Here is a 121,652-nt window from a genome sequence, read left to right on the forward strand (position 1 = left end):
AGTAGACATCAGTGGATAAACTGTCTCCAGAGACAGAGACAGAAAGATCTAGAAAGGGGAGGGATGTGTCAGAAATGGACCAGGCAAACCCGAGGGCAGGGTGAAAGTTGGAGGCAAAGTTAACAAAGTCAACAAGCTCAGCATGCATGCAGGAAGCAGCACCAATGCAGTCGTCGATGTAGCGAAGGAAAAGTGGGGGGCAGATACCAGAATAAGCACGGAACATAGACCGCTCCACAAAACCAACAAAAAGGCAGGCATAGCTGGGACCCATACAGGTGCCCATAGCCACACCTCTCGTTTGGAGGAAGTGGGAGGAGCCATAGGAGAAATTATTAAGAGTAAGGACAAATCCACTAGACGGAGCAGAGTGGTGGTAGAGGGGAAAATGATTATGTTTGGAATCCAAAAAGAAGCGGAGAGCTCTGAGACCCTCCTGATGGGGGATGGAAGCACACATGGACTGGACATCCATGGTGAAAATAAAGCGGTGGGGGCCAGGGAACTTAAAATCATCGAAAAGTTTATCTTGACCAGTGTCTTTGTCATCTCTGGTATGGACACTGGAACTTTCAGCCCAATATGACTGCACGAATTTTGGAGGGTTGAGAAGACAGCTGTGGCCGAGTAGGTCTGCCACATGAAATTTCTTCCTCTGCCCCAGTAGCCCCGTAAGTCTCATTTTCCCTGTCTGGCTGTGCTGACATTATGCTTATCGGTTGCATCCTAGGTGAATGCACGGTGTGGCCACATCGGTTTATATTTTCCCCTCCAGGATAGATAGTGTTCTTTGCTGCATCATGTTTCTTGTTGCTTCCATTTTCAGGAAGGGCCCCTGATTGATGGGTGGGGTGTCTTAAAAAGGTGCCTCTTTGTGGTGGCACATGCTCTGTGCTGGCTCAGCAGAGAGTTAATTTTGAGAGATGGGGAGAAGTGCTGACTCATGGAACATGGATAGTTGTTGATTGACTTTGTTGTACAATGTCATTCTGATCTCATTGTGATAGATGCATTTGTGGACATTTGATATTTTGAAGAAGGAGGTGAAATCCTGTGTTTTGATTTTGTGTAATTGTTCAGGCTCATGGTAACAACGCAGCCCCACAGCCGCATTCCAGTGTAAGGCGATCCTTACTGAAGGCTCATATTGGTGTAAGGTGCAGGGATGGGGCGATTTTAAATGTGTGCGTGGGGATGTTAAGTTGCATCCTACAACAGAACATATCCTTGTCATTGACAATCAGGTCTCTCCTTTGTGGGTCGGGGTGGTTAGGAACTTGCCTAGAGATATGGTCATTGGGCAGGAAAGGCCGCTGTTGTCTAATTTCTTGCAAAAAGCTGAACGTGGTAGTACTCTTAAGTTTTCGTAACCTGTGTACACGTGAGAGCAGACCAAGGCTGGGCTTGTCAGCTTGTTTGAGGGAGATAGGAAGGGCCTTCAGAAAATATGTAGTCAGCGCTGTGTGGAGAAGACCTTAGGTGTAACCATCCCTACACCAAACAGCGCACTTCTCAGATGGGTCCATAGCAGGTTCCCAGTGACATCAGTGAACTCCAAAAGGATTATCTGCTCCTAAAATTACGATCAAGGAACGAGTCTGTAGCCCGGATATTGAACTTTTTGCTGTTGGACTCTGGCCATATCATTTGCCAAGGGAAATCTCGCATGCAATTGTGGTTGTTGTGGACATCCCTCCCTCTGCCAACCCGACGTTGGCGTGTAACATCATTTACACCATCATAGCCAGATTACAAACCCAGCACCCGACTGCCCTCATTACCATCTTGGGTGACTTCAACCAGGTTACCATGGCTAGAACACTGCCCAACTTCACGCAGTATGTGAGCTGTACAACCAGAGGGGAGACGACTTTGGATTTGATGTACGCTAACGTTAAGGATGCATACAGCACCTCTCCCCTCCCCCCATTGAGAGGGCAGATCACAACCTGATTCATCTAAAACCCTGCTATGTGCCTGTGGTGAAGAGTAAACCTGCAACATCGAGGACAGTGAGGAAATGGTTGGAGGAGGCTTATGAGGTGCTCCAGGGTTGTTTTGAGGTGACAGACTGGCAGGCACTCTGTGAGGCACATGGAGAGAAAATTGCTGGGCTCACAGAGTGCATCACTGATTATATCAACTTCTGTGTGGACTGCAATGTTCCGACAAGAACTGTCCTTTGTTATTCAAATAACAAGCCATGGGTGACAAAAGACATTAAAGACATCCTGAACGCTAAAATGAGGGTGTTTAGAGATGGATACAGGGAGGAGCTGAGAGCAATACAAAGGGACCTGAAAGCCAGGATCAGGGAGGCTAAAGACAGGTACAGGATGAAGCTTGAGTGGTAACTCCAGCAGAACAACAGGAGAGAGGTCTGGAGTGGGATGAGGACCATCAGTGGGTTCCTGCAAACTAGCAACAGAGGAGTGGAAGGCAGTGTGGACAGGGTCCAACGTACCTAACCTGTTCTTTAACAGATTTGACATTGAGACCCCTGCCCATCCCCACATGAGCCATCTGTTGTCGGCCACCAATCAACACATGGTCCACTCTCCCCTCCTACCCCTCCTCACAGTCCCCCACGCTGCTCTTATGACTATACACCTCCCCCACACAAAACCACCACGCTAGGCTTCACGGATGAACAGGTGAGAAGACAGCTGAAGCGTCTCAACCCAAGCAAGGCTGCTGGAACAGATGGTGTCAGTACCAGGGTGCCCAAAGCCTGTGCCCCTCAGCTATGTGGGGTACTTTGCCATGTATTCAACCTGAGCCTGAGGCTCCGGAGGGTTCCTGTGCTGTGGAAAATGTCCTGCCTCGTCCCTGTGCCGAAGACTCCACACCCTAGCGGCCTTAATGACTACAGACCGGTGGCATGAACCTCCCACATCATGAAGACCTTGGAGAGACTCGTTCTGGAGCTGCTCCTGCCTATGGTCAGGGGACTTAGATCCCCTCCAGTTCGCCTACCAGCCCCGACTAGGAGTTGAAGATGCCATCGTCTTCCTGCTGAACTGTGTCTACGCCCACCTGGACAAGCCAGCGAGTACTGTGAGGGTCATGTTTTTTGACTTCTCCAGTGCATTCGACACCATGCGCCCTGCTCTGCTGGGGGAGAAACTGACAGCGATGCAGGTGGATGCTCCCCTGGTGTCATGGATTCTTGATTACCTCACTGGCAGACCACAGTACGTGTGCTTGCAACACTGTGTGTCCGACAGAGTGATCAGCAGCACTGGGGCCCCACAGGGGACTGTCTTGTCTCCCTTTCTCTTCACCATTTATACCTCGTACTTCAACTACTGCACAGAGTCTTGTCATCTTCAGAAGTTTTCGGATGACTCTGCCATAGTTGGATGCATCAGCACGGGAGATGAGGTTGAGTACAGGGCTACTGTAGGAAACTTTGTCACATGGTGTGAGCAGAATTATCTGCAGCTTAATGTGAAAAAGACTAAGGAGCTGGTGGTAGACCTGAGGAGAGCTAAGGTACCAGTGACCCCTGTTTCCATCCGGGGGTCAGTGTGGACATGGTGGAGGATTACAAATACCTGGGGATACGAATTGTCAATAAACTGGACTGGTCAAAGAACACTGAGGCTGTCTACAAGAAGGGTCAGAGCTGCCTCTACTTCATGAGGAGACTGAGGTACTTTAACATCTGCCAGACAATGCTGAGGATGTTCTACGAGTCTGTGGTGGCCAGTGCTATCATGTTTGCTGTTGTGTGCTGGGGCAGCAGGCTGAGGGTAGCAGACACCAACAGAATCAACAAACTTATGTGTAAGGCCAGTGATGTTGTGGGGATGGAACTGGACTCTCTGACGGTGGTGTCTGAAAAGAGGATGCTGTCTAAGTTGCATGCCATCTTGGTCAATGTCTCCCATCCACTACATAATGTACTGGGTGGGCACAGGAGTACATTCAGCCAGAGACTCATCCCACCGAGATGCAGCACAGAGCATCATAGGATGTCATTCCTGCCTGGAGCCATCAAACTTTACAACTCCTCACTTGGAGGGTCAGACACCCTGTGCTGATAGGCTGGTCCTGGACTTAATTCATAATTTAATGGCATAATTTACATATTACTATTTAACTATTTACGGTTCTATGACTATTTATTATTTATGGTGCAACTGTAAGGAAAACCAATTTCCCCCGGGATCAATAAAGTATGACTATGACTATGACTATGAGTAAACCCCTATTTGAGAGTGTAAGGGAGGAAGACGGTAAGGGATCAGGCCTGGGAACAGATGGTTATGTTATGCCGGAGGCCCAATCAGCGGTAGGAGCAGGCCACAGCATCGAGGCTCCTCACAGGTCGACAATGCTGCTTAAAATGGAGAGCTTTGAAGTGTTTCAGATATTTCAGATGCTCAATCAGCGACGGGCACAGAGCACAGCAATTTAAATAAAAGTACAGAAAGCACAAGCTATTGCAGCTGTTGTTGGGAGGAGGCGAGTGATGAACGTAGGAGTGTCAGACTTTGTCTCAAAAGATGCTTCAGCTCACAAAAGACATTGGCTTCAGGTAAACTTCTGTTAAGGTACCATTTTTCTCTCTCTCTTACTGTACCTAGTGGAGTAAATGACCACTGTGTGTTCTTCAGGCCGGATGTTGGAGTCCTGGGAAACCCAGAGTCTCCCAGGGAACTACATCTGCATGAAGTGCATCCAGCTGCAGCTCCTTGAAGACTGTGTTAGGGATCTGGAGCAGCAGATGGAAGACATTAGGCTTATACGGGAGAATGAGGAGATAATTGATCAGAGTTATGGTGAAATAGTCAGCCTGAAGTTGCAGGAGGCAAGTAGCTGCATGAGAATCAAGAGAAATTGAAATGTGAATTAGCGGTTAGGGCAGATCACCCCTGTGGCCATTCTTCTCAAAAACTAATAAACAGTTTTGGATAGTACTGTGGGTGTTGATCCTCAAGGGAATGCCACAGAGACTGGGTTTCTGGCACTGAACGTGGGTCCATGGTGCAGAAAGGCAAGAGGGAGAAGAGAGGAGCAGCAGTGATAGTAAACTCAATATTCAGAGCAACAGACAGGAGATTCTGTGGACATGAACGGGACACCCGGATGGCATGCTGCTATCCACGTGCCAGGGTCAAAGATAACTTGGATCGCATCCACAGCATTTTAGAGAGGAAGGAAGAGCAGCCAGATGTCCTGATACTTCTTGGTACGAATGACATCAGATGGAAAAGAAATGAGGTCCTGAAGAGAGAACTTAGAGAGCTAGGCAGAAAGGTAAGTGGAATGACCTCCAGGATGGTAATTTCTGGATTTACTACCTGTACCACTCACTAGCGAGGGTAGAAACAGGATGATTTGGCAGATAAATGTGTGCCTAAGAAGCTGGTACAAGGGCAGTGCTTCAGGTTTTGTGGATCCTTAGAATGTCTTCTGGCGGACGTATGATCTGTACAAAAGGGACAGATTGCACCTGAACCAGCGTGGGACCAATATTCTCACAGGCAGGTTTGTTAGAGCTGTTGGGGAGTTTGAATTAACTTTGGTAGCAGGGTGAGAAAAGGAATGAAAGGACTCAGGATAGGACAGATGGTAAAAAGGCAAAGATAATGTGGAGTCAGACTATCAGGAAGGGTAGGCGGATGATAAGACAAAATTGCAGCCAGTGAGGTAAGTATCCGTGCATTAGGGATGCAAAATCAAAAAGAGTAGAGATACAACACTCGCAGTATTGTATCTCAATGCATGGAGTATAAGAAATAAAGTTGATGATTTTGTTGCACTATTACAGGTTGTCAGGTATGATGTGGCCATCACTGAATCATGGCTGAAAGATGGATGTAGTTGGGAGCTGAATGTCCAAGGTTACTTGTTGTATTGGAGGGACAAGAGGTTGGCAGAGGGGATAGCAAGTTGGCATCTGATCAATGGAACTGTGTGACATAGGATCAGAAGATGTTCAATCCTTGTGGATTGAGTCAAGAAACTGCCAGGGTAAAATGACCCTAATGGCAGTTAAATACAAACCTCCGAGCAGTAGCTGGGATGTGGACCACAAATTACAATAGGAAATAGAAAATCCGTGTCAAAAGGGCAATGTTGTGATAGTCATGGGCGATTTTAACTTGCAGGTCGATTGAGAAAATCTGGTTGGTAATGAATCTCAAGACTGTAAGTTTGGTGAATGCCTATGGGATGGCTTTTTAGAGCAGCTTGTTGTTCAGCCAAATAGGGGATCAGCTATACTGAATGGGGTGCTATGTAATGAACTGGAGGCATTTAGGGAGCTTAAGGTAAAAGAGCCCTAAGGTGTCAATGATCACAATATGATTGAGTTCAGTTTGAAATTTGACAGGGAGAAAAAAAAGTTTGATGTAGCAGTGTTTCAGTGGATTAAAGAAAATTACAGTGGTATGAGAGAGGAGTTGACAAAACTGAATTGGAAGGAGCTGCTAGCAGGATAACAACAGAGCTGCAATGGTGTGAGTTTCTGGGAAAATGAGGAAGGTGCAAGAGAGATGAATTCCATAAACAAATAAATACTCAATGGCAAAATGTACATCCGTGGCTGACAAGAGAAATCAAAGCTAATCTAAGAACAAAAGAGAGGGCATACAATAAAGCAAAAAAATAACAGAAAGATGGAGGAATCGGAAATTTTTAAAAAAACTACAGAGAGCAACTAAAAGATTCATTTAGAAAGGAAAAGATGAAATATGACAGCAAGCTAGCAAACAATATCAAAGTGGATAGTGAAAGGTTTTTTCAAGTATGTAAAAATAAAAGACAAATGAAAGTGTCACAATGGGAATGGACTCAAATGCAAGACACAGACACTGAAGTACTAGGGACAGGAATAGGACGCAGGACCTGGGCTAGGACATGGACAAGAAACAGGAAATCAGACAAGGAACCATGAAGTGATGGTTCTCCAACACAGCCTAAAGATGGCAAGTGGCCACTCTAACCTTCTACCAGCAGGTTGCTCCCAGGGAATCTTGACAAGACAAAACAGTAACCAACACTCAACCTCAAGGCCACTTATATTACAAGCCCCATGATGGGAATCAGGTGCCTATGATTAACTCAACCAAAACAAGGGACAGCTGGAACACCCGGAGTCCTGAGTCCATGGACCGGACCATGAGCCGGAAAGCAGACTTCATGGACCGGACCATGACAGAAAGTGGATACAGGACTGCTACAAAATGAGGCCAGAGAAATAATAATAAGGGACAAGGAGTTGGCAGATGAACTAAATTAGTATCTTGCATCAGTCTTTGACTACAGAAGACACTAGCGGTGTGACAGAAATTGCAGTATGTGAAGGACGAGAAGTGATTACAGTTACTATTCCAAGGGAGAAGCTGCTCAAAATGCTGAAAGAGGTAGGATTAGAGATTGTGGATCTCTACAGAGATTAGCAAGGATCTTTCAAAATTCATTGGACTCTGGCATGGGGCCACAGGGCTGGAAAACTGCAGATGTAGCTCCATGCTTTAAGAAAGGAGGAAGGCAGCAGAAAGGAAATTATAGACAATTTAGCCTAACCTCAGTAGTTGTGAAGATGTTGGAGTCATTTATTAATGATGAGGTTATGGAGTACCTGGTGACACAGGGCAAGGTAGGTCAAAGTCCACATGGTTTCCTTAAGGTTTCTTGCCTGATGAACCAGTTGGAATTCCTTGAGGAGATTACAAGTAGGATTGATAAATGGGATGTAGTGGATGTTGTATTTTCGGTCCTTCAGAAAGCCTTTGACAAGGTGCCACACATGAAGCTGCTTACTAAGTTAAGACCCCATGGTATTACAGGAAAGTTATTGACATGGTTAGCGCATTGACCGATTGGTAGGAGGCAGCGAGTTGGATTAAATGCATGACTAGTGATATTCCGCAGCAGTTTGTGTTGGGGCTGTTTCTTTTCATGCTGTATATCAATGATTTACACGATGGAATATATGGCTCCGTTGCCAAGTTTGCAGATGGTATAAGTTTGGTAGAGTGTCAGGTGGTGTTGAGAAAACAGGTAGGCTACAGAAGGACATAAGCAGATTTGGAGGATGGGCAAGAAAGTGCCAAATGAAATAGAATGTTGGAAAATGTGTGGTCATGCACTTGGGTAGTAGAAATAAATGTGCAGACTACTTTCTAAACAGGGAGAATGTCCAAAAATCTGAGATGCAAAAAGACTAGGGAATCATTGCACAGAGCACCCTAAAAATTAACTTGTCGGTTGAGTTGGTGGTCAGGAAAGCAAATACAATGTTAGCATTAATTTCATGAAGTCTTGAATACATGAGCAGGGCTGTGATGCTCAAGCATTATAAGGCACTAATGAGGCCTCACCTTGACAACTGTAAACAGTTTTGGGCTCCTTATCTATAAAAAGATATGCTCGCATTTGGGTGGTTCCAGAGGTGGTTCACAAGGTTGAAGGGTTATCATAAGAGGAACATTGATGGCTCTGGGTCTGTACTCACTGGAACTTAAAATGATGAGCGGGGATCTCATTGAAACCTTTTGAATGTTGAAAGGTCTATATAGAGATGATGTGGAAAGGAAGTTTCCCATGGCGGGGTAGTCTAGGACAAGAGGGCACAGCCTCAGTTTAGAGGGCATCAATTTAAAACAGAAATTCAGAAAACTTCCTTTGGCCAGAGGGTAGTGAATTTGTGGAATTTGTTACAACAGGCATCTATGGAGGCCAGGTCGTTGGGTGTATTTAAGGCAGAGATTGATAGGTTTTTGATTGGACAGAGCATCAATGGCTACAGGGAGAAGGATGGGCAATAGAGTTGAGGAAGGGGAGAAAGGATCAGCCATGATTGAATGGCAGAGAAGATTTGATGGGCAAAATGGCCTCATTCTGCTCTTAGCTCTTATGGTCTTACATACTCCATCCATCTAGTTCCCCTGAAAACCGTCTAGTTGTTCCAACCATGTACAGACCCCTCATGTGCATCTAGCACTCACTTTCCCCTGGGAAGTTCAACAGAAGACCTACTTGAGAACTGGGTGATGGTTCTACTGTCCCACCATGTATGCAGATGTGCAGAAGTATCTTTGAACCTGTGCAGAGTGTCAAAAAGACAAGTCCATTCTTGAAGTCTGTCCAAGCACCTCAAATATAGATGCTCATTATCACAACACCCTTTAAACTTATTGCTATGGACATATTGGGTTCCCTTGAGAAGTGGAATCATCTTGACTAGTATTGTGAGGAAGCCTACCAGAACATGGTAAAGGCACAGAAATAAAACAGAAGCTCTGGGATGATACCAAAGGCCAATGTAGGGAGTTCCAGCCAGGTCAAAAGGTCCTGCATCTTTTAGCTACCCCCAGCAACAGGTTGTTGGCAAGGTTTTTATGAGGTTTTGAGGAAGATAGGTCCTTTGATCTATGTACTGTGCCAAGGCAAAAGGTCTACCATGTTAACTGCCTGAAGGAATGGAAGGAGAGGAAGGAGGCTAAGATGTTGCTGATGATCCAAATGATGGAAGTAGAGGAGGACAATAATCAAGATCTCTAGCCTTGAGAAACCTCAGCTCAAGTTCTTCTTGATCACCTTAAGCCTCACCAAAAGACAGCCCTAAAAGTTCTCCTTCCAGCATCCCACTTTGTTTAAACTACAACCTGTATGTACCAACTTGAACAAGCTCGCTATTCATGTAAAAGATAACCAATCCATTCAGAGACCATAGAGATTGTCTGAGTGTCTCGTCAGTGCCTAAAAGGCGGTGATACAGACCATGTTGGAAATAGGTATCATTGAGCCATCAGTGAATGATGCAGTACAGCAGTTAATATGCCTAAACCGGATCACTCCACGAGGGTCTGCATGGACTTTAGAAAGAACAATGCCATATCCACGTTTGACCTTTATCCTATACCACATCTAGATGAGCTACTGGAGAGGTTGGGATATGCTCACTATATCTCCACACTGGATTTATGTAAAGGTGACTGGCAAGTTCCACTGAATTAAACATCCAAAGAATACATTGCTTCCCGGACCCCACTTGGCCTTTTCCATTGCACGGTGATGCCGTTTGGCCTACATGGAGCTCCAATGACATTTCAGTACCTCATGCACTGTGTACTGAGGGGCTGTGAAGAGTTCAGTACAGTCTACTTAGATGATGTGTAATTTTCAGCATAAGTTTGGAGGACTATCTCCAGCATGTCAACTAGTTCCTGGGTCAGCTTGACTCAGCAGGTCTTGCACTAAAACTACAGAAATTACGAGTGGGCAAAGACAGATACCCGATACTTGGCGGATCAGCTTGGGAATGGCTGGTACACTCTCAATTGAACAAGGTACAAGCAATTTGGGACAGTCCCCACCCTCACACAAACAAACAAGTCGGGTCTTTTCTTGGGCTGCTCGGATGGTATCGATGTATCATACCACGGTTTGCTGAAGTGGCAACTCCTCTGACCACTTTGAACTTGAAGTCGGCAAAGAATCTTGCAAACTTGACAGAGGCATTTGTAAGTTTAAAGGTGACACTCTGTGAAGAACCAATACTTACTGAAATCAGGGCTAATAAGTCTTCCTGGTGCAAGTGGGCATTTTCAGAGTGCTGCCTTAGCCCAAGGAGAAGAGGGCAAACTCAGGCCTGACTTATACCTCAGTAAGAAGTTGCTACCCTAGGAAACTCAGTATTTGACTTTTGAGAAAGATGTTCATGTTATCAAGAGGCCCTCGACAGCCTACGCTCTTACCTCTTGACCGAGAGTTCATTTGGGATACAGACCACCAGGCCCTAAACTGGATCCACATCATGAAGGATCAAAATGCTTGTATTACCAGATGGTAATGAATGCACACACTCAACAATTCAGGAACAGCTTCTTCCCCTCTGCCATCTGATTCCTGAATGGACGTTGAAGCTTTGGACATCTGCAGATCCTCCTCAGAGTGAGCTACCATGGTGTTGTTCTCTTCATATTGGAGATCTATGATAGAAGTAATTGACACCTTGCTCCTTGCCTTGAACCTGTTAAGGCTACAAAACCCTCCATCTGCCCTGTAGAGAATCTAGAATCCTTGTAGGAGGTCTTGGCCAGTGAGTTGAAGAATGATTACAATGAAAATGGCAAACAGATTTGGGGCAATGACTCAGCTCTGTTTGACATCAGTCTCATCTTGAAAGAGGATGTTTCAGAGCCGCTGTTGCTGATGACTGTTGCTCTCATGTCATTGTGAAAAAGCTGTAGGGTGTTGAGGTATTTCTCCTGGCACCCGATGTTGGACAGTACTTGCCAAGGGACAATACTGTTTACAGAGTCAAATACTTCTGTAAGTTCTATGAAGGCCATATAAAGTGGGAAAGTTTGTTCCTGGGCCTTCTCCTGCAGTTGATGTGCAGTAAAAATCATGTCAGAGGCTCTTCTGGCTGGGCGGTAGCTACGCTGAGACTCAGGCAGGTGATTCTCTGCCAGAGGTGAAAGCCGGTTAGACAAAATTTGGGTGAGTATTTTTTCTGTTGTAGAGAGGGAGGAGATGCCTCTGTAATTTCCACAATCACCTTTCTCACCCTTTTCAAAGAGTGTGACAACCAGGGTGTCACTGAGTTCAGCGGGAATCTTCTCCTGATCCCAGATCTTGATGAACAGGTCATGAATATGATTTAAAAGTTCTGTGCCACCTTCCTGGAGGATTTCTGCTGGAATTCCTTCAGGCCCAGTAACTTTGTTGTTCCTCAGTTTCTTGCAGCCACCTGCTCCTCTTTGATACAGGGAGGCTTAATCATGTCCTCCTTCATGGGACTTCTGATTGATAAAGTCAGTGTCATCTGTGGTGTTGCTGTTAAGTTGCTCTTGAAAGTGTTTCTTCCATCGAGAATTGAGGACGTCATTGTCCATCACAGTAAGGGGAATTAGGCCACGGTGGTTTGGGACAAACACTGTCTTGCTGGGGGAGATACAAAGGCCCAAGTTTTGGAGGTTATTAAGTAGAATCTGTATGCCTGCAGACTGTGGGAGGAAATTGGAACACCCTGCATGTGAGGAAATGTTCAGCAGGGTCTATCAGCTCCTCATTCACTGCAAAAGGTGTATGGATGTGACAGTCTCTTGCTCACTGCTTGATGAGGGAAGGCCCCTGCATTCAAATGGTCTCTCTCCTCGACGCTATTGGAGAATGGTACTAAAGTTCTGGGTTGGTGATATATGGATTGGACAGCAATTCAATTCAACTCTTTCAATTTCATGTTTTTTTATGCTGTGTTTTTGTCCATTTTTCCTTATTGCATTTGCCCACTATAGAACATGCAACACAGAAAATCTATAGCACATTACAAGACCGTCGTCCCACAATGTTGTGCCGACCATGAAACCTACTCTACAAGCTGCCTAGAATTTTCCTATAGCGTAGCCCTTTATTTTTCAAAGTTCCATGTACCTATCTAACAAACTCTTAAAACAACCTATTGTATCTGCCTCTACCACCCTCACTGGCAGCGCATTCCTCACACCCACCTCTCTGTGTGTGAAAAACTTACCTCTGACATTGCCCTAGTACCTACTTCCAAGTACTGAAAAATTATGCCCCCTCATGTTAGCTATTTCAGCCTTGGGAAAAAGCCTCTGGTTATCCATGTGATCAATGCCTCTCGTCATCTTGTACACCTCTGTCAGGTCACCTCTCATCCTCCATCGCTCCAAGGAGAAAAGGCCAAGTTCACTCAACCTATTCTCATAAGGCATGCTGTCCAATCATAATGCTCTCCAATCCAGGCAACATCCTTGTAAATCTCATCTGTACTCTCTCTAAAGCATTCACATTATTTCTGTAATGAGGTGACCAGAACTGAACACATTACTCCAAGTGTGTTCTAGTTAAGATCTTACATAGCTGTAGTATTACCTCATGCCTCTTGAGCTCAATCCCATGGTTGATGAAGGTCAACACACCATACACTTTATTAATAATACTGTCAACCAACACGGCAGCTTTGAGTGACCCATGGACATGGACCCTCTTCAAATTTGGCCTACCAAAATGACCTACTTCACACTTATCTGGGTTCAATTACGTCTGCCTCTTCTCAGCCCAGTTCCGCATGCTATCCATATCCTGCTGACATATTTATTTATTTTGCACATTAAGTTGGGGGGAGGGGTGGTGGAATTGATGTTTTTGGTGCCATTTTCATGAATAGATTTTTCTGCATGGGGTTTCGATATTCTTGTTACAATTTGAAGTACACGCTTTTTTTGCACATGGGTTGGCGAATTTGTTGCCACCTGTGCAACGTTTTCGTGCGTTGGGGTGATGATTTTATTCTTTGAATGGCTCCATGGTTTTCTTTGTTTCGTGGCTGCCTCTAGAAGAGAAAACTCAGAGTTGTCTACATCATAAATACTTTGATAATAACTGTACATGAACTCCAAGGGGAGGACATAGAGACTCCTTACAGATGACATTGGAATTGAACTCTGAATTCTGATATCTCAAGCTGTAATAGCATCATGATAGCCTCTACACTAGTGTTCCTCTCCCTTTATCCACACACTCTTCCCCCTCTCTCTCTTGATTCCATCTGTCCATTATCTGACCCACTATCCATCTCCAACAAACAGCACCAGCCTCTGCCCCACCTTCCCTCATGCTACTGCACACTGGTAATATTTCTTGTTCCTTCTCAGTCATGATATTTGTTCTCAGTACAAAATATCAGTATACACCTTTTTTCTCCACAGGTGCTGTCTGACTCACTGTGTTCTTCCAGTATTGCTTTTTTGTACCCTTGAATAGTGATGATTTTTCTATTCACAGGAACAACTGGCAAATGTAGTATTGTTTTTAAAAAATCTCTTGTTTGCATATGCCCTATTAAATTTCTCTTTCTTGCCTTTTAGGGTCTTATGGCATTGTAGAGACGTATTGGTGGTTAACTTCATGCTGCTCAATTGCTCGATGCACGCAATGTGGTAACTTGAGGTTTCCAGGCAATTTTTAGATACGAGAAGATCTGCTTATATACTCTTTTATATACTGCTTATATACTATATTTCACATTGAATCAGGGTCAGCAGCTTTGTTTGATGGAATGGTGGAGTAAGGATATGCTGGAACGTGGTCGCAACTGTAATGGAAATATATAATATTTTGCTTCTGCTGATGACTAATGCTTCATGTGCCATTTTTGAGATGCCAAAACTATTTTGAAACTATCTGATTTAGTTTATTGGTGCTGCCACAGAATGCAATGGAGGGAATTCTCAATGCTAATTCAAGATTTTGTCAACATGATTGCAGGGTGGATACTCTTCCCATTTACTCTCTGGAAGAAATGCATTTGTTGTTTGGCTAAACTTAGGAGAGCTAAGACTTTATTCCATGTGTGTTTCTCATGTTTTGTCTGGTAAACATGTTGTTAAGGGCTCAGTCAACTGTGATGTGTGGCTGTTGGGTCACTCCTTCTGATGGACTTTTAGGACCCCACCTGGAGAACATTCTTTGTTCTTTCTCCACTCTGTATGGCCTTCACCTTGAATTCACTATGATGGAGAACTTATTTATATTTGAAACTGTGTTTTACCTTGCATTCACTCTGATGGAGATTTTTTTATTTATCTTTGAAACTGTATCCAAGATTGACAATTAGAGGTTTCCTTATCAACAACCAGCATCTGATGAAATTTCCTGAAACTCAGGCCTGAAATGTTTCACCCTTCCTACTAACACACTACCCACTACTCTTCTCTAATCTGACTAAAATTGAACCAGTATCAGTAATTGAGTCTGTATGGCTGATAGCAAAGACAATTATTACAACTGGTAATGGAGGAATCTTGGATGTGATTAATTACGGCAAAGTTGGTTGGTTATCTGTTTAACCTAGATGTCTCAGAAGTATTAGAACATTGCACTGAAACCGGTCCTTCGTCTCAAAAAATCTGCACTGAATGTGATGCCAAATAATTCTAAATCTCTTCTGCAGAAACATGATCCATATCACTCCACTCTTTGCAAATTCATGTCTGCATAAAAGTATTTTAAAAATGACTATCATATCTGCTTCCAGCTCATTCCAGTGAAATACTGTTTTCTCTATATATCTCCTTTACACTTTATTCATCTCAACTTCAATCCATATCCTCTAATAGTTGACATTTCTACCACGGAAAAGAGACTGACGTTTTAGCCTATCAGTTGTATATTAGTATATCAGTAATATACTAAGTATGTTGTTGAATAAGCATTCTTTATTTGTTTAAAGAATTCATGTTAGGTTATATGTAAAAGCAAATAAATTGCATATGTTATGATGCTACCATGTCATATGTGTCTTCTTGCTTAAGTAAAAACATAGTAAACAATTTATTCCTGCCTCCCTTGTTGTCCTGTCAAGTAGTTCAATGTTTTGGAAATTACAAAACATAACGGTGGGAGCAAGGAAGTTTTAAACAAACCCTAAATGATGATTTACCTGTTGAAGTGCAGCAAGAAGTTTAAGTTTTTGAAAAAGTGCAGCAAAATGGTTGAGTATTTAAAAAGCAACATAGCACATTTTATTTCTTTGGAGCAGCATTTTTTCTTCGCAAAAGGAAAAAATCACAGAGTTCAGAAGAAAAGGAAGAAAACAAGAACTCATGGCTTCTTAAACTGTGAGTACTGGGTGATAATAATCATAAAAAAAGAGCAGAAATAGCTTTCTACATGGAAAAGATGAGAAACCGAGTTGCAGTCAGGAATGAAAATGCATGTGAGTGCAGTTGTAGCATCAAAACAGAAACCCGTCTGACCAAACAAATTGTGTTACCATTATGGCAGGGGCTCATATGCACCAGACCAAGTGTGTCAGTGTATCCCAAAAGCTCATCCTTAAGAATGAACTCTAACATCTTGCCTACCAGCTGTGGTAATTTCCTGCCTTTTGCATCCCTCACTTCTTAAGGAGTTAAGTGACATTTGCAATTTGCAGTCCTCCAAAACCATTGCTGAATCTAATGATTCTTGAAAGATGACTACTAATGCCTCCAAACTCTTGTCAGCTACCTCTTTCAGAAAGGTGCGCTGTACCTCATCTGGTCCAGCCAGCTTACCTTTCAAGTCTAGGTACCTGATCTGAATTCAACATTCTGTGTTTCTGCTGAAAGGGCACATCTTGTATCCTGCAAATACTCTTTGTATTCTTTTTGCCATCTGCAAGCTGACTAATCAGCCACTCTGTATTTTCATCTGAGTCATTTTCTGTACGTTGTAAAAACAGAAGTCCCATCACTGATACCTGTGGAACACCACTGGCCATAGTCCTCCAATATGGATATTACCCTTCCACCACTACCCTCTGTCTTCTACAGCCAATCAATTTTAAGTTCAGCATACAGAGTTATCTTAGAACCAAAGTGAATTATTCTTCTGGATCAGGCTACCCTGAAGAAGCTTGTCAGATGCCTTTGCAAAATTTTAATTGAACTTCTCTACCCTCGTCAGTCATATTTGCACCTCTCCAAAGACCTTAGTCAATTTTGTAAGGCATGATCTGCCCTGCACAAAGTAATTCTGACTGTGAGTAATAAACCCATGTTTTTTCCAAATGTGATAAGATCCAATACCTAAGATTCCGCTCCAATAGTTTTAATAGCTGGAAGGAGGAACCTTGCTTCCTCTCTCCTTTCTCTCCTTTTACTGAATTCAGTACTCTGCAGTGCAGGTCATCTTATGAGAAAAGTTGAGGCCTGTATACTCTGCAATTTTGAAGACTGAGAGGAAATTGATGGAATCCTCAGTTCCGTAGACATCTTGGCTGGCTGCCGTGGACAAGGTGTTGGTGTTCAAGAGTCAGGGACTGCATATTTAGAACAGATGTGAAACTATATTTGTTTTTCTCTCAGAGAGTCATGAACCTTCAGAATTCTTTTTGTCCAAGGGCCTGTGGAAGTAGAATCAATTTAAATTTTTCTGTCAGGAAGAGGGTGTAAGGTTACCTGGAGCATGAAGTAATGGGACATCAAGTTTAGCCATTAAGTTAATAGAACGGTAGAGCAGGTTTGAAGGACTGAGTGATCTACTTCTTCTCCTAAACTGATGCTCATGCAGATATCTACCTAATTGACTTCATAACATATCACTGACCAGAAGATCTCACGTGATTGAGCATACTGGAACTCACTTGAAAGTAGACAATACTGGCGCAATCTGTTCAGTTGGCGGTCAAGTTACATTTCAGATCTGATTGGCAGGAGTTTGTGGACTCTTCCTTTCCATTGCAAGGAGGTGACACAAACTACTTCACCTTTAGTGGAGTTGTGAGCAGCTAGCCAGGTGTTTAAATACAATACTGACACCAAGTTAAACAGCATCCCAGCCTGCAGGAATGTTTTTTTGTTATTTCAAAGTGCTCCCTCATTCACTGTATTGAGTGGTAGCTGTAAGTTCGATTTCGCAGAGCACAAGTACTGCAGCCTGAGTTTCCTGGGAGAGAAAACACATTTGTTAAATAACCATGATGCAATGTCTGAGGCAAACCAATACAATCAGGGAAATGTCACACCAACTTCTTTTCAGTCAGTGATATCTCACTGCCCTCTACAGGACAAAATAATTATCATTTGTAGTAATTTTACACGGAAAAATACCAGTAGTTAATTATTACAAAAGAAAATCTGCAATTAATATTTAGCAAAAGAAATAATGAGGCTATTCAGCCCATCTGGTCCATGTAAGCTCCCGATAGAGAAAACCCATTTATGCCACTTTTATTCTCCTCACATCTGCCATCAAATATCCTTTCATTTGTCTGTTGCTTCATTACACTAAGGGAAACTATACTGGAAAATATCTGCACAGTGCAAGGAAAATAGAGCAACAGTGAGAAACTCAGGTAGTCACAGAGAGAACATACAAACTTCACATGAACAAGCTCAGGATCAAATCCAGGTTACCGAAGCTGTGAGATGTCAGCACTGTATGAAAACTCTCACATCCTTATGCCGATCCTCCCAATACATGGCCCACTGCTTCTGGAGGAAGAAGATGAGAATAAGGGGGATCCTGGGCAGCCCTGGAACTTGTGAGCTCTGGTTTACTGTGTACAATATTGCCAAATGCAGCTGCAGTCCAAACCAGTGAGCTGATCAATTGTGGGATAACAATTGGAGAGTCAGTAAGGGGAGAGGAATGACAGCAGAATTATTATACTCCACTCTATAGCAAACTGCTGAACGACAGATTTCAGAGTTGATTATAACGTCAAGAACTGTGCTGGTTGCTATGTATATATCGTCGGCTGCAAGGACATTCAGGATATTAGTTTCTGTGGGAAGGTAATGAAATAATCAACTCCAGTGGAGCAATTCTCCTAAATGAAGCTAAGGCACACTGCATCATTAACATTCATTAATGATAATCCACTGGATAATGCAAACCCAGGTCACAAATCTGTGAATCCATGGTCTCTCAAGGAGAACAGAAATGGAGGAATTTGGATTCATAATGATGGGAAAGGAACAGAGAATTGTACGGAACAGGACAGGCCTTTTGAGCCACGAGGTTAATTAATGCCTCACGAAACAATTCCTTCCTGCCTATACAATGTTCATATGTCTTCCTTCTCTGCAGATTCATGTGCCGACCTAAGAACCTTTTAAATGCCTCAATCATATTTGACTCAACTACCATCTCTGGCAGTGCATCCAAGGCACTCACCACACTTTGTGTAAAAATATTCCTGCAAATCTCCTTTGAACTTACCTCTTATCATAGGTGCATGCCATTTCATATAAGACACTTTTATCATGGGAAAAATATGCCAGATTTGCCCCAACACCTCCCTATAGCAGTTGCCCTCAACTTTAGGCAGCATCCTGGTAAAACTTTTCTGCACCCTTTCCAAATCTGCCACTTCCTTCCTATTATGGGTTGACTGGAACTGAATGCAATAAATGGGCAATTGATTCAAGAGTGATGTATTTCATTGACCATATCCATCAATTTGTCGATAGATATCATATCATGGAAATGCCTTTATAATAATGATAAACAGAGATCTATATACCAACAAGTTCCACTGCTTGGTTTCTTTTTCAGAATACATTAATCAATCTTCCGTAGAGGATGCAGTAACTACAACAAGCGCCCCTGCTCATTAGGATGTACATACTCCTGCTCAATATCTGTGACCCGGATTGCTCGCTGTATGAGGAGTGCCGAACTGGGCTAGATGGTTTCACTTGCCCTTGTCTGCCACACTCACTGCCTGGCTTCCGCTGGGAAGAGTGGTCACTGTGTCAGTGAACTGCTGCTCCCGGTGCCCTCAGAGAAAGTTGGAAAATCGGAACACAGGAAGAACATAACTGAGTTTTTTAACTTTGGGCAGATGTGTAAAATGGTGGTATTCACTTTCCTTTCATTGATAACTGATATGATAGTGGTATTGGAAGCTACTTCCTGTATGCCTTTTTGCAACTGAAGAATTCAACTTGGGTATATTGGAGAAACAACAGACATGAGGCCAGGTTTGTTTCCTGAATCTCTGGGACTGGAAACAACAGTGTGGCCATGTCCATGGGTCAAATGAGGGAACTAAAGAATGCCACCATGTGAAGTGCAACCACATTTCCTGTTCCCAACCCAAAGGATAGTATTCTTTCATTGAGAGATTTTGATCCAAAGTTTCATCAGCCTCCAAGAAGTACTGTAGAATTGGTGAACTAATGAATTTAGACCCATGCTGGGCATTGAGCTAGGGAAAATTTGCTTGATTGTAACAACCACATCTAAGAAGGGGATAATTGTATAATGACCCATTTTTACCATGATCATAAATTCCTTCATTAAATATGTGTTTTTCAAAGATACTTCAAAATTAATCAGTTTCTCAATTTCAAAGTCAAACTTTACAAAGTAATCTTTTCTGGTCATGACTCTCTATAATCTTAAGCAAAGCTGAGTTAGGAGGTAATCTGTTCAAGATAAGAAATTCATTAACTCCTAGATGTCCACAGACAATGCTGTGAATTGTCAGTCCAGACGAGGAGCATTGTGAGTTTGGTGGAAGGATGATGATACTCAAATATGAATTCCCTGCTGGAATGGCCAGTACTGACATCACCTCCCTCATTGCTAAAACTAAAGAGTACGATTCGGTGGGTTTCTTTCCTGGAGCTCTGTGTCCTGAAAAATGAACTGTCACATTTATGATACACAGATGAACCCACAGCACCATTCTCATTATTTTCTTGCTTGTTCATTTATCTCTCTGCCTATTGATTTATCCATCAATCTATCTGTTTATTTATTAGTTATTTATCAGTTTGTCTATTTAGTTATTGATATTTTTTATCTATCTATCTATTTAGTTATAGACTATTTATTGGAATACAGTGTGGAGTTAGTCCTCTGAGCATTTCAAGCCATTCCATACAACACCCCATCAATTTAACCTTAGCATAATCGCAAGTGAATTTACAATGACCTTATGAGCGGTACGTCTTTTGACAGTGGGAGGAAACTGGATCAGCTGGAAGAAACCCATGCAGTCATGGAGAGAACGTGCAAACTCCTTACAGCCAGCATCAGGAACTCAAGCTCGGCAAACGGTAAAATTTGTGCGTATCCCTACACAACTGTGCCACCCCATTCTCTTCATGGTAACGAGCCTTTCCACTGCTAAAGGTGTAGGCATTTACACGATAAGATTATGCTCATGATAATGTTCTCATGCCAAAACATATCTGACCCAGTGTGATGGGGTTGTCAGGTCCTGTGTTCAGTGTTCAGCTGTTGCTTCAACATTATTGTGATGCTGGAGAGGGATTATGGAAATTTTCCAAAAGTGTTTTTTTTTTCATTTCTGGTTTATTTAAACTGTTGAGAAAAAAGTGCTCATAATTCAGCTACCAATATGAAATGATGGAATCACAAAGGAAACAGGCAACTGAGACTTTTCATAAGAACTGACAATATAGGAGCAGGAAAGGGATAGATGCTGAGAGGACATCTCACTTCCGGGGCCTAGATTCTCCCAAGGAATGCAATTTCAGAACAATGGGTGTCCCAATAACGTAGGAGCTGGGGAAAAATTTCTCTTCTTCAGGGGTCTAGAACCTGTGTCATTCTCCACCTCAGACAGTTATGGAGGAGTAGACATCAAATATACTTCAGTCTGGAATAGACAGATGCTGCACTGTAATGGAGTTGAGGCTGTGCTGGGAACATTGGGATTGGCAGAGTTGAGGTCAAGAACAAATCAGCCCTGAATGTGTTGGGGGGTTGAGCAAGATACAAGAGAAATGTGGTGTTAGGGTCTGACTGGCATTGAGAAAATACATATGTGTTCATCAGTGAAATTTGAAAATGTGTCCATTGACATTTGCAAACAAATGTGGTCACTAAACCTGTTCTCACACAGATTGTGTCCTCATGACCTGAGTCTGATCATCATTCCCTCTGAGCAAAAGAACACTGGTGAAGGGGACAGGACCAGTCCATATGGCCATCCCTTGCTGCCTCATCATTTAGTCAGGTCATAGTAACATAATATTGGCCTGAACGACACTTTCTTGCTGTAATCCCATTACTGGAGAACATTCTGAGGGATAAGATATGCACATATCTTGAAGGACAAGAAAAGGAGAAAACCTGCAGATGCTGGAAATCGAAACAACACACACATAGTATTAGAGGAACTCAGCGGGCCAGGCAGCATCAAAGGAAAAGAGCACAGTCGACGTTCAGGCTGTGACACTCCAGACGTGGGTTGATTAGAGGCATTGGCATTGCCTTGTGTATGGTAGATGATGTCTTATGAACTTGATTAAGATTTTTGATGATGCAATATATGAAAGCCATTGAGGGCAGGGCCATAGATGTGATTTATGTGAACTTCTGAAAGTCTTGAATATTCACTTATTTGGCTGCTCTGGAAGGATGGATCACATGGAATCCAATAAGAGCTGGGTAACTGGTGACACCATTGGCTTGATATTAAAAAGTAGAGGGACAAAAAACGAAGTAGAGAATTGTTTCTCAGTCTGGGTACCCATTACTGGTGGTGTACCTTGGGCAATGTTGCTGGGCCCATTGATATTTGGCATCTCTATCAACAATCTGAAAAAGAGCATATGAGACATGATTAATAAGTTTGCAGAAGTTTGTCATACATGTTCTGCACAGCATTGTGGGCCGAAGTGTGTGTATTGTGCTGTAGGTTTCCTATGTTTCTATGTTTCTATGACAGTAAAGTAAAATATATGGTATTGTAGACAGATAATGAAGAAGGTCATTATAAATTACAGGGAGATGGAGAATGTCAAATGGAGTTTAATTTGGATAAGTGCAAGGCATTGCATTTTGCAAGATCAAATCTAGGTAGGACTTTAACATGAATGACAGGGCTCTGGGGAGTGTTGTTGAGCAGAGGTACCTTAGAGCACAAGAACAAGATTAACTGAAAGTGCAGTCACAGGGTGGGAATTAAAGCTTTTGACATAATGGACTACATACTCAGGGCATTATCTTACCTCCTAACTCACCAGGTCCTGTCCACTACCTACAAGGCTCAAGACAGTAGTGTTATGGAATGCTCTCCAGTTGTCTGGATGAGAACAGCTTTAACAACATTCAAGAAGCTCAAAACCATTTGTACTCACATGGGCCTCGCTATGCCTCTGTTTTGTTGGGAATGTGGGACAGTTTTTATTCGAAAACTCACTCAGGCATCCATCCCCAACTTTTTCCATTACATTGTCAAATGCATCAGTGCAGTATCCTGATTTCATGGAAAAACTTGTCAATTTCATCATTGTTATCATATACTTCTACGCTGCCTTGAACAATGATCATATCTGTTATCATGTGATAGTATTTCTGTTGAACCACAGTGAATGCTCATAGAATCTAACTTGGAAGGACAGATACAGATATCAGAAACAAAGTAGTTGATGAGGACAGACACAGCCCTACAATTTGCTTGGACATATATTTTCCCCACAGAGGTCGCTGCAAAATCATTCTGTGACAAGGAACTAATTCCGGATGCTGTAGTCTCCTATTTGCATTTTTCATGGGAATTAATTATTTCAAATGTCACCAATAGTGAATGTTCTTTATATTTTGTTACGTTTGTTTATTTGGAGTCTTGGCAGTCATGTGTTGTTGCTCAGCTGGTGATGCTGAGGAATTAGGAATATTCATTGAAATATGAGGGTCACTTGAACGATCAGATATTTGTAGAATTTGTTCGGTGGTGGAAATGCTAAGCCTGGATCTGTAAAGGCTTCTTCTTGAAAGGCAGCACCACAACAGCAATAACAAAGGATCCAAACCGAATATTCTTTCTGTCAATGTTTTTTTTCTGGACCTCGATCTTCCATACTGCTTGAATATATCTGCCAATGAGAACCCCTTTATGATTCGTTTCTTTATGTAGCTTTCCAATAGGTATCTTATCTACTCTGAACAGTCATGGTGCTGCTGTTAATTAAACCATGGAGGAGATGAAGCTTTCAACAAGCTGCTGGGAGAGATGGTAGGTCTCTGGGTATGTTCCGAGAAAGCAATTAACCATTGAAGCGTCATCATTAATAATTGTAAATCACTCTCATTGAGTAGCATAACAGAATGCCTGGTCAGAAGCCATGATAAGGACTTGAATGACACTGTTCATGTTGCAGGCATTCCCAATTTCCACCAATCCTCTTTTTCCTGTATCCAGTCGTGCACCAAGTATTGAGTACAAAGGTTCAAATGCATTTTTGTGACATTCACACATTCTGATTGAACAGCTGCTTTTGTTTTTCCTCCGTTAGAATTGGAAAATCCTTTATTGCTTCTACAACTGGTTTATATAGGTCAGGGAAGCCTGGAAAAACAGATCACACAGTAATAACAATGAGATGTTTATCATTGACAGCTTATAGAAAAATCTGATTCTTCTTCAGAGTGAATCATTATTAATTTTCGAATGCCAGGTAGAAACACAAGGAATGCTTCCAATGAATGTTGGAAACTCATACATGGCTATGCACTGTTTACTGTTGACAGGGTCATTTGCAGCTTCTAAAATACTTCTAACAATTAATCTCAGAGATCCCTGCCATAACCATAACTTGGTCACTCCACAACTCCCAGAATATTGCTCCATTGTTTGCCTATCAGTAACAGACGAGGCACAAAGCCTTCCCATGGTGGACACATTCCTGTTGTAAATTGATGGCACAATGACAGTCCCTATGCGGGGAAGGCGCAGAGGCTCTCTTCTTGATGGACACACCCAACAAATCCAAATACTCTGAAGGCACTCGAGACAACTCCATTCAGTATACCACATCCAGCCTTGAGGAGTCAGGATGCAACTGAATTGATGACTTGACATGGTTCACAGAAGAACACTCTGAAACATAGGCAGGCCTCTCGGAAACATTAGCATAGGGGCACCCAAACTGGAATGGTACCGGAGAAGCAATTAACCTAAAATTATGAAGTTGTAACTACCAATATATTGCCAGTAAAAAGCATTTGTTCCTCTTGGAACTTATCATGTATTATTGTTTTACAACATTGAATCACAGTAGATTTAATTCAGTGGCTTTTTTGACAGTGATTAACAGAAAGGGACTCTTTCATGTCAAAGTGAAAATATATCTCTACAAAGTGATCTAAATTAATTAAAAAATAAAAAACACAAAATACCTGATTGCATACGTATCACCCCTTTAAAATGACACACCAAAACATCACTGGGGCAGCCAATTGGTTTTAGAAGTCACATAATTATTTAAATGGATATCTCCCGTGGATAATCAAGGTGTTTCAATTGATTGCAGTAAAAGTCCACTTGCATCTGGAAGGTCCAAATGCTGGTGAGACAGTATCCTGGCAAAAAGTACATCATGAAGACAAAAGAACACTCCAAGCAACTCTGTAAAAAGGTTATTGAAAAGTAGAGTCAGGAAAAGGATACAAGAAAATGTCCAAGTCACTGACTATCTCTCGGAGTACAGTTAAGTCAATCATCAAGATATGGCACAGGATTAAGTCTGCCTGGAGCAGACCATCCTCAAAAACTGAGTGACCGTGCAAGAAGGGGAGTAGTGAGGAATACCAGCAAGGGACCTATGACAAATCTGGAGGAGTTACAAGCTTCAATAGCTGAGAATAGAGAGACTGAACATGCAACAACTGTTGCCTGGGTACTTCAAAGTTGCAGCTTTTTGGAGAGAGGCAAAGAGAAAGCCACTGTTGAAAAAAAAGGCTTACATGAAATCTCCACTAGAGATTGCGAGAAGGCATGTAGAAGACTCTGAAGTCAGCTCAAAAAAGGTTTTATGGTCTGCTGAAACCAATATTTAGTATTTTGACCATTGCACTAAACATTATGTTTAACGTAAGCCAAGCACCACACATCAGCAAAACCACTCCATAACTACCTTGAAGCATGGTGGTGGCTACATCATGCTCTGGGGAATTTCACTGCAGCAGGCCCTGAAAGACTTGTGAAGGCAGAGGTTAAAATGATTGCAGCAAAATACAGGGAAATCCTGGAGGAAAACCTAATGCAGTCTGCAAGAAAACAGTGAGTTAGAAGAACATTTGTTTTCCAGCAAGACAATGACCCCAAGGTGTTTCAATTGATTGTAGTAAAAATACACCTATATCTGGAAGGTCCAAATGCTGGTGAGTCAGTATCCTGGCAAAAACTACACCATGAAGACAAAAGAACAGTTCAAGCAACTCTGCAAAAAGGTTATTGAAAATTATTGTCAGGAAATGGATACAAGAAAATGTCCAAGTCTCTGAATATCTCAGTTAAGTACAGTTAAGTCAATCATCAAGAAATGGAAAGAATATGGCACAGCTGTAAATCTGCCTGGAGCAGGCCATCCTCAAAAACTGAGTGACCATGCAAGAAGGGAACTAGTGAGGGAGACCACCAAAGGACTTACGACAAATCTGGAGAACCTAAAAGCTTCTGTGGCTGAGATGGGAGAGACTGCACCGACAGTAAATGTTGCCCGGTTGCTTTGGCCGTTGCAGCTTTATGGAAGAGTAGCAAACAGAAGCCACTAGAGTTTGCCAGAAGGTATGCAGAAGACTTTGAAGTCATCTTCAAGAAGGTTTAATGGTCTAATGAAACCAATATTGAACATTTTGGCCATCGGGCTAAACATTATTTTTGGAGTAGGTCAAACATCGCACATCAGCAAAAATACACCGTCCCTCCCTTGAAGCATGGTGAGGCTGCATCATGCTCTGGGGATGCTTCACTACAGCAGGCCCTGGAAGGCTTGTGAAAGTAGAGGGTAAAATGAATGCAGCAAAATACAGAAAAATCCTAGAGGAAAACTAATCCAGTCTAAAAGAGTACTGTGACTTGGGAGAAGATTAGTTTTCCAGTAAGAAAATGACCACAAACATAAAGCCAAAGCAACACAAGAAAGGCTTAAAAACAACAAAGTTAATGCACTGGAGTGGCCAAGTCTGTGTACAGACCTCAATCAAATTGAGAATTTGTGCTAGTCTTGAAAAGGGCTGTTCACTCACGATCCCCATGCAATCTGACAGAGCTTGAACAGTTCAGTAAAGAAGAAGGTGGAAAACTAGCAGGGTTCAGATATACAAAGCTGATTGTGAAATATTCACACAGACTCAAGGCTGTAATTGTTTCCAAAGATGGTTCTACTAGATACTGACTTTTAGAGGGTGACTACTTATGCAATCAGTAATTTAAGAAACACACACAAGGCAATTTAAAAACAGAGTCCCAAGCAGTCTTTCCAGGTGTGGCGAGACATCCCCCCTGAGTATGTTCGGGTCATATACTGCATCCAGTGTTCCTGGTGTGGCATCTTGTATATTGGTAAGACCTGACGTAGATCGGGAGACTGTATCGCCAAGCATCTAAGTTCCATTCGCCAGAAGAAGCAGGATCTCCCTGTGGCCAACAATTTTAACTCTAGTCCCAATTCCTATTTAGATACTTCAATCTATGGCCCCATCTACTGTTGCAATAAGACCACAATCAGGTTGGAAGAACAACACCTCGTATTCCCTCTGGGTAGCTTCCAACCTGATGGCATGTATATCGATCTCTCAAACTGCTGGTAATAACTGCCCCCCTTCACTACTACCCGACCTGTTTTCCCTCTCTTACCTTATTTCCTGCCTGCTCTTCACTTCCCTCTGGTGCTCTTCCACCCCGCCCCCCCCCCCCACTTTCCTCCTTCCAGTGCCATCTGTCCTCTCCTATCAGATTCCACCTTCTCCAGACCTGTATCTCTTTCACCAGTGATTTCATGCCTCCCCCTCACAGTTTCACCTATCACCTTATTTTTTCTCTATTCACATACGCCCCCGCCCCAATCCACCTCTTGAATCTGCTCCTCATCTTTTTAAAACGTGAAAACTTCCAGTGGGGTTGAATACATTTCATAGGCGCTGTAACCAAAGATTTGGGGAATGCACTAACAATGAAATAAATGGAAATGAATCGAATCCTGGTGACTTCCAATAGTCAACCTGATAGAGACTGCGAGATAATAGATTTGTCTAGTTTCCAACGATCTCTTACCCAGGGCCATAGCAGAGGTGGGTTGGTGGAGGTATACCTTAGGAATCTGGATTTTCTTTGCTAGTCTGGTGTCAAATAAAATTTCCGTGAAATGAGAGGCTGCCAAGGCTCTCACAGAATATTGATGTCTCTCCCAGGATAACAGTGATGGGAAGGCCGCTCTGAGACATGACAAAATGGGAGAAAAGCTTGAGGTGTTCCAGTTCTGCCCTCACTGGACGGCAGGTTTTTCACTCAAAGGCCGGCATTACCGCAGTATCAGCAACACCGCTGCCTCCTACGTCCATCTCGCTCCGCTGGGAGACCCAGGTTCTTCCAAGTTGCATGTGCTCTTCCTGAGATGTCTGCAGGGATCTGCATTGGTTATCAGATTGAGGAATCAGAGCAGTCATTGGGCAGTTCTAAGAATCGGCCTTCCGGGTGAAATCGGCTTCGCTCTCCAGCCTTGTTTCAGAAATATAGTTGAAGATTCTTACGCTGACGTCCTTTAATTCCTGCAGATCCTCAACTAAACCCTGGTTGCAAGAATGTCTTTTAGCTGGTAATGTTATCCTTGGCTGAAAAGAGCAACCAAAACCTACAGTGGCGTGCAGAAGTTTGGGCATCGCTGGTCAAAATTTCTTTTACAGTGAATAGTTAAGTGAGTAGAAGGTGAACTGTTCTCCAAAAGTCATAAAGTTAAAGACAAAGCATTCTTTTCAACATTTTAAGCAAGATTAGTGTATTATTTTTCTTTTATATAATTTTAGAGTGAAAAAAGGAAAGGAGCACCATGCAAAAGGTTGGGCACCCCAGGAGATTTGAGCTCGCGGATAACTTTTACCAAGGTCTCAGACTTTTATTAGTTTGTTAGAGCTATGTCTTGTTTGCAGTCATCATTAGGAAAGGCCAGGTGATGAAAATTTCAAAGTTTTAAAATACCCTGGCTCCTCAAAACTTGTCCCAACAATCAGCAGCCATGGGCTCCTCTAAGCAGCTGCCTAGCACTCTGAAAATTAAAGTAAATGAAGTCCACAGATCAGGAGAATGCTATAAGAAGATAGCAAAGCATTTTCATGTACCCGTTTCCTCAGTTCATAATGTAATTAAGAATTGAAAGTTAACAGGAATGGTGAAAGTCACGTTGAGGTCTGGAAGACCAAGAAAACTTTCCAAGAGAACTGTTGTTAGTCCTGATGAAGGGTCTCGGCTTGAAACGTTGACTGTACCTCTTCCTAGCAATGCTGCCTGGCCTGCTGTGTTCACCAGCAACTTTAATGTGTGTTGCAAGAGAACTGCTCGTAGTATTGCTAGAAAGGCAAATCAAAACCCCTGTTTGACTGCAAAAGATCTTCAGGAAGATTTAGCAGACTCTGGAGTGGTGGTGCATTGTTCTACTGTGCAGTGACACCTGCACAATATGACCTTCATGGAAGAGTCATCAGAAGAAAACCTTTCCTGTGTCCTCAATACATAAAATTCAGCAACAGAAGTTTGCAAGGGAACATCAAAACAAGCCTGATGCAATTTGGAAACAAGTCCTGTGGACTGATGAAGTTAAAATAGAAATTTTTGGCCACAATGCGCAAAGGTATGTTTGGAGAACAAATGGTGCAGAATTTCATGAAAAAAACACCTCTCCAACTGTTAACCATCGGTGTGGATCGATCATGCTTTGGGCTTGAGTTGCAGCCAGTGGCATGGGGAATAATTCACTGGTAGAGGGAACAATGAATTCAATTAACTACCGGCAAATTCTGGAAGCAAATATCACACCATCTGTAAAAAAGCTGAAGATGAAAAGATGGTTTCTATCACAGGATAATGATCCTAAACACACATCAAAATCCACAATGAAAGACCTCAAGAGGCACAAGCTGAGGGTTGTGCCATGGCTTTCACAGTCCCCGAACCTAAACATCATCGAGAATCTGTGGATAGACCTCAAAAGAGCAGTGCATGGAAGATGGCCCAAGAATCTCATAGAACTAGAAGCCTTTTGCAAGGAAGAATGTGATAAGAATCCCTAAACAAAAATTGAAAGACCCTTAGCTGGCTACAGAAAGTGTTTACAAGCTTTGATACTTGCCAAAGGGGATGTTACTAAGTACCGACAATGCAGGGTACGCAAAGCTTTGCTTCGGGCCCTTTTCCTTTTTTGTTATTTTGAAACTGTAAAAGATGGAAATAATAAAGTAATCTTGCTTAAAATATTAAAGAAATGTGTCATCTTTAACTTCATTCTTTCTGGAAATCAAGTCATCTTTTACTCGATTCGCTACTCACTGTAACCGAAATTTTGACTGGGGTGCCCAAACATTTGCATGCCACTGTACTCTCTGCCATTAGGATATACAATCAATGGAATAGTCAGCCATTCCCAGATGCAACTGGATGACTCTGAGCCCCTGGCAGGATGAAACAATACACTCCCCATCATTCTTAAAAAAACAGACATTATTTCAGAATACACTGGAGCGTCCTCCTCCCATAAAGCCAATGCCCGTGAAAGGACCTTGCCTGAGAGGAGGGAAATTATATAGGCCACCTTACTCCTGCTCGAGGAGAACATCCTGGGTTTTAATTTAAAAACTTGTGATCATTGACTGCAAAATCCACAGCAAGACTCTAAGACCCCATTGCAGTGCTCCAGGGCTGGCAGATTAATTGACTCTACACGGTAGTTCTGGGAACATGTAGCAAGACACATTGGCGATTGCTTGACATCAGAGTCCATCTGCGATTATGCAAGTATGACATGGTGAAGTTGCTCATGTCGTCCAACTACCTGTCCCTGGCCACTGCTGGTCCACAGACACACACACACACAGAAACACACACACACAGAAACACACACACACACACACACACATACACACAAGTCTATCTAGTTTCTGTCTGTCCACTTTATTTATTTTTATTTGTTTATTGACAGTGCAGAATTGGTCCTCCGAGCCCTTAGCGTTATGCTGTCCAGCAAACTAATTTAAACTTAACCTGGTTTAACCATTTGAAAAAAAACATCTGCAGCCCCAGCAGGAAGTGAGCTGTTATTTTAAGGCAAGGGGCTGGCCAGAACAGAGACAAGACGTTACCATCTGATTTTAAACATTACCCAAATATCATAGTTTCTGTTCTACCTGTTCTATTTTCAGAATCTGTTGGGCACTGACAGTTTAAAGAGACATCATCTTTGTTGCTGTCCTTGAATTGTGACAGTCAGAAAGAGAATTGTTTCAGACATTCTGCCATGTTCCTTGTCTGAGTAACTTTCTGGTGGATGCTGTGGAGTATGTCTGAATGTATGAGTTTTACATCATCAACATTTTCCATCATTCCTTTAGAACCTGAAACTTAAACGTCTCTTAAAAAAGTGGATAATCCAATTTAAGCTGCTCCCCTGTTTCACCATTCAGAATATGAATGATATGAGATCAAAGTTTTCCAGAACGAGAGACGAGAGAGAGAGAGAGAGAGAGAAAGAGAGAGAGAGAGAGAGAGAGAGAGAGAGAGAGAGAGAGAGAGAGAGAGAGAGAGAGAGAGAGAGAACAATCCTGCTGAGTGTCTTGTGTTCTCTTCTCCAAGAAATTTCAGATAATCCTAATTTTGCCACAAGAAATTTGAAAGGACTAGGAGAAAGTTTCTGTGTAAGTAAATGAGAAATTATTTCAGAGAACTTTTTTATGTGTCAGGAGGCCATGTAACTATGTGAATAAGCTCTGTGAAGGAGAGAGCTCTGTCAGATCTGACTACTTATTGTTTCTGCCTGTTTTGTTTGGCCTGAGTGTTTAAGATGAATTACACTGCAGAGCCTGAAGGTATTTAAGATTGTTTTTCATCAAGAATCTTCATAAAATTATCTTTTTGTTGTTTTTTGTTCTGCCTTAAGCTCACATTTTATCCTTTCTTATCTGTTTCCTTCCCTTCTTTACTGAAGCAAATAATGACATGGTTATTACAAACTTTTTGCAGTTCTGCTCAATGCGGTGTACAATGTAAGGGTCTCTAAATCCAGGTGTAAGTTTCACACTTATTAAATGTCATTGATTCCAAACTGGTACTTTAGGAAACAATTTGGAGTGATTTGAAATATTCTCGTCCTATTTTGGAATAATCACTTCCCAGCAGGCTAGGCCTTACAATGATCATGTATTTTTTATTTTTAATATATTATCCAATTGTTAATACTTAAATTACTCAAGAAAAGGGATGGATTGATGGGCTAAAAATGGCTGAAATGAGGTACAACATTCGACATTGACAAAAAGATTTTCTTGAATGCCTGTGTAAACCATTTAGAGTTTAGAGCGCAAATCTCAGGAGAATAGCTTGTGAATATTTCAACCTTTTCGTTAGCGCGCACTCGCTTGGCTGAACCATCATTGAGGCTGGGGATTTTCTCAGAGCCTCCTGCTTCATAATGCATTGTGGTAAGACTCAGAGGATTGATCTGATCCATTGGAAATGAAGTCTCTCAGATCTGCACAGTAGATGCTGTGTTTGTTATTTAATGTCATGTAGTCCTGTGTTGCGTCCTCAACACTGTGAGGCATCATCAGTGATGGGACAGACTGGTGCTGCTCCCAAAATTCCAACAGCGCTCATCATTCCACTGGAGTAGAAGCTCTGGCTGGACAGTGAAGGAGGGTTAGGAAGTGTATGGTCACTCACTTTCTTTGAAGAAATAAAAGGGTAGATTACTTTGCAAATGGAGCAACAATTAAAATCTGATATACAAAGGGACTTGGGAGTCCTTGTGCAGGATTGCATAAAGGTTAATTTGCAGGTTCAGTTGGAACTAAGGAAGGCTAATGTGATGTTAGCATTCATTTCAAGAGGACTAGAATATAAACGCATGGATATAATGCTTAGGCTTTATAAAGCACATGTAAGGCCTCTCTTGGAATTTTGTGAGCAATTTTGGGCCCAATATATAAGACAGTATGTACTGATACTGGAGAGGGTTCAAATGAATTACACAAAAATGATTCCAGGACTGAAAGATTTGTCATATGAAGAGCATTTGATGGCTATGGGCCTGTAGTCACAGGAATTCTAAAGAATAAGGTGTGACCTCATTGAAACCTATTGAATGTTGAAATGCTTTAACAAAGTGGATGTAGAGAGCTTGTTTCCTATGATGGGAGGAACTAAGACCAGAGGACACATCCTCAGAATAGAGGAGCATCCTTTCAGAATGCAGATGAGGAGGAACTAATAGCCAGAGAGTGGTGAATCTGTGGAATGTGTTGCTGCAAGTACCTCTGGTGGCCAAGTCATTGGGTATATTTAAGACAGAGATTGCTAGATTCTTGTTTTGTCAGAGCATGAAGGGATATGGGAAAAGGTAGCAGATAGGGGCTGAGAAGGAAAATGGATCAGATATGATGGATTGATGGAGCAGATATGATGGCCCACATGACCTAAATCAGTTCATAAATCTCTGGGCTTATGATATAAAATCATGAAATGCTCTCCACTGGCTGGTTTGAGTGCAAATACCACTTGTCACTTATCAGGTCATGGCTGAATTTAATCAACATCTGGGTGGCAAACAGGTTGGGACTGCAACATCAGCTGAAAGGTTGCAAGTGGAACTGAACATTCTGCATATGACAGGGAACATCCCACTTCTGCCTTTATGATGGGAGGAAAGTCAGTGATGAAGCAGTTGGGGTGAGGACTCTGCCTTGAGGATAGCCTGCAATGATGATAAACAGAAGAGAGTCTGCAAATCCATCATCCTGCAGTGATATCTTTGTTCTGGGTACTTCACTTTCCATTGTGCAAAGCATAGCTCCAGTAATAGTCTAGAGTAGTATAAGCAATAAGCCAAATCCACCCTCACCCCTCACCATTCTGGTTATGTCCTGTCCGGAAAGACTCTCTGGAGCTCTGGGCCAAGTGGTGTGCTGGCAGGGGAAAGGATCCCTTGGTGTCTTGAGTATTGAATCAAGGCACAGTGAAGTCTCATAATATCAGGTGAAACATGGACAGATAGACCTCCTCCTGCTTACAATCTCCTGGCCTCCCTCCTTTGATGAATCAATGTTCCCCATGTTAAGCAAGTACTGAGAGAAGCAAGGACACAAAATGTTCTCTGGGACTTTAATAACCATCGCAAAGGGTGGTTTGCTTGCATCACCACAGTTTCAGTTGTCCAAGTCCTGAAAGACAGAGCTTCCAGACTGAGCCTGCCACAGACAATGAATGAACAAGAGCAGTGAGAAACATATTTAAACTCAACCTCACTAGTGCACTGTTGGCAGATGCTTTTGTCAATGATTGTACTGGCAGAAGTGATCACCCAGAGGATGTAAATTAGATGGCACTGAACAGAATAAATCTCTTCATTTCTCAATTCCTTTGATTTCAATGGAAAAGAAACCAACCTTTGGCATGTAATGAGGCTGAACTCTCTGTCACATGGTTAAACCATCAGGCCTCATTAATGTTGCCTTCTGCACGATTTCAGTGAATAAATCTGTGGGGTGAATTTGCTTTGACAACTAACATGGCACAATTTCAGAAGCAATTCTTCTTCTCCCTGCCATAACTCAAGGGTAGCGACAGAGATAATGTCCCTTTAAATGTCAAGAGCTTGACAGATTCTTAAAATAATATGAGGCCAAACAGAAACTGTGATATTTGGATAATATGATACAAAATGCAAATGTAAATGTTCTGGGCTGTCCCTCTCCTTAAAATAACAGCTTCTATCCTGCTGGGGCCACAGATGTTTGCTATTTTCATATCCAGACAGCAGATGATATGATCAGCACCAAAGCTCCTTTTTTTAAATGGCGAGGCATTTTTATTGATAAAATTGATCATTAAAATGGTTTCTTTCTCCAAATTTGACACAGTTCAATAACATTCAATTTCCCATGGAATTCTTTCTCAGTGTTCCGATAGATTTTCTTCCATTCATAATTTTGTCGAATTTGATTTAGCTGATTTGTGATAGTGATAGCTTTCATAGTCCTCTTTTCATTCCAAGGATCCTAAAGTTTATGTTAAATTTTTATCAATGACTGGAATATAAGGTCTTAATATTCTACAGTTCATTAATTACAAATTGGAATATTAGAGTCAAATAATATTAATGTATTAGTACTATCAAAAATACCACACTCTATAGTGTGAAGAATGATAACTTATGATTGAAACACTGGTAGCAAAAAATTATTGCCTCAGATGCGAAAATATTGTCTAAACAATACCTAAGGAGATCAACTATATTCTCTCTATGAGGGAAAAGTTTTATAATAAGACCAGTATTTAGTTTCACTGGTATGTTGAAATTAGTTTTTTTACCTGAACGCTACATTACAATATCTAATAATAATGAACTATAAATTTCAATTAGGGATATTTATTTTTCTAACCCCTTATGGGTGGTGTACATGTGTGTACAAGATTACAGATATTATTGCTGTAATTTTTTGCAGCCACTGTCCCAGTCCAGGTGTCACACCCCCAAGTGCTCCTGTCACCACTGGGAATGCTTTGGCTTTAACCTTCCACATTCTTTCTATCTACACATTTAAGCCCTGCATTTTTCTGCAGTTTCTCATATTCTTTCTTCCCAATGATTCTTCCATTTGGGATTGCCACAGCTATTACTATTGCTTTCTTCTGTACCTTCTCCAATATTACTATGTCTGACTGGCTGGCCAGTACCTGCTTATCTGTCTGTACTTGGGAGTCCCACAGATTCTTACTTCTCTCATTCTCCACTACCTTCTCAGGTTTTTCCCATTTGGACTGGGGAGCATCCAATCGATACTCAGCAAAGCTGTTCCCATAGATAATTAGTGCAAATTGGTTGTGCCATTCAGTGTACATTGTCCCTGCCTGCATCTTGCATCCTACTACTATATGCTGGATGGTTTCAGCAAATTTCTGGCACCGTCTGCATCCTGGGTCTTTTCTTGTGTCATAGAACCCTGTTTCTAATGCTCTTGTGTAGCCGTGAGCAGCAGCTCGATGCTGTCCCTCAGCCCTGCCATTGGTAGGACTTTCTTATATCAGCCACCTCTGAAACTAACCCTAAGGCAATATATATAAAAGATTAAAGTAAATAACTAGTGCAAAATGAGAGGAGAAAATATCGACATGGTGTTCATGGGTTCATTGTTCATTCAGGAATCTGATGGCGGAGGGGAAGAAGCTGTCGCTGAAACATTGAGTGTGTGTCTTCAGACTCCTGTACTTCCTCCTTGATTGTAACAACGGAGAGAGGACATTTCCTGAGTGATGGGTCCTTAATGATGGATGTTGTCTGTTTGAGTCATCTCTATTTGAAGGAAATGTCTCAGCCCTTCCAATGCTGATCCCACAATGAGGACTGGTCTGTGTTCTGTCAAATTCCATAATCAATTGCTTGGTCTTACTGACATTGAGTGCAAGGTTGTTGTTATAACGCACATCAATCAGGTGATGTGTCTCATTCCTGTATGCTTCCGCATTGCCATCTTTTGTTCTGTCACCTTCATTGTTTTGGACTGTTTTTCTTAAAGAACTACTAATAACGGCCCGTCTTACAAGATTAAGAAGTTTTTTTTTACAAAAAAGAGAGTCACAATGGAAGGTTATTGGATCTGCCAGTGATAATAAATATGAATATCATTCTGATTCCGGCTTTGGTCTTTTGATTAGAGTCCAGCTTGTTGATTCCATTTTTCTAGTTTTACATTTCCTTACACTGGCTTTTATGTTTGTATAATTAAAAGGACTCTGCAGAGAGTCAAGCTACATAAGCCAGTTGGGCCAGACAACATCCCAGGCTGAGTACTCAGGAAATGTACACATCAGTTCACTGACCTCTTCACAGACACCTACAACACTTCATTATCCCCACATGCTTCAGATTAGCTAACTGGTAATGGCACATGGCAGAAACACCACTCCTGCGAGATGGACACTGACAAGTATGCTTACCGACAGACCCACTCTATGTCAGATGGCAGCATCTGTCAAGCATGTGGTTCTGGTACACTGAGAAAACAGGACCCATGTATCAGAAAGCTTTTTCTGGATTTCAGCTTGACATTCAACACCATTGTCACAAAGATCTTTGTTAACAAACTCTTAGTCTTCACTCTAAATGCACCATGTGCAACTTGTTATAGGGTTTCTCAATAAAGAGACCTCAGATTGTCAGGATGCACAACTGCTCGTCAGTCTCCATCATCTCCAACATGTGCATCCACCACATCGCAGGGTTGTGGGCTGAGCCCATTGCTCTGCACTCTGCTCACACATTGAGGTCTCGTATCAGGCAAATTACTTCTTTCTCAATGTCAGCAAAACAAAGATTATTGACATCAGGAGAACTCACATCACATTGCCAGCATAGCACTGGAAACTGCAAGTAGTTTCAAACTCCTAGGAAAGCACATCTTGTACAGCCTCTCATGGTCCCAGAACACAATCCACACTATCAGGAAAGATCACCAACATCTCAAATTTCTGGGCAGTCTAAAAAGAGCTGGATCCTGCACAACCTCACTCATGTCTTTCTATGAATGCACAGTCGAGACCTTTTTAACAAACTTTATCATGTGTCGGATGGAAACTGCACTGTCGTGAACAAGAAATTCTCTGCAATGGGTATGCCCAGTGCATCACCAACACCAGCCTACCTGCCATAGAGGACGTATATGCAGGAAGATGCTGGTAAAGAGCCAGTAATATCATGAAGGATCCCACCAACACTGACATTGACTGTTTCCGCTACTCCCATCTGGGAGGTGGCTACATAGCATCCATGCCAGGATGGCCAGACTGAAGAACAGTTAATTTTCACAAGCAATAAGGATGATCAACACTTCCACCCGTGAACCCTCACCTCCACACCCCCAACTACTTTATCATTTCATATCAGAGTCACCTTCTGTACAAACACCCCTGTACTTAGCGTCAGTTTATGGACGTTCAATCAATCTAGATATATAACCTATCTCGTGTACTCATATTTATTGTTTCTTTTAGTATTGTGTTCTAAATCTTGTTTGCTTTTTGTGTTGCATCAGATTTGAAGTCACAATTATTTCATTTTCCTCTACACATTCATAGTGGCTGGGAATGACAATGTTGAATCTTGAATACTGAATATCTTTATCCGCGGATGTTTAGCAACTGGTAGTGTATCTGTTTCAACTAAATATTGGCCAAAGTGAAGTGTGAATTGGTAACTTCTCTGAGGTTTGTTATCAGGGACCAGTCTGAGTGCTTTTCCAATATGAATGTGAAGCATTTACTCACAACCTTTTGTTATTTTTCTGCTTTGTTTGCTGGATCACACTGGACTTATCTGACCTCTACTATGATGAACATCTAATAAAACCAGCTGTAACCATAAATTTGGCAACACATTTTGACTCCCGAAGAATCACCTGGGCAATATCATCTCCAGATCTAACCAAAGCTATAAAGGGAGTTGTACTGTATTGGAGATAGATGCTGTCATGTTATCTCAGTGACCAGACATTACAGAAACAAGTGAAGAAACTGGGAAATATCAGTCAATTATCTACGTTATTAAATGCACAAAAACCTGGAGGTTTTAGTAGGGAGATACCAGTGCTAAATTCACTGTCTCAGACTCAGAGGTCATCAGAAGAAGCTAAGTAATAGTGAAACAGAATGTTTACTGGACATAGTGAGGGCAGAGGTATTCAGAAGAAGCTAAGTAATAGTGAAACAGAATGTTTACTGGACATAGTGAGGGTTTATGGCACCTCAGACCAGCATATTATAAATGACATTACATCCCCCTGCCAACTACCCACAATCCTGCAGTTTCAGATATTTATCTGGCTCCCTTCTAATTATTTCAATTTATTCTCCCTGCACTAATATATTGGCTGTGATATTTAGACAGTGACAGAGACAGATCTAACTCAAGTGAACTCACGTGTGGCCACAGATCACACAACCTTTTTCAGACTCAAACCATTCATGTTTTAGTTACTTTCTCTCAAAAGCTAAACAGTCAGAATACTACCTAACACAGCCCATTAGTCAAATTTTCTAGGGTCAAAGATCACATATATCATCTATTAACTAGATATTTCCAATTCAGGATAGTTTGTGACTTGGATGTAAACTTGCAGGTGGCATTTCCTGCTAGTTCTGCCCTTGTGCACTTGGTAGTAGAGTTGAATAGTTTCAGATGTGTTGTCTGAGTAGCCTCTGGAAGTAATAGCAGGACATTTTGTCAATGGACAACACGACATCCATTGTATACATGTGGTGGATAGAATGAATATTGATGTTTTTTTTGTTTAAGCCTATCACCCTCTTAGATCATAGGCTACAGGCACAGTCCACTGTCCTGACCAGTCATCAAAGTTGTACCCAGGTGTAACACATCTTCGAAAACCCCTCCTCCCAGGGATGAGGAATTTGAAAATTCTGTCAGTGCTTCTGTAGCTCTCAGATTTTACGAGCTAACCTCACGACAAACAACTTCATTGTGGGGCTTCTGACCATCCATGGTGGAGTTTCCATGGTTGGTGGTGGAAATTGGCCTGCCTTGTCCTAGATGGTGTTGAGATTCTGAAATGATTTTGGACCTGTACACATCTTCTAAAGTGGAGAGTATTCCATTTTGTTCTTGTCTTCGATGTTGTAGAGTAAATGGTGGAAAGGTATTGTGAAGGTCATGGCACTGAATTTCATGGGTAGGTAGCTTTACATATTCTTCTTGGGCATGACCCTAGTCTGGCACATCTGTCATGTGAAGAATACTTGCCCCTTATTAGCCAAATTCTTGTATGTTGTCCAGGACATGCTACATGTATTTATGAACTGGTGGTTGATCTGAAGAGTTGCAATCATCAATCCACATTATTTCTTCTGTTCTTACAATGGAAGGAAGGTCATAGATGAAGCTTTTAAACATTGTTGTGTTGAATATACTGCATGAGTTCTCCTGCATATATTCCATGAGAATCTCCTGCAAAGACATCCTGGGAATGGAAACACTGACATACAACAACGACAACGGTATTCTTAGTGAGTGTAATGATTCCAATCATTGGTGTACTTTCATCATGATACCCGTTAACTTCGGTGTTAACAGATCTCATTGATGTTGCGATTGGTCAAATTCTGCCTTGATAATGAGAGCAGTCAATCTAATTTTTACCTCCAGAATTCTGCTCTTTGGTCAATGTTTGACCTAAGGCTATGGTGAGTCATAGACTTACACAGAACAGAAATCGGACCCTCAGACTATCATGTCCATGTCAAATAATTTAGTTTTCTCTACCAGCCCAATTTACCTGCTTTTGGGCTGTAATCTTCTCTGCATTTCAAGTGTTTGTCAAGACTTTCTGCCTCTACCACTTCCACACAAGTCATGTTCCAGTCTCTAAGTGGAAAGTTCCCCTCAGGTTTCCTATAAATGTCCTACCTCATTGGTTTAAGGCTCTCGATCCACTGTAGAAATTTCCTTATGTCTACACTGTCTCCCCCTTGTAATTTTCTGTCCCTCTATCAACTCTGAGGCTTGACCTCACCAAGTTCAAAGGAATCAAACTCAGTTGATCAAATCTCTTGTTATACCTGAACATTCAATCAATTATTCAGACATGCTTTCCTACAAATATCACCATGCTGACTATGTACCAGTCAGAACAATCTTAACAAGATTAAACAGAAAGCACCAACAATTAAAGTTTCAAGTTGAGACAACAATTAACAAACACATGTGCTCTAGAAAGCTCCGAGCCCAATGCTCCCTGGATCACTGCACAGGCCCCAAAGAGCTCAAAACAAATATGCTCCTTAATATCACTGTCCCTTGCCCTAAACTCTCCATTTACTATGGATTTATCCCTTTCTGAATAGAGTTGAGATGTATCCATTGAAGATCTCTCTCACATCCCCTGACTCCAAGCAGAGTTTCCACTTTGCCCCAACAGGAAACTATGCTTTCCCTATTTACTGCTTTTCACCTAACATACTTGTAAAATGCCTTGGGATTCTTGTTTACCTGTGTGTTAAGTGTGTTTAATGGCTTAATGGCTCCTCTTTGCTCTTCTAAGATCTCATCTATGTCCTCATATGCAAGAATCTGTTCTATTTCCAATCATATAAACCAGCTATGTGCTTCTTTCATTGCTTCATTAAGCCCTTCATATACCTTGATATTGATGATTTCTTAATCTAGCCATCTATTCCATTCACCTTTATAGGAGCATGTTAGCCCTGAGCACTCACTCTCCCACTTTTCAGACACCCTGACTAGTTAGATGTTGTTTGTACCCAAAGCAGCTTCTTCCACTCAGCTTTACCTTTTACTGAAATGGCTTTCCCTGAGAAGTGTGAACACTTCACAAATCGGCATTGAAACGTACAGAACTCTTTCCACTATCACCAAAATGCTGCTTATTGACATTTCTACCACTTCTTGAGACTCACTCCTAAGATAAGGTGGTGTACGGACCATTCCCAGTAGGACTACCAAGTTATGGCAGAAAAGAATCATCAATGCGCTTTACAACATTCACCCATCTAATCCCCTCACATTGAGGCATCCCAGTGCACTCTGCGGCAGTTAAAAACACCACTACATAAATCCCTTGCTAATATGCACATTCTATAATATGAATTCCCTTTATTTATTGGTTCTTCTATCTCCTACTGACTTGTCTGAATATCTAAAGCCAAATAATTCTGTGAAAATCCACGTGTGGTTCATTTATCAAATTATTGCCGTGTAAGTGATGTTTAATACCATTGTCCATGAAATGTTCCACGTTTGCTGATGAGTGAGAACCAACTAAAAATACAGAAATTAGCTGGATTTGATCTGTGCGACATTTGATGAACAGAACAAATTTGACTATTATTCCCCATTGACAAGTAGAGAAAAATCTTGTATCTGTTCAGAAAGCTGGGATGCCAAGTCCCAAGTAATTTCACTCACTACCCAGACCCAATACGGCAGATACATAATTTAGTACAAAGTCAGTTTGTAGTGGTGGGACTCCAAGCCAGATCCAGTGATGGACAATGAGGTTCCGAAACAGAGTATATTTTGTGTCCTTGTTACATTCAGTATTTCTCTATGAAAGAAGAACTTGTTGGGAAGGCCAATATTCACTAAAGTAAAGAGGAACGAGAGGATTTTACAGTAATTTTTAAAATTTCAGTAAGACTGGACAGAACCATTCTGAGGGAGATATCATCAATCACTGAAGAGGCAAAAACGAGAGGTGGAGTCCAAGTTATTAACATATTCAAGAAGAAGGTGGGTACATTTCTCAGTGCTGAATAAATGAAGAAATTTGGGGATTAAGGAACGGGTTCGGAAGAAGATAATCAGCCATGGTCATGTCAGATGAGACAGTAGGTCCAGGGGACTGAATGGCCTACTACTGTTCCTAGTTGCACTGTGTCCATGTCCCTCTCTGCAGCCTGTTCCACCACATCACCAGCCTGCCACTGCCACCTTAATTTATATTGCTATCATCTTCAGACTGCACTGGCCCGAAAAGTTTTGTTTCACCTGCAAATCAGGAGGTTGTGTCCACTGAACCCAAGTGCAGCACAATAAAAGAAATAGACAAACGGATGGTGGTCATCATAATTATCACTGGGGTACTCACTCACACCTACCTCCAGTCTGATAAATAACTTGTTACTGCTACTCTCTATTATTATTGCTGTATCCTTTTTAGGTTCAGATACACATTGTCAGACCTGTTGTTATTATACCTGCCTATGACATCTCTTTCGATATACACACTGCACTCTGCATGAAATTACTCCTCAGGTCCCTTTTAATTCTTTCCGCTTTCACTTTCAACTTAGGCCCCCTAGTGTTTATTTCCCCATCACTTGGAAAAGGGCCTTCTGGATTTGCACTATCTATACTCCCACTTCATTTTTTATAACTTTGTAAGTCCACACTTCATTCTCCCCACTTTAAGGAAAAGGTCCTCACCTACCCAACCTCCTCCTAAAACCCTCAGATATTACCAACATTCTCAGAGACTGTCTTTGCTCTCTTTGCAGCTTAATGATGTTGTTCCTATAACAGTGCAATGAACACTGTACACAATACTCCAGGTACCACCTCACCCATGACTTTTAACTGTAATATAGTGTCCTGAAACCTATATTTGATGGTGTGACTGATTTGGCTAGTGTGGCAACTGACTTCTTTTCAATCCTTTATAGCTGTGCCAATATTCTGGACACTATATAATATTGCGTATTGGTCTTTCTATTCCACAACTTTCAACAGAGGCCGACCATTTTCTGTGATTGTCCTATCCTAGTATTATTTCTCAAAACATGGTACCCTGGTGGCAAGGTGGAAATACCTCTCTAACAAAGCAGATGTATGCCACTTGTACCCTCTGTTAGCCTACAAGTCATCCTTGGGCAAGGTGTAACCGTTACCTAACACCCCCCGCCCTGATCATGGTCAAGAGAAGCCATGAGAGCAGCTGATTGATGCTAGTATGAGTAGCAGGTAAATATCACAACTCCAGGATACGGTACCACTGACCCCAGGCAGACAATCTCTGAAAAGTTTTGATCATGGCTGGGGTCACACAGCTTGGAAAAACACTGTCTAGAAGAAGGCAATGGCAAACCACTTCTGGAGAAATATTTGCCAGGAACAATCTTGGTCACGGAAAGGCCATGATTGATCACATCATTCATGGCGCAAAACAAAGAACGTAAAAATCAAAAACCTTATAGCTATCTGGATTGAACACCATTTGCCATTCTTTTCACCACTTATCCAACGGACCAATGACCCCTGTGTGTTTTGACAAGCTTTTGTTTCAGTCATCGATGGCCCAGCAAATCTTCACCACCATTACAATTATATTGATCTCATTAGTCAATATTTCAGGATGTTCACAGGCATAGATTGTTATAGAAACAAATCCAACTGTGGTAAATACAGAGCAGTCACCTGACTCACCACCACATGGGGGATAAATGACAGAATTCTCCTCAATCACCTTCATCAGTGACCGTAGAGCTGCTCCCTGAATCACAGTGTGAAATTCATTCACCCACAGAACAGGGGACATGATCTTCACTGTATGACTATTCCACTGACTCCATCAATCAAGAGGGTCTATAGAACATACTTCTCAAATTTGGTTCACAATCAAATTCAGTTCTATCTTAGATTTACTCTACAAATGTTTAACAACAGATTCATTATTTGTGAAGACCAGTATCAATCTTGCAGACTTTCCTGAACATTTTTCTCAAACTGTCTTGCTCCTATGTTGCACCTCAACTCCAACAACATTTCTGCAGGAGTGCAGATAATCCCCAGAACTAACAGGAAACACTTAACCAACATGACTGCACTTTTGGACCAAAGTTTCCCAAACTCACTAGCCAGCCTGCTTTGTACAGGTGATTCCAGCATTTATACATACACAAAGAAATGCTCACCCTTTTATTGAGGAATACTACATAATTAACCTTCTGCTCAACTGTCACATAACTCACAATTCACTAGGGGACACAGGTCACTATCTTTTCAGATACACCTGAGCTGTAGCTCAATTACAGAAGATATCTTAAGGGACTGTAAACAACCACCAACAGTACCTCCACAAAATTATCTGCAGGGACAGTTGAACTAATGCCAATCTTCTCAGTCAAACACTTGCAGTTCTAAGTCCATAGTTACATGAAGTTCTGTATGCTGGACAGGGAAGGTTGTTCATATACCTGAGTCCATTGTGTTGAATTAATATCACGTATTCCAAGCTCTGCCATGGGAAAAGTTTGCCTGGTAGACAGAAAATAAGATTCAAATGTGTGTTCAAAACCTCTTTGAAGAATGGCAACATCCTCAATGACTTCTGGAGAGTCTCCTGCCTATGACCAATGTAGGTGAAAATGAGCATTTGGATTTGAGAAGGAAGAAACTCAAGCCCATGAATCAGGAGTACATTGTGGTCCTGTATCAGTGGTGAAGAGAGCAGAAATTCTCACAGATTGCACACTCCCCACCTGTCAACCTCCTCCTGCCTCATCCCCAAAAGTGTATGTGGTTCTCACATTAACCTCCTTAGCTGCTTCAGATCCCACAAAAGCTGAATAGATGTAACTTATCACAATACCATCAGCACACAGTTCATCAGTTTGTTCATTAACATCTTGGATTTGCCCATTCCATAAATCTTGTGTGAAGCTTCTTGTATTTTATCATTATTTCTCCTTTCTATAACAATGTTTATTTCTGCTCTGGAGATATTTATCTCACATTATTCCTTTTTCGACCTTTCATCTTTCATCTGCATTAAACAACACCGGTCACAATTCTGGCCGCTCGGTCCGGCCGGAACTGTTTACACCAACACACCTCTCCCTCCCATACACACACACACACAAACCCATGAACAGATCCTAATCACCCATGGTCTTCAGACATCCTTCTGCACTATTAATTCAGACAAACATTGATCTGTACATTACTACACCCACAAAGTGAAGCAGGGGAATTAATCACCATTCTTGTTCTGCTCCCTAATATTCCTACTACCTCCTTAAATTCTGGCTGTTTACAGTATTCTGCTTCACATTCACAATGTACTATGTGACATTCATACGGAATGTAACCAGGCCCTTCAGCCCAAACTGTCAATAGTAACCATCAAGCCTGTATTTAGTCGAACTATGCACTAATCCCATTCCATTTCCTTAACTTAACATTCTATTCAAGTTCCCTTAGATTGTACCAGTGCCGACAAATAAATGGGGCAATTTACAGCAGCAGTTAATCTACCAAACTACACTTCTTTAACATGTGGAAGGAAACTGCAGCATACAAAGGAATACAGTAGGGATATAGTCCTGGTGGAAGTAAATTGGTTTAGTTTAAGTTGACACTATTTTTGGCACATGGGGAAGAGGCCTATTACTTTCAGGAACAGTTTGATATTCTGCTCTACAAATGACGACTTATTCTTTTTCCTGATCCTCTGCCTGCACAATGAATTCATTTGCCTGGCCAAGCCTCTGTACCTCGAGGAATGTATCCCCAAACAGTACTCGGAATATAATACAGTTAGAGGGCAAGTTGTCTTCAGGGGTCTCCTGACTCATTTACCTGCTTCTCTGTCTGTCTGGTGATATCCCAGTCTCCCCACTGCATGCAATAACTTTAGCTACAGGATGACCATCGTCATCTGGGTGTCCATTCCTATAGAACTGAGATTCTCCTTCAGACTATTTGAGGACATATTGCCCTTCTTACTCAACAGACTTATTTATTTACTTGGGTATTCAAAGAAGATCAATGCATGTATAAACTGACTGGGACATTACCTCCTGTTCTGCATTTCCTACTGCAGCATTGCTCCAGATCCTGGTACTATGGTCAACCTCAGATATTCCACATTCTTGCTTATGTTTATATTTATTACCCATCCAATGGTACCCAGAGGAGCTTTTGGTGAAGGCCTGCTATAAGTGGCTGTATCAATGAGTTGGGTTGGCAGGCCACTGCAGAGGGCATAGTGTGGCACTGGAGATGGATGCAGTCACTTCAAATGATACTGTAAAGGTTATTTTCACCAAAATAAACTTTATTCATAATAAAAAAAAGTTTAGAAGAGTAAACCGTGTAATACCTTTTCATTCTGAGGAAATCCATTAAGTATTTTTCAACTTATGTGGTCCCATTGGATCCTATACTTGCCGCAAAAATTGAGGATTTTCCTCGTCAAACCAGCCCCCTCCGGAACCCTACACTGTGCCCCTTCCCCACCGATCCCCTGCGGTGGCTGCACCAAGCTTCAGTGCATCCTCAGCATGTAATCCTGCAGCCTGAAATGTTCCTATTGGCACCATTCCTCCAGCAACATCTTGATGACCGGCCCAACTACTTCTGTGCAGACCAAAGGGCGTATTTCACCGAGGTGATAATCTTTCAGCGGCACTTGATAATCAGTCTCACGATGTGACGCCGGGAACGGTCCGCAGGTCAGACACTTTTCCGGCACGCTGCTGCTCGGAATGAACCGTGAAGCAGGCCCTCGCACTTTTCTTAATACCTTCTTCGCAACCCCGCAGTCCGCAAAGAGGCGAGTGACTGTCTCATCCCAACAAGAGTCCTCTCACGGGGAACGCACAGCGGCAGTGATGTTCCGGGCATACAATAGGGATCCGACTGTGAGAGCCCCTCACTCCGCTTGCCAAGCAAAGCCTTGCTGCCCAGTGGTGAGTTCTGGCGATGAGAGTCCTGCTGATGAGAGTTCTGCTGGATGATCTGACAAGCCTGCTCAGGGAACAACCCCACTGTAAAACATCGAGTCCTTCTGCTGTAGTGTCTGTAGGACGTTCTGCTTTGACCACTGACTTGTGGGCCTATGGTCAAAAGTGTTGATCCGGTAGAATTTTTTTTTCCACAAAGGACACGTCGTATGGCACCGTTTAGCTGATTGAGAAATTACGAGGTGACGGAGCCAGACTCATTTTTCACAAAACCGGGAACAGAAAGAACCTCGACAAGGATACTTGGTAGCCACGTACTCAGGTGCCACGCACATTCTGAGGCAACCACGCATAAGGATGCTGTCCAACGTGAGGACGGCATTTCGTACTTTTAAACTAATTCAAAGTAAGACACTGCAGTCCGAAACATCAGTCTAATGTCGTGTTTAACTTTAAGCCAGCAGCGCATCTATTACGCGCAGCTTGTTGACCAATGCAGTTCACGTATCTATACATATATCTCGTAATTATGTATTTAAACGAATAAGAATGCTCAGTTAAACTATGTATGTACTGAAATAAGTAAAATATTACGCAAATAATACTGAATATTAACAGTACAACAGGTATGATTTTGCCTTGATTCTCCAAGGACTGTGCATTGTGAACCGTCTTCCTGGCTCCATCTTGGATTCCCAGAAGCTCCCGGAAGATGGCCCGGGTGTTTTCCAAACTAGAGAAACAAGAGATGGGCCACACCCTGCGCCAACAGCAGCAACCCTGAGAGGGTGCCAGGGAGGGTGTGAACGCAATATTGAATGACCGAAGTGGGAGCGGGTATTCTGCACCTTCTACCCTGTTGTAACTGGAAGTGTGAGAGGCATCTCTGTTCCGAGAGATGGAATCAAGGAAATGAAGGGAGAGTATGGGAAATGTCAGACAATGAACGACCTGCTCATCTGCACGTTGTCTTGAACAGATATGTCAGTTACTGATGGTATCATCGCCTCGATCCGGTGGCGTGTGACGGTGAATGGGAGGGCTTCCAATCCTTCCTCTGGTTGGTCAGTGGGAGTCGCCCTGATTTGCATGGATTTCCTCCTAGAACGAATGGCTCTATAACTGGGATCCATTGGCAGCGGCGGCCACAGTCCATCACAGATCCACCGGCAGAACGGAAGTAAGAAGCTGAGGGGCAACAACAATGCGGACGCTGTGTTTTTTCTGGTCTCTGTCAGTGTGGCTGGGCTGTAAGTACAGGCAGCAAGTCTGCACCGCCTGTGTTTGCTGGGGTGGGTTTTGGAGTCGCGTTGAAGAGTCAATCCTTAAAGTTGAATTCCTGTTCTTTCACAGGTGGGGAGTCTCAGACTCTGACTCAGCCTCCAACCGTGTCGGTGAATCCAGGAGCCACGGCCACGCTGAATTGTAACATCGGAACAAAGGATAGCTATGGAGTTGACTGGTACAAGCAGACACCGGGAACAGTTCCACAGTGGATCCTGCACCACTATCATTCCTGGAGTAATCCAAGCTACGGGCCTGGGTTTAGCAGCGACCGTTTCACGTCGACAACCAACAGCGCCGGCACCGAGTACCAGTTGAGCATAAAGAACACGGAGAAGAGTGACGCCGCCGTCTATTACTGCGGAAAGTGGTTTTCATCGACCAATACTGTCGGGTTCGGCCGAGGGACCAAGCTCTTTATTGCAGGCAAGTGACGGGAATAAAATACTGAATAACCAAGCCTTAAGTACGGTCACTGGCATTTAATAATTGTAACGTTATTATTATTACCTGCGAATTTTACAGTGAAAATGTTGATTTACAATCCGTGTCCAGTGTCAGTTTTACTCGAAAGTTAGTCCTGACGAAGGGTCTCGGCCTGAAACGTCGACTGCGCCTCTTCCTATAGATGCTGCTTGGCCTGCTGCGTTCACCAGCAACTTTGATGTATGTTACTCGATAGAGTTGTGTTCGGTGAATCGTTTCCGTCTTTTAATGAAGCATTTCTCTTTTCGGTTGTCTTTTCGGACAAACTCTCCTTCAGCACCCATCCATTGAATGCCGCTCTCCCACTGCCCAGTCCTTGCCTCTTCTCCTGCCACGAGTTCCCCTCTGCGAGCTGTTTTTTCAGGGGCCGCTGTTCCGTGATCCAGGCCACTACACCGACTATGACCAGAGCTCCCATTCTGCGGAGAATCCAACCTCCGCATCACCACAGAGAGTGGGAGCAAAATCCCTCGACATCATCCCAGATCACAGAGCGGCCTACCCTACCTCATGCTATGGAGCTCGGTACCGCGCTATTTGGGGTTCTCGCCCATTTGGGGGAAGACAGATTGTGGCTTGTGTTTAATCTCCCGACAGCAGCGGGGCCATTTCTGATGGTGGGTAGGGCCGAGGGTGGAGGAGGAACTTGGAATACAGCGTTCAGCAATTATCAGTGGCCTCTCCTATCTTGTGTCAAGAACTGACAATGGACTCAACTAAATAAACACGGCCCTACTGCCCACTGCCATACTGGGCTGAGACACCTCTATCGAGAATGATAAAGGGGCTGATGGCACAGAGAGTGGGCACTGCCCTGGGGCATTTTGATGCCAGTGTGTCTCTCAAGTCCGTGAATGACCAGGAACCTAGCAGCATCACCGGGTGGAATAGATTTCTAGTTGGCAAACATGAAGTGTCCTTCTCCGCACTTCTAACTCCCTCTGATGCCCGTCCCTCCGTGAGATACTTGGCCAAAGTCTACGAAGCTGGGATGTTTAACTTGAGCTTCCGTTGAAGTGTGAAATCTTCTGTTATTTTGAAACACGTCTTCTCTTGTTCATTTTGCAGATCCGCAGCTCCCGGACCCTTCAGTGAAACTGCTTGGGCCGTCGGCCGAAGAGATCTCCGCTAAAGGATCGGGCACCTTAGTTTGCCTGGTCAGTAAATTGTCGATCGGCTTCCCTGTCGTCAGCTGGACAGTGAACGACAGGCCGACGAGCAGTGAGGTGCAAACCAGCGGGGTGACTCAGAACGCGGACAAAACCTTCAGTCTCAGCAGCTACCTGACGGTGCCCGGCGCAGACTGGAGCAGTGGGAAGAGGTACTCCTGCTCAATTCAACAAGGAGCAGCCTCGACAATATCCGCAACAGTCACACAATCCAGCTGCTAAACAGAGCGCGGCTTTGGCCTTGTTTGTCCCCGGTTAACGGGAGATCATGTCCTTGTATCTTTCACCTCTACCACTCTTACTCGCTCTTCACTGTACTTCCCTTCTGTTCCGCTCCCTGTAGTTTCCACTGTGATGTTGGAATATTTGTGCTCTGATTTGAGGCTGATTTTGTCATTTTTCCTACGGAGAAGCCACGCGGTGTTAAAGTTGATAGTTCCATGGCTTTTGGAAATTTCAGGCGGTGAATGGTTTTCTCTGGCACCGGGGTTTGGATTAATCAGAATAATTAATAAATGTTTTTGACATTCGCTCTCAGTTTCAAACTAACAGAAGGTAACTGTGACTAACTACCAATAAATATGATCAATGCAGGAATGATTTCCATGTGTGTGTTTTGTCATCTTTCGTGTTTATTATATTTTGACACCGAGTGGGAGGATCTCAGTGAAAGGAGATTTGTTTCTCTGCTTAGGTTAGTGTCCTGGTTTCCTGAAGTTTCTCTTCAGCAGCTTTGAACACCGAACTTCAGCAAAGAAGGACGGCAAGTACCATTGAGGACAGTGTGGTGTGTTGTCTGTAAGACTGCGATGTCAGCAGTTGGTTTTGGGAAGTTTACTGAAGGAAATGAAGTGAACATGGCTGCAAATATTCAGGTTTTGGTGTAGCTTTGGTAGAGAGAGGGATAAATTGTAGCTATGTTCTGTGCTAGTGAAGTTTCGGCAGTAATCACCGACACTGACAAATGGGAAAATCTGATTGTCTGAAATAATTGGATTGCAAGGGATGAAAATTGCCCATTCAGAAGTTTAAAAGCTGTAACTCAGCTATCATTTAGACGATGTCGTTGGGGTGACAGAGTCCAGAAGCAGAATAGTTAAGCATTTGTTTCACATCAGTTCCCGATCCCCCTTCCCCTACTGTCTCAGCCGCACTCTCACTCTCTCTGCCCTTTCTTTGCAACCGAACACTCTTCCGATCAATGCATCCTAGGCTGACCCCTCAGACTTTCTCCATTGGCAGCGCCATTACATTTATTTCCCGAACACTGTTCCTACTTTGATACTTCACCCCCCTCCCCACCAGCTCGCTTCCATTCTGCGAGCCCACCTCCACTCACCTACTTCCGGTTACCTCGATGAAGGGCCAGTCAACTCTTGGTGATTAAGGGCGGGGATTTCAAGTAATGACGACAGTCCTGCTGTTCATCATTTGAGAAGCAGAACATTTGGTGGCAGGGAGAGGAACATTATGTGGGTAAGAGAAAGAGAGATATAGAAAGAAGGAGTGAGAGATGGATAGAGAGAGGGAAACAGCTGATAGAGAAGGTGAGGTGAGGGGAAATGCCCAGGAGACAGAAAGGCAATAAGGAAAGCAGGTGAGAGGTGGGGGCAGAATTTCTTATAGAGGAGAGGTAGAGTGAGAACCTGGCCATGCTGGTACAACTGGAATTGTTCCTTAATGTCCTGCCCCTCATTTCACACAACCTTCCCCTCCTTCCCCTTGCTGTTCTCTCCTCCCTTTTAATCTTCCCGTGTTACACCGCTCCCTGCTTTCTCTCTCTCTCTCGACACACACACACACACACACACACACTCAAATGGACTTTAGAAAGATCTGTGCAGTTTGCACGTACATGGGATTTTGTAGGGATTGGGGACATCCCACAGCACAGGAACTGCAGCGCTGGGTTTCTAATAGAGAAAACACACTCACTAAAACCCCACACTTCAATGAGCAAGACCCACTTTTCCCATCAAGCAGAGAAATCTCACACCGACCTTTTCCCAAGTTGCCCTTCGTTATTTGTGATATCTTTCTGCTTCCTGCAGAGGTAAAAGAATATTCAAGTAGTAATTTTATACCGAAAAAAGCCTTTAATCAAATATTACAGCATGAACTTCACTGTTCAATTGTTATTGGGTGATTTAGGGTCAGACGCAATCTCAGAATACAAGACTGTCCGTTTAGAACTGAGATGAAAAGGATTTTCTTCAGCCAGACGGGAGTGGATCTGTGGAACTCATTGCCACAGGCAGCGCTGGGGTCCAAGTCGTTACGATAATGACTTGGGAAATATGCCTTTTTAACAGCCGTTGACAGTTTCTTATTTAGTAAAGGCGTTATGGGGAGACGTCGGAAGAATGGGGTTGAGAGGAATAATAAATCAGCCATGATGGAGCCGACTCGATGAGCTGAATAGCTTGTTTCTGCTCCAATATCCTGTGGCCTTACGGTAGAATTTACCAAAACACATCATGAGGCCATTCAGCCCAATTCAGTTTCGAGCAAAGCAACCCGATTGGCGCTCTATTTGTTTTCAAACATTCCATCAAGACGTAATATTACGAAGAAATTATATCAGTCAAGGGAATCATATCTCACCAAACGTAAGATGTTATAGTTGTTTGACATCAAATATCCCAGTCCAAGGATATCACTGAGCAGTTCCTCATGCAACACATTCATCCTTCTTCTTCATCAATAACCTTCCTTCCACTGAAAGATCTCCAGAAGATGATACGGCATAGGAGCAGAACTAAGCCATTTGGCCCAGAGAATCTGCTCTGCCATGATTGATAAATGTTCCTTCTCAATCCCATGTATACATGGTTGATTTATTACCCTCCTCATCGCCATTCTCCTGCCTATTCCCCTTAGCTTTGCTGTCCTTACTAATCTATAACTTATCAATCTCTGCTGTAAATATACCCATTAATGTGGCCTCCACAGCTATCAGTGGCAATGAATTGCATATATTCACCAGTCTCTGGCTGAAGTTATCCCTCCACTTTACTGTCTAATCGATAGAATTTTTGTTCAGAGGCTCTAGTCCCTGGTCCTAGATTCTTCCACTCTTGGAAACATTCTCTCCGTGTCCACTCCACTAGTCCATTCAGTATTTGACAGCTTTCAATGAAATCCAACCTGTTCTTCTAAACTTCAGTGAGTACAAGTCCCGAACCATCAATCATTCCTCATATGTTAATCCTTTCATTCCAGAGATCTTTCCCATGACAGCATTTCCAATTCCAGATAAGACCGCTCACAATACTCCTTGTGCAGTCTGACGAAATGCGGTATGAAGCCTCAGCATTACATCTTGTTTTTGTATCGTAGTCTGCTCAATTTACTTTCAATAGTACTGACTCAACCTTTAAGTTAACCATTATGGAATCCTGCACGAGGACTCCCAAGTCTCTTTGCATGCCTGATTTCTGGATTAGTTCCTTGTTAAGAAAATTGTCTAAAAGCATGCATGACCTTACATTTCCTTTCACTGTCTTCTATCTGCTACTTCTATGCCCATTTTCCGAATCTTTTCAATTCCTTCTGCATACTCTCTACTTCCTCAGCACTTCATGCCTCTCCACCTATCCACAAACTTGGCCATAAAGCTATAAATTTCATCATCTACATCATTGACATAAAACATGAAAAGAAGTGGTCATAACATTAACCTCTTGTCAGAGCTTCTGAATATCTAATTTAAAACAACTTACACTTACCCTCCTTTGTTTATCCTGCCTGGTATTTCCTCAAAGAATTCAAACAGAAATTTCTGCACGATTTCTCTTTTAGGAAACTATACTGACTTAACTCTCTTTTGTCATGAGTCTCCAGGTACTGCAAATTGTAACTTGTAAAAACGAAATTTAACATCTTGCAAGCTACTCACGCAGACTTACTGGCATGTACGTTCCTGCCTTCTTGTTAGGGCATATTCTGAAGGTAAGGTATATTGCAAATATAGCAGTCTAAGTTGGTGAACATTTTTAAACTTAGCACACACTTGAATCTACATGAGTCAGTGGCCTCGGGATCACAAGGTATCACCAACACCGCAGAGAGATGAACTGTTAAATACAAAAGTAGTGTGGTGTGTATACGTGCATGTGTGCTTGTGTAAGAAACTAAACATTTCCGTGTTAATTTTGTGAGACAGGACAACCAGTTGTGACGGGTGGTTACTGGCAGTTCGAGATGACAATCAGATACATGTATACTTGTTTTGAAAACTGTATTTTGGAAAAGGCATTTCCGTGTGTGTGTGTGTGTGTGTGTGTGTGTGTGTGTGTGTGTGTGTGATTTAATGATGCATCCATAACGTTGGTGTAACAGTTAGATGCAAAGGAATATAACAGGCATTTGTGCAGTACATAAGTTGCAGATTGCAGAATATGTACTCTGTGTGTAGTATGGAGTGTTTAATTTTTATCCACCATTTATATTGTATGTAGTGTGGGAATTAATGTGGAGATATTTGATGGAGACATTACACCCAGTTATATCTGTCAGGATGGCAGTGATTGAGGTCAGTGAATGTCAGGTTGAGATCCCTGAGAGTCAAGCCAGTCATAAACCTTGATTATGACCATCCCTAAGTCAATCACCCTTGGAGAGAAGCAGAGGATTTTCTCAGATTTGTCCTCACCAACTTTTCCTGTACATCCATGAGAGTGTCCCAGAGACTAGTCATCAAGATTCTGACAATCCTTTGTAATGACATGAAATGTGAACTTTTGCCTGTGATGCTGATACACTTATGACCCTGATACATTCTCCTTCTGCTGGTGACCTGACCGAAGAGTAAGCAATAATAGCCACTGCTCAGTTTTACCCATCACAACACAAATTGGTGAAAGTAAAGAATGTGATTAGACTGCAATTAGCCAGCATGGAAGAAGGCAACAGGCACACAAACGATGAAGCTGCAGTTGAAAGACAGTTGGTCAAATTTCTGGAACAACCTCCTTTTAGTCTTGCAGGTAGTTATTAGGGATGATAGTGTAAAAGTGGATGCATATAGGTACATGGGAAATGGGTTTGAAAATACAGAATACTTTTTTGTTGCCATATCTGATTAGATTCTCCTTCAGGCTTGGCCTTTGCTGGAACATTTTTTTTTGTGCAGGAGGACCAAGAGGAGAGTCTGTTAGGGCATATTCTAGAGTTAGGATAAATAGCAAGTATTGACTTTAACAACCAATCTTGACCTGAACATGGACTGGAGATTAAATTTTAAATGTAGACTTGGACAGTAGTTATCTGGAGCTATGGACACCAGTTAATTGAAAACCTGTCAATTCTGATTAACATTCATTTTGTGTGTGTGGAGTGTTGGTGCAAAGAAAGAGGTGTGAAAATTATATGTAATTCAAAGGAGGCATTGTAGATACATTGCAACTATAGAATTTTCTTGCTGCCGGATTCAATCCTTAAAATGTAAAAGGTCGTGTAATATCGAGCCAAACAGGCATCTTCCTCCACGCGTGCCTCATTTTATTCAATAGAACACTTCAGTAAACACAAACTTCAATATCTCTCTGATGACTTTGTTTGTAAAGCAACCATTCCTGACAGACAGTAAAAACTCAGACTACCCCATCTTTAGCGATGTTGTCAGGAATTGGGTGTGTATTTAAATACCTACAACAGCAGCAGCAAATTCAGCAGCATGCTCGCATGCAGGATACATTTTCTTTACTGAGTGCTCCCTCATTCACTGTGTTAATTTGGAGCTCAGGTTCAGTTTCCGACAACACTGGAACTGCAGCCCAGGATTCCTGGGAAGGAAAACACATTCAACAAATATGACAATGGCCAAGACCTACCAATCGCACAGAGAAATCTCACACCAATTTCTTCCCAATTAGTGATATCTCAGTACTCACAGCAGGTGGAAAATAAACATAATTTGAGGTAATATTACTGAAAAAAAAATCAGTAAATCAAATAATACAGCAGAAGCTGTGTAGTCATTATTTAGTAAAACACATACTGAGGCCATTCAGCCCACTGGGTCTATATAAGCTCCCAACAGAGTAGCTACATTAATGTCACGTCCATTCCCTCACATTCCCTAAAGCACCCTTTGATTCTTTTCCTGCTTCATTACATAGAGAGGCAGGTTACAGTACCTCAGAAACATAGAAATATAGAAAACCTACAGCACAATACAGGCCCTTCGGCCCACAAAGCCGTACCAAACATGTTCTTACCTTAAAACAACATAGGCTTACCTATAGCACTCTGTTTTCCTAAGCTCCATGTACCTATGCAGGAGTCTCTTAAAAGACCCTATCGTTTCCACCTCCACCATCACTGCTGGCAGCCTATTCCACGCACTCACCACTTTTTTGCGTAAAAAAACATACCCCTGAAATCTTTATCAGGTCACGTCTCATCCTCCGTTGCTCCAAGGAGTAAAAGTCGAATTCACTCAACCTATTCTCATAAGGCATGCTCCCCAATCCAGGCAATATCCTGATAAATCTCCTCTACACCCTTTCCATGGTTTCCACGGCTTTCCTGTAGTGAGGTGACCAGAATAGAGCACAGTACTCCAAGTGCGATCTGACCAGGGTCCTATATAGCTGCAACATTATCTCTCGGCTCTTAAACTCAATTCCATGATTGATCAAAGCCAATGCATCGTATGCCTTCTTATCCACAGAGTCAACCTGCATAGCAGCTTTGAAAGTCATATGGACTTGGACCCCAAGAACTCTCTGATCCTTCACACTGCCAAGAGTCTTGCCATCATATTTGACCTACCAAAATGAACCACCTCACACTTATCTGGGTTGAACTCCATCTGCCACTTCTCAGCCCAGTTTTGCATTCTATCGATGTCCCACTGTAACCTTTGACAGTTCTCCAAACTATCCTCAAAACCCCAACCTTTTTGTCACCAGCAAATTTACAAACCCATCCCTCCACTTCCTCATCCAGGTCACTTATAAAAATCACAAAGAGTACGGGTCCCAGAACAGACCCCTGAGGCACACCACTGGTCGTCAACATCCATGCAGAATATGACTGGTCCACTATCACACTTGGTCTTCTGTTGGCAACACAGTTCCAGATCCACAACGCAATGTCCACTTGGATCTCATGCCTCCGTACTTTCTCAATATTTCTTAATAAGACTTGAATGGGGTACCTTATCAAATGCCTTGCTAAAATCCATATACACTAAATCTATGGCTCTAGCTTCATCAATGTGCTCAGTCACATCCTCAAAAAAATCATTCAGGCTCGTAAGACACGACCTGACTTTGACAAACCAGGCTAACTATTCCTAATCATATAATGCCTCTCCAAATGTTCATAATCCTGCCTCTCAGGATCTTCGCCATCAACTGACCAATCAACCTTGTCAATATTGAGCAAGCAAAATTGAGCATCACTGGAAAATTCAAGTGCTCAGAAAGAATACAGACAAATTTCACATGGACAAGCTCAGGATCAATTCCAGGTCACTGAATCCATGAGGTATCTCATTGCATTGCATACCTCATGTACTACCTAATCATGTGTGTGCCTATCCTCCCAATGCATGGCCCACTTCTCCTGTTGGAAGTAAATGGGGATGATCAGGAACTTGGGAGGCCCTCGGATTGGAAAGTTCTCATTTACTCTGCGCCATTTTGCATTAAACAGGTACATTCCAAACTCGTGGGCTGGTCAATTGTGGGATAACAATTGAAGTGACAATGGGGATAGAGGAATGACAGCAAATTTATTGCACACCACTCTCCAGCCAAATACTGAAGAACAAAATTTCCCAGCGGATTGTAACAAAGAGGATTGTGCAGGTGGTGAAATTCAGCATGGTTATGGTGTCTCAGCATAGCTGGTACCATTATAGATTAGAGGGGACTGAGTTTCACTGCAAGGCTTCTTCATCAGCATCATTGCAAAAATACCTACACCATCTGAAAGGTTGAGAGAGATCAACACATGTTCAGTGAGGTTTATGACTAAGTCCAATGATATTAGCAAACAAATGTGGACACTAAAATTGCTCTCATACAGACTGTGTCCTTATAACCTCAGTCTAATCATCAGTCTCTCTGACTATTAGAACACTGGAGATGGGAACAGGACCAGTTCATACGGTCTCTCCATCCTGCTCCATATTTTAGTCAGGTCATGGTTACATAATCTCGGTCTCGACTGCACCTTATCACAGACTTGGGTTTGTACTATAGTTCGGTTTACACACAGCCATGAATCTCTTCAATGGCTCAGCTTCTAATGGAAGAAAATTGCAAAGATCCATTTTGTCTCTGGATTTTTAAAAAATGTGCGGAGGTTGACAGTTCCCCTGAGTCTGGGCAGGTATATCCAAGAACAGCATGGCTGGGTAGAGAAGAAATTAGGAGCCTTGGTTGAGATACTATTTCCACTGATAGGCAAGCCTAGAACTAGGGGGCATAGGATGAAGATGAGGAACTGCTTTCCCAAAAAGTGTTGAATCAGTGGAGTTCTCTGCCCAATGAGGTAGTGGGGTTTACCTCACTAAATACATTTAATACAAGGTTGGATAGATTTTTACTTAGTAGAGTAATTAAGAGTTATGGAGAAAAGGCAGGTGGAGATTAGTTCAAGGTCAGATCAGCCATGATTTTAGTGAATGGCAGAGCAGGCTCGACAGGCCAGATGCCCTACTGCTGCTCCTATTTCTTATGTTCTTGTTTGATTCATCATTATCAACAGTGAAGTGCCAGTAAGTTGACTGTATGGTAGCCAACAAAGTGGAGGATTGTCTCTCGACCTGGTAGCCTATGATTAAGAGTGTGCCTCGGGGGATGGTGCTAGGCCCATTGATGTTTGGCATCTCTATCAAACAATTTGAACAAGACCAGACAAGGCATGATTAACAAGTTTGCAGTTGACAGTAAAATAGGTGGTATAGTAGGCAATGAAGAAGATCAATCAGATATACAGGGGCAGCTTGATCAGCTGGGGAAGTGAGATGGAGGATGTGAAATGGAGTTTAATTTGGCTAAGTACAAGGTATTCCATTTTTCAAGAGAAAATATGGATAGGTCTTTCACATAAATGTGATTATTGTTGAACAGAGCTCCCGTGGAGTGCAAGTACAAGGTTAATTGAAAGGATAGTCACCGTTAGACTAGGTGGCAAAGACGATTTTTGGCACTATGGATTTCATTTGACATGACTTTCAGTATATAAGTTGGAAGGCCACGGTGCAGTTTTACAGGATATTCCTGTCATTATACTTGAGTACAAATTTGATTGCCCTGCTAAAAGAAAATATGATGAAACTGAAAAAAGTGCAGACAGGATTTACATGTTGCCAGGACTTGAGTAACTGTGTTATCGGGAGAAGTTAGTCAGGTTAGAACTGAAAGGTAATCAGATGGAGATAAAGATACAGATCATGAAAGACATAGATAGGGTGAATGCACTCAGCCATTTTTTTACAAATTTTGTGAATTAAGAACAAGAGGACATGAGTTTAATGTCAGAGGGAACACCTGTCACAACAGTGCTGGAGCTCATCACCAGCAATACTGGAAAAATGAGCCTTGAGAACACAGGTTCAATTTTGGAAAGTGTAACTCAATTCACAATGCTCAACACTTTCACAGCAGCCAAACATTTCAGTAAACCAATAATCCACTTTTCAATATTACTGGCTAATAACCATGCCAGCCAATCAATTATATTGGTCAAAACCATTATCAAGTCTGCATTCATGATATAGTCATCAGTCATCGAGATTTGACCCCATCTATAATTTATAGATTTGCCGGTTTCAGTGCTGTGCAATTGCTCAGCAAAAGGAGGTGTATGACGCTCCTTCCATCTGATAGCCTGCAGGTCACCCTTGGCAAGGTGTAGCTCCTGTTTAGCCTCCCAATCAAGGTCAACGTGAAGCCATGGTTTTCAGGTGGTGGATGGCTTTGCAAGCAGATTCTACAAATGGAATTTACGGTAGTAAAATTAAAAACGCTGGGCAGATGAATCTGCTGATCAATGGTCAGGGTTACCCGTCCAGGATGGACACTGCAACTGAAGAAGGCAACGGGAAACCACTTCAGTACACCTCCCTTGTACAATCATCAACTCAAATCAACTGTGTTCTCAGCTCAAAGATGTGAATGGACCCTTCACCGAATGAGCCTCATCCAGTAGAGGATCTCATGAGCCATAGGTGAACCTCACAGTTATCCAGCAACTGTCGGCAGATCAAAAGCAAAAACGATCAGACTAGCAACCTGGAATGTAAGAACTCTTAACAAACCTGATAAACTAGACAACATCAAACAGGAAATGGAAAGATTAAAAATCAACATCTTGGGAGTGAGCGAGATGAGGTGGAAAGGAGCTGGTAAAACAAGCTCAGAGGGATATACCATCAGTTATTCAGGAGGAGAAATACATGAAAAAGGTGCTGGAATTATGTTAGGTGAAGAACATGCAAATCAATACAAGGTTATTGGACTATTCCAGATGAAATGTTGCTATGGAAAATACATGCAAAATATTTTGACATTAAGATCATTGAAGTTTACGCCCCAACAGCAGACAGCAGTGAAGAGAGCATCGATCAATCTTATGACGCACTCGAAACAGCATTAAGACAATGTAAATCTCAGAAAACACCATTATTCAAGTTGACTTCAACGCAAAAGTAGTCAAGACCAGGGACGACGACAATATTGGGCATTTCGGCAATGGTGAGGGAAATGAGCGAAGTGAACGACTAGCGACATGGGTGACAGAAAATGATGATATAATTGGTAATACCGTCTTCAAGCAACACCCGAGAAAACTATACACATGGAAGAGCACAGGGGATAATACCAGAAACCAAATTGATTTCGTGCTTATAAGGAGAAGATAGAAAAATGCTCTGAAATCATGCAAACATATCCGGGTGCAGACTGCTACAGTGATCATGTACCAATAATCAGCGTGATGTACCTGAGACTCAGAAAGCTTAATAGACCAAAAGTAGAACCGAAACTGAATTTGGGACCTTTGAGAAAAAAAACAGTGACATCAAAAATGAATTCCAAATAACTGTGAAGAACAAATTCAAGGCTATACAAAACGTCACTATTGCAGAACAGCAATGGAAAAACCTCAGAGACAGCATAACACAAGCAGCACAAGAGGTGATTCGCAAACAACAGAAAAAAGCTAAAAAGAAATGGATGACAGAAGAAATTCTGAATCTTATGGAACAAAGAAAATGTAAGGAAAACGGAAAAGCATGCATGCACAGATAACAACTAAGTGCAAGGAAGCAAAAGAAAAGTGGCTTAAGGACAAATATGAGTTAATAGAACAATTGCAGAAGACCAACAACAGCAAATGTATGCGCAACAGGATCAAAGAGGTCACATATTGGAAGAAAAGTGGGACAAAAACAAAATGTACAAAAGCAAAAGACGGCTCTACAATTATGGAAAAAGGAAAAATAATGCAAAGATGGTCAGAATACATCAAAGACCTATACAACAAAAAAAACCGTGAGGACAACTTTGAGACTGGCAACAACAACGAGGGCCCAGCAATACTGAAAGAAGAAGTGGAGCATGCTCTGAAGAAAATGCGAAAGGGAAAATCATCAGGACCAGATAAAATTCCGGTTAAACTGCATGAAGTGCCAGGAGATTTTGGTGGAGAGAAATTAACTCTTATTAAATAGAATACACAACAGTGACAAAGTACCAGATGATATTTAACAGACAGTATTCATTGCACTGCCAAAGAAACCAGATGTAACAGCGTGTGGACAACACAGAACAGTAAGCTTAATTAGCCACCTCACAAAAATTCTACTTAGAATTGTCATGCTCAGAATAAGAAACAAAATTAAACCAGAGATCAGTGAAGAACAGTGCGGCTTTGTAGAAGACAAGGGAATGTAAAACACCAATTATATTCTCAGGAACATTGTCGAAAGGTCAATAGAAGTACTACAAGATCTATACTTCTGTTTCATTGACTACACAAAAGCCTTTGGCACGGTGAAATACCAAGTCATCATGAAAATACTTAAAGATATTAATATCGACGGAAAAGATCTGAGAATAATCAGGAATCTCTACCGGCAAAAAAGTGCAGCCATACGGATAAAGAACGAGATTGGTGAATACCAGCCAATAAAGCGAGGAGGTAGACAGTGTTCTGTTCTATCACCAGATCTGTTCTCCCTGTATAGTGAAAACATCATGAGAACCATACAAGACCTACTTGGAATAAGTACAGGAGGATACAATATCAACAGCCTCCGCTATGTGGATGATACAGTACTAATAGCAAATAGTGAAGTGACTTTACAGAAACTAGTATCTACCATCAACACAGAGAGCGAAAATCTTGACCTAACCTTAAACAAAAAGAAAACTGAAGTAATGGTAATATCAAAGAAACCCGATATCCCAAACTGTAGGATCGCTTTGGGAAATGATATACTGAAATATGTTCAGAACTTCAATTACCTTGGATTATGGGTAACATCTGATGGCAAAGGCGAAACAGAAAAGAATAGCAATGAGAAGAACAGCATTTACAGAAATGAGAAACATCCTAACGAACAACAAAAGAGCAATTGAAATCCGCCTTGGAACTCTCAGCTGCTACATTCTTCCTATAATGATATATGGCTGCGAAGTCATGGACCATCACAAATGTAATGGAAAAAACGATCAAGGCAGCAGAGATGTGGTTCCTCAGAAGAATGCTATGCATATCATATACGGACAGGATAACCAACAAAGAAGTTCTACAGAGAATGAAAGCAAAACATATATTACTTTAAAAAAATCAGAAGAAAGCAATCAAAATTCTTTGGACACATCATGCGAAGAGGGGTATGAGAACATTGAGTTGCAACTGGAAAGCTGGAAGGAAAAAGAAGCAGAGGCAGGCAGAGAAGGAAAATGATAGATGGAATAACATCATGGTTAGAATCAGTAGAGGCAACAACTACAATTCGGAAATCAGGAACAGTGATAGATGGAGAGACATGATCGCCCACGTCGAACGGCAAGGCACCTGAATGCTGATGATTATTTCTGGAGTTATTTTGCAGTTTCTGAAATACGTCTTGTAAGTACATGCTTTACCAAAGCTAGATGGGAAGACAACATCATAACTTCAAAAATCTCATCCATGTCTTTTCAATTCTGTTTTCTACAATAAATTAAAGCTTTCAAGCTTCATTTACATCAAGGTTTCTAATCAACAAACATTCAATTTTCTGTATGATTTCCATGAAAACGTACAAGCTGAGATCATTTCAAACAATTATCATTGTCATGGTCTAGTCCGTGAAGTCTGCATTCCAGTCCACGGTCCGATCCGTTGACCCTTGTTCAGGGTTTTCCTGTTTTCTCCCTTGTTCTGTTGAGTGCATCAACTGCGGCACCAGTTTCTCATTTTGGGCTGGCAACATTAATAGCTCCTTGGTTGAGCTTCATTTGCTGAACTGTTCCCTTCCCTTCTCCTTCCGACTGAACCCTCACCTGCAACCTTCACCTGAAGCCGTGCTGCAACCTCGCCTGCGTCCTCGCCTGTAACACTGTCAAGTTCAACCACCGGAGCAAGACCAGGGTCTTGCTGTGTCAAGATGAGGTCCAGTCTGTCGTTGTTTGGAATTGTCCCTTTGTGACCTCGCCTTCGCTAGGTAGGTCTGGCCGTTTGCCACTACATTGTGTTGTGAACCGTCTTTTTGTGTCTTCGCCTCCGCTGGGTAGGTCTGGCTGATTACCGCTACCCTGAGTGGAGAACTGTCTGTTTGTGTTCCGTGTACCGTATATAGAAAGAGCCCCGGCCCTTGGCCCTGTTCCCAAGGAGGGGGTCCTGGCTCTGTGTGCTGCGTATGAGTCCTGTCCCTACGTCCTGCTCCCAAGGAGGGGTCCCGCCTCTTTGTTCCATGTTGTTGTCTCCCAAGTCCAAGACAAGGCTTCATGCTCTCATCCTGTCCATGAGCCTCACCCAGCCCAGGAGTACCTCGCCCAGCCCTGTGCTGGTGATCCCTCGTCCATTGCTGGAGTTCCCTCGTCCTGTCCAGGAATCTCTTGTCCTGTCCAAGCCATGTCCAAGCACCTCGTCCTGTGCTGGTGTACCTTGTACTGTACTTAAGCCACGTCCAGTCCTGTAGCCACGTCTCCTCCTCGCCTAGATCTGGGGTCCGAGCCCGAGTCAAGATCCAGGTTCCGGGTCCCTGTCCAGTCATGGCTCGGAGCCCTAGATCAGGCTCCTTGTTCCTAGTTCTTTGTCCGGGTTCTGTGTTTTTTTTCCATATCATAGCCCAGGCCCTGCAGCCAAGTCTCGTCCAGGGCCTGCATCAATGTCCAGCAGCCTTTCTTCACCACTTTCCCTGCTTTCTTGTCAAACCTGGACCTGTTCCTAGTACTTTAGTGTCTGTGTCTTGCATTTGGATTCACGACCAATGCCCCCCCTTATGACAATCATACAGACACAGAGAGGGAAGACAGTGCCACCACCATAAGTTAGTAACTCCACAACTACTGGAATAATCCTCCATAGGTTGCCTCTCAGAAGCAGACAATACCGGGCATTCCCAGGGAAGGATATCTGCTCGACAGTAAATTGACATTCCAATCATAGTCCCAATGTGGAAATTCGTAGTGGATCCCCTCTTGCTTATGAGAAGTAAAATGAAAATATCATTACACTGCAAAGAGTGCAGAAAGGATTTCCCATGTGCTAGACTTGAGGGACTGAGTTATGGGCAGATATCAGTCAGGTTAGAACTATGATGTGATCAGATAGAGGTTTATAAGGTCATGAAGGGCATACATAGGGTGAAGGAAATCAGAGCATTCTTGTCAACAACTGCAAACATTTTTTTTTACAAGTTTTGTGAATTAAGAACAAAAAGGCAGAAGTTTAACGGGGGAGGAAACACCTTTCAAAACAGTGCTGGAGCTCATCACCAGCAATGCTGCGAAAAACAGCCTTGAGAACACAGATTCAATTTTAGAAAGCGTAACTTCATTCAAAATGCTGAACATTTTCACAGCAGCTAAACATTTCTGTAAACCAATAATCTACTCATCTATGTTCCTGGCTAACAACCATGCAAGCCAAACAATCATATTGGTCAAAGCAGTTATCAGCTCTGCATTCATGATATATTCATCATTCATCAAGTTTTGAAGCCATCCATTCATTCCAATGGTACATACAGGACCACAGTGGTCAATGCATTTGATGTCCCATCAACATACATCCACATACTTTTGGAAGAGTGTATCACTCGAAAGAATGAACTTTGAACACAATTCAGACATGGCTGTGCACATTTTACTCTAGAAAGTTATTTTGCAACTTTTAAAATATGTCTTACGAGAACATGCTTTAATCTGAAGGCACTGCAGACAGCTCAGCTGAGTTCACATCCGGTCTTGAGGAATCAGGAGCCAACGATACTGGCGACTGGAGATTGTTCATAGCAGGTCACTTATTAAATCGGGCATTCTTCCTGGAAACTCGGGTAGGCGTCTCAGAAACTCAGGAAGGCAACCCGGTATCTCACGGTCATTTATCTCGGCACAGGTTTGACCAACCTTGAATGCTGCCAGGGGACCAGTTAATCCAAGGATTATGAGTGTGAGGGGTTTCTTCTTTTATGTTACTGCGTAGGCTGATAAAAATGGCTTCTCTGTTATGTTAACTGCTTGGAAAGTTCTCTCGCTAGCAGATTGTTTGGGTTATAGAGAGTTGTATTCAGTTGCTAACCAATTGGTTATTCTTTTTTTTGTATGTCGATGAGCTAATGTACGCGTGGGTTTTTGTGGAGAAAGCGGGACGCGGGATGGGGGAGAGAGGGAGTGGACGCGATGCTGTGAGCTGGCCGACGGGGCGGACTTCGAGCTGGAGTCCGAGGTCCAGGGTCTTCGGTGAGTAGAGGAGATGAAGACAGACTCGTGTGGAGCGTCTGGTCGACTACCGTGGTTGGTCTCAGTCAGCGGGTCTAGGAGTTCGGAGGGGATCGAATGGTGGAAGGTCGACCGCGTTACTAGAGCTTCAAACTGCTTGTGCACGAAGAGGTTGAACTTTGATAAGTTTGGCGCCTTTTACTTTCCTTTTGTATTGTATCTCTATTAATTACATAGTTCCAGTAATATCTATAAAGTGTAATTATTTAATCGTATATGGTGTATTGTCTGTTCGTGCACAAACAGTTGGAGCTCAGGACCCTTCTTCTTCACCCTCCGACCCCACGGACCACCTCGACCGACCGCCTGGGACCAACAACGGTGGTCGACCAGACGCTCCACGCAAGTCCGTCTCCGCCTCCTCGCCGAACGCCCTCCTCGGGGTCCGATCCCGTTAGCGGACATCACAGCACCTGGTCCATCCTATGTCTCTCTCTCCCGCCTTCTGCCACAAAACCCCGCGCATACATTATCTTCAAATACACCAAAAGCGTATCCACTATCCCAATTGATTCGTAGCATATTCTTATCACACTGTAAACCAAAACAAGCTGCGAGCGCAAAAAAGTTTCTCAGCGTTTAACATAACAAAGAAGCATTCTCAAGTATAACATAATAAAGAAGCCATTATAATGAGCCTAAGCAGTAACATAAGAGACGAAACCCCCTTACATAAGCAACGTATCTAACTCATATATTCCTTTCCTTCTCCTGGAGAGACAGGGTTCTTCCAAGCTGCATGGGTTGTTCCGCACATATAGCAAAATGTATGTTGGTTATTGGATTGAATGGTTCTGAGAACCGGCCTTCCGGGTGAAATCGGAATTATGGCTGTCAAATCTTATGGTCAAGTCCATAACTTCCTCAATCCTCCACCTGTTTCCTTGTTGCAGGAAAGTCTTTGAAGTGGTCCTTTAATCACCCTGTGAACAGAGCAATCAAAACATTTTTGTCCCACCTGCACTCTCCCACTAGACGAACGAAATGAATGCAATAGTCAGCCATTGATCACACTCCCTGATGCAGCTGTCGGAGTCTGCTAGCTGGCTGTGGGCCCCCAGCAGGAAGAAGGAATACTCTCCACCTCATTCTTAGAAATAGCTTAATATCACCCAACACAGGAGCGTCATTCTCCCACAAAGTCGTTGCCCATGAAACAGTCCAGCCCGAGATGAGGGAAATTATAAAGGCTACTTTACTTCTCTGAGGAGAACATTGCGGTTTGCAGTTCAAAGACTTGGGACCGCTCACTTAAGAATCCGCCTTGAGACACAAGTTTCCATTGTACCCCTCCAGGTTCGGTAGGTTAATTGACTTTCCAGGATAGTTCTGGGAACACGTTGCTGGATACATTGACGAATGTTCGAAACCAGAGACCTTCCGCAATGACGCAAGTGTTTACTGAACAAGCCGCTCGTGCAGTCCAGCTGCCTATCCGAGGCAGGCCAGTGCCGTGCGAAGTTAATCAATGTCCGCTATCCGGCGTTCCTCGCTAGCCGGCAGAATTCATCACAAAGACACGGGGATACACACACACAAACACACACACACACACACGCGCACACACACACTCACACACACACACACACACACACACACACGTCTACCTATTTCATTTGCATGTATTTAGAGAGACAGCGCAGAAAAAGCCCTTCCAGCTCCTCGAGCCGCACAGCCCAGCAGCCTTTGAATTAACCCTGATTTAGTCATGGGATAATTTACTCTGACCAATTAAGCTAAAAGCGGAATCAGAATTAGGTTTAATATCACCGGCATATGTCGGGAAAATTATTGGTTTTGTAGCAACAGTGCATTACACTATATTGACATAAAAGCTACCAATTACAATGAGCTGAATAAATAAAAAGGAAATAAATTAAAAGTACTTCAAAAAGTAGGGGAGAGAGAAAGATACTGAGGAAGTGTTTATGGATTCGTTGTCCGTTTAGCAAGCTGGTAGCAAAGGGCTTTCAAAATTGAGGGTTTCTTCAGACTGTTGCCACCTCTTTAATAGTAACGTTGAGAAGGGGACATATATTGAGTGACAGGGTTCCTTAATCACCGATGCCACCTTCTTGAGGCACTGTCTTTTGAAGCTGTTGTGATGCCGGGGAGTCTTGTGCCTATGATGAAGTTAGCAGTGTTTACAAATTTCTGTAGCTTTTTTCTGATCTTGTGCAAAGGCCCCTCCAAACCATACAGTAATGCAACCAGACGGAAAGCTCTCATCATTACATCTCTAGAAATTTGTGAGTGTGTTTGATGACATGCGAATTCTTCTCAAACTTCGGATGAATTATAGCCACTATCGTGCCTTCTTTAAAATTCCATCAATGTGATGAGCCAAGGATAGATCCTCAGCGATGCTGACACACAGGAACTTCAAATTGCTCCAAACTTTCCACTTTTGATCTCCCGATGACGACTGGTTTGTGATCCCTCGACTTCCCCTCCGTGAAGTCCGCAATCAATTCCTTGATCCTACTGATACCGAATACAAGGTTGTTGATGCAATCCCACTCAACCAGCCAATCTCGCTCTGGTATGCTTTATCATAACGGTCTGAAATTCTGCCAACAATAGATGTGTCATCCACAAATTTATACCTGGCATTCAAGCTGTGCCTAGCCATACAGTAATGGGTTTAGAGACAGTAGGGCAGTGGCTAAGAACTCATCCTTTAGGTGGACAAGTGTTGATTGTCAGTGAGGAGAAGATCCTATTTCTACTCTGCACAGACAGTGGTCTCCTATTGAGAAAGCCAAGAAGCTTACAACTTGATCTGGCATTGGGAAATGAACCTGGTTAGCTGTCAGATCTCTCAGTGGAAGAACATTTTGGAGATAGTGATCACAATTCTATCTCCTTTACCAGAGCATTGGAGCGGGATAAGAACAAACAAGTTTGGAAAGCATTTAATTGGAGTAAGAGGAAATATGCAGCTATTAGACAGGAACTTGGAAGCATAAAATGAGAACGGATGTTCTCAGGAAAATGTACTGCAGAAATGTGGCAAATGCTTAGGGGATACTTGCGTGGAGTTTTGCCTAGGTACATTCCAATGAGAGGCGGAAAGAATGGTAGGGTACAGGAATCATGGTGTACAAAGGTTGTTGTAAAACTAGTCAAGAGGAAAAGAAAAGCTTATGAATGGTTAAAATAACTAGGTAATGATAGAGATCTTGACCATTATAAGGCTAGCAGGAAGGAGCTTAAGAATGAAATTAGGAGAACCACAAGGGGACATGAGAAGGCTTTGGTGGACAGAACTAAGGAAAACCCCATTGCATTCTACAATTATGTGAGAGCAAGAGGATTAACTGTGAGGGAATAGGTCCAATCAATTATGACAATGGAGAAGTGTGTATGGAACCGGATGAGATAGCAGAGGTACTCTATGAATACTTTGCTTCAGTATTCACTACAGAAAAGGATCTTGGCCATTGTAGAGATGACTTACAGCGAACTGAAAAGCTTGAGCATGTAGATATTGAGGAAGAGGATGTCCTGGAGATTTGGAAAGCATCCAGTTGGATAAGTAACCGAGACTGGACGAGATGCACCCCAGCCTACTGTGGGAGGCGAGGGAAGATATTGTTAAGCCTCTGCCGATGATCTTTGCATCATCAATTGGGACGGGACATCTTCCTGATGACTGAAGAGTTATGGATTTTTTTCTCTTATTCAAGAAACGGAGTCGGGATTGCCAAGGAAATTACAGACCTGTGAATGTTGTTTCAGTATGTTGGTCAGTTGATGGAAAATATCGTGAGAGGATGGATTTATGAACATTTGGAGAGGCATAATATGATTAGCAATAGTCACCATGGCTTTGCCAAAGGCAGGTCGTGCCTTACAAGCCTGAATGATTTTTTTGAAGATGTGACTAAACACATTGATGAAGATAGAGCAGTAGATATAGTGTATATGTATTTCAGCAAGGCATTTGGTAAGGTATCCCATGCAACACTTATTAAGAAAGTATGGAGGCATGGGTTCCAAGGCGACGTTGATTTGTGGATCCAGAATTGGCTTGCCCACAGAAGGCAAAGTTTGGTTGTAGACGGGTCATATTCTCCATGCAGGTCGTTGAACTGTGGTGTGCGTCAGGGACCTATTCTGGGACCCTTACTCTTCGTGACTTTTATAAATGACCTGGGTCTGTAAATGCAGGGATGGGTTAGTGAATTTGCTGATTACACAAAGTTTGATGGTGTTTTGGATAGTGTGGAGGGCTGTAGAGGTTACAGCGGGACATCGATAGGATACAAAGCTGGGATGAGAAGTGGCAGATGGAGTTCATCCCAAATAACTGTCAGGTGGTTCATCATGGGAGATCAAATATGATGACACAATATAGTATTGATTGTAAGCTCTTGCCAGTGTGGAGGATCAGAGGGATCTTGGGGTCCAAGTCCATAAGACCCTCAAAGCTGCTACGCAGGTTGACTTTGTGGTTAAGAAGGCATTCACTTTAATCAATCATAGAATTGAGATTAGGAGATAAGAGGAAATGTTGCAGCTATAGAGGATTCTGGTCGGACCCCACTTAGAGTACTGTGCTGACTTCTGGTCGCCTCACTACAGGAAGACTGTGGAAACCATAGAGAAGCTGCAATGGAAATTTACAATGCGATTGCCTGGATTGGGGAGCATGCCTTATAAGAACAGGGTGAGTGAACTCCGGCTTTTCTCCTTGGATCGATGGAAGATGAGAGGTGACCTGATAGGGGTGTATAAGATGATGAGAGGCATTGATTGTGTGGCTAACACAACAGGACACAGTTTTAACGTGTTTGGAAGTAAGTACAGCGGAGATGTTGGGGGTAAGTTTTTTTGTGCAGAGAGTGTTGAGTGCGTGGAATGGTCTGCTGGTGATGGTGGTGGAGGCAGCTACGAAAAGGTCTTCTAAGAGACTCCTGCATAGGTACATGGAGCCTGGAAAAAATAGCGGGCTATGGGTGACCCAAGGTAATTTCTCAAGTAAGGACATGTTCGGCATTGCTTTGTGCGCCAAAGGAGCTTTATTGTTCTGTCGACATTCTACTTTCTAATCTAGTTGCAGAGTGAAGTGAGGAGGCCCAGGATGTGGAGCTGATTTATTAGAACCTGTACACCTTTAGACTGGATGGAAATTGGAGGAACCTGAAGGCGATTGAATGTTCAGTGATATCTAGCAGCTTTTTGCTCGCTGTTGCTAGAGAGGGTGTCTGCATGTGACGGTCTCTCATCGCTGCTCCCAAGGGAAGGACGATGTGTTCGAATGGACTCTCTCCTCTGAACTGTGGGAGGATAATATCGATGTTCTGGGTGGGTGATTAATGGATTATGCTGTAGTTCAACTGGACTCTTCCACTTTTGTGTGTTATATTCTGTGTTTTTGTCTATTCTTTTTGTTGCAGTTTACACTATTTCTTTTGGTTTAATTTGCATGTGGTAACGCTGGTGTAGTGGGGAGTTGTTGTTCTTGCTGCCAAATGCCTAATTTACATTTGCACATTTTACATGATTTGTTTCTCTTTTGGGGAGGTTTGTTGTTCTTGGTGCTCTTTGGGCAATTGGCTGCCTGATGTTTGCATGATTTGTTTATTTTTTGTACATGGGGAGGGGAGCTGTTCTTCTCTGAATGGCCTGTATGGTTTTCTTTGTTTCATGGCTGTCTGGAGAAGATGAGTCACAAAGTAGTATATTGCATACATACTTCGATAATAAATGTACCATGATCCTTGAAACGAATTCCATTGGGAGGAAGACAGACTCTTTCCAGATGACATCGCAATGGAACTCTGACATTCAATGCCACAAGCTGTAATAGCTTTCAAATCACCACTACACTAATTTACCTCTCCGTTTGTCCACATTCCCTTCCCACTACTGCTGTACACGGGTAATATATCCTCCTCCTTCTCAGTTATGATATTTCTTCTCTGTACAACAGAAAAACTATATACAAATTTTGCCTCCACGTGTGCTGTCTGCATTGCTTTGTTCATCCAGTATTGCTTTTTTTCACTACCATTGAATAATGATTTTTTTGTGTGTGTTCACGCTGACAAATGGCAAACACACCATTGTTTTCACAAATCTATATTTTGCAACTCCATTATTCATTTTCTCTTTCTTACCTTTAATGGGCTTAAACCCTGTGTTCAGATCCATAGATTTTGGCATGCTGGTTAACTTTATGCGTCTCAACTGCTAGATGTACACAGACCGGTCACCTCAGGATTCCAGGAATTTTTTAGATATGACAAGTCCTGCTCATATACTCTTCTATATTTCAAATTGAATCAGGGTCAGCAGCTTTGTTTTGATTGTACTGCTGGAGTGATGGTACGCTCTGTAACAAGGATACAAATTGAGGTTGAATTAAAAGGTGCTTCTATTGATATCCAATACTTCATGCGCTGTTTCTGAGATCTATTTTGCAACTATATAATTTTGTATGCTCTTGCTGCAACAGAACAAACTAAAGGGAATCCTTGACGTTAATTTATGACTTTGTCCACATATGTTGCCACCCATTTACTCTCTTGAAGAAATGTATTTGTGGATTGGCTAATCTGAGGAGAGTTAAGATCTGATTCCATGTGTATTTCTAATGTCTTGCTTGGTAACTATGACGTTCAGGGCTCAGTCAACTGAGAAGTGTTGTTACTGATTCAATTCTGCTGATGGACTTTTAACACCCCACCTAAAGAACATTCTTTGCTCTTCCTCTGCTCTGTGCTGCTTTTACCTTGCATTCAGTATGACAGAATTGTTTTTCATCTTTGAAACTGTACCTTAGATTGATAATTGAAGGTTTCCTTGTCTACATCCAACATCCCATGAAATTTCCTGAAAGCAAGGCTTTAAACATTTGACAGTTCCTATTAAACACACAACCCCATATTCTGCCTAAGCGGACCCAATTATTTAACCTGTATCTCAATCGAGGCTGCAGCACTGATAGAAAAGACTATTCTTTCAAGTGGTAATGAAAGAATCTTGGATGTGATTATTTATGACAATGTTGGATGGTTAGTTCATTAATCTAAAAATCTCTGTAATACCAGAACAATGCACTAAAACAGGTCCTTTGTCACAGAAATCTGTGCTGAATATCATACCAAATGAAACTAAATCTTTCCTTCTTGTATGATCCATATCCTTTCACTCTTGCATAATATTTTCCATCTAAAAACTTCTTTCAAATCTACATCCTTCACTGCACTTGGCAGCTCATTCTGGTCACCTACTCCTGTAAAAAAAAAGTTTCCCCCTTTTATATCTATTAAACTTTATTCCTCTCACCTTCAATGCGTGTCCTCTAGTAGTTAATATTTCTACCCTGGGAAATGTACTGAATTTTGACCCTATTTGTTGTGTATTTAATATTTCACTGATATTTGAGTCATTCTGTAAATATGTTGTTGATTAGGCATTCTTTAAGCATTAAACATTAAACATACCATCATGGTTCATCCTTAAGAATAGACTCTAGCATCTTGCCAACCACTGAAGTCAGACTAACTGGCTATAATTTCCCGTCTTTTATATTCCACTCATCTTAAATTGTTGTCTGACATTTGCAATTTTCAGTACTGTACTCCATTACCATTACAGAATCTACTTAACCTGGAAAGATAACTACTAAATCATCCACAATCTTATCAGCTATCTCTTTCAGAACCCTGGGGTGTAGTCCATCCGCTCTGGTTGGCTTGTCTCAATCCAGGTAGCTTATCTAAATTCAGCATTTCGTGTTTCTGATGAAAGGAGCACCGGTTATATCATAATTCGTGTACCCCAAATACCACTTTGTATTCCTCTTACCATCTGCAAAGCTGCAAATCAGCCACTCTCTAGTTTTATTCAAGTCATTTTCTGTACATCATAAAAAGCAGAGTGCCCAGCACTGAATCACATGGATCGCCATCTGACGATTACAAACAAGCACATGCTTTCCCAAATCTGACAAAATCAAATCCCTGTTTCCTCTCCAATAGTTTTACCAGCTTGAAGGAGGAGCCCTACTTCTTCATTCCTTTTACTGAATTTAGTACTCTGATGTGTAGGTCATTTTGTAAGGGAAAGTAAAGTCTGAATACACTGCAGTTTTGAAGACTGAGAGTGAATTTATCGCACCTTTAGTTCTAAATAGTTCTCAGCAGTCTGGCTTTGTCAAGGTGTTGGTCTTTAAAAATCAGGAGCTGCCTACTTAGGACAGCTGTGAAACTAATTGCGTTTCTCTCTCAGAGAGCCATGAAGCTTTCGAACTCCTTTTCTCCAAGTGGATGTGGAAGTAGAATCAATTGATATTTTTATGTCAGGATGAAGGTGAAAGGTTACCTGAAACATGGAGTGATAAGACATGAAGATCATCCATATTGTTATTGAATGGTGGAGCAGATTCAAAGGACTGGGCGTTCTATTTATCTCCTAAATCAATGATCATGAAGAAATCCACCTACTTCCATTCATGACACATCACTGACCAATAGATCTCACCTAACTAATCAATAGTGGACCTCACTTCAAAATAGGTCCACACAGCAAGCCTTTGGACCATTTTGTCCCAATTTGTTCAGTTGGCAGTTAAGTCCCAGCTCAGATCTGATTGGCTGGAGCCCGTAGAATCCATCTCCTCATCATAACGAAGTGATTCAGATTACTCTATGTTCAGTGGAATTGTCAGTATCTCTGTGGATGTTTGAATACCTGCAAAACCGACTCCAGGTGAAGTAGCATCCTCGCCAGCAGAAAGAGTTTTCCTTTCTGAGTGCTCTGTTATTCACCATATTGAGTCATACCCACGTTCGATTTCTCACAGCATCCTGAGGTTCTTGGAAGAAAAAAAAATCACCAAAATACCACAATGCAATCAGAAAAGTCTTACACCTTCCTCTTCTCAGTCAGTGACATCTCAGTGCCCTCTTCAGGACGAAATATTTATCATTTGTAGTAGTTTTACACTGAAAACTGTAACCATATATTACAGCATAGATTGTGGAAATGCTATTTTGCAAAACACATAATGAGGCTATTCAGCCCAGTAGGTCCATGTAAGTTCCCGCCAGTTCCAGTCTCCTGACACATGCCACCCAGCACACTTTGATTCTCTTCTTTCTTTATCGCACGAAGGGGAAACGTACAGTCGGGTATATGCACATTGCATGGAAAATAGACATCACTGAGAAACTCAAGTAGTCACAGAGATAGCATTCAAATTTCACATGGACAAGATCAGGATCAAATCCAGGTCAATGTAGCTGTGAGATATCAGCACTGCTAGACATGCCTCACATGCTACCTGACCATCCTTTTGCTTATCCACCCAATGCATGGCCCACTGCTTCTGTAGAAAGTAGATGGGCATAAGGAGGGACCTAGGCAGTCCTGGGATGGGTGAGTTCTGATTTACTCTGCTCCATTTAGCCAAAAGCAGCTGCGTTCCAAACCAGCGGAATTGTGGGATAACAACTGGAGAGTCAGTGGGGGAGACAAACGACAGCCAATTATTTCTACCACATTCTTTAGCAAAATGCTGAAAGATAGACTTCACAGCTGATTACAATATTGAAAATTGCAGGTACTGAAATCAAGCATGGTTACTGCTTTGAGCCTGGCTGGCATCATCATGGCTGAGAAGTATCTATGTGAAATGAGGTGCCAGAGGAAGTGGTTGAGATATGTACAATGGTAAGTTTTAAAAGATATCTTTTACAGGTACATTTATTGAAAATGTTTAGAATGTTACGGGCCAAACAATGACAAATAGGACTCAATGGAGAATTGGATGGAGATCTTGATTGATATGGATCAGTTCAGACAAAGTGGCTCCTACTGTGTAAACTAACTCTATGAACTTTATGAAATCAGGATACGCCGCCTCCTATATTTTGATATTTCTAATTGCCTCGATAAATGCAATTTTTCTATTATTGGTCTTACCACGTACACAGCATGGCTACAAAAGCAGATCGGAGTTTGAAATCTCTGTAACGAGTAACTCACTTCCCAGCTCACCAAATCCTGTCCACCGCCTACAAAGTTCGAGTCAGTAGTGCTGGATGAGTATGTCTTTGATGGGACATCAAATGTATGGGCCTCTGTGGTTCAGTATATTCAATTGAAAAACATGGATGGGGTCAAGATTTGCTGAATGATGATTGTATTTTGAATATACAGGTGACAACTGTTGCCTTTCAATGTGCAACTTGAGTGAAACGGAAAGATAAAGGAATTGTCCAGGTTCCAACGAAACTCCATCACACAGCTGTAGCAGAGATCGGCTGGTATTACCGTACCTTAAGAATTTGGATTTATCTCTGACAGTCCTATGTCCAAAAACATTCCCGCCGTACCAGAGGTTGTCAAGGCTCTCACAGGATATTGATGTCTCCCCCAAAATTATAGCAATGATAAACCACTCTGGGACTCGACGAAACAGGAAACGGACTTGAGAGTGTCGCATTCACTGGTCCGACCCGGACGTTTACCAGACAACTCTGGGCAGGTAGCTCAGACGTGGACAGCCTTACCACAGTATAAGCAGCATCTCTACGTCGTACATCCCGCTCGCTCTGCTGAGGAAAACCGGGTTTTTTCTAAGTTGCATCTGTTTTTTTTTCCGGACGGGACTGCGAGGATCTGCTTTGGATATCGGATTGATGCGATAGATAAGTAGGCGATAGTCTGAGAACCGGTCTTCCCGGTGACATCGGAATTATGGTTGTCAATTCTAATGGCGATATCCATAAATTCCTCCAAATCATCCACCTGGTCTCCCGTTGCCAAAACGTCTTCAAATTGGCCACGCAATCCCTGTCAAAACTGATCCATGAAATTTTCATTTTCCCACCGGCTCTCTGCCACTAGGGTACGGAAAGCAATGGAATAGTCGGCCATAGATCGCACTGCCTGATGCATCTGGAGGAGTCTGCTGGCTGACTCTGCACCCCAGGAAGGATGAAATTATACCCTCATCGTTCTCGGAAACAGCGTTATATCAGAATACCCGGGAGCGTACTTGTCGTATGAAGCCGCTGCCCATAAAAGGGCCCAGCCCAGGAACAGGGAAATTATATGGGCCACCTTACTCCTCTCCGAGGAGAACCTTGCGGTTGTAATTCAAAGATTCGGGAGCATTGACATAAAAGTCATCGACAAGACTCCGCGGGCTGTTCCGTGAATGGTAGATTAATTGACTCTGCCCGGTAGTTCGGCGAACTCCGTGATCGGAGGCCCGATCATTGAGTATGTTTAAGGAGGAGATTGATAGGTATCTAATTAGTCAGGGTATCGAGGGATATGGGGAAAAGCTGGAAATAAGAACTAGATGGGAGAACAGTTTAGCTCATGGTGGAGTGCCGGAGTAGACTCGTTGGGCGAATGTCTTGTGATATTGTGAACACCTAGCAGGACACATTGGCGAATGCTGGTGTGACGAGAATACACATAAATTAAGATGTTTGCTGGCCTGGGCTAGCACCACTGGCATCAGCAGTTGTTCTGTCATCTGTCCTCAGGGGAGCGAGAGATAAGGAACAATGAAGCAGCATTTGGAGATGTTAATGAAGGAGCCATCAGTCTGGGTACTGTCTAGAGCGGCTCCCCCTTTGAACCCTGAACTGTTTGAAGTGATGGACAGGCGATACCCCAGCAGGGGGATAAAAAGGGACAGGTTCGCTAAGGAAGGACACACGACGACACCCGAGGTAACGAGACCCTGGAAGCGGTGCGCCTCTCTCAAGTCGGTGGGAGGTACCGCGCCATAAACGCACAGGGTGGAAAGGTACGATCAGCGGGAACCCGGTGTGTGTCCACCCTCGCTTGGGTGCCGGGTTCACTGCAGAGGATCGACTGCATCTGGAGGAGGGGTCACAGTCGGTGACCTCAGGTGACATCACAAAGGACCCGCCCGAAAGCTGCTTGTGAGCAATATCGCCGGTCTGTGAGTGGAAGCCGTTCTGAATGATCAGTCGGTCTCGGTCTCCCTCTCCCTCCCCCCACGTTGTCCATCGCCATGGCAACGATTACTGCGAACTGAACTAAACTGGACTGAACTTTGTGTCACTTTGAAATTGGTCCTTTACCCCGAGACAACGATAGAGCTTGATTGATGCTGTTATCTTAATTCTGTGCACGTGTGTTTATCATTGCTGAACTGTTGCATTTATTATCCTTTCGATTACTGTGTTGCTTGTTTCTTTAATAAAACTTTCTTAGTTCTAGTAATCCTGACTCCAACTGAGTGATCCATTTCTGCTGGTTTGGCAACCCAGTTACGGGGTACGTAACATAAGTGGGGTTCTCGTCCGCGATTTTGAACGCTAAATTTGGGACGGAGTAAATTGATTGGGTTAAAATGCCCGAAAGAAAGAAAAGACAAACAGCAGAAATGGAGGCTGAGGAATTTATAAAGGCGCCGATCTTGGAGGCATTAGAGGATGCCAGGAAATCGGAATTGTTGGCTGTGGCCAAACGGTTGAATCTTGCTAAGGGGAAGTCGACAATGAGGAGAGAGGAGATACACAGAGCTATCGTAGAGCACTATTTATCTCAGGGTGTGTTTCCCCAAGGCGAGCTGGGGGTGGTTTCTATTGAAAAACCTGCTGGAGACGCGGTACAGGTACAGCTTGAAAAACTGAGACTCGAGCACGAGTTCCGGGTACGACAGTTTGAACACGAAGAGAAGCAGTTAGAAAGGCAGGAGAGAGAGAGAGAGAGAGAGAGAGAGAGAGAGAGACATTTGGAAAGAGAAGAGAAAGAGAGAGAAAGACAGTTGGAGAGAGAAGAGAAAGAGAGAGACAGACAGTTGCAGCAGTTGGAGAGAGAAGAGAAAGAGAGAGACAGACAGTTGCAGCAGTTGGAGAAACAGAGGGAAAGGGAATTCGAGCTGGAGAAGTTAAGGTTAAGGGCAGAGCAGGGGCTCGTGCCGAACCAAGGTGGAGGGTTCCGGCTGACCCAGGAGGTTAGGCTGGTTCCCCCATTTGACGATACCGACGTGGATCGGTACTTCCTCCATTTCGAAAACGTGGCTATAAGTCAGGACTGGCCGAGGGATAAGTGGGCTGTTTTACTTCAGAGTGTACTGAAAGGGAAAGCCCAAGAAGCTTACTCCGCTTTGTCCGCGGAAGATGCCCAGAGGTATGAGGTGGTGAAAGAGGCCATCCTCAGGATTTATGAGTTGGTCCCGGAGGCATACCGGCAGAGGTTCCGGAATGCGAGGAAGCAGTGGGACCGCACGTATTTAGAGTTTGCCCGTGAGATGCAGACATATTGTGAGCGTTGGTGCGCCTCGAAGGAGGTAGAGGGGGATTATGACAGACTGCTACAGCTGATCCTGATTGAGCAGTTTAAAGGTTGTGTCCCTGAGGGTATGAGACCCTACCTCGATGAGAAAGAGGCAGCCACGTTAGCCGCAACTGCTAAGTTAGCGGATGAGTATGTGTTGACGCATAAAATGAAGTTTGCCCCGAGTAAAGGCTACCAGAATGGTAGTCAGGACGGCGGGGAGAGTCCGCCGGAAAAGTCAGAAAGTAAGCCGGGGACTATTTAGAAGGACAAGGTAGACGGGAGCAGTCTGGCAGGAAGTCTCCTGGGGTCGTCTGTTATAATTGCGGGAAAGTCGGACACTTTGCGTCCAGGTGCTTTGCCCCAAAGAAGGAGACGGGAAAGGGAAAAACGGTGACTTTGAATGGCTGTATCGAGTTGTTAAGCGAACCGCTAGGGAAGGACAGGTCTGCCAAAGTTCAGGAAGGGCTCGAAAGGTTTATCTCGGCCGGATTGGTGTCAGTGAAGGAGGGGTTAAAACCAGTTCCAGTGCGGATCTGGAGAGACACGGGAGCCTGTCAGTCACTAATACTGAAGAGTGTATTAGGGTTTAGCTCAGAGACCCAGACTGGGGAGGTAGAGGTCAAAGGTGTTGGGGAAGGGACATAGTCAGTCCCTTTGCACCAGATACACTAACAAAGCAACCTGGTCTCTGGACTAGTCACGATCGGGGTGAGGTCCGAATTACCAATGAAAGGCGTGGAAGTCTTGCTCAGTAATGACATCGCCGGGGAAATCGTGTTCCCAGTCGTGAGATTGGCAGGTCAGCCTGCCAGCATTGAGGCCCCGCCCATGGACTCACAGGTTCATCAGGGGCCCGCGGCAGTGAATTTAGCTGAAACGTTTCTGCCAGTCTTGTACGAGACGGGGGTAGAACATGAAAAGAAGGACTGTAATGAGACAAGAGGTAGTGAGGGAGCTGGGACAGACGTAGCAGGAGCCAGGAAAGAATTTGTGCAGACGCAGGAGCGAGACGAGGGGCTGATGGTTTTGGCAGAGACAGCTCTCTCTGACACAGCTTTAACAAGGGAACTACTAGGCTATTGTGTGGAGGAGGAAGTGCTAAGGAAGGAAGGGAATCCAAGTACCGTACCCGCAGATGAGGAATGGGGGGTGGTGCAAAAGAGTTATGAGGATGAGATTTTTAACATGGCCCCCGAGGTACCCCCCGGTGGACATTTTGCGGTGCTGGAGGAAACAGTTGGTGGAATCATGAAAGAGGTTTACCGGCTGGCTGCCCAGCGGGAAGGATGTTATTGATCATGACCGACGCGAACTGAGACGGTCACAGGCTTTTGATATGCTAACAAACCTCGTCGGTGTTAGCGTGGAAATCAATGAAGCTAGGGGCCCCCTGATAAGAGAGAAAAAAAAAACATTTTGAAAAGATGAGTATGGGATCGATCAGATGGAAGAAGGCTATTGTTTTGGCCAGGTCTACTGATAAGGTCTCTCCCTTAATCCCAGAACAAAGCGGCTCTTTAGAAGAAGTAATTAAACGACTCGCACCCGTGTGTTTGATGGTAGGCGCTTCGTAGGTCCAACTTCAAGAAGGTGGTAGCTCCGTGAAGGGGTTCTAACGCAGAACTGAGAAGAGGCAGTGGGTACTTGTTCTTTACAGTAATATGATTTATGCCTCGGTAGTCGATGCAAGGACGGAGAGAACCATCCTTCTTACCTACAAAGAAGAACCCTGCTCCTACCGGGGAGGAAGAGGATCGGATAATGCCCGCCGCGTGAGATTCACTGATGTAACCTTCCATTGCCTCCCTCTCTGGCCGGGACAAGTTATACAATCGACTGGTGGGTAGAGGAGCTCTGGCGAGAAGGTCGATAGCACAATCGTACGGTCGGTGTGGAGGCAGGGAAAGGGCGCATTGTTTACTAAACAATTGCCCCAGATCCTGGTACTCCGCTGGAGGCCTGGATAAGTCAGGGGTTTTAGCGGCAGATGAGGTCGCGGTAGCTGTTACAGAGGAAAGCGCCGACTGTAGACAAGTGGCGTGACAAAACGGACTCCAGCTGGCTATCTTCCCGGTGGATGAATCAATGTAAGGATTATGGCGGCTTAACCAGGGGTACCCAAGTACCATTGGAGCTTGAGGACAGGAGATCAAGTTAAATTGTACCTGTTCCCGATGGTTCCCAGAGAGAATCAAAGACAATGGTGGGGTACAGTGAGTGACTCGGCCAGAAGTCTGCAGTCCAGTGCTCGGGCTTCGAGAGGGGTAGTCAACGGCTCACGGGGAATTCCGGCCTAAGAAGCTATGTTTTCATCCAACAGATTCACCTCAGCACCAGAGTCTATCAAGGCAGACAAGGACAGGGACTGTTGGTTGTGGCTAGGATCTCCATCCGGAATTGGGGGACAGAAGGGAATGTAGTCTGACTCACCAGAGTCCCCTTTTCTACTGGTGAGCCCTCCCTTTTGGCCGATGGGAGCAGGAAGTACGAAAACGTCCAGACTGACAGCAATAGAAACAATCCCCTGCTCTGAATCTCCAGATTCGCTCTGAGGGAGATAGACGGCTCTGTCCCAGCTGCATTGGTTCTTCTCCCGGGCTGGTGGAAACGGCCGGGCCGGATGCTATTCGAGGAGGAGGAGGAGCAGAGAGGTTAGGGCTGGGAGTAGATGGTAAAGCGTGCCGTGGAGTGGCCAAAGGAGTAGGACGATCGGTTCTCTCTCTGACGTTCTGGGAGTCGGTTGTCCAGCCTTGTGGCTAGGGTGATCAATGAATCCAGGCTGTTAGTGTCATCCCCTAGCTGGCAACTCGTCCATTACCTTGTCACAGAGGCCTTGCCGGAATACCTCCTGGAGTACCTCATTATTCCAGCCCGCGTCGGCCGCTCGGGGCCGGAACTCCACGGAGTATTCGGCAATACTACGGGAGCCCTGATGGAGGGTGAGTAGCCGCTTAGCGGCATCTTTACCGCAGACGGGATGGTCAAAAATCTTCCTTATTTCTGAGATGAAGGTGAGGAAGGAAGAGCAGGTCTCTGGCTGATTATCCCAAATGGTGGTGGCCGACGCTAAGGTATTTCCTCTCAACTACCATATAATGTTAACTATTTTAAACCTGTCTGCGGCGTATGTGGATGGCTGCTGCTCGAACACAAAGGAGCATTGCAGCAGAAAAGCCCGGCACTTCCCCAGATCTCCGCCGGAGGGTTCTGGTTCAGGTACGTGCGCCTCTCTTAGCGGACGTGTTGTTGACGCATCGGGCGTCGCCAATACAGGCTGTCTGGGCTGGTCAGACAGAGTTCCCGGAGTCGACGTGGTAAGATGGGTGGATACTCTGTCGACCTGTTCACTGACCTTTCTTACGTCTACTGACAGGGAACGGAGGTTTTTAGATTAGATTAGATTAGATTAGATTATGAGGACGCGCGGTCCTCTTTTATTTTCTTTTAGTAATGCAAGCATTAAGAAATAATACAATGTTTTTTTTTCCAGAAACACATGAGAAACCGACTTAAAAACTGAACTGACAAAAACCACATAATTATAACATATAGTCACAACAGTGCAAAGAAATGCGGTTAATTTGTTAAGAACAGACCACGGCACGGTAGAAGTCTCAAAGGCTCTCGAAAGTCCCATCATCTACTCCTGCACCTATTTTCTATGTTTCCATGTATCTCACACAGACGGCAAACCTCCAGCGCCGCAAACTTGCCGATGCAGCATCCTGGAAGCATCTGAGCACAGTCCGACTCCGAGTCCGTCCGAAAACTCCGAGCCTCCGACCAGCTCTCCGACACCGAGCACCGAGCACCGCCGCTGCCGAGCGCTTCGACCCGGTCCTGGCAACAAGTAATAGACAGAGCCGAGGATTTGGGGCCTTCCGCTCCGGAGATTCGCACAGCAGCAGCGGCAGCGAAGCGGGCATTTCAGTAGTTTTTCCAGGTGTTCAGCCGTGCTTCTCACTGCTGTCTCCATCAAATCCGGATTGTGCACAGCCCACTAGTTAACACAAACGATATCATTCGGAACGGCCGCGTGCGCTGCGTCGCGCCGCCATCTTTCCCTCCCTGAATGACTTCCTGGAGCAGCCGATCGTGCAAGCCCGGTAGGAAGCCCTGGCTGGCGAGGTCTCGCTGCAGAGGATTCCTGTCCGCTGGGTTCAAGTAGGCCAGTTTGTTCTGTTGCAGGGGGCGACTGAGGAGAACCCAAGAGCAGGACACCGGCACATCGACTGAGTTTAGGATGCTGGCGCAGACGTGAACGTAGAATAGTAAACCGGAGGACTCTTGACAAGGAGACGGGATCTACCGGGATATCTTGAAACTAGAGCAGAACTTGGAACTAAACATAGGAGGACCGCCCCTGTCTGCAAATGGAGTAGCAGTAATTTTGTGCTGCCCTTAGTTTTCTTTCTCTCCCCCTAGTTTAAACTTTGAATTTAAAATTTTTATTTACTGATTCTTGAGGGGGAACAATATGCCTATGTCTACGGGAAATTGGAAGAATTTAACTGAACCTAGTGATCAAAGTAATGGGACAGGAAAGGTGCAAATGGAAAGGTCTGATGAAATGCCATCGTGGGCTGAAGATATCGTTCCGACACTGAATTCAATTAAGGATCAGAATGGATCAATTGAAGACCAACTGGAAAAGAATAGTAATGAAATTAACTCAGTTCTGGGAAAACTTAAAGACCTGGAAACTCAAGTTATTACAAATGAAGAGGAATTGAAGATAACTAAGCAGAAGTCGTCTGAAGATACAACTCGTTTGGAAAGATATCAAAATCAGATTAAAGACCTGGAAACTAGGTGTCACAGAAAGAATATAGGAATTGTTGGGCTGCGAGAAGGAGCTGAAGATGGAGGTTTAACTGCTTACTTCGGTACGCTTTTCCACGCTTTATTTCCTACCATTCTGTCAAAGCTGCCTGCTATCGAAAGGGCACACAGGGCGTTTATTTCGAAATTGAAGGATTCTAGTAAACCAAGATCTGTTCTGGTTTGCTTTTATCCCTTTAAAATTAAAGATCAAATGATGCGACAGGCAAGAAAACAAAGTTTTTAGATTTATGGAATCTGAGCTCCGCTTTTACGAAGATTATCCAAGGGAGATTATGGAACAAAGATCAAAATTTGCCCTGGTAATGAAACAGGCATATGATAAAAAAAAATCTCTTTCCCTCTTTGAGGTATCCGACAAGAGTTAAAGTTTTTCCTGCTAATTCTCCTCCTCGGACTTTTTTTTTGATCCGAAAGCTGCACTGGTCTTTGTTCAGGCTATACCAGCCGTTGTTACCGACGTCGCTGCTGAAGGAACTATGTGAAAGGTTGTTTGGCTATCTGTATATTATTCGCATTTTAGAAAGAAGATTTATGCAGGTCATTTGCATATTTCATTGAGAGACTAATTAAAGAAGACAAGGAGAGTTGTTCATTTTTGCATATTGTTGGTATTACTTTGGAAAGAAGATTTACGGCTCAAGTATGACTGTGTAAATAATCATGTGAACATTCGACTGAGAGAAGAAGATAAGGGGATTTGTTCCTTTAATTTAATACTTTGTATATTTCTTTTTTTAATCAGCTAATTGGTAGTTTTTCCTAGTAATGGGGCTATATATATTTGGGAGGGTTTAATTACTTATGACTTATTAATCAGTCTTTTATCAGTCTTTTTGAAAATTCAGCTGGGTCAAATATACTATTTTTTTTCTTTTATTGTAACATTTTATAATTGAATTTAATGTTTTTCAGGGGATTAATCTTTAACTTAAAGATGACGCTGCTTTTCTCTCTAAGAGATAACATTATTTTCGTTCTTTCTTGTTTGTTAATTGATGGAATGTAAATACCTTTCTTTGCTGAGACTTTATTGTCTTTTTTACAAGGTCACTTTACTTCTTTACTAACTGGGGGGAGGAAAAGAAAACACAGACAGAGCGGCAGTGGCTTTGAACTCCATAGCAGGTCGCTTGCCTTTTTTTGGGCTTCCAGGTGTGGGTGGGTGGGTGGGTGGGTTTCGAGTTAGGAGTTTTTTTTTCCCTTTGAGTGGTTCCGGAGCATGCGCGTTTTTTATGTGTTTGTATTCTTCATCACCGCCATCTTTGATCATCCCGTATTGGTATGTGCTCTGCGCATGTATAAAGTAAAATAAAATTATAGTATGGTATTCAAACGGATTAATATAACAAGTTGGAATGTAATTGTTTGGAATCATCCTATTAAACGAAAAAAGACTTTTAAAATTATTAACCGATTCCAACCTTTTATAATTTATGCTCAAGAGACACATATCGGGCGAGAGATCTAAATAGATTTTTAGGATGGTGGAATGGTTTGCAATTCCACTCTACTTCTCAGAGTAAAACAAAAGGCGTGTCTATTTTAATTTAACCTAATCTATTTATTCAAGAGGATATTGAATCAGATTCTAATAGTAGATTTTTAATTGTTAGAGGAGCGATCTGTAATAGAAAAGTTGCTTTGGTTAATTTGTATGCTCCCAACTTGGATGATCCTTTTTTTATTTTAAAGAGGTATTTGCTTTACTACCTAATTAAAATGAATATATGCTGACAATGGGTGGGGATTTTAACTGCTGCTTAAATCCTATGATTGATAAGAGCTCAACCAATGAGCGACTTCCAAATCGATGTACGTCATTCATTAATTCATTTTTGATTGATTTTGGGTTGATTGATTTGTGGAGGTATCTCCATCACAATAATAAAGAATATTCTTTCTCCTCACATGTTTATAAAAATAATCAAGGATTGCTTACATTATAATCGATCCCCGCTTCTTGCCTCGTGTTAAAATTTGCAAATATGACGCTGTTGCTATATCTGATCATGCGCCTCTGAGTTTGTCTCTTGAATTTGATTATGTCATTTTTGTCCACCCACCTTGGCGCATTTCTCAGACATTATTGCAAAACTTTGACTTCGTCAGTTTCACTGCAACCCAGATAAGTTTTTTTTTTCTTTTTCATGATATAGGTGGTATGTCTAAATTAATTATATGGGATACCTTTAAAGCAGTTTTACGTGGTCAGATTATTTCTTATTCAGCTAAATTTAAAAAAAAGGCTAAAGTGGAATTAGATAGAATTTCAAAACATTGTTAAAGATTTAGATTATATCTATGCAATTTCCCCCAATATTGGTTTATTTAAACAACGGGTGGAACTTCAATCACAATATAACCTGTTATTAACGCATCCCATTGAAGGATATTTGTTTGTTAAAGAACCAATTTTATATGTTTGGAGATAAAAATAATAAACTGCTCATATCTCAATTAAAAATGGCTGCAGTCAAAAGGCAAATCATGAAAATTGGCTCAGGAATATGAAGGAATTAATAGGATTTTTCAAGATTTTTATGCTGAGCTTTATAAATCTCAGTGTCCGTTAGATTCCACTGAACGAATGTTTTTTTTTTACGAAATATTGTTTTTCCTAGAATCTCAGCTGAGGATCAAAAAACGCGATGCTGAAATCACTGAATCCGAAATTCATAAAGCTATGTTTTTCAATGCAAGCTGGTAAGTCCCCGGGACTTGATGGCTATCCTGTAGAATTTTATTTTAAAATTTGGAAAGTTGCTTTTTCTATATATGTTGGAAATGTTTAAGGATTCTTTTGTGAAAGGTGACATACCCTCTACTTTTTAATGAGTCTTCTATTTCTTTAATTCTTAAAAAAGATAAAGATCCCACTGACTGTGCTTCATATAGACCTATTTCATTACTGAATGTCGATGCTAAGATTCTGTCAAACATCATGACCAATCGGTTGGAGAATATTTTGGGTAAAATTATTTTTAAAGATCAAACAGGCTTTATAAAGGGTCGCTCTTATGTTTCAAATGTTCGGAGACTATTTAATATTATCTTTTCGTCCTCTTTTAAAACTCCACGCTGTGTTGTATCTTTGGATGCTGAAAAAGCGTTCAATCGATTCAAATGGAAATATTTATTTGATGCTTTATAGAAATTTGGCTTTGGTGCCGATTTTAATAATTGGATTAAAATGATATATAAAGCCCCTATTGCTAGCGTTGTCACTAACAGTTGCATGTCTCCTTTTTTTTCACCTGTAACGGGGGGCAAGGCAAGGCTCTCCATTAAGTCCTTTGTTGTTTAATTTAATATTAGAACCCCTTGCTATTGCTCTTCGTGAGGCTAAAAATACCCATGGGATTTTTGTGAATGAGACCATGCATAAGATCTCTCTTTACGCTGATGATTTATTGGTTTATATACATAATCCTGACGAATCTATTCCTACCTTGCTAAAATTATTTAATGAATTTGGAGGTTTTTCAGGATATAAAATAAATTTTACTGAAAGTGAATTGTTTCCTTTAAATGATTCTGTCTCTATATATGATAATACTCTTTTTAAAGTCACAGATTCTTTTAGATATTTGGGTATCATAATTTCTAAAAAATATAAGGATCGTTATAAAGCCAATTTTGTTCCTTTATTAGACTCTAAGTCTTTATTTAGTAGATGGAGTCCACTTACATTTTCACTTGTTGGTCGTATTCATATAGTTAAAATTATGATATTACCAAAATGTTTATATTTATTTCATAATATTCCTGTTTTCTGACTGGGAGGTTTTTTGATTGGATTAATTAAATTATTTGATCTTTTATTTGGAATAATAAAAGACCAAGAATAATTAAATGTCACTTACAAAAATAGAAAAAAGGATGGAGCTCTTGCTTTGCCTAATCTAAGAATGTATTATTGGGTTGTTAATGTGCGATACATGTCATTTTTGGTTATATTGGGTTGATAACAGTGATCGGACAATTTGGGTAGACCTGGAACTGAAAGTTGTAAAACAGTTCTATTTAATCTTGTTTCTGGGAGCTGCTTTACCTATGCAATTAGCTAAAGTTGTTAATGTAAACCTATATCCTGTGATTATGTATTTTTTTACAAATTTGGCTACAGTTCTGCAATTTTTTAACCTTAAAAATTTAAGCTTTGCATTTTAAGTTATCGAAATTACTTTTTAAAGCCTTCTTTGAGTGATCCAATTATTTTACTTTGGAAAAATAAATGTATTAATTCTTTTTTTGGATTTATTTAAGAAGATAGATTGATGTCTTTTGAACAATGAATTGACAAAATTTCTTTTTCGTACTCACACTTTCTGCAATACCTTCAAGTTAGACATTTTTTACAAAAAAATTTAAGTAATTTTCCTCACATATTGGAGGCTGACCTGTTAGATACTATTATGAGTATGAATTCTTATTTCAACGGTTCTATTGGAAAAATTTTTAATTTATTATTAGAATGAGATAAGTGTCCTTTATCCAAGATTAAACTGGATTGAGAAAAGGACCTCAATTTGACTTCTATGACGGAGGATTGGATGCGGGTTTTGAAGTTGGTTAACTCGTCTTCAATTTGTGCTAGTCATTCAATGATTCAATTTAAAATTGTACATCGTTATAAATTGACGAATGAGAGACTTTCTGAAAAGTTTTCCAATGTTTATAGTCGTTGTGATAGATGTAAAACGGAGATAGCCACACTGACCCATGTGTTTTGGTCTTGTTTAATATTGAAACAGTTCTGGAAGTCGTTTTTTTCAACAATTTCTCAAGCACTTAAAATTACTCTACAACCTAATAAATTAACTGTGCTTTTTGGAATAATTCCTCAAAATAGTCATGGTGTTCCTGTGTCTGACCAATATGTTATTGCATTTGTTACATTGATAGGTAGGAGGTTCATTTGGTTGAAGTGGAAAGATAGATCAGCTCCCAGTTTGTCACAAAGGTTCTCTCAAGTGATGCTATGTCTTAGTTTGGAGAAAATTAGAAGTCGAACCTTTGAACCTTTATTTGATTTTGAGAAAAGATGGGGCTCATTCGCTCGTTATTATCACTTGAACTTATTGATAGAGTTTTTTCTTCCACGATCTAATTGTAATTTTTTTTAGTACATTTTCTTTTCTTGCTGGCGGTTTGATGTTTATTTTTGGATGCTTTGTGTATGACGCATGACTGCAGGGTTGTACACCTGATGGGTTCTTTTCTTTTTTTCTCACTTTCTCTGCTTAGTAGGTTTTTTTGTTATCACAAAAATGTTTTTCAATCTTTAAGATAATGTATTTTTGAGACATTTTAAGTGTTATACTTTAATGTACTCATGTTATTTCTTTCGTATAATATAACAATACAAAGATTTGAAAAGGAATGGAACTAAACTTAGAACTAGCTGTTCTAAGCGGACAAGAGAATGAGGTATCATAGAAACATAGAAACATAGAAAATAGGTTCAGGAGTAGGCCATTCGGATCTTCGAGCCTGCACCGCCATTTATTATGATCATGGCTGATCATCCAACTCAGAACCCCGCCCCAGCATTCCCTCCATACCCCCTGACCCCCGTAGCCACAAGGGCCATATGTAACTCCCTCTTAAATACAGCCAATGAACTGGCCTCAACTGTTTCCTGTGGCAGAGAATTCCACAGATTCACCACTCTCTGTGTGAAGAAGCTTTTCCTAATCTCGGTCCTAAAAGGCTTCCTCTCTATCCTCAAACCGTGGCCCCTCGTTCTGGACTTCCCCAACATCGGGAATAATCTTCCTGCATCCAGCCTGTCCAATCCCTTTAGGATTTTATACGTTTCAATCAGATCCCCCCTCAATCTTCTAAATTCCAACGAGTACAAGCCCATCTTCAGTCTTTCATCCAGTCTTTCTTCATATGAAATTCCGGCCATCCCAGGAATCAATCTGGTGAACCTTCTTTGTACTCCCTCTATGGCAAGGATGCCTTTTCTCAGATTAGGGGACCAAAACCACACACAATACTCCAGGTGTGGTCTCTCCAAGGCCTTGTACATCTGCAGTAGTACCTCCCTGCTCCTGTATTCGAATCCTCTTGCTATAAATGCCAGCATACCATTCGCCTTTTTCACCGCCTGCTGTACCTGCATGCCCACTTTCAATGACTGGTGTATAATGACACCCAGGTCTCGTTGCACCGCCCCTTTTCCTAATCGGCCACCATTCAGATAATAATCTGTTTTCCTATTTTTGCCACCAAAGTGGATAACTTCACATTTATCCACATTAAATTGCATCTGCCATGAATTTGCCCACTCACCCAACCTATCCAAGTCACCCTGCATCCTATTAGCATCCTCCTCACAGCTAACACTGCCACCCAGCTTCGTGTCATCCGCAAACTTGGAGATGCTGCATTGAATTCCCTCATCCAAGTCATTAATATATATTGTAAACAACTGGGGTCCCAACACTGAGCCTTGCGGTACCCCAATAGTCACCGCCTGCCATTCTGAAAAGGTCCCGTTTATTCCCACTCTTTGCTTCCTGTCTGCTAACCAATTCTCCACCCACACCAATAAATTACCCCCAATACCGTGTGCTTTAAGTTTGCACACTAATCTCCTGTGTGGGACCTTGTCAAAAGCCTTTTGAAAATCCAAATATACCACATCCACTGGTTCTCCCCTATCCACTCTACTAGTTACATCCTCAAAAAATTCTATGAGATTTGTCAGACATGATTTTCCTTTCACAAATCCATGCTGACTTTGTCCGATGATTTCACCGCTTTCCAAATGTGCTGTTATCACATCATTGATAACTGACTCCAGCAGTTTTCCCACCACTGACATTAGGCTAACCGGTCTATAATTCCCCGGTTTCTCTCTCCCTCCTTTTTTAAAAAGTGGGGTTACATTAGCCACCCTCGAATCCTCAGGAACTAGTCCAGAATCTAACGAGTTTTGAAAAATATCACTGATGCATCCACTATTTCTTGGGCTACTTCGTTAAGCACTCTAGGATGCAGACCATCTGGCCCTGGGGATTTATCTGCCTTCAATCCCTACAATTTACCTAACACCACTTCTCTACTAACATGTATTTCGCTCAGTTCCTCCATCTCACTGGACCCTCTGTCCCCTACTATTTCTGGAAGATTATTTATGTCCTCCTTAGTGAAGACAGAACCAAAGTAATTATTCAATTGGTCTGCCATGTCCTTGCTCCCCATAATCAATTTACCTGTTTCTGTCTGCAGGGGACCTACATTTGTCTTTACCAGTCTTTTCCTTTTTACATATCTATAAAAGCTTTTACAGTCCATTTTTATGTTCCCTGCCAGTTTGCTCTCATAATCTTTTTTCCCCTTCCTGATTAAGCCCTTTGTCCTCCTCTGCTGAACTCTGAATTTCTCCCAGTCCTCAGGTGAGCCACTTTCTCTGGCTAATTTGTATGCATCTTCTTTGGAATTGATACTGTCCCTAATTTCTCTTGTCAGCCACGGGTGCACTACCTTCCTTGATTTATTCTTTTGCCAAACTGGGATGAGCAATTGTTGTAGTTCATCCATACAACCTTTAAATGCTTGCCATTGCATATCCACCGTCAATCCTTTAAGTGTCATTTGCCAGTCTATCTTAGCCAATTCACGTCTCATACCTTCAAAGTTACCCCTCTTTAAGTTCAGAACCTTTGTTTCTCAATTAACTATGTCACTCTCCATCTTAATGAAGAATCTCACGACAAGATCACAAGAGACTAAACCAACAAACTGGCAACCTGAGAAAGAGAAACCATCGTACTTATTTCACAGATTGTGATGAAAACCAGGTGTACTGTAATTAGGTAAACTAGCAGCAATTGGAAATCTAATGATTGAAATTAGGGCACAATCAGGGGGAAAGGAAAGTTAAAGGGAAACAGGCAAACGGAACCATCTCTCTCTCACACACACACACACACACACACACACACACATACACATGGTAGACTGGAGTGTATTTCGTTCGAGATACTGCATGAAATACAGTTGCATGCGAAGATTTCGGCGCCCTTTGTCAAAATTTCTGTTACTGTGAATAGTTAAGTGAGTAGAAGATAAACTAATCTCCAAAAGTCATAAAGTTAAAGATGAAACATCATTTTCAACATGTTAAGCAAGATTAATGTCTTATTTTTGTTTTGTATAAGTTTAGAGTGGAAAAAAGGAAAGGAGAACAATGCAAATGTTTGGGCACCCTGAAAAATTGAACGCTCAGATAACTTTTGCAAAGTTCTCAGACATTAATTAGCTTGTTATGGCTATGGCTTGTTCACAGTCATCGTTAGGAAAGGCCAGATGATGCAAATTTCAAAGCTTTATATAAACACTGACTCCTCAGACCTTGTCCCAAAAATCAGCAGGCATGGGCTCCTATAAGCAGCTGCCTAACACTCTGAAAATTAAAATAAATGATGCCCACAAAGCAGGAGGAGGCTGTAAGTAGATAGCAAAACGTTTTCACGTAGCCGTTTCCTCAGTTCGTAATATTAAGAAATGTCGGTTAACAGGAACGGTGGAGCTCAAGTTGAGGTCTGGAAGACCAAGAGAACTTTCCGAGAAAGCTGCTCGTAGGATTGCTAGAAAGGCAAAGAAAAAACCCCATTTGACTGCAAAAGACCTTCAGAAAGATTTAGCAGACTCTGGAGTGGTGGTGCACTGATCTTCTGTGCAGCGACACCTGCACAAATATGACCTTCATGGAAGAGTCATCAGAAGAAAACCTTTCCTGCATCCTCACCACAATATTCAGCATCAGAAGTTTGCAAAGGAACCACTAAACAAGGCTGGTGCATTTTGGAAACAAGTCATGTTGACTAGTGAATTTAAAATGGAAATTTTTGGCCACAGTAAGCAAAGGTATGTTTGAGAAAAAAGAGTGCAGAATTTCATGAAATGAACACCTCTCCAACTGTTAAGCACGAGAGTGGATCGATCATGCTTTGGGCTTGTTTTACAGCCTGTGGCACTGCGATCATTTCACTCGTAGAGGGAAGAATGAATTCAGTTAAATACCAGCAAATTCTGGAAACGAACATTACACCCTCTGTAAAAAAGCTGAAGATGAAAAGAGGATGGTTTCTACAACAGGATAATGATCCTAAACACACATCAAAATCCATAATGGATTACTTCAAGAGGGGCAAGCTGGAGGTATTGCCATGGCCCTCACAGACCCCTGACGTAAACATCATTGAAAATCTGTGGATAGACCTCAAAAGAGCAGTGCATGCAAGACGGCCCAAGAATCTCACAGAACTAGAAACCTTTTGCAAGGAAGAACTAGCGATGATAACTCAAACCAACATTGAAATACTCTTAGCTGGCTACAGAAAGCACTTACAAGCTGTGATACTTACCAAAACGGGGGTAACTAAATATCGACCGTGCAGGTTGTGCAAACCTTTGCTTCGGGCCCTTTTCCATTTTGTTATTTTGAAACTGTAAAAGATGGAAATAAAAAAGTAATCTTGCTTAAAATATTAAAGAAATGTGTCATCTTTAACTTTATGCCTTTTGGAAATCAGGTCATCTTTCACTTGCAGTAACAGAAATTTTGACCAGGTGTGCCCAAACATTTGCATGTCACTGTAGGCCCTTCCAGCTTTTAATCCGCATAGCCAAGGACCCCTGATTTTGCTGTAACCTAATAATTTGCAATGACCAATTAACCTGTTACCAGAATTAGAATCAGAATCAGAGTCAGGTTTAATATCACCTGCATACGTCGTGAAAGTTCTTGTGTTTGTAACGGTAATACATTGCAAAACATTGTCTTACACGCTATAATTATGATGAGGTGCATATGGAAAAATAAATTAATGAGTACTGCAAAAAGAGAAGAATAAAAATGCTGATGAGTTCATTGTACATTCAGAAATCTGACGGCGGATTGGAAAAAGCTTCCAAAATGGTTTGTGAGTCATCAGGCTCCCGACCTCCTCCTGATGGTAGCAGTGCGAAGAAGACATGGCCTGGTTGATAAAGGTCATTAATAAGAGATACCACCTTTTTGAAGCATCACCTTTTGAAGCTGTTCTAATGCATGCTAATGATGAGGCTGGCTGAGTTACCAACAGAATCAAGAAACTCATTCATAATGCCAGTGATGTTGTGGGGATGGAACTGAACTCTCTGACGGTGGTGTCTGAAAAGAGCATGCTGTCCAAGTTGCATGCCATTTTGGACAATGTCTCCCATCCACTACATAATGTACTGGTTGGGCACAGCAGTACACTTAGCCAGAGACTCATTCCTCCGAGATGCAACACAGAGCGTCATAGGAAGTCATTCCTGCCTGAGGCCATCAAAATTTAGAACTCCTCCCTTGGAGGATCAGACACCCTGAGCCAATAGGCTGGTCCTGGACTTATTTCCTGGCAAAATTTACATAATAATATTTAACTATTTATGGTTTTATTACTAATATTTATGGCGCAACTGTAAAGAAAACCAATTTCCGCCGGGATCAATACAGTATGACTATGACTATGACTAACTTTCTGCAGTTTTTCTCCGATATTGTGCAGTGGCCCCTCCAAACTAGATAGTAATGCAATCAATCAGAATGCTCCAAATGGTCAATCTGTAGAAATTTGCAAGTGTGTTTGGTACAATATGAATTCTTCTCAAACTCCCAATGAGATATAGCTGCAGTCGTGCCTACTTTATAGTTGAATCAATATGATGGGCCCAGGATAGATTTTCGGAGATGCTCACACTTCTGATCCGCAATTGACGACTCTTGCATGTTCCCCCGACATCCCCTTCCTGAAGGCCACAATCAATTCACTGGTCTTACTGACACTGAGTGCAAGGTTGTTGCTGCAGGACCACTCAACGAGCCGATCCATCTCCCTCGTGTTCCCCTTACCGTCACTCTCTGAAATTCTGCAAACAGTAGTTATGTAATCAACAAATATATACATGGCATTTGAGCTGTGCCTAACCATATAGTCATGGGTGTAGAGAGAGAGTAGATCACTGGGCTAAGCCCTAATCTTCCAGGAGCACCTATGTTGATTGTTAGTGAGGAGGAGATGTTATCTGCGATCTGCGCAGTCTGTGGTCTTCCGGTGAGGAAGTCAATTTCAAGATCAAGTTTGCGGTTGCCGAGAGAGATACAGAGTTCAAGATTTAGTGATTAGAACCTGTTCATCTTTAGACTTGGAGGAAATTGGAGCACCCTGGAGGCGAGCAAATGTTCAGTGCCATCTAGCAGCTTCTCACTCGCTGATTCAGGAGAAGGTGTTTGCATGTGACGGTCTCTTCGTCACTGCTCCCGAAGGAAGGCCCATGCGTTCCAATGGACTCTCTGTTCGATGCTGCCGGAGGATGGTAGCGAAGTCCTGGGCCAGAGATTTATGAATTGGACTGTAGTTCAATTTGACATCTTTCTCTTCTTTGAACAGATTCCGTGATTTTATTTGTTTCATAGCTGTCTGGAAAAGACAAAATCAGAGTTCGACACTGCATACATACTTTGATAATAAATGTACCTTCAGCCATGAAACGAATTCAATGGGGAGGGCATTCAAACACCTTGCAAATGACATTCCAATTGAACTTTGAACTATAATAACATTCAGATAACCATAACACTGGTTTTCCTCTCATTTTGTCCGCATCTCCTTCCCGCTTTCTCACTTACTTCTGTCTGTCCGTTATCTGATCATCCATATATCTCCACTTATCACCTGATAGCCTTTGTCCCACCTTCCCTTTTACTGCTATACACTGGTAGCATTTCCTGATCCTTCTCCGTTATGATATTTGTTCTCTGCTCAAAACATCAACATAGACCTTTTGCCTTCACAGGTGCTGTTTGACCTGCTGTATTCTTCCAGGATTGCGTTTTTTGTACCCTTGAATAGTGATGTTTTATGTGTTCACAGGGACAACTGACAAAAACCTCATTGTTTTAACAACACACATCAAAGTTGCTGGTGAACGCAGCAGGGCAGGCAGCATTTCTAGGAAAAGGTACAGTCGACGTTTCAGGCCGAGACCCTTCGTCAGGATTAACTGAAGGAAGAGCTAGTAACAGATTTGTTTTAACAAGTCTGTTGTTTGCATATCCTCCACTAATTTTCTCTTCCTTGCCTTTAAGGGGCAGAAGCTCTTTGTTCAGATCTATTGGTTCAGTGATGCCAATTAACTATAGGCAGCTCAACTGGTGAATGCACACTGTCTGGTCACTTCAGGCATTTTTTAGGCATCATTTGTTCCCCTCATGTACTCATCTATATTTCACACTGAACCTGGGTCAGCAGCTTTGCTTAATTGTAATGGTGGAGTGACGATATGCTGTATAAATAGATTCAAATTGTGGTGGAAATATAAATTTTTACTGCTGCGGATTCCCAATGCATCATGGGCTAATTCTGAGAAGCCAAATCTATTTTAAAACCATCTGATTCAGTATATTTGTGCTGCTACAGAACACCAACTTTTAAGACACCAACCAGAGTACATACTTTACTTTTTCTACACAGTGTGCTACTTTCACCTTGCATTCACTATAATGGATAATTTATTTATCTTTGACACTGAATCCTAGATTGATAATTAATGCTTCCCTTGTCCACAACCAGTATCCCACGAAATTCCCTGAAACCTGGACCTGAAACAGTTGACCATTCTGAGTAAACACACCACATTCTCTGCTCTAAGCTGACTCTGCAATTGAACCTGTATCTTAATTGAGGCTGCAGTGCTGAGAGTAAAGACAATTTATTCAAGTGGTAATAGAATAAATTCTTATAATCAAATATTACAATGAAAACTGAGGGATTGTTATTTAGCAAAGCACATAATCAGGTTATTCAGCCCATTGGATTTATCTAAGATCCCGATAAAACAACCCCTTTGATGCCAGTTCCATTCCCCTCACACATGCATTCAAGCTCCCTTTGATTCTTTTCTTTCTTCATTGCTCCGAGGGAAAAATTTCAGTACCATAACTGTGCTGTGCAACGAACATAGAGCATCAGTGGGAAAGTCAAGCAGTCACAGACAGAACATACAGATATCACATTGACAAGCTCAGGATCAAATCCAGGTCAATGAAGCTGTGAGTTATCAGACCAAGAGACAAGCCTCACGTGTAACCAAAGCATTTTTGACCCTACCCTCCCAATGAATGGCCCACTGTTTCTTTAGGAACTAGATGGGAATAAGGGGGAACTTGTGCAGCCCTGGGACTGTTAAGTTCAGCTTTACTCTGCACTGTTTTGCCAAAAGCAGCTGCATTCCAAACCAGTGGTCTGATCAATTGTAGGATAACAATTGGACGATCGGGGGTGGGGAAGGTTATGCAAACAGATTTATTCCACCCATTCTGTAGCAAACTACTGAATGACAGATTTCACAGCTGATCATAATCTTGAAAATTGTGCAGGTTCCGAAATCCAGCACAGCTCCTGTGGTCTGAGATGGATGAGAAGGGATTGAGTTGGAAGAGTGTGAGGCCTGGTGTCATGCAAATAACTTTTTTACAGAAACAGCGTGGTATCTATGTAAAATGTGGAGCCAGACCCAGAGGAAGATGCTGAAATATACCCAGTAGCAAATCTTAAAAGAGAATTGGGCAGGAAAATGGATTAGAAATGTTGAGAATGTTATGGGCAAATAGGACCCAATGGAGATGTAGGTAAAGATCTTATTTGGTATAGGCCAGTTGGTGTAAGGAGGCTGTTACTCTGTAGTCTGACTCTGTGAACTTTATGCATTCAGAATATGTCAGCTCTCATACTTTGATATTTTCCAAGCACCTGGATGTAAATGCAATTTTCTACCATTGGTCTGACCAACTGCACAACATGTCTACAAAAGCAGATGAGAGGTTGCAATCTTGCAGCGAGTAAGTCAGCTCCGAACTCACCAAATCCAATCTACCAACTGCAAAGCTCAAGGCAGTCATGCGATGGAATGCTCTCCAGTTGTCTGGATGAGAACAGCTTCAACAATACTCAAGAAGATCAAGACCATAAGTACTCATATGTGCCTGGCTAAGCCTGTCTTGTTGTTGGCTATGTGGAACAGTCTTCAACCCAAACTTACTCCAGCATCGCTGCCAACTTCTTGCATTGCACTGATAAACACATCAATAATGTATTCTGATTTCATGCAGAACTTGCCAATTTCACGATTGTTGCCACACACTTTTACACTCCCCTTTAACGATGATCATATCTGTTAACACCTTTCTGGTGAAAAAGAAGTAGTTAATGAGCTCAGACACAGATCCACATTTTGATGAGTCACACATTAAACCCGTTGAAAACTACTGCGAAATCATTTTATGGCAAGCAACTAGTTCCAATTGCTGCGGTCTCCGTTTTAGCTTTTCCATTGGAAGCGATTATTTCAAATGGTACCACGTGCACTGTATTTTCTTTATATTTTGTTTGTATCTTTATTTGGAGTCTTGGCAATCCTGTGTTTTTGCTCAGCTTGTGACGTCAAACTAACTGCAGTAGTAATCATTGAAATACACGGATCACTTGAATAATCACACATTTTTTGAACGTTGTTAGGCGGTGACAGGCCAGTGAAAGCTATTTTTTTTAAAGAAACCTCAGAACAACTACGACAAATAACCCTAGTCACAATTGTCCCACCAAACATTATCTCTATTAATGTTTTCTCTGCATCTCGATCTTCTCTATGAAGTTCACTGCCTGAATGTCTCAGTGTATGAGAATTCCTTTACTCGTCTTCTCTTCTTCATGTAGCTTTCCAATAGATTTCTAAAATACTTTGAGCAGTCATTGTGTACGCTTTGATTAAACCGTGGAGGGATGAAGCTTTTAAGAATTTGCTGGAAGATGTTGTAGGTCTCTAACTATGTTCCAGGAAAGCAAATAACCATGGATGTTTCCTCATTAGTGACTTTCAATCATTCTCCATGAATGGCTGTGGAAGTAAATTAAGAGAAAAAATGACAGTTAAATTAGATGTTGTTGTCCAGCTCGACTCGCTCAGTATTTCTCAAGATTTGGATGATGAGCGTGACAGGATGATAAGTAGATGCCTCCTTGTTTGTGCTCACTGTAGCCTCCTGGTAAGCCTCAGGCTCACTCAGCTCACTTCCGTCTAGGGGGAGCAGCTTTTGGTCCCGCCAAACTGGGTAATCAAGTTTGTGTGGATGCTGCGTGTTGTATCCCCTGTGTAACACCAGTACCCCAAAATAACATTCAGTCCACAATGAGCCGTTAAACGATTAAGATTTTATATTTAAGTATGGGGGCCTAGTAGAGAAACAAAAGAAAAGGAAAACAAATAAAAGGTGCCAATAATCTCATAAACATGACCAGTGCACAAACGTTGGAGCCCACGGATTCCCTTTTGCTGATCCTCCTTCGGTCGTCGTTGACTCTTGCACTCCCTTCCTTAGCCCAGGTCCAGCAGTTCCTGTAACTGTCTTCTCAAGCTATGTCTTCTCTCTTCATCCTCTTCGTACCTTTTCCCCCCGAAGCCCGTGCAAACTAACAGCTTTCACACAGACAGAAAGAATAACGTCTATCCCAATTGGTTAATAACTGAATACAAGTTCCATTATCACTAATTATAATCCAAACATACTGCTATAGAGAATCAATGTCTCAGCAGTTAACAGTACACATAAGCCATTTTATTCATGTCAGCAGTGACATAAAAAAATGTACCCCTACACTCTCCTACCACCAAATTTAGTCATGTCCTTATGACTTCGAAATAACTCGCCAACACTTCCTGCAGACACAAAAACCCAAACAGTAGACCTTACGCCCTGTTCCACAGGCGCTACATGGGCCAACATATCTGAGAGTTTCCTAATCCTCCTAGACATCCATAACCCCTCATCTAAACCCTTCCGGCTCGGATTCAACTGGAGATACCTCGGGTCTGCTTGGCAACTCCTCTCTCAATCCCTCACTCATGCCCCGAATGCAACTAGGAACCACCTGTCCCGTGTCCGGGTCACCACTTCTTTTCCTTCAGGGTCCTATAGTAACCCAGACTGCCCACAGCTAGCCCTCCCCACTACACCTGACTCAGTGGGAGAAGGGCCAAAAGTCTCTTCATCAATCAAGGGGAAGTTAGCGAAAGGCAGCATGTACACACATCCCGCACGTCATCCGTCGAATCCGTATTTTTCGTCATTTCCTCGATCGGTAGCTGCTGTTTAATTTTCTCCAAACTGAAGCACTTAGACTGGGCGGCCTCTGCAGCCTCTTCAACCTCCTGTAATCGAGTCGTCAGCTTCATCTCTGACTCCTCCAACTCTCGCCGCAGTCTCAGCAGTTCTGACCCACGCTTCGTGTCCATCTCCATCTGGGATGCAGTTATCCCACCAACTTCTTCCAATCTGTCTGGATCGATTTTTTTGAGTTTCTGCTGATCCTTTCAAAGTCTGGTCATTGTTTCGTTTCTCCGGATTAATTCATCGGTAAATAACCGCTATTTCTGCTTGGATTTCTGTTTCCCGGTCTCCACTTTGCCGAGCGTGAACTCCAGTTCTTCAGTGGTTGTCCCATGCTGCGGCACTCGCCTCACATCATAGTCTTCCAAGGTGAATCCAAACCCTATGCGATCATCCACATACATCAAAGCTCCAAACACCTCCACATCCCCCATGGTCTTCCTCATTCCCCGCAGAAAGGTTGCAGGGGCTCTAGATATGTCCTGGGGCATCTTTTCGGACCAGAAGAATCCTAGGGGACCTATAACGGCCGGGTTTCTCATTGTTGGCCTCACTCATCGGGATCTGGCAACATCCACTCCTCAGATCCAGCACATTAAACCACGTCGCACCACACAAACAGACAATAGCTTCCTCGGCCCTCAGGGCTGTATTCTGGTCAACGACAATGCGCCTGTTCAGAGTCCTATAATCCACACACACGCTGACGACGTCTTCCACAGCTACAGGGCCCAGTCGCCGCAACCTCTCTCTCACCGAGGTGTCTTCAGCGGTCAACTCCCCCACCCCCCCCCCACCCCCGCGTGGTAGGTCGGAGCATCCCCTAAAAGGGTTTCACCCTCAGATACTTCCCCCAGGCTGTACCACCATCGGCTCTCGTTTAAATTCTGTACCGGCCCAATGATGCTACACACGTCCTCACAAGCAGCTCAAAACACTGGGTGCACAGACAACGCCCCGGAACAGATCTCACCCGCCTCTTCCTGGCAGGCCCCCTTGCGCCTCCTCATCAGCGGGTTGTTGGTCCTGTCCAGAATCGAAACGCTGTCCGACTCAACAGTGTTCCGGACACATCAGCACTAACGATTCATGAACATGTCACACCTCCACCTTAGCTTCCGAAAACTCCAGTTTCACTGACCCATAATCGTCTTCTGAATAATCCCTAGCATTGATATTCCGAATTTCCAGAGCCTTGAATGGTGTCGAGAGCAAATGCTTCAAATACCGGTTGCAAAACGAACTGTGCAGCAAATTAACATGCACCACGGTGTCAAGGATGGCTTTAGCATAGCTTCCATCTATCCGTAACGACACACACGGGCGTAGGCCCTTTAAAAGGCTGATTTATACTGCTGCGTCAACTCAATGCGGTAGTTTCGACGTAACCGCGAACCCTACGCAGTGTAACGTGGTTCCCTACGCCGTAGCCTGACGTGCACCCATTCCAAAATGCAATTTCGCGTCGCAGCAACGCAAACCGCAACAACTGTGATTGGTCCGCTTGGTAGCATTGCATTTCCTCTTGCACCGCAATGGCTTCGCATTGGCCGACTGAAGGGCAGGGAAAGACCTCTGGCTGCAATGCTTTCCATAAAGATTTACAGACCTCTGAAATTATGGAGGATACATTTCACTTTTACAAAAAGAGACGCTCGCATTAAACTTGTTGACCCGGAGTTCCTTGGTATATTGCTGGGAACGTGTTCCCCCAGAGACCCCAAGCCGTTCCCCCACTGGGCCTACACTAAGTTTCCCGACACTTCTCTGATCAGCTGAACAACTGAGGGAGGGGCTGAACCCTTTAAATGATCCCCCTGGCAGTGCAAACAATTTAGCTGCCCTCCTAGCCACAGAAGATACACTGAAAGCTTTTCCCCAATCTCTGGACACAGGTATGGAAAGACCCCCAGATGCTGCATTTTACTTCCAGTCGAACCAAATGTATTTTCCTCCGCTAACATATAACTGGTAGCTGTCGCTACGGAGTAATTGAACCTGACAGTTCTGACATTGTCAACAGCCCACCTATCCAAACTTCCAACAGAACCCTGTCACTTTCCCTCTGCCAAACACTGCCACTCATCTAACAACTGTGAAGTCCGCTCCGCCCACGCCTCCACCCCTTTAGGGGTGAATGTTATTCCAAAGACCAGGCCATAGATGGACCATTCAGACCACTCTTTCCCCTCCCTCCTGACAGTATTGACAGCCCCTGGCCCCGCCCCATCGGGGCACCAACAGACACTGGCGATCCCACCTCCGTGATGTCAGCGCAAGCCCGCCTGAAGCAAGGTCTGAGACCGCCAATTTATCAAACTTTTGCGCTACGGTTTCAACTTCACCATCTGCTTTAACCGCACTGAAAAATCGAATTCACAATTCATCCAAGGTACGAATATCCACCCCACTCAATCTGTTACTAACCGTAATCCCACAGAGGTACACAATACTAACTGTAATCCTACAGGGAGACACGTTACTGACAGCAATCCCACAAAGACACAGCAGCACTAATTTAAAAATGGCAATCACACAGCACCCTACAAAAATCCACATCCTGGACGATAGCCGCCACAATGTAGCCCCCTGGTAAACCTCAGTCTCGCTCAGCTCCCTTCCGTCTAGGGAGAGCAGCCTTCGGCCCTGCCAAACTGGGTATTCAAGTTTGTGTGGATGCTGTGTGTTGTGTCCCCTGTCTAACATAAGTACCGAAAAATAACACTCAGTCCACACTGTGCTGTTAAATGATTAAGCTTTTATATTTAAGTATAGGAGTTAGTAGAGAAACAAATGAAAAGGAAAACAAATCAAAGGTGCCAACAATCTCATAATCATGTCCAGTGCACAAACGTTGGAGCTCACAGATTCCCTTTCGTTGATCTTCCTTTGCTCGTCGTCGACCCCTGGGCCCCGTCCCCTCAGGCCCCCCAATGGGTCCGGCAACTGTCTCCTCAAGCTACGTCTTCTCTCTTCATCCTCTTTACACCGTCTTCCCTCGAAGCCCTCGCAAATTAACAGCTTTCACACAGACAGAAAGAATAACATCTATCACAATTGGTTAACTATTGAATACAAGTCCTGTTATCACTAATTATAACCCAAACATACTGCTATAGAGAACCACTGTCTCAGCAGTTAACAGTACAGAGAAGCCATTTTATTCACCTTAGTGGTAATATAAAAGAAACATTCTCCATTCATGGCTGTGGAAGTAACTTAAGAGAAAAAAAATAAAAGTTAAATTAAATGTTGTTGTCCAGCTTGACTAGCTCAGTATTGCTCAAGATTTGGATGATGAAGGTGACAGGATGATATGCAGATGCCTCCCTGCCTGTGCTCACTAACAAGAGCTGGAAATAGATCATGACAGTGGTGAGGTTTTGTTGACCTTTGTTCTGGACTGTCTAGCTAATAGAGGAACTGATTGCACACGTACACTACCAATTTTATGTATCGTGCAGGAATATTTGTAAACTGGCTGATACCTAAAAAGAGCTTCTCGAAGTCGCTGACTAATTATCTTTAACTGTTGGCTGTTGCCGAAAATTTACTGAATAATTTTAAGATGTAACCTGACATTGGCGGAGTTGTGATCTCGCAAAAGAGAGTTAAACATACACCAAAGTCTGTGTCTTTAATTCTGTTTCATAATAGGGTAAATTTTCTTACAGTAAAATAGGGTAAAACAGGGCAATCTGGTGACAAAATTCTTTGACAGTACTTTGGGGACGAGGATGGGATCCCTACGATATGGGATTCCGAAGGAACCCATCCATGATACTTGCTTGAAAAGATAGAAGTTCGCTCGAGGAAGAGGGGTGAAGACCGGACACGGATGCCTGAGCTGTCCCACACCAGCTTGTGACCACCCCTGAGTTCGAGTAGAGGAACAAGATGATGACTGGAAGAAGGGACATTGAAGGCTCCGGGAGAATACATTTAGATTAAAAGATAAGAGAAGAAACTACGGTGTGTGGTAGATGATTGGCTAACCATTGGGGCGAAGGGATTGTAAATAATATCTGTAAAGAATATTGGATCTTATATAGTTGTTAAAAGATGGTTTTAATAGTAACTGGAGTAGGAAATAGGTAAAAGTAATGGTGCATAACAACGTAAGTGTCAAGAAAAATCACCAAGGGATGAATCATCTCTCCAATTGAGGCATGTCAATACACTAATAAAGGCACCGATTAATAAGTATGTATACGGAGGAAAGTTGAAAAGTATGAGAAGGCAAACCACCTCGTAGCTGATCCGCTTGTTCCCCGGGTTTAACTGCCGACAAGGTTTGGCGGGAAACATGGGACAGCAGGTACTGTGTCACATCCTCGAGCGATTTGTATGGATAGAGTTGTGTTTGTTGGCCGTATAGTATGTCTTTCAATTCAGAGAAAATTCTGTACTGGAAACACGAAACAGAAGCTGGAAATGGGGATCCGAACTGGGACTTAGAATATGTGATGTGGGATGTATAGGTCCTTGAAGTGCTGGTGGATGTAGCTGGTTGCGCCTTTCCCAGTTTCTCCTGACATTGAAACCGCTTAGACTGAGCAGCAAGGTGGAGGTATTCGTTGAGTCTGCAATCCCCTTATAAACAGTCCTCTCCAGCTTCTCTAATCCTGTGACAATTTCCTTCATTCATTCAGATTGATGTGACATTTTCTCAGTTGGATCTTGATATTGACTTTGAACCGCTTCTTTCTGCCCACCAGGATTGCACTTTGCATTCTTGCGCTGGCCAAACAGGAGTTGTTTAGGTCGGCAAGAGTCAGGCATGCAGATAATATGATCAACCTATCGCAAATGGTGTTGAGTCACTATTGTGGCTACGGAGATAAGGTTAGCTTCCTCCAGGAGGCTTGAGTTAGTGCGCTTGTTCTTCCAGCTACCTCTCAGAATCTTTCTGAGGCAACTTTGATGGTTCTTTTCAAGATGTCTGCTCTATGTTGTCCATGACTCTGCTCCATGTAGAAAGGAGGGAAGGACCAGAGCTTTGCAGATTGGAAGCTTGGTGCTGGTCATGATAACCCAACATTGAAAAAAAAACTTTTTCTCAGCCTGGCGAAAGCTCAAAATAAAACATAGCCTATTCTTTGATCTATTTCAAGGTCAATTTTTGGCACTTGAAGAAAGAAGGCTGCCAAGATATAGGAAATGCTCAGTGTTATCCAGAGGGATGTTGTCACCTTGGATGGTTGGAGGTTTAGAGCCGGATTTGGAGCAGGTTGGTGCACAACTTGGGCTTTCCTGATATTTAGATCATGTCCCTGGAATCGTATGCTCTGCAGAAAGCATTCAATGTGCATTGCAGATCCTCTTCAGAGAGAGCTATGCTGATGTTGTTGGCTTCATATTGGAGCACAATGACAGAAATAGTTGACACCTTGCTCCTTGCCTTGAACCTGTTAAGGTTAAATAACCCTCCATATGTCCTGAAGAGAATCTGGAGTCCTTGTAAGAGGTTTTAGCCTGTGAGGTGAAGAATGTTTGGAATTGAAACAGCAAACAGAGTTAGGGCATTGATTCAGCCCTGTCTAACCCCAGCCGCGCCTTGAAAAGTGATGTTGTGGCTGATGACTGTTCCAAAAATATCGCTGAAAAAACTGAAGGATCTGGATGTATTTTTCCGGGCACCCAATGTTGGACAATACCAGCGAAAGGAAAGGACAATTTACAGAGTCAAATGCTTTTTGTAAGGTCTATGAAGGCCATATTAAGTGAGAGACTTTGTTGCTGGGCTTTATCCTATAATTGACGTGCTGTAAAGAGCATTTCAGATGCTCGTGTGGCTGGACGGAAGCCACACGGAGGCTCAGGCAAGAGGTAGTAAACACAGGCACCAAACATGGTGGTGCCGTCAACATCACGGCCTCTGTCCCAGATGAGCTCAAGTGCTTTTAAGCTCGGTTCGATGTCGCTAACTCTGAGCCCCCGAGGAAAGCCACCGCTATAATCTGCAGCTTGATTGCCTCTGAGGCTGAGGTACACTGATGTTTCCAATGGGTTGACAGTTGCAAGGCGAGTACTCAAGATGTGCACAGCACAACTGGCAGGTGCGTTTACAAACTTTTTAATCTCTCCCTCTCCCAGTGTAGGGTGCCCTCCTGCTTCAAATTATCCACCATTGTCCCTGTACCAAAAAAGACCAAGGTAACATGGCTGAACGTCTGACATCCTGTCGTGCTCACCTCAATAATACACAAATGCTTTGAGAAGCTGGTCAAGAACTACATCTGCAACATGCTACCACTCAAATTCTACCCCATACTGTTTGCCTACCGACATGACAGATTGACAGACGACGCAATAGCCACTGCTCTACAAACCACCCACGTCTAGAGAAGAAGGATGTTTATGTGAGAATGCTCTTCTTGGAATACAGTTCTGCATTCAACACCATAATTCCATCCAGACCCAACAGGAAACATAAAAACACAGAAAATTTTTTTAAAAAACTACCGTACAAAACAGGCCCTTCGGCACACAAAGTTGTTGCGAACATGCACCTGCCTTAGAAATTACTAGGCTTACCTACAGCCCTCTATTTTTCTAAGCTCAGGGACCTCGGCCTTGACCTTGCCTTCTGCAGCTGGATCCTGGACGTCCTGTCAGATCGCCACCAGTGGGAAGAGTGGGCTCCCTCACCTCCACCCCTCTGACTCTCAACGTAGGAGTCCCTCAGGGCTGTACTAATTCCCCTCCTTTACTCCCTGTATACCCATCAGTGTGTCGCCACCCAGAGCTCTGATCTACTAATTAACTTTGCCAAGGACGCTACATTGATTGGCCTAATCTCAAACAATAACGAGGTGGCCAACAGGGCAGAAGTCATCTTTCTGACACAGTGCGATCAAGAAAACAATCTCTCCTTCAATGTCGCAATAGCAAAAGAGCTAGTTGTGGATTACAGGAGGAATTGAGACAGGCTAACCCATATTGACATCATTAGACCTAGGATTGAGAGGGTAAACAGCTCTGTATTCCACGGAAGCCACATCACTGAGGAGTTCATGTGGTGTGTACACACCAGCTTTGTGGTGAAAAAGGCACAAGAGCGTCTCTTTCATCTCAGACGGTTGAGGAAGTTTGGTATGGGGCCCCCAGAATCTAAGAACTTTCTACAGGGGCATAATTGAGAGCACCCTGACTGGCGGCATCACTGTCCGATATGGGAAGTGTATCTCCTTTAATCACAGGATTCTGCAGAGAGTGGCATGGACAGCACATCTGGAGTTATGAACTTCCCATGATTCAGGACTTTACAAAGGCAGGTGTGGAAAAAGGGCCAGAAAGATCATTGAGGACCGAAGTCAGCCTAAAAATAATCTATTCCAGCTGATACCATCTGGGAACTGTTACCTCAGTACAAAAGCCAGGACCAACAGGCTCTGGGATAGCTTCTTCCAACAGGCTATCTGTCATAAGGAGGTGGCTAGGAACGGACCCAAGTGCAAGACACAGACACTGAAGTACTAGGGACAGGACTAGGAGACAGGGTGAGGACAAGGACCTGGACACGTAAACTGGGATCCAGGAACAGGACTGGACCAGAGAGCTAGGAGCCCGAGCTTGGACTCCGAGCCAGAGACTGGTCAAGGACCCAGTACCTGTGTCTTTCCTCTGGCTCAGACCCCAGAACTAGACAAGTACGAGGCTTTTCTGGCAGACAGAACGAGGCTGGAGTCTTCAGACTTGAGGCTCGAGACTAGAGGCGAGGCTTGGCAGGAGGCAGGAGGCTGGAGTCTTCAGGCTTAAGGCGAGAGACTTCAGGCGATGGTTGGCAGGAGGCAGGAGGCTGGAGTTTTCAGGTATGATGCTGGAGACTAGAGGCTAGAGGCGAGGCCTTCAGGAGGCAGGAGACTGGAGTCTTCACGCTTGCGGCTAGAGGCATCAGACGAGGCTTGGCATGAGGCTGGAGGCTGGAGACTTGACTGGAGGCCGGAGACTAGAGGCTCCTCCTGGGTAGGGTGCTGTAATCCTGGGCAGGGCGTGGAAATCATGGGCAGGGTGCAGAACTCCACCCGATGAAGGCAAAGGTTAGGAAGGGACAGAACAAACCGCAGGTAACGGCAAGATGGCCTGGCTTACCAGATGGAAGCAAGGGTTAGGAAGGGACAGAACAAACCGTAGGTAATGACAATACAGCCTGGCTTACCTGGGTGGAGGCAAGGGACAACAATTGAGCTAGGTACAGGGTGGCGCCAGGACAAGACTCCAACACGAGGCGCGAGTTACCAGCAAAACAAGGCAAGGCTTCAGGCAATACAAGGCAAGACGAGACCTTTAGGTGAGGCGAGAGTTACCGGCAAGACAAGGCAGGACTTCAGGCGAGGAAACAGAAGGCAGAGGAAGGGATACAAGGAGTAAGGACAAGAACAATCCAGCAACCATGGCCTGGTCTCTGAAGGTATTTATGCAGCCTGCCCCAACGAGCATCAGCTGCCTCAATTAAAGCTCAACAAGAACAGAAACAGGGTAGACAGGAAATCCTGGATCAAGTGTCGATGGACCGGACAATGAACAGGAATACGGACTTCCCGGATCGGACCATGACAGGACATACCCCGCCTCTCTACAGGAGCCTCCTGGTGACCAAACAGGGTATACAGACTATGAATGACATGAGCGGGTGGAAGGATATTTAACAGAAAGGAACACCGGGTGGCAAGAGGAAAATGACAATGTCTGTGTCACTGGGTCCATGGGTGGCTGGATTTTTCGTCATACTGGGGTAGCTGGAAATGGACCCAAGTGCAAGACACAAACACTGAAGTTCTAGGGACAGGACTAGGATACAGGGTGAGGACAAGGACGGACACATAAACTGAGAACCGAGAACAGGACTGGACGAAAAAGCTAGGACCCCTGCTTGGACTTTGAGCCAGAAACTGGACAAGGACCCAGTACCTGGGTCTTGCCTCTGGCTCGGAGCCAGAACTGGGCAAGGACCCAGTACCTGGGTCTTGCCTCTGGCTCGGAGCCAGAACTGGGCAAGGACACAGTACCTGGGTCTTGCCTCTGGCTCGGAGCCAGAACTGGGCAAGGATGAGGTTTGGCTGGCAGGCAGTACAAGGCTGGAGTCTTCAGGCTTCAGGGTAGAGACCAGAGGTGAGACTTGCCAGGAACAGGATGCAGGAGCCTTCAGACTTGAGGGTAGAGACTTGAGGCGAGGCTTGGCAGGAGGCAGGAGGCTGGAGTCTTCAGGCTTGAGGCTTGGCAGGAGGCAGGAGGCTGGAGTCTTCAGGCTTGAGGCTGGAGAGTTCAAGCAAGGCTTGGCAGGAGGCTGGAGGCTGGATACTTGACTGGAGGAAGAGACTAGAGGCTCCTATTGGGTAGGGCACGGTAATCCTGGGCAGGGCCCGGTACTCCTGGGCAGGGCGCGGAACTCCACCCGATGGAGGCAAGGGACAGGAAGGGACAGAACCAACTGTAGGTAACGGCAAGATGGCCTGGCTTACGCAACGGAGGCAAGGGCTAGGAAGGGACAGAACAAACAGCAGGTAACGGCAATACGGCCTGGCTTACCCGACGGAGGCAAGGGACTGGAAGGGACAGAACCAACTGCCGGTAACAGCAAGACGGCCTGGCTTACCTGGTCAGAGGCAAGGGACAGGAAGGGAGCTAGGTACAGTGTGGCTCCAGGACAAGACTGCAGGCGACATGAGGTGAGAGTTACCAGCAAGACAAGGCAAGGTTTCAGACAATGCAAAGAGAAATGAGACCTTCAGATGAGGCGAGAGTTACCGGCAAGACAAGACAGGACTTCAGGCGAGGAAGCAGAAGGCAGAGGAAGGGATACAAGGAGTAAGGACAAGAACAATCCAGCAGCCATGCCCTGGTCTCTGAAGGTACTTATGCAGCCTGCCCCAATGAGCATCAGCTGCCTCAATTAAAGCTCAACAAGAACAGAAACAGGGTAGACAGGAAATCCTGGAGCAAGTGTCGATGGACCGGACCATGAACAGGAATACGGACTTCCCGGACCGGACCATGACAGGACACACCCCGCCTCTCTACAGGAGCCTCCTGGTGACCAAACAGGGTATCCAGACTATGAATGACCTGGGCGGGTGGAAGGGTATTTAACAGAAAGGAACACCGGGTGGCAAGAGGAAAATGACAGTGTCTGTGTCGCTGGGTCCATGGGTGGCTGGATTTTTCGTCATACTGGGGTAGCTGGAAATGGACCCAAGTGCAAGATACAAACACTGAAGTTCTAGGGACAGGACTAGGATACTGGGTGAGGACAAGGATGGACACATAAACTGAGAACCGAGAACAGGACTGGACGAAAAAGCTAGGACCCCTGCTTGGACTTTGAGCCAGAAACTGGACAAGGACCCAGTACCTGGGTCTTGCCTCTGGCTCGGAGCCAGAACTGGGCAAGGACCCAGTACCTGGGTCTTGCCTCTGGCTCGGAGCCAGAACTGGGCAAGGACACAGTACCTGGGTCTTGCCTCTGGCTCGGAGCCAGAACTGGGCAAGGATGAGGTTTGGCTGGCAGGCAGTACAAGGCGGGAGTCTTCAGGCTTCAGGGTAGAGACCAGAGGTGAGACTTGCCAGGAACAGGATGCAGGAGCCTTCAGACTTGAGGGTAGAGACTTGAGGCGAGGCTTGGCAGGAGGCAGGAGGCTGGAGTCTTCAGGCTTGAGGCTTGGCAGGAGGCAGGAGGCTGGAGTCTTCAGGCTTGAGGCTGGAGAGTTCAAGCAAGGCTTGGCAGGAGGCTGGAGGCTGGATACTTGACTGGAGGAAGAGACTAGAGGCTCCTATTGGGTAGGGCGCGGTAATCCTGGGCAGGGCCCGGTACACCTGGGCAGGGCGCGGAACTCCACCCGATGGAGGCAAGGGACAGGAAGGGACAGAACCAACTGTAGGTAACGGCAAGATGGCGTGGCTTACGCAACGGAGGCAAGGGCTAGGAAGGGACAGAACAAACAGCAGGTAACGGCAATACGGCCTGGCTTACCCGACGGAGGCAAGGGACTGGAAGGGACAGAACCAACTGCCGGTAACAGCAAGACGGCCTGGCTTACCTGGTCAGAGGCAAGGGACAGGAAGGGAGCTAGGTACAGTGTGGCTCCAGGACAAGACTGCAGGCGACATGAGGTGAGAGTTACCAGCAAGACAAGGCAAGGTTTCAGACAATGCAAAGAGAAATGAGACCTTCAGATGAGGCGAGAGTTACCGGCAAGACAAGACAGGACTTCAGGCGAGGAAGCAGAAGGCAGAGGAAGGGATACAAGGAGTAAGGACAAGAACAATCCAGCAGCCATGCCCTGGTCTCTGAAGGTATTTATGCAGCCTGCCCCAACGAGCATCAGCTGCCTCAATTAAAGCTCAACAAGAACAGAAACAGGGTAGACAGGAAATCCTGGAGCAAGTGTCGATGGACCGGACCATGAACAGGAATACGGACTTCCCGGACCGGACCATGACAGGACACACCCCGCCTCTCTACAGGAGCCTCCTGGTGACCAAACAGGGTATCCAGACTATGAATGACCTGGGCGGGTGGAAGGGTATTTAACAGAAAGGAACACCGGGTGGCAAGAGGAAAATGACAGTGTCTGTGTCGCTGGGTCCATGGGTGGCTGGATTTTTCTGTCATACTGGGGTAGCTGGAAATGGACCCAAGTGCAAGACACAAACACTGAAGTTCTAGGGACAGGACTAGGATACAGGGTGAGGACAAGGACGGTCACATAAACTGAGAACCGAGAACAGGACTGGACGAAAAAGCTAGGACCCCTGCTTGGACTCCGAGCCAGAAACTGGACAAGGACCCAGTACCTGGGTCTTGCCTCTGGCTCGGACCCAGAACTGGGCAAGGATGAGGTTTGGCTGGCAGGCAGAACGAGGCTGGAGTCTTCAGGCTTGAGGGTAGAGACCAGAGGTGAAGCTTGGCAGGAGCAGGATGCAGGAGCCTTCAGACTTGAGGCTAGAGACTTGAGGCGAGGCTTGGCAGGAGGCTGGAGGCTGGAGTCTTCAGGCTTGAGGCTAGAGAGTTCAAGTGAGGCTTGGCAGGAGGCTGGAGGCTGGATACTTGATTGGAGGCCAGAGGCTAGAGGCTCCTCTTGGGTAGGGCGCGGTAATCCTGGGCTGGTCCCGGTACTCCTGGGCAGGGCGCGGAACTCCACCCGACGGAGGCAAGGGACAGGAAGGGACAGAACAAACAGCAGGTAACGGGAATACAGCCTGGCTTACCCGGCGGAGGCAAGGGACTGGAAGGGACAGAACCAACTGCCGGTAATAGCAAGACGGCCTGGCTTACCTGGTCGGAGGCAAGGGACAGGAAGGGAGCTAGGTACAGTGTGTTTCCAGGACAAAACTGCAGGCGACATGAGGCAAGAGTTACCAGCAAGACAAGGCAAGGTTTCAGATAATGCAAAGAGAAATGAGACCTTCAGGTGAGGCGAGAGTTACCGGCAAGACAAGGCAGGACTTCAGGCGAGGAAACAGAAGGCAGAGGAAGGGATACAAGGAGTAAGGACAAGAACAATCCAGCAGCCACGCCCTGGTCTCTGAAGGTATTTATGCAGCCAGCCCCAACGAGCATCAGCTGCCTCAATTAGAGCTCAACAAGAACAGAAACAGGTTAGACAGGAAAACCTGGAGCAAGGGTCGATGGACCGGACCGTGAACCAGAATACGGACTTCACGGACCGGACCATGACAGGACACACCCCGCCTCTCTACAGGAGCCTCCTGGCGACCAAACAGGGTATACAGACTATGAATGACCTGGGCGGGTGGAAGGGTATTTAACAGAAAGGAACACCGGATGGCAAGAGGAAAATGACAGTGTCTGTGTCACTGGGTCTATGGGTGGCTGGATTTTTCTGTCATACTGGGGTAGCTGGAAACGGACCCAAGTGAAAGACACAAACACTGAAGTTCTAGGGACAGGACTAGGATACAGGGTAAGGACAAGGACGGTCACATAAACTGAGAATCGAGAACAGGACTGGACGAAAAAGCTAGGACCCCTGCTTGGACTCCGAGCCAGAAACTGGACAAGGACCCAGTACCAGGGTCTTGCCTCTAGCTCGGACCCAGAACTGGGTAAGGATGAGGTTTGGCTGGCAGGCAGAACGAGGCTGGAGTCTTCAGGCTTGAGGGTAGAGACCAGAGGTGAGGCTTGGCAGGAGGCAGGACGCAGGAGTCTTCAGGTTTGAGGTTAGAGACTTGAGGCGAGGCTTGGCAGGAGGCAGGAGGCTGGAGTCTTCAGGCTTGAAGCTAGAGACTTCAAGTGAGGCTTGGCAGGAGGCTGGAGGCTGGATATTTGACTGGGGGCCAGAGGCTAGAGGCACCTCTTGGGTAGGGCGCGGTAATCCTGGGCAGGGCCCGGTACCCCTGGGCAGGGCGCGGAACTCCTGGGCAGGGTGGGGATCTCCACCCGATGGGACAAGGGACAGGAAGGGACAGAACAAACAGCAGGTAACGGCAATACTGCCTGGTTTACCCGACGAAGGCAAGGGACTGGATGTGACAGAACCAACTGCCGGTAACAGCAAGACGGCCTGGCTTACCTGGTCGGAGGCAAGGGACAGGAAGGGAGCTAGGTACAGTATGGCTCCAGGACAAGACTGCAGGCGACATGAGGCGAGAGTTACCAGCAAGACAAGGTAAGGTTTCAGACAATGCAAAGCGAAATGAGAACTTCAGGTGAGGCAAGAGTTACCGGCAAGACAAGGCAGGACTTCAGGCGAGGAAACAGAAGGCAGAGGAAGGGATACAAGGAGTAAGGACAAGAACAATCCAGCAGCCACGCCCTGGTCTCTGAAGGTATTTATGCAGCTAGCCCCAACAAGCATCAGCTGCCTCAATTAGAGCTCAACCAGAACAGAAACAGGGTAGACAGGAAAACCTGGAGCAAGTGTCGATAGACCGGAACATGAACCGGAATACGGACTTCACGGACTGGACCATGATGCTATCAGACTGATTAACTCACACTGATTTGAGTGTATTTCTATGTTACATTTTCTGTTCTATTTACTATAAATTACTATGAATTATTACCATTACACTTTGCATATTTATATGGAGACACAACATAAACATTTTTACTCCTCATGTACCTGAAAGATTAAGAAATAAAATCAATTCAATTCAATTTAATTCAATTCCTCTGCCAGAGGTGAAAGCCAGTGACACAAAATTCAATGAGTACCTTTCCTGTTGCAGAGAGGTGGGAGATGTCTCTATAGTTTTTGCAATTATCTTTTTCAGCCGTTTTGAAGAGTGTGACTGTCAGGACATTCCTGAGGTCAGCTTAAATCTTTTCCTGATCCCAGATCTTGATTAACAGATCATGAATATGATTTAGAAGTTCTGTGCCACCTTCCTAGAGGATTTCTGCTGGAGTTCCTTCAGGCCCAGTACTTTTGTTGTTCCTCAGTTTCTTGCAAGCCACTTGCTCCTCTTTGATACAAGGAGGCTTAATCATGTCGTCCTTCATGGGTCTTCTGCTTGACAATGTCAGTGTCCACTGTGGTGTTGCTGTTAAGCAGCTCTTGCAAGTGTTACTTCCATCGAGAATTTAGGACCTCATAGTCCAGCCGAGCAAAGGGGAGTTCGGCCACAGTGGTTTGGGACATACACTGTCTTGCTGGGGGAGGTACAGAGGCCCACGCTTTGGAGGTTAATAAGTAGAATCTGTATGCCTGCAGACTATGGGAGGAAATTGGAACATCCTGTATGCAAGGAAATGTTCAGCAGGGTCTATCAGCTCCTCATTCACTGCAAAAGATGTATGAATGTAACAGTCTCTTGCTCACTGCTGAATGAGGGAATGCCCCTGCATTCAAATGGTCTCTGTCCTCGATGCTATTGGAGAATGGTACTGAAGTTCTGGGTTGGTGATTTATGGATTGGACAACAGTTCAATTCCACTCTTTCCATTTTATGTTTTATTATTCTGTGTTTTTGCCCATTTTTCCTTATTGCATTTGCCCGATATAGAACATAGAATATAGAAAATCCATAGCACATTACAAGACCTTCGTCCCACAATGTTGTGCCGACCATGTAATCAACTCTACAAGCTGCCTGGAATTTTCCTATCGCATAGCCCTTTATTTTTCTAAGCTCCATCTACCTATCTAACAAACTCTTAAAATTACCTATTGTATCTGCCTCTACCAACTTCACTGGTAGCACATTCCTCACACCCACCTCTCTGTGTGTGAAAAACTTACCTCTGACTTTCCCCTGGTACCTACTTCCAAGTACTGTAAAATTATGCCCCCTCATGTTAGCTATTTCAGCCTTGGGAAAAAGCCTCCGGTTATCCATGCCTCTTGTCATCTTGTACACCTCTATCAGGTCACCTCTCATCCTCCATCCCTCCAAGGAGAAAAGGCCAAGTTCACTCAACCTATTCTCATAAGGCACGCTGTCCAATCATAATGCTCTCCAATCCATGGAACAACCTTGTAAATCTGATCTGTACTTTCTCTAAAGCATTCACATTATTTCTGTAATGAGGTGACCAGAACTGAACACAGTACTCCAAGTGGGTTCTAATTAAGATCTTACATAGCTGTAGTATTACCTCATGCCTCTTGAGCTCAATCCCATGGTTGATGAAGGTCAACACACCATACACCTTATTAATAATACTGTCAACCTACACAGCAGCTTTGAGTGACCCATGGACATGGACTCTCTTCAAATCTGTCCTGCCAAACCACTTCACACTTATCTGGGATGAATTGCATCTGCCACTTCTCAGCCCAGTTCTGCATCCTATCCATGTCTTGCTGATATATTTATATGTAAGGGTGTTTCGACTTTTATGTTACTGCGGAGGCTAACTAACATGGCGTTTTTGTTATGTTAATCTGGGGAATGTGGCTTTGTTGTGTTAAACGCTGAGAAAGTTTGCGCTAGCAGTTTGTTTTAGTTTAGAGTGTGATAAGAAATATGCAATTAACCAACTGGGATAGTTGTTTATGGTTTGGTGTGTTTGAAGATACTGTATGTGTGGGGTTTTGGGGGAGAAGGTGGGAGAGCGAGACAGAGGATGGACGAGGTGCTGTGATGTCTGCTAACGGGGTCAGACCCCGAGGAGGGCGTTCGGCGAGGAGACGGAGACGGACCCGTGTGAAGCGTCTGGTCGACCACCATTGTTGGTCCCAGGCGGCCGGTCGAGGTGGTCTGAGGGGTCGCAGGGTGAAGAAGAAGGTCCTTGAGCTCCAACTGTTTTTGTGCACGAAGAGATTGACCTTTGATAAGTATGGCGCCTTTTATTTTCCTTTTATATCTTATTCTCTCTTAATTATATAGTTCCAGTAATATCTATAAACTGTAAATCATTTAATCGTATCTGGTGTATTGTCTGTTATTTGGGCGGTGTGGGGTATATCACACAACATCTACACAAACGAATTACCCAGTTTGCCGGGGCCGAGGGCTGTTTCCCTAGACGACAGCGAGCCGAGCAGCCCTGAGGGTGGCCGGGGGGGCTACATATATATTTTGCACATTAGGTGGGGGGTGGTGGAATTGATGTTTTTGGTGCCATTTTCATGAATTGATTTTTCTGCATGGGGTTTCGATATTCTTATTACAATTTGAAGTACATGCTTTTTTTGCACATGGGTTGATGAACTTGTTGCCACCTGTGCAACGTTTTTGTGCGTTGGGGTGATGATATTGTTCTTTGAATGGCTCCATGGTTTTCTTTGTTTCGGGGCTGCCTGTAGAAGAGAAAGCTCAGAGTTGTCTACATCCTAAATACTTTGATAATAACTGTACATGAACTCCAAGGGGAGGACATAGAGACTCCTTACAGATGACATTGGAATTGAACTCTGAACTCTGATATCTCAAGCTGTAATAGCATCATGATAGCCTCTACACGAGGGTTCCTCTCCCTTTATCCACACCCTCTTCCTCCTCTCTCTCTTGATTCCATCTCTTCATTATCTGACCCACTATCCATCTCCAACAAACAGCACCAGCCTCTGCTCCACCTTCCGTCGTGCTGCTGTACACTGGTAATATTTCTAGTTCCTTCTCTGTCGTGACTCTTGCTCTCGGTACAAAATATCAATATACACCTTTTGTCTCCGCAGGTGTTGTCTGACCCTCTGTGTTCTTCCACTATAGCTTTTTTGTACCCTTGAATAGCGATGATTTTTTTTCTCACAGTGACAACTGGCAAATGTATTATTGTTTTAAAAAATCTCTTGTTTGCATATGCCCTATTAAATTTCTCTTTCTTGCCTTTTAGGGGCTTAAGGCATTGTAGAGACCTATTGGTGGTTAAATTTATGCTGCTCAATTGCTCGATGCACACATTGTGGTAACTTGAGGTTTCCAGGCAATTTTTAGATCTGAGAAGTTCTGCTTATATACTCTTTTATGTACTGCTTATATACCATATTTCACATTGAATCAGGGTCAGCAGCTTTGTTTAATTGGAGTGGTGGAGTGAGGATATGCTGGAACCTGGTCACAAAATGTAGTGTAAATATATAATATTTTTCTTCTGCTGATGACTAATGCTTCATGTGCTATTTTTGAGATGCCAAATCTATTTTGAAACTATCTGATTTAGTTTATTGGTGCTGCCGCAGAATGCAATGGAGGGAATGCTTGATGTTAATTGAAGATTTTGTCAACATGATTGCAGGGTGGATACTCTTCCCATTTACTCTGTGGAAGAAATACATTTGTTGTTTGACTAAACTATGGAGAGTTAAGATTTTATTCCATGTGTGTTTCTCATGTTTTGTCTGGTAAACATGTTGTTAAGGGCTCAGTCAACTGTGATGTGTGGCTGTTGGTTCACTCCTTCTGATGGACTTTTAGGACCCCACCTAGAGAACATTGTTCTTTCTCCAGTCTGTGTGGCCTGCACCTTGAATTCACTATGATGGAGAATTTATTTATATTTGAAACTGTGTTTTACCTTGCATTCACTCTGATGGAGATTTTTTATTTATCATTGAAACTGTATCCAAGACTGACAATTAAATGTTTAAGATCCTAAAGGGATTGGATAGGCTAGATGCAGGAAGATTGTTCCCGATGTTGGGGAAGTCCAGAACGAGAGGCCACAGTTTGAGAATAGAAGGGAAGCCTTTTAGGACCGAGATTAGGAAAAACTTCTTCACACAGAGAGTGGTGAATCTGTGGAATTCTCTGCCACAGGAAACAGTTGAGGCCAGTTCATTGGCTATATTTAAGAGGGAGTTAGATATGGTCCTTGTGGCTACGGGGGTCAGGGGGTATGGAGGGAAGGCTGGGGCGAGGTTCTGAGTTGGATGATCAGCCATGATCATAATAAATGGCGGTGCAGGCTCGAAGGGCCGAATGGCCTACTCCTGCACCTATTTTCTATGTTTCTATGTTTCCTTGTCAATAACCAGCATCTGATGAAATGTCCTGAAACTCAGGCCTGAAATGTTTCACCCTTCCTACTAACACACTACCCTCTACTCTTTTCTAATCTGACTACGACTGAACCAGTATCAGTAATTGAGGCTGTACGGCTGATAGCAAAGACAATTATTTCAATTGGTAATGGAGGAAGATTGGATGTGATTAATTATGGCAAAGTTGGGTGGTTATCTGATTAACCTAGATGTCTCTGAAATATTAGAACATTGCACTGAAACAGGTCCTTCGTCACAAAAATCTGCAGTGAATGTTATGCCAAATAATACTAAATCTCTTCTGCATAAACATGATCCATATCCCTCCACTCTTTGCAAATTCATGTCTGCATAAAAGTCTTTTAAAAATGACTATCATATTGGCTTCTAGCTCATTCCAGTCACCTACCACTCTCTGTGAAAAAGTACTGTTTTCCCCATATATCTCCTTTAAACTTTATTCATCTCACCTTCCATCCATATCCTCTAATAGTTGACATTTCTACTATGGAAAAGAGACTGAAGTTTTAGCCTATCAATTGTATATTAGTATATCAGTAACATGCTAAGTATATTGTTGAATAAGCATTCTTTATTTGTTTAAACTATTCATGTTAGGTTATATGTAAAAGTACATGAATTGCATATGTTATGATGCTACCTTGTCATATGTGTCTTCTTGCTTAAGTAAAAACGTAGTAAACAATTTATTCCTGGGGCCCTTGTTGTCCTTTCAAGTAGTTTAATGTTTTGAAATTACAAAACATAACGGTGGGAGCAAGGAAGTTTTAAACAAACCCTAAATGATGTTTTACCTGTTGAAGTGCAGCGAGAAGTTTAAGTTTTTGAAAAAGTGCAGCAAAATGGTTGAGTATTTAGAAAGCAACATAGCACATTTTATTTCTTTGGAGCAGCATTTTTTCTTCACAAAAGGAAAAATCACAGAATTCAAAAGAAAAGGAAGAAAACAAGAACTCACGGCTTCTTAAACTGTGAGTACTGGGTGATAATAATCATAAAAAAGAGCAAAAATAGCTAACTACATGGAAAAGATGAGAAACCGAGTTGCAGTCAGGAATGAAAGTGCTTGTGATTACAGTTGCAGCACCAAAACAGAAACCAGCCTGGCCAAACAAATTGTGATACCATTATGGCCAGGACTTATATGCACCAGACCAAATGTCTCAGTGTATCCCAAAAGCTCATCCTTAAGAATGAACTCTAACATCTTGCCTACCAGCAGTGGTAATTTCCTATCTTTTGCATCCCTCGCTTCTTAAAGAGTTAAGTGACATTTGCAATTTGCAGCCCTCGAAAGCCATTGCTGAATCTAATGATTCTTGAAAGATGACTACTAATGCCTCCAAACTCTTGTCAGCTACCTCTTTCAGACAGGTGGGCTGTACCTCATCTGGTCCAGCCGGCTTACCTTTCAAGTCTAGGTACCTGAACTGAATTCAACATTCTATGTTTCTCCTGAAAGGGCACATCTTGTATACTGCAAATACTCTTTGTATTCCTTTTGCCATCTGCAAGCTGACTAATCAGACACTCTGTATTTTCATCTGAGTCATTTTCTGTACATTGTAAAAAACAGGAGTCCCATCACTGATACCTGTGGAACATCACTGGCCATAGTCCTCCAATCTGGATATTACCCTTCCACCACTACCCTCTGTCTTCTACAGCCAATCAATTTTAAGTTTAGTATACAGAGTTATCTTGTAACCAAAGTGAATTACTCTTCTGGATCAGGCTACCCTGAAGAAGCTTGTCAGATGCCTTTGCAAACTTTCTAGTGAACTTCTCTACCCTTCTCAGTCATATTTGCACCTCTCCAAAGACCTCAGTCAATTTTGTAAGACATGCTGTGCCCTGCACAAAGTTATTCTGACTACGAGTAATAAACCCATGTTTTCCCAAATGTGATAAAATCCAATACCTAAGATTCTGCTCCAATAGTTTTAATAGCTGGAAGGAGGAACCTTGCTTCCTCTCTCCTTTCTCCCCTTTTACTGGATTCAGTACTCTGTAGTGCAGGTCATCTTATGAGAAAAGTTGAGGCCTGTATACTCTGCAATTTTGAAGACTAAGAAGGAAATTGATGGGATCCTCAGTTCCGTAGACATCTTGGCTGGCTGCCGTGGACAAGGTGTAGGTGTTCAAGAGTCAGGGACTGCATTTTTAGAACAGATGTGAAATTATATTTGTTTTTCTCTCAGAGAGCCATGAACCTTCGGAATTCTTTTTCTCCAAGGGCCTGTGGAACCAGAATCAATTTATATTTTTTAAGTCAGGAAGAAGGAGTAAGGTTACCTGGAGCATGGAGTAATGGGACATAAAGTTGAACCATAAAGTTATTGAATGTCAGAGCAGGTTTTAAGGGCTGAGTGATCTACTTCTTCTCCTTAATTGATGCTCATGCAGAAATCTACCTAATGGACTTCGTCACATATCACTCAGCAGAAGACCTCACGTGATTGAGCACACTGGAACTCACTTGAAAGTAGACAATTCTGGCGCAATATGTTCAGTTGGTGGTCAAATTACAGTTCAGGTCTGACTGGCAGGAGTTTGTGGACTCTTCCTTTCCATCGCCAAGAAGTGACACAAACTACTTCACCTTCAGCAGAGTTGTGAGCAGCTAGCCAGGTGTTTAAATACAATACTGACACCAAGTTAAACAGCATCCCAGCCTGCAGGAATGTTTTTTTGTTATTTCAAAGTGCTCCCTCATTCACTGTATAGAGTGGTAGCTGTAAGTTCGATTTCCCAGAGACCCAGTACTGCAGGCTGAGTTTCCTGGGAGAGAAGACACATTTGCTAAATAACCATGATGCAATGGCTGAGGCAAACCAATACAATCCGGGAAATGTCACACCAACTTCTTTTCAGTCAGTGATATCTCACTGCCCCCTACAGGACAAAATAATTATCATTTGTAGTAATTTTACACGGAAAAATATCAGCAGTTAATTATTATAAAATAAACCCTGCGATTAATATTTAGCAAAAGAAATAATGAGGCCATTCAGCCCATTTGGTCCATAGAAGCTCCCGATAGAGAAAATCCATTGATGCCAATTTTATTCTCCTCACACCTGCCATCAAATACCCTTTCACTTGTCTGTTGCTTCATTACATGAAGGGAAACTATACTGGAAAATATCCGCACAGTGCAAGGAAAATAGAGCAACAGTGGGAAACTCAAGTAGTCACAGAGAGAACTTACAAACTTCACATGGACAAGCTCAGGATCAAATCTAGGTCACTGAAGCTGTGAGATGTCAGCACTGTATGACAACTCACACATCC

At 43.2% G+C, this 121,652-nt stretch overlaps 1 protein-coding gene and 1 pseudogene across 1 annotated transcript; one reads left to right on the top strand and one right to left on the bottom strand.

Moving 5' to 3' along the window:
* Positions 1–21,972: 21,972 nt before the first annotated feature.
* On the bottom strand, positions 21,973–64,903 carry LOC134337162 (ubiquitin carboxyl-terminal hydrolase 35-like; annotated as a pseudogene).
* LOC134337267 (immunoglobulin lambda-1 light chain-like) lies at positions 47,868–50,239 on the top strand. Its single transcript, XM_063032131.1, has 3 exons — positions 47,868–47,961; positions 48,065–48,421; positions 49,550–50,239. The coding sequence occupies exons 1-3, from the start codon at positions 47,916–47,918 to the stop codon at positions 49,870–49,872; spliced, it is 726 nt and encodes a 241-aa protein (XP_062888201.1). The 5' UTR covers positions 47,868–47,915; the 3' UTR covers positions 49,873–50,239.
* Positions 64,904–121,652: the final 56,749 nt, after the last annotated feature.

The sequence above is a fragment of the Mobula hypostoma genome, chromosome 24 (genome assembly GCF_963921235.1).
Source record: "Mobula hypostoma chromosome 24, sMobHyp1.1, whole genome shotgun sequence".
Taxonomy (NCBI): Eukaryota; Metazoa; Chordata; class Chondrichthyes; order Myliobatiformes; family Myliobatidae; genus Mobula; species Mobula hypostoma.

What these genes read in the sequence shown, in the direction of transcription:
- LOC134337267 (XM_063032131.1), top strand. Translation starts at nt 47,916, where the DNA reads ATGCGGACGCTGTGTTTTTTCTGGTCTCTGTCAGTGTGGCTGGGCT. An exon ending in TCTGTCAGTGTGGCTGGGCT is followed by an intron (nt 47,962 to 48,064) that starts GTAAGTACAGGC and finishes GTTCTTTCACAG; the next exon opens with GTGGGGAGTCTCAGACTCTG. An exon ending in GACCAAGCTCTTTATTGCAG is followed by an intron (nt 48,422 to 49,549) that starts GCAAGTGACGGG and finishes TTCATTTTGCAG; the next exon opens with ATCCGCAGCTCCCGGACCCT.